Source organism: Mobula hypostoma, chromosome 18, assembly GCF_963921235.1.
Source record: "Mobula hypostoma chromosome 18, sMobHyp1.1, whole genome shotgun sequence".
Lineage (NCBI taxonomy): Eukaryota > Metazoa > Chordata > Chondrichthyes > Myliobatiformes > Myliobatidae > Mobula > Mobula hypostoma.
This window is the reverse complement of record NC_086114.1, coordinates 13,226,091-13,370,269: the sequence shown is the minus strand read 5'-3', so window position 1 is coordinate 13,370,269 and position 144,179 is coordinate 13,226,091. Positions and strand designations below refer to the sequence as shown.

At 44.3% G+C, this 144,179-nt stretch overlaps 3 protein-coding genes across 7 annotated transcripts in view; 1 reads left to right on the top strand and 2 right to left on the bottom strand.

Moving 5' to 3' along the window:
- The window catches only part of ccdc33 (coiled-coil domain containing 33), a 355,995-nt gene extending 304,203 nt beyond the window's left edge, over positions 1-51,792 (bottom strand). Inside the window, exons 1-3 of the mRNA XM_063070154.1 lie at positions 51,372-51,792; positions 43,005-43,426; positions 37,186-37,368 (exon numbers count right to left, since the gene is read on the bottom strand). Coding sequence (XP_062926224.1) covers positions 37,186-37,368; positions 43,005-43,426; positions 51,372-51,642 — 876 coding nt within the window. The 5' untranslated portion in view covers positions 51,643-51,792. The remainder of the gene's footprint in view (positions 1-37,185; positions 37,369-43,004; positions 43,427-51,371) is intronic.
- A 10,193-nt stretch (positions 51,793-61,985) lies between these two features.
- Positions 61,986-126,548, top strand: stra6 (signaling receptor and transporter of retinol STRA6). Of its 4 annotated transcripts, none has more exons than XM_063070465.1 (18): positions 61,986-62,212; positions 78,987-79,311; positions 79,409-79,472; positions 85,872-85,957; positions 90,657-90,796; positions 94,251-94,417; positions 96,864-96,989; positions 98,438-98,505; positions 98,612-98,688; positions 99,676-99,737; positions 102,385-102,547; positions 102,850-102,925; positions 108,488-108,621; positions 111,727-111,844; positions 114,026-114,127; positions 117,988-118,151; positions 119,269-119,427; positions 125,598-126,548. In XM_063070465.1, the coding sequence occupies exons 2-18, from the start codon at positions 79,208-79,210 to the stop codon at positions 125,822-125,824; spliced, it is 2,037 nt and encodes a 678-aa protein (XP_062926535.1). In that variant the 5' UTR covers positions 61,986-62,212; positions 78,987-79,207; the 3' UTR covers positions 125,825-126,548. The 4 variants fall into 4 exon arrangements, with proteins under 4 accessions (XP_062926535.1, XP_062926538.1, XP_062926536.1 ...); XM_063070468.1 differs by having other exon boundaries at positions 61,987-62,212; positions 119,269-119,406; XM_063070466.1 differs by lacking the exon at positions 61,986-62,212 and adding an exon at positions 62,321-62,470.
- A 6,238-nt stretch (positions 126,549-132,786) lies between these two features.
- On the bottom strand, positions 132,787-138,773 carry islr2 (immunoglobulin superfamily containing leucine-rich repeat 2). Of its 2 annotated transcripts, none has more exons than XM_063070151.1 (2): positions 136,333-137,854; positions 132,787-135,904 (listed from the first exon to the last, which is right to left on the bottom strand). In XM_063070151.1, the coding sequence occupies exon 2, from the start codon at positions 135,892-135,894 to the stop codon at positions 133,924-133,926; it is 1,971 nt and encodes a 656-aa protein (XP_062926221.1). In that variant the 5' UTR covers positions 135,895-135,904; positions 136,333-137,854; the 3' UTR covers positions 132,787-133,923. The 2 variants fall into 2 exon arrangements, with proteins under 2 accessions (XP_062926221.1, XP_062926222.1); XM_063070152.1 differs by lacking the exon at positions 136,333-137,854 and adding an exon at positions 137,910-138,773 and having other exon boundaries at positions 132,788-135,904.
- Between the last annotated feature and the right edge of the window lie 5,406 nt (positions 138,774-144,179).

Sequence of the window (144,179 nt, the reverse complement as noted above, 5' to 3'; positions counted from 1 at the left end):
GTTTTCGTGGATGTTTGCAAGGAAAAGAATTTCAGGATGTTGTACATTGTATACATTTCTCTGACATTAAGCGTACCTATTGAATTGAACATCCAAAAACCATAATAGAATTAATGAAAGACCACACCCAATAGGCAGACAACCAGTGTGAAAAAGACAAACTGTAAATACAAAAGAAAAATAAAGAAATAATAATGATAAATAAATAAGCAATAAACAACAAGAACATGCAATGAAGAGTCCTTGGAAGTGAGCCCATAGGTTGTGGAAACTGTTCAGTGATGGGACAAGGGAAGTTGAGTGAAGTTATCCTCTCTGGTTCAAGCCTCTGATGGTTGAGGGATAATAACTGTTTCTGAACCTGGTGGTGCAAGTCCTGAGGTTCCTGCACCTTCTTCCTGATGGCAGCAGCAAAAAGAGAGTACTCTCTGGGTGGTGGGGGTCCATGATGATGGATGCTGCTCTTTCCTGCAACAATTTTTCTGTAGATTATTTTTGCTCTCTATTTGCCGTACTTATTTAATTGGTGTGTGTGTGTGTGTGTGTGTGTGTGTGTGTGTGTGTGTGTGTAGATATGCTATATATGCAGACTCGATGGACAAAATGGCCTAATTCTGCTCCTCTGCCACTTGGACTTTATATGTTATTGGAATTTATAGTTATATAGTTATTTTGTGTATTGCCCTGTACAGCACACACAAAACGACAAATTTCATGACATATGTCTGCATCCCAGAGTGCTTAAGGAAGTAGCCCAAGAAATAGTGGATGCATTAGTGATAATTTTTCAAAACTCGTTAGATTCTGGACTAGTTCCTGAGGATTGGAGGGTGGCTAATGTAACCCCACTTTTTAAAAAAGGAGGGAGAGAGAAACCGGGGAATTATAGACCGGTTAGCCTAATGTCGGTGGTGGGGAAACTGCTGGAGTCAGTTATCAAGGATGTGATAACAGCACATTTGGAAAGCGGTGAAATGATCGGACAAAGTCAGCATGGATTTGTGAAAGGAAAATCATGTCTGACGAATCTCATAGAATTTTTTGAGGATGTAACTAGTAGAGTGGATAGGGGAGAACCAGTGGATGTGCTATATTTGGATTTTCAAAAGGCTTTTGACAAGGTCCCACACAGGAGATTAGTGTGCAAACTTAAAGCACACGGTATTGGGAGTAAGGTATTGGTGTGGGTGGAGAATTGGTTAGCAGACAGGAAGCAAAGAGTGGGAATAAACGGGACCTTTTCAGAATGGCAGGCGGTGACTAGTGGGGTACCGCAAGGCTCAGTGCTGGGACCCCAGTTGTTTACAATATATATTAATGACTTGGATGAGGGAATTAAATGCAGCATCTCCAAGTTTGCGGATGACACGAAGCTGGGTGGCAGTGTTAGCAGTGAGGAGGATGCTAAGAGGATGCAGGGTGACTTGGATAAGTTGGGTGAGTGGGCAAACTCATGGCAGATGCAATTTAATGTGGATAAATGTGAAGTTATCCACTTTGGTGGCAAAAATAGGAAAACAGATTATTATCTGAATGGTGGCCGATTAGGCAAAGGGGAGGTGCAACGAGACCTGGGTGTCATTATACACCAGTCATTGAAAGTGGGCATGCAGGTACAGCAGGCGGTGAAAAAGGCGAATGGTATGCTGGCATTTATAGCGAGAGGATTCGAGTACAGGAGCAGGGAGGTACTACTGCAGTTGTACAAGGCCTTGGTGAGACCACACCTGGAGTATTGTGTGCAGTTTTGGTCCCCTAACCTGAGGAAAGACATCTTTGCCATAGAGGGAGTACAAAGAAGGTTCACCAGATTGATTCCTGGGATGGCAGGACTTTCATTTGAAGAAAGACTGGATAAACTGGGCTTGTACTCGTTGGAATTTAGAAGATTGAGGTGGGATCTGATTGAAACGTATAAGATCCTAAAGGGATTGGACAGGCTAGATGCAGGAAGATTGTTCCCGATGTTGGGGAAGTCCAGAACGAGGGGTCACAGTTTGAGGATAGAGGGGAAGCCTTTTAGGACCGAGATTAGGAAAAACTTCTTCACACAGAGAGTGGTGAATCTGTGGAATTCTCTGACACGGGAAACTGTTGAGGCCAGTTCATTGGCTATGTTTAAGAGGGAGTTAGATATGGCCCTTGTGGCTACAGGGGTCAGGGGGTATGGAGGGAAGGCTGGGGTGGGGTTCTGAGTTGGATGATCAGCCATGATCATAATAAATAGTGGTGCAGGCTCGAAGGGCCGAATGGCCTACTCCTGCACCTATTTTCTATGTTTCTATGTTTCTATAATAAAGCTGATTCTGATTTTGAGATGAAGGGTCATATCCCAAAATGTTGATTCCCCATTTCCCTCCATAGTTTGCTCTTTGCTCCATATTCCAGCATCTGCAGTCTCCTGTGTCTCCCCTTGCTCAAGTGCTATCCTTCTGATACCACTCTAACTTTACCACCACTTAAAACCATAGGCATCACCATATAGCAATTTGCCGTAGTTGTTATCGTGGAAAGAATCCAAGGAATTTTACCTCCTCTGATGCTAAAGAGAAAATTAGACAGGGTCCTTAAATCAAGATTAAGTAATGCACAAAGTTCAAAGTAAATTTATTAGCAAACATTTCTGCGTGCCACAGTCCACAGTCGAGACACCAGATTGCTTGGAGGGAGAGAGGGTTTAAAAGAAGCGAGTGGGTCAGTCAGCACATTTTGCACATTACAATCCCGAGGAGACATTGCATTGCACATAATTAGGCATTTGGCAAGGACCAATTTTAACTAAGGTAGGTTTAACCGGATTGGTCATTGTGTGAGTCAGCCAGTATTGGAGGGGGGAGTTGAGGCTTTGTTGAGGAGTGGCTAGCCCGCAGATAGATTTTTTCCATTATTTATTATTTATTTATTTGTTATTGCACATTTAGAGCAGATGGGATGCCAGACAGTTCCTCTTGCGGGATGTGGGAAGGCAGGGAGACCTCCAATGTCCCTGATGACTTCACCTGCAAGAAGTGCATCCCACTGCAGTTTCTAACACTCTGTGTTAGGGAGTTGGAGCTGGAGCTAGATGAACTCCAGATAATTCGAGAGGCTGAAGGATTAGAAGGAAAATACAGGGAGGTAGTTATACCCAAGGTACAGAATACAGGTTATAGGGTGACTGTCAGGAGGGGAGAAAGGAACAGACAGCCAGTGCAAAGTACACCTGTGTCTGTTCCCCTCAACATCAGATACACTGCTTTGGATACTAGTTGGGGGAAATGACCTAGCAGGGGAAAGCCATTGCTGTCTGGTTTCTAGCTCTGAGTCTAGCTCTGAGGCTCAGAAGTGAAGAGGGGAGAAGAGACAAGCTGTAGTAATAGGGGCTTTGTTGGTTAGGAGAACAGAAAGGAGGTTCTGTGGACAAGAACAAGATACCTAGATGGTATGTTGCCTCCCGGATGCAAAGGTCAGAGTCAGGGACATCTCAGATCGAGTCCACAGCATTAAGTAGGAGGGTGAGAAGCTAGAGGTGATGGTCCATGCCGGTATCAGTGACATGGGTAAGATGGATAACAGAGTGAGTTCAGGGAGTTACGTGCTAAGTTAAAGGACAGGAGCTCTAGGGTTGTGATCTCAGAATTACTAGCCTTTCCACGTGCTAGTGAAGCCAGAAATAGGAAGATCATACAGTTTAACACTCTTAACACGTGGCTAAGGAGATGATACAGGAAAGAGGACTTCAGATTTTCGGATCAGTGGACTTCATTCCAGGAAACTTGGAACATGTACAGAAAGGACGGTTTGCACCTGAAATGGAGGGAGACTAATATCCTAATGGGAAGGTTTGCTACTGCTGTATGTGGGGAAAGGGTTAAACTAGACTTGCAGATGGATTCAGAGCGCAAGAACAGAACAGATAGTGAAGTGGATGTGGAGAAAGAGATTGTTAGTCAGGAATTGAAAGGTTAAGCATGGGGTGACTAATGTACAGAACTGCATATATTTTAACGCAAGGATATTGTGGAAAGACGGATAAGCTTAGGATGTGGATCAGCACGTGGAATTATGACATTGTAGTCATTAGTGAGACTTGATTGCAAGAGGAGCAGGGCTGGTGGCTCAATGTTCTGGGGTTCTGGTGTTTTAGATGTGATAGGGCAGGAGGGAGTAAAGGGGAAGGAGTGGCATTACTAGTCAGGGAAAATACCATGGCAGTGCTGAGTCAGGACAGACTGGAGGGCTCATCCAGTGAGGCATTATGGGTAGAACTAAGGAAATGAGAAAGGTATAACCACGTTAATGAGATTATATTATAGATCAACCAACAGACCACGCGATTTAGAGGAGCAATTTTCTAGAGAGATTGCAGACAGTTGTAAGAAACATAAGGTTGTGATAGTAGGTCATTTTAATCTTTCCACATATTGACTGGGACTCCCAAATTGTAAGAAGGCTGTATGGGAAATAGTTTGTCAAATGTGTTCAGGGAAGTTTCCCTAATCAGTACATAGGGGTCCCAACTAGAGAGAGTGTGCGACATTTAATCTCCTATTAGGGAATGAGACAGGACAGGTGACAGAAGTTTGTGTAGGGGAGCACTTTGCATCTAGTGATCATAATACCATTAGTTTGAAGATAATTATGGGAAAGAATAGATCTGGTCCTTGGGTTGAGATTCTAAATTGGAGAAAGACCAATTTTCATGGTTTCAGAAAGGATCTGACAGCGTGGATTGGGACAGGTTGTTTTCTGGCAAAGGTGTACTTAGTCAGTAGAAGGCCTTCAAAAGTGAAGTTCTGAGATGACAGAGTTCGTATGTTTCTGTCAGAATAAAAGGCAAGGATAACAGATTTAGAGAACCTTGGTTTTCAAGAGATATTGAGGCCCTGGTTAAGAAAAAGGAGGAAATGCATAGCAGGTAGGAACAAATGAGGTATTTGAGGAGTATAATAAATACAAGAGAATATTCAGGAAAAGCATCTATTACTCAGAGATGCACAGAGAGTCTATAGAAGTGAGGCAAAGCAGCAGTGAGGTCATGGACCTTATACTGATTACAGAGGATGAGGGGTATAGATAGGTTAAACACAAGCAGCTTTCTCCACTGAGGTCAGGTAAGACTACAACTAGGGTTAAGGGTGAAAGGAGAAATATTTAAGGGTAGTGGTCACCAACCTTTTTAAGCCCAAGATCCCCTACCTCGACCTCAGTGAAAGGCAAGATCTACCTACTAAATCGTTTAGAGAAAAAAACAGCTCAGATTGTACTTCCAATTTGAGGCCTTTTATTTGGGCGAATTGTATTTGAATTACACAAAATACTTTTGTCAAACTTTCAAATTAATTCAAACAAGGAAACCCTGTAACTAGCATATCAAACAGGCCATAGCTGTCTTTCTTTAAGAATATTACAAAACTTCACACCTTTAATTCTAAGTTTCATTATTTAATTTTATTTCAACGCGAAAAATAAATGAATAAAAATTACTGTTGCACTCAGTGTGATGACTGGGGCTGAATACTTTCTGCTAGTTCCCTGAAATTTGGCTCATGACTACAGACAGCCAGTCTGAGACAGTCTGTAAGGTGTAGGGTTGCCAACTGTCCCGTATTCCCCCCACTAAGGTAGAACGTTCCTATGAAATCTTTTGTGCCGAAACGCTTTACGCCGAAGAAGCAACTACCATTCATTTATATGGAAAATAGTTTTGAGCGTTCCCAGACCCAAAAAAAACCTATCAAATCATACCAATAACACATAAAACCTAAAATAACACTAACATATAGTAAAAGCAGGAATGATATGATACATACACAGCCTATATAAAGTAGAAATAATGAAAATTAAACCAATACCGATTCGTGGGGTAAAAAAAAAATCGGCACGTACGCACATGCGCACACAGGTGCCCGCGCAAGACTTCATGGTCATGGTAGTCTTTCTCAGAATAAACACAAATGTCCCGGGATTTGACTGCTACTTTTGTCCGTTATTTGGGAGTGAGAAAGTTGGCAACCCTAGTGAGGTGTCCGTCAGTAAGTCAGCTCCTGTACTTAGATTTAATAGTTTTCATCTGTGAAAATGCAATTTCACTTAGATAAGTTGACCCAACGTAGGCACTGACTTTTAGTGGTATAAAACCAACGCGCACACCACGCATTGCTCAGCCCCATCAGTAGTAATTGCCACCAGTTTACGAATGGGGATGTCATTTTCACTGACATATTTTTTTTAAACTCATTGTAAATATCCTCACCTCTCATTCTTTCCTTTAATTGCAAAAGAGTGAGGAAGTCCTCCTTTGTTGTAAAATCCTGGAAAGCCATTCTGACAAATACAACAAGCTGAGCTGTTTGCATTACATCCAGGGATTCACCAAACTGTAGTAAAAAATATTCACGTGCTCTGACAGTGACCCTACCCTCCTTGTCACTGTTGCAGGGCCAAGCAGTACATTATGTATTGCGGTTGTGATGCCATTTTTGTTTTTAAAGTCATTAAAAACAGTCTCTGTGGTAATGACCATTGCTTCCTTGAATAAATCGCCATCTGTAAAAGGTTTCTTGTGTTCAGTCAAAAGGTGACTTACACGAAATGATGCTTCAATAGCAGCCTTATTTTGAGCAGCATGTTTTGTGGAAAACGATTGCTGGGCCTTCAACCCTGTTTTCAGCTCAACTTTCCAGGCACGAATTGCGCTCTTTGGGGGGTAGGTGCCTTTAAATTCCTGCTGGTTGGTGTTGTGGTGTCACTCCAGATTCTCTCTTTTAGTCAGTGCTTGTGTTTGGTGGCACAACATACATACACACTTGTCTTGCACCAAGGTAAACAGAAATTCCTCTTCCCATTCTGGATGGAATTTGTATGTTTTCACCTTCTTTCGTGGAGCCTCCGCTATGCTATCAGGATATCACGAGCGATTGCCAATTGCGTCACCTCTGATCTGAGCCGACATTTACGTGCCGGGCGGCACCTAATTAATTAGCTTGTTTATTTCGGCTTTTTTTCTTAAAGATGTGCTGTGTGCATCCCGACTACTGCTGCACCACTGCCCGCTTCATGGCCCGGAGGTTGGGGACCACTGCCGTATATTGATGTTTGCGACAGTCTGTACTCTTATCTAATCTGATTGGTCACTTTGATGCAGCACAGGCTACGCTGAAAATGCGGTGCATGGTGGGGGAACTACACATGTGCGCACTGGGCAGAAAGAACAGAACTAAACCCCCACAACCAGGAAATAATCTGTCTTTACAAACAGCTTTTTAGCGAAAATATTGCTATATTACCATTATCCCAATTAGTATTACTTACTTTTATAATGCTCACATTACAAGAGTATTTGTGTATTTATTTTTGATTTTTCTTCGGGACCTACCGGGAAAGTCTCAAAGATTGACCGGTCGATCGCGATCGATGGGTTGGCGACCCCTAATTTAAGGGGAACATGAGGGGAAACCTCTTCACTCAGAGAGTGGTGAGAGTGCAGAATGAGCTGGCAAGACAAGTGGTGGGTGCTGGTTTGATTTCAGCATTTAAGAGAAATTTGGATATGTACATGGATGGAAGGGGTATGGAGGGCTATGGTCCAGGTGCAGGTCAGTGGGGCTAGGCATATGAATGGCTCGGTACAGACAATGGGCCTGTTTCAGTGTTTTACTATGAATCTACATATATGTCAGCATATATACCCTGAGAATCATTTTCTTACAGGCATTCACAGTAAATACAAAGGAACACAATAAACTCATTGAAAAAGTGCTCACAAACAAAACTGGACGAACAACCAATGTGCGAAAGACACAAATTGTGCAAATAGAAAAAGGAAAAAAAAATCATAAATAAAGAACATGAGTTGCAGAGTCCTTGAAATTGTGTCCATAGGTTGTGGAATCAGTTCAGAGTTGAGGTGAGTGAAGTTATCCACTGACGGTTAAGGGAAATTAATTGCTCCTGAACCTGGTGCTATGGGACCTAAGACTACTGTACCTCCTTCCTGTTGGCAGTAGTGAGAAGCCAGCATGGCCTGAATGGTGGAGGGAGGATGATTGCTGCTTTCCTGTGACAGCACAATTCACTTGGACTGGACTGTATCCATTACTTTTTGTGGGCTTTTCTATTCAAGGGCATTGGTGTCTCCATACCAGAGCAGACCTTGATGTAGCCAGATCACTTCAATTACTTGGTATTTATTATTATTCCTCTCTGCGCCTAGTGGCACATCAGGTGGCAACTTTACCTTTTCTTTAGCATTTTGTCTGTTTTTACCAGGCCACATGGCTAGCTTGACTCTCAACCCAGTACGGAAGGAAAGGGTGCAAGGAGCCGAATGGATTTGAACCTGGGTCCACTCACCTAGAAGTCTGGTGCTGATGCCACTATCTAGTAGTATTCATTTATTAAAAGAGAACCTCATGATATATTATGAGACCAAGTTCTCAGGAAGATGGAATCTGACTCAATACATCTTCTAGGATGACACTCCTTTGGTCATAAACGTTGCTATAATAGCAATCTCTTTTTAGTGACTGACTTAATACAGTAGATCATGTGCTCCAAACTTCTGAAGAAACGCAACATCCCCATGTCTAACTCCTGGGAATCCCTAGCCATAAGTAATTAACTGGACAGGGAGGATTCAGGATAGCATTGAGAACCTTGAGTTCATCAACACAAGAGATTCTTGCAGATGTTTGAAATCCAGAGCAACGCACACAAAATGCTGGAGGAAATCAGCAGGGTAGGCAGCAACACGGAGGGGAATAAACAGTCAATGTTTTTGAGACAATGAAGGATCTCAGCCCGAAATGCTGACTATTCTGCTCCATAGATGCTGCAAGGCCTGTTGAGTTCCTCCAGCATTTTGTGTGTTACCTTGAATTCTTTAATCAGGAACCCACTGTAAGAGGTATGGAGAGCATACCACCTCACATACTATCTACCGACTCTCCATTTGGGCAGCTCCTATCTAAATGTGGAAGTCCATAGTTCCCACATTGGCCTCATAGCTGAACACACAAAACCATCTGTGATACTGAGGCACTGCCTAAGATGGTGGTTCCTTAAGGATGTCATCATCTGGGGTGGGGGGGGGTCGAGGTAGTGAGGATAAGCTCCCACTACCTAGTAAATGCCCCTAATTACGTACATCTCAAATAGTCTCTGACAACCAAGTTCAGCCTCCTGCCCTCCACGTGTTGCTTAGCTACTAAGCCTGGTGGAATTGTTTCTACTGTCAGGAGAAGGGGCAAAGGCGGGTTGCTGGCACCTTAAAACTAGTCAGTTCGGGTAGATGGGGCTCATCAGCTGTGGTTGGCAGCTCATCCAGGAGAAGGAAAACTTCAGCTGCATGGAGAGGGGGAGCCTGCTACATGGGCAACTGCTTGCTCTCCCTATTGTACTGCCCTGGCTTGCTTATCAAATAGACAGCCGGGACGCAACATCTGTTGTCGACCTGACCAACCGAGGGCCTCAAGCCTAAGATAGTCCAATGGATAATAATAGAAGAGATTGAAATTACAGCTACCACATTTCTACATTGCAAGTACAACTATAGCACAAATATAATTCATTTTTGATGTCTGCAGTACGCCACTACAAAAGTGTAAGTTTGTATGTCTTTGAAGGAGAAAGATTGCAAACAGTGTTGCCTCAAAAGATTTCATGAATATCATTGCCCTTCTATTCTTTAAAGTTGCAGCAACAAAATTCATTTCTGAAACGTGCTACCAAGACAGCCACGATTCTTTCATTACAGACTACAGAGAGTCAGAGATGCAAAGAACTAATAATCCCTTTAGGGCACCAGTTTAGATTATCACTGAGATTTCAGAAGCAATTTGCAGAATAAATTTCATAGCCTACAGAATCAACCATTATTCTAAAGACTCCTTCTGAATGACTGATGCAATAACTTGAATCTTATCTAAAATTCTCACAGGAAATATTAGCTTGGTACATTATTTAAGGCAGGCTTCATATCCCGTATCTCATGTCCAATGGTTTATGATGGCCCTCCAGATTAAGCAACCACATATGGTACACTTATATAGTGCCTTAACTTTGCAAAGCCTCCCAAGTAAGGAACTTTATAATAGGAGCAAGGATTTGAAAACTAGTTCTCAAGTCTCAGAAGGGTACAGGATTGACTTACGTTCCTTGCTAAGTTTAGGTCATCATCCTGGTTGCATCATCACCTGGTATGGAGGGTCCACTGCGTAGAATCGAAAGAGGCCACAGAGTACTGCAGATCCAGCCAGCTCGAAAGTGGCAACAACCCTTCCGCACTCCGACAACTTCAAACATCGGTGCCTCAGTCGGTCAGCATCCTTAAGGACCCTCACCATCCAGGACATGCCCTCTTCTCATTTGAGTCATAGAGTCATAGAAAAGTACAGCACAGAAACAGGCCCTTCAGCACATCTAGTCCATGCTGAAATCATTTAAACTGCCTGCTCCCATCGACCTCCACCGGGACCATAGCCCTCCATACCCCTACCATCCTTGTACCTATCCAAACTTCTCTTAAACGTTGAAATCAAGCTCACATCCACCACTTGCACTGACAGCTCATTCCACACTCTCACCAGAAGAATCAGAATCAGGTTTATTATCACCGACATGTGACGTGAAATTTGTTAACTTAGCAGCAGTTGTTCAATGCAATGCATAATCTAACATAGAGAAAAAAATAAATAAAAATAATAAAGATAATATATAAACAAGTAACTCAATTACGTATATTGAATAGATTGTTAAAATGTGCAAAAACAGAAATACTGATTCAATGTCTACTTAAGAATCAGATGGCAGAGGGGAAGAAGCTGTTCCTGAATCGCTGAGTGTGTGCCTTCAGGCTTCTGTACCTCCTACCTAATGGTAACAGTGAGAAAAGGGCATGCCCTGGGTGCTGGACGTCCTTAATAATAGGCGCTGCCTTTCTGAGACACCACTCCCTAAAGATGTCTTGGATACTTTGTAGGCTCGTACCCAAGATGGAGCCGACTAAATATACAACTCTCTGCAGCTTCTTTCGGTCCTGTGCAGTAGCCCCTCCATACCAGACAGTGATGCAGCCTGTCAGAATGCTCTCCATGGTGCAACTATAGAAGTTTTTGAGTGTATTTGTTGACATGCCAAATCGCTTCAAACTCCTAATAAAGTATAGCCGCTGTCTTGCCTTCTTTATAACTACATCAATATGCTGGGACCAGGTTAGATCCTCAGAGATCTTGACACCCAGGAACTTGAAGCTGCTCATTTCCTCCACTTCTGATCCCTCTATGAGAATTGGTATGTGTTCCTTCGTCTTACCCTTCCTGAAGTCCACAATCACTTCGTCTTACTGACGTTGAGTGCCAGGTTGTTGCTGCAGCACCACTCCACTAGTTGGCATATCTCACTCCTGTACACCCTCTCATCACCACCTGAGATTCTACCAACGATGGTTGTATAGTCAGCAAATTTATAGATGATACTTGAGTTATTCCTAGCCACACAGTCATCTGTATATAGACAGTAGAACAGTGGGCTAAACACACACCCCTGAGGTGCGCCAGTGTTGATTGTCAGCGAGGAGGATATGTTATCACCAATCCACACAGACTGTAGTCTTCCAGTTAGGAAGTCGAGGATCGAATTGCGGAAGCCCATTTGTGTTGTTCAGGTGGTCTAAAGCCATGTGGAGAGCCATTGAGATTGCTTCTGCCGTTGACCTATTGTGGCAAAAGGCAAATTGCAAGGGGTCGAGGTCCTTGCTGAGGCAGGAGTTCAGCCTAGTCACGACCAACCTCTCAAAGCATTTCATCAGTCGATGTGAGTGCTACCAGGTGATAGTCATTAAGGCAGCCCACATTATTCTTCTTAGGCATGGGTATAATTGTTGCCTTTTTGAAGCAAGTGGGAACTCCTGCCCGTAGCGGCGAGAGGTTGAAAATGTCCTTGAATACTCCTGCTAGTTGGCTGGCACAGGATTTCAGAGCCTTACCAGGTACTCCATCGGGACCTTCCGCCTTGCGAGGGTTCACTCTCTTTAAAGACAGTCTAACATCGGCCTCTGAGACAGAGATCACAGGGTCATCAGGTGCAGCAGGGAGCATCTGTGGAAAGATGGGGGTCCTGATGGAGGGTCTCAGCCCAAAACGCCGACGGCTTATTCCTCTCCATAAATTCTGTGTGTTACGCTAGACTTCCAGCATCCGCAGAATCTCTTGTGTTATTGAAATGACACTTGGTCATCACTAATTGGTTTATTAGAGTCACATGTACCAACATACATGAATAATTTGTGTAGCGTGCAATCCAGACAGATCACTCCAGACATGAGTTTCTGGGTAGTACAAAGGGAAAAGCAATAACAGAATTCAGCATATACTGTTACAGAATTACTGTGTGCATTTCCGCTCACCACACTATAGGAAGGATGTGATTAATCTGGAGATGGTGCAGAGAAGATTGTAGTGGGTAAGTTTTAAGGAGAGACTAGATAGGTGGGGACTATTTCCTGGAGCAAAGGAGGCTGAGGGGTGACCTTAAAAAGGTTTATGAAAACATGAGAAGCATAGATAACGTGGATGGCCACAATCTTTTTTCCCAAGGTAGGGCAGTCTAAAACTAAACTTCATACATTTAAGGTGAGAGGAGAAAGATTTAAAGGGGACCTGAGGAGCAAGCTTTTCACACAGAGGGTGATGAGAACAGGGAACAAGCTGCCAGAAGATGTGGTAGATAGTTGGACAGATATGTGGATAGGAAAGGTTTGGGTATATGGGCTAAACACAGGCAAATAGGAAGAGCATAGGTTACACCAGCTGGCCTGTCTCTCTGCTCTATGTCTCTATAAGACCATCAGTGTAAAAATTCTGACACTAGCGTAAAATTCTGACACTCCCCCAACCCCACCCTTCTCTCCCGTCTGACCAACATGATAAGATACTCCACCATGGCAAGCCATCTAGATTTTATTCTGAGGGTAGTGCTGCCATTTGTTCGATCTCTCCTAATAATTACACATGTGGATGGAGCTACAATGGTGTCAGGGGCAGGTTTTCCTTCATCTGCGAAAACAGTTTAATTTCTTCCTTCAATGCTTCCATTTTTGCTTTTCAAGGTGGATGGGGTCCTGTCAGAGTCCTTGATCAAACTGTCGCTCTTAACGGTGATGCTTCCCACTTCCAGGGCTCAACGACCCACCGTTTTTCGATATCCCAAAGACAAAGCCTGGAAGGTGTGCCCAATCCTCAGGGTTCTGAGGCCTTGCAGCCCTGTGGACAAGCGATTCCATGCTGGTGTTGCCAACTGAACCGTAGCAGGAGAAAACAGAACATCACAAACAGTGGATCAGCTGTCAGAGGCCTTTGTACTCTGATCACTCTCTCTCTTTCTCTCATTGGTGGGGGATATTCTGCTGCCAATTCTCAAATTGGAGAACCCGGGGTAATACGGCAAAGAAACAGACTTTAACATCACAATCAGTGAGTTGTTTTTTTTTGCTTTGTTAGTCCGCTGTGTGAAAAACTGAGGCTCAGGCTGTGGGCCTGCTCCATACTTTGTGTCTGCAGGCTCTGTGATGTTTTGCTCCACTCTTTGCTGCACTGAGACTGAGGCTCAGGCTGTGGGCCTGCTCTGGTTGCTCAAGGCTTCGTGTCTGTGGGCTCCATGACATTTGCTCTGCTGTGTGAAGGGCTGAGGCTCAGGCTGTGGGCCTGCTCTAGTTGCTCCGGGCTTCGTGCCTATGGATTCACTTCCGTTCTGAATGTTTACTTTTTCACTTACTGCCCCTTACGCCGCTGGCGTTTAGGGCAGCAATGAAAGCCCTCCATCTCTGGCGGTGTCCAGGGCTTCCTCCTTCGTGTCAGTAGCTTCCTCTCGGTTTTCACGACTGTCAATCACACAGGTCCCAGGTGGAGACTCAGGAATACCGTCACACTCAGATGTAGAAGGATTCTTCATTGCTGTTTTCATAACAGTTTTGTTTTACCAGTCAGGGTTGTTAGCCCCGAGCTGAACCGCCAAACCTGGAGGACTGGTGGACCACACTTAGTCTGACCTCTGCTCTTTAACCTGTTTGGTATGGGTGACCCTACCACCAGCCAAAGCATAATGCAGTGACTCCAGCCAACATAGCTCTCCAGGTCATTAAGGCATGCATATCTCCAAACCTAATGGCAAGTTTGTGCTCCTCTTGGAGGCTGAATACAGTTTGCTTGTTTTATTGTTTGCACGATTTATATTCTCGCTCTCTCTGTGCGCACTGGATGTTTGTTGTTTTTTTTTTAAAATGGTTCTTTTGGGCTTCATGTTTTGTGGTTGCCTGTAAGGAGATGAATTTCAAGGTTCCATAATGCATACATACTTTGATAATTAATGTACTTTGAACTTTGAGATCCCAATTCAAATTTACTCAATCGTCTATCCAACATACAGTATAATGTTGTATGGCAGGGCACAGTAGCATAGTGATTAGCACAAGGCTCTACAGTACCAGCGACCCGGGTTCAATTTCCTGTGACTGCATGGGTCTCCTCCGGGTGCTCCAGTTTCTCCCATGTTACAAAGACATACCGGTTAGTAAGATGAATTGGTCATTGCCAATTGTCCCATGTCCGGCAGAGAAAGCAGGATCTCCCAGTGGCCACACATTTTAATTCCATGTCCCATTCTCATCCTGATATGTCTATCCACTGCCTCCTCTACTGTCAAGATGAAGCCACACTCAGGTTGGAGGAACAACACCTTATATTCTGTCTGGGTAGCCTCCAACCTGATGGCATAAACATTGACTTCTCTAACTTCCATTAATGCCCCACCTCCCTTCGTACCCCATCCCTTATTTTTTTCTTTTTTTTTCTCCCTCTGTCCCTCTCACTATAACTCCTTGCCCATCCTCTGGGCTCCCCTCCCCCTTTCTTTCCCCTAGGCCTCCGGTCCCATGATCCTCTCCCTTCTCCAGCCTCGTATCCCTTTTGCCAATCAACTTTCCAGCTCTTGACTCCATCCCTCCCCCTCCTGTCTTCTGCTATCATTTCAGATCTCTCCCTCTGCCTCCCATTTTCAAAACTCTTACTATCTCTTCTTTCAGTTAGTCCTGACGAAGGGTCTCGGCCCGAAACATCGACTGTACCTCTTCCTAGAGATGCTGCCTGGCCTGCTGCGTTCACCAGCACTTTTTACATGTGTTGCTGAATTTCCAGCATCTGCAGATTTCCTCATGTTTGTCCCATGTTTAGGCTTGGATTAAATCAAGGGGCTGCTGGGCGGTGCAGTTCAAAGGGCCGGAAGGGCCTTTTCCATTCTGTATCTCAATAAATGAAAAAATAAATAATGGACGAAACGTAACACTCCATGACCAGCAGCTCATCAAACACTGCTACAGTTCATCCACATACAGTTCCTGTCAACACTAATGAATTAGATCCTCACTTTTAAAGAATGCTATTAACGTCAATTCAGAAACACAATCACTTAGTCTGCGAGAAGACAAATGTAATGTGTCATCGCTGTAAAATGGCTAAAGATGAATTGCTTTCCCATTGCCATTACCACGAGCAATGACACACAGCCAGATCATCTCTCAGTATATTTCATCTGCAGAACTGTGCAATAAAATATTCTGGCAGAATAGGATTATGGGGACATTAGGATCAAAATTACTGCACAAGAAATTAATGTGTGGTGCTTAATATGTCAGCTTATTATTCTGAATGTTATTTTAAGAGGTTTTATGCACCATGAAAGCATTGAGAAAATTTCACAGACACTTAGAGTGCCAACCCCTTCTTTGCAGACCCAGGATTATAATATGCCTTGTCAGCACGTTACACAGATACTGTGCACAGTTATGTCTTTATTTGCTCCAGTCAGAAGGCTATGGGTTTGATTCCCTTCCTGAGACTTACTAATGGGTGCAGCAACATCCAAGGTAAGACGCAGTACCACGTCTGTCCATCTACAGGGTCTGAACGTGAAAGACGCTGTCATGAAGGCAGCTGGGTGCTCTGCGCAGAACTCGCTTCCTGTAGAACAATACATGAGGCTTTGTCTCTCCCATTGGGTTAACTCAATTGCTTTACAGTGCCAGTGATCACCGATTGGGTTTAATCCCTTCTTGTAAGGAGTTCGCACATTCCCCCCAACACCCATGATCACATTGGTTTCCTCTAATTGCTCCAGTTTCCTTCCACATTCCAAAACTGTACAGGTTGGAATTATTAAACACGTTGGCACCAGCAGTGTGGGGAACCTTACAGGCTGCCCTAGCATCACCCTCACAGATTTGATTTGACACAAATAACTCATTTTACAGTATGCTTCAATGTACATGCAACAAATAATGCTAATGCTTTATTTTATGTCGTCGCCAATGGTTCATCACAGCACACAAAGGTAAAATACTTGGCACCTGCAATTTCCAGCCAAATTTCTAGAATTGCAGAATTAAGTGACTGCTAAGCACACGCCTGTGTGCTGCTTATTGAATGTGGGGAGGAATACGGCACCGTGGAGTTCATCCGTTCTGCCTCTGTTCGTACAGGAAAGGAGCAAAGGATAATGTGTCTAAGATTGCCTCCCCTTTCAACTTGCTGTTCAAGGTTCAGCGCGCAGGCATAATGTTCGGAACAGACTTCCTTTCTCACACATCGGAAGTTTGATGGCTGAAGCTGATAAGTTAAAGTGATACCTACATTTAGAGGCTACCTTTCACACAGAGAGCAGAGCAGAGCAGACAAACAAAGCAACATCTTCCTGTATTAAAGGTCCTGGACATCTACAGTGTTACACTAACTAACACCCACAATCTCCGGTCCTGTTACTGACAATAACCTCATTATCCAATTCCCTTATGAAACATACTACTGAACCACTTTCACCATAGACCTGCCACTTAATAGCACAAGGTCCTCCACAATAAGGAGATTTATATTAAAAACATCAGGCTAATAGATGGGAAACTATTGAAATTATCCACTGTCACTCCCACAGATAAAGAATGGGTCTCAGATTTTTTAATACAAATTTTTATTCTTTTTTCAATTTTTATTAACTTTTGTCCATTTTCTTCTCTTTTAAAAGCTTCCTCTCACTTACTACATGAGAGAGGGAGGTGGGGGATGGGGGAGAGGGAGGCGGAGGGGGTAGGGGGAGAGGGAGGCGGAGGGGGTAGGGGGCGAGAGGCGGAGGGGGTAGGGGAGAGGGAGGCGGAGGGGGTAGGGGGCGAGAGGCGGAGGGGGTAGGGGAGAGGGAGGCGGAGGGGTAGGGGAGAGAGGGAGGCAGAGGGGGAGCGGGAGAGAGGGAGGTGGAGGGGGTAGGGGGGAGAGAGGCAGAGGGGTGGGGGACTCTTAAAGGACCCTATTGTACCCGCTTCCACCACTGTTGCCAGCACCCACCAGTCTCTGTGTGAAAAACTTACCCCTGACACCCCCTCAGTACCTATTTCCAAGCACCTTAAAACTATGCCCCCTCATGTTAGCCATTTCAGCCCTGGGAAAAAGCCTCTGGTTATCCACACAATCAATGCCTTTCATCATCTTATACACCACTATCAGGTCACCTCTCATCCTCCATCGCTCCAAGGAGAAAAGGCCAAGTACACTCAAACTATTCTCATAAGGTACACTCTCCTATCTCCTCTGCACTCTCTATAGTATCCACATCCTTCCTGTAGTGAGGTGACCAGAACTAAACACAGTACTCCAAGTGGGGTCTGACCAAGGTCTTATATAGCTGTAATATTACCTCTCGGCTCTTACGCAATCCCATGATTGATGAATGCCAACACACCATACGCCTTCTTAACAACACTGTCAATCTGCACAGCAGCTTTGAGTGCCCGATCGACACAGACCACAAGGTCTCTCAGATCCTCCACACTGCCAAGAATCTTACCACTTATATTATATTCTGTCTTCAAACTGCACCTACCAAAATGAACCACTTCATACTTTTCTGGGTTGAAGTCCATCTGCCACTTCTCAGCCCAGTTCGGCATGCTATTGATATCCGCTGTAGCCTCTGACAACCCTCCAGACTATCCACAACACCCCCAACCTTTGTGTCATCAGCAAACTTACTAATCCACCCTGCTACTTCTTCATCCAGGTCATTTCATAGTCATACTTTATTGATCCCGGGGGAAATTGGTTTTCATTACAGTTGCATCATAAATAATTAAATAGTAATAAAACCATAAATAGTTAAATAGTAATATGTAAATTATGCCAGGAAATGTCCAGGACCAGCCTATTGGCTCAGGGAGGAGTTGTAAAGTTTCATGGCTACAGGCAGGAATGACCTCCTACGACGCTCTGTGGTGCATCTCGGTGGAATGAGTCTCTGGCTGAACGTACTCCTGTGCCCACCCAGTACGTTATGTAGTGGATGGGAGACATTGTCCAAGATGGCAGCAACTTGGACAGCATCCTCTTTTCAGACACCACCATCAGAGAGTCCAGTTCCTTCCCCACAACATCGCTAGCCTTACGAATGAGTTTGTTGATTCTGTTGGTGTCTGCTACCCTCAGCCTGCTGCCCTAGCACACAACAGTAAACACGATCGCACTGGTCACCACAGACTCGTAGAACAACCTCAGCATCGTCCGACAGATGTTAAAGGACCTCAGTCTCCTCAGGAAATAGAGACAGCTCTGACCCTTCTTGTAGACAGCCTCAGTGTTCTTTGATCAGTCCAGTTTATTGTCAATTCATATCCCCAGGTATATGTAATCCTCCACCATGTCCACACTGACCCGCTGGATGGAAACAGGGGTCGCCGGTACCTTAGCTCTCCATAAGCTGTAGATAATTCTGCTCACACCATGTGACAAAGTTTCCTACAGTAGCCCTGTACTCAGCCTCATCTCCCTTGCTGATGCATCCAACTATGGCAGAGTCATCAGAAAACTTCTGAAGATGACAAGACTCTGTGCAGTAGTTGAAGTCCGAGGTGTAAATGGTGAAGAGAAAGGGAGACAAGACAGTCCCCTGTGGAGCCCCAGTGCTGCTGATCACTCTGTCGGACACACAGTGTTGCAAGCACATGTACTGTGGTCTGCCAGTCAGGTAATCAAGAATCCATGACACCAGGAAAGCATCCACCTGCATCGCTGTCAGCTTCTCCCCCAGCAGAGCAGGGCGGATGGTGTTGAACGCACTGGAGAAGTCAAAAAACATGACCCTCACAGTGCTCACTGGCTTGTCCAGGTGGGCGTAGACACGGTTCAGCAGGTAGACGATGGCATCCTCAACTCCTAGTCGGGGCTGGTAGGCGAACTGGAGGGGATCTAAGTGTGGCCTGACCATAGGCCGGAGCAGTTCCAGAACAGGTCTCTCCAGGGTCTTCATGATGTGGGAGGTCAATGCCACCGGTCTGTAGTCATTGAGGCCGCTGGGGGGGGCGGCGTCTTCAGCACAGGGACGAGGCAGGATTTATAAAAATCACAAAGAAGAGAGGGGGCGGCGGGGGGGGGCGGACTAGTGCTCTTCGGGAGGGGTCAGTATTGGAACCACTTCATTTCACGCTTTATGTCAATGATACCAATGGAATTGATGGATAAATTTGCAGATGATACCAAGATAGATGGAGGGGCAGGTTGTGCTGTCAAAGCTCTACAGAAAGACTTAGAGAAATTGGGACAATGGGCAAAGAAGTGGCAGATGGAATATAGTTTTATTCATTTAGTTGGTTGGCTCGTGACACAGCGTGGAGTAGACCCTTGTGGCCCTTCAAGCCACACCGTCCCAGCAACCCCCAACAACCCCGATTTAACCCTACCCCAATCACAGAGGATGCTGGGATTGAACTCCAAACTCCAGAACGCCCCAAGCTGCAATAGCGTCATGTTAACCGCTATGCTACCACACCGCTCCGCACCTCCGAGGCACCCAGCAATATTCTGGTCTGAGCTTAGATGCACTACAAACAACTGATCTTAATTCCTCTAATACAGGTGTCCCCCGCTTTTCGAACGTTCGCTTTACAAAACCTCACTGTTATGAAAGACCTACATTAGTTCCCTGTTCTCGCTAACAGAAGGTGTTTTCACTGTTATGGAAAAAAATCAGCGCGCGAAAAAAGGCAGCACGCGCCCCGAGCAGCCACTCTCCCCCGGATTCGGAACGGCATTGCTTAAACACGTTGCATTGAGCAGCCATTAGCAAGATGAGTTCTAAGGCGTCAGAAAAACCTGAAAGAACTCGTAAAGGTGTTACACTTAGCACAAAACTAGACATAATTAAGCTTTTTGATCGCGGTAAACGAAGTAAGGACAACGTGAGTTTGGCTTGTGGAAGTTGACGAATATGTTGTTGAAGAGGTTTTGGCATCCCATGACCAAAAACTGATAAGATGAAGAGCTGATACAATTGGAAGAGGAAAGGATAACAATCGAAACCGAACTCATTAGAGAAATGAACGTGAAGCAACTGCGTGAGGTTTTCGCTGCAATGATAAAGTACGACTTTAATTTTGAAAGGGTACGTCGATTTAGGGGATATTTGCAGGATGGTTTGAGTGCTTACAAAGAACTGTATGATAGAAAAATACGCGAGGCTCAGCAGTCAAGCAAGCCTTCCACATCAGCCACAGCAGACGACGAACCTCGACCTTCGACATCGAGGCGGGCAGTCATAGGAGAAGATGACCTGCCTGCCCTAATGGAAACAGACAACGACGAGATGACACCCCAGTGTCCCACCACCCCAACCGCCAGGCCCCGGACAGATACCGATTCGCAGAAAATGCAGCGGTAGCCGGGAGACACACAGCACATCTTTAAGAAAAAAGCCGAAATAAACATGCTAATTAATTACGTGCCGCCTGACACATAATTGTTGGCCCAGATCAGAGGCGATGCAATCGGCAATCGCCTCTGATCTGGGCCGACAATTATGTGTCGGGCGGCACCTAATTAATTAGCCTGTTTATTTGGGCTTTTTTCTTAAAGATGCGCTGGATGCCTCCCAGCTACCGCTGTACCCCTGCATGCTTCGCGAATCGGTATCGGTCGGCAGCCCGGAGGGTGGGGGCTACTGCACCACCCCAACCTGCAACGACTCAGCCTAACACACCATCATCAGTGTGCTCAGCGCTGTCCCAATTCCGGTAAGTGATACTGCACTGTACATACATTATTTCTACTCTATATCGGCTGTGTATTTTTACGTGTTATTTGGTATGATTTGGCAGCTTCATAGCTTAAAGATTACTGAAGAGAGTGTTTTTGACAACAGCGCTTGCGTGAGATTTTCTGCCAAGAGCGCTTGCGTGACATTTTCGCTACGGAGAACAGTGCTGGCAATGATTGTGAAAAAGTATTTCTACTTTATATAGGCTGTGTATTTATCATGTCATTCCTGCTTTTACTATATGTTACTGTTATTTTAGGTTTTATGTGTTATTTGGCATGATTTGGTAGGTTATTTTTGGGTCTGCGAACGCTCACTAAATTTTCCCATATAAATAAATGGTAATTGCTTCTTCGCTTTACAACATTTCGGCTTACGAACCATTTCATCAGAACGCTCTACCTTCAGATGGCGGGGGAAACCTGTATACCGTCGTAGGGGTAAGAATAGTGAGGGTTAATAACTAGAAATAGGGACGTAGATTTTGCTAATGTGGTCAACAGAAACCGCGGACTAAAACAGAGACGTGGGATGCAGTAGCAACGATATCCAAGTTTCAGGAATTATGTTATAAACTGTACCCACTGTTATAAAAGAACATTGCATTTGCTGTTAGACCTGTGGATAATCATTTTATTCTGTAATCAAGATCTAGTTTGCTACTTAATTAAGCCTTCCTGTTGCCATTATGTAATCAAAATGAAGTTTTACCGGCAATCTCGTCAACTGAGAATGTAAAAACGGAACCAAATTCCATGTCCAGGTAGATCATCTTTGGTTGGTCTCCTGGCACACATTAGTTTTTAATAAATCGCCCATTACTTCGAACACCAACTCCGTGTGCTCTTGCAATGCCTCACTGGGTTCCGTCCTCGCCCTACAGCTACACATCAATTTGACATCAAGTGTCGTCTCCCCACTGTTTCCATAGCTGCAATGGTTAAGTACTGTTTTGGTGTCTTCTCCGGACATAAAACTGAAACAATTTTACACCACTTCAGCTGTCACAACGCTTAATTACACAGATAATTAGAGATAATGTACAGGTGTTGCATGCTGCTTTGTACAAAATTGTAAAACCAGGAGCAAAAGCCCATTCGTGATTTATAAACAACCTTTGAACCTAATTTATAGTAGTGAACTCTTCTTGAAGGTAATAGCAGCATTATACAGCTCGCTCTACAATTGTCTGCATTTCATCTGTTGACAGACAGAATAACCCATGCAGGTTATTCGGCACATGTCAATGACTTAAAACATTAACCTTTCCCTTTCTTTTCTCCCTTTCACTACAGATATTGAATTTCTACAGATGTAGCATGGACAGCATTCTAAATGGCTGCATCACGGTCTGGCATGGGGGGGCGGGGGGAGGGTGGAAAGGTGGAAATTGAAGTAAGCTGCTGAGAGCTGTAAAATTAGCGAGCTACATCATGGACACCAGACTCCATAGTATCCAGATCATCTTCAAGGAGCACTGCCTCAGAAAGGCGACATCCATCATTAAGGACCTCCACCACACAGGCCATGCCCTCTTCTCACTACTACCATCAGGAAGGAGGTATAGAAGTCTGGAGGTACACACTCAACAATTCAGGACCGGCTTCTTCCCCTCAGACCGTGATTACAGAATGGACATTGAACCCATGAACATTACCTCACTTGGATTTCCAGCATCTGCAGATTTTCTCTTGTTTGTGAAAACATTGCCTCACTACCTTTTCCCCTATTTTTACACTACTTATTTAACTATTTAATATATCTATACTTACTGAAATTCAGAATTTTCTTTGTCTCCATGTATTGCATTGTACTGCTGGCATAAAGTTAACAAATTTCACGACATATGCTGATGATATTAAACCTGATTCTGAATGTTTGAAGCCTTCTGAAGAGATTATTCATAAGCATTATGCTTGTACTGATTGTTTGAAAGAATTCTCCAATAGATCGCACCACCTCTCCAACGCCCTTGCAGATTTGCTTCTTTTCAAGACTTCACCACCGAACCCTTTTCCGCTCTTGCAGGTTGTACATTCCTGAGACAGAGTATTGACGGACAGCACTTCATCAGTCCATGGGCGGAAGTAATATACGCTCAGTAGCCATTTTATTAGGTACAGGAGGCACCTGTTCATGGTTGTCTGCTGCTGTAGTCTACCCACTTCAAGGTTCTTCTGCATACCACTGTTGTAGCACATGGTTATCCGAGTTACTGTCACCTTCCTGGCAGTCTGAACAAGTCTGGCCATTCTCCTCTGGCCTCTCTCATTAACAAGGCATTTTCACCCATGGAACTACCGTTCACTGGAAGTTTTTTTTTTGTTTATCACCCCATTCTCTGTAAACTCTAGAGACTTTTTTTGAGGCATCACCTTGTGAAGGTATTGTGGATGCTGGTGAGGCAAATGCCCATGATGAAGCCGGCAGAGTTTACAACTTTCTGCAGCTCTTTCCAATTCTGTGGAGTGGCAATCAGATAGTGATGCAACCAGTTAGAATGCTCTTCACAGTTTATCTGTCGAAATTTTCAAGTGTCTTTGGTGATATACCAATTCTCCTCATACTCCAAATTAAATGTCATCACCGTCATGCCTTCCTTGGAATTGCATCAATATGTTGGGCCCAGGATAGATCCTCAGAGATGTTGACACCCAGGAACTTGAAACTGCTCACCCTTTCCACTTCTGATCCCTCAGTGAGGATTGGTGTGTTCCCTCAAGTTCCCCTCCATGAAGTCCACAATGAATTCCTTGGTCCTAATCACGTTGAGTGCAAGGTTGTTGCTGCAATGTCACTCAACCAGCTGACCTATCTTGCTCCTGTATGCCTTCTCGTCATCATCTGAAATTCTGCCAACAATAGTGCGTGTCTTCGGCAAACTTATAGATGGAGTTTAAGTTGTGCTTAGCCACACAGTCATGGGTGTAGAGAGAATAGAGCACTGGGCTAAGCATGCACCCTTGAGGTGTGCCTACATTGGTTGTCAGCGATGAGGAGATGTTATTTCCAATCCGTACAGCCTGTGGTCACCCATTGAGGAATGTAGGATCCCCAAGATCCCCTTCTATCACCGCTGTTACTTTCTTTGTGCACAATCCGTCAGTAAGTGGAAGATTCTGTGGTGTGGGGTTCATGAAAACATGAGAATTTTAAAAATGGAATTAATGTAGGATTGGTGTAAGTGGGTGGTTTGTGGTCAACATGGACTTAGTTTCCATCTTGTACATTTCAGTGAAAACAGTTTTGATATGTCACCAAAGACTCTAGGAAATCTCTACAGTCATACAATAGAGAGCATTCTGACTGGTTGTTTGACCGACTGGTGTATGGAGGGTCCAAAGCACGGAATTGAAAGAGGCTGCAGAGAGCCGTAGACTCAACCAGTTCCATCACGGGCATCACCCTCACCACCATCGCAGAAGCCTCCAAAGGTAGTGCCTTAAAGTTCAAAGTATATTCATTATTAAAGTATGTATACATCATACAAACCTTGAGATTCATCTCCTTACAGGCAGCCACAAAAGAACCCGTAAAAAAAACCAACAAACAGCCAATGTTCAGAGAAGAAAATAAGACTAATCGTGCAAACAATCAATGTAAGCATTTTAGAGTGAATGTGAGTGCTCAGACACGAAGCCCGGAGCAAACCACAGTCTTGGCCTCAGTGTGGAGTGAACGTTATGGAGCAGTGGGCAGAAGGCACCTTCCATCATCATCCAGCACGTCCTCTTCTCATTACCACCATCAGGGAAGAGGTACAGGAGCCTAAAGACGTACACTTAATGTTTTAAGAACAGCTTTATCCCCTCCACCATCAGATTTCTGAATGGTCCATGAACACTACCTTGCTACTTCTCTTTTGCATTAATCATTTACTTTTAATTGTGACTTACAGAGATTCTTTAAGTCTGCACTGTACTGCTGGCACAAAACAATGAATTTTGTGACATACGTCGATCATAATAAATCTGATTCTGATTCTGCAATGGGAAGCATTCGCTAGTTACAATCAGAAACCACCAGAAATAGGCATTTGGTGCAAGGAATGGGAAATTAATGCCACTCATGACCACGTGGCATCTTATCCCAGATTAAACACAAAAAATAAAACATGACAAGCCAATTTCAGCTTTTGTTAGGAAAAAAAAAGTCAGAATGCGGCAAAATAAAAGCCCAGTCCATACAACCAATTATTTTGTAATGGACTGTCTCAAGGCTCATTGATTACAGCTTAGGTAGTAAATTAGCCACACTAGACCTGCTTCAACGAATATCAAGCATTCTCCCATCTCTGACACAGATTTCTATAATACAGGCTTTGCAGTAGGTAACATTTCAAGGACACATTTTTAATTGAAAAGGGAAAGGTATTGTACAAACAGACACAAGTCAAATCTCACATCAACACTTTCCAATAAACACACGACCCTCTCCTCAGACAAGGACTGCACGTCAGCTTTCCAATCTGTGGTTGTATTCACTGATATTTCATTTCCTCTCATTTTCTGAGAGGTAGTCAACACCAGCCTTTCAGATTGAGACACTTGATAAGGTCATTTCGAAGGAAAGTTACTGTGGGTTTAGTCACAATGAAGTCATGGCAAAACAGCAGATTCCCTCCCCCTCAAACACATCATTGAGACTTTTACAGCTATCCAGAGTTTCCCACCTCCACCTTTGTTTCAAGGTTCAAGATTTTTTGTCATTCTTCAGTAAACAAGTGCAAGGAGAATGAATTGATGGTTACTCCAGATCTGATGCAGCAATAAGAACACAATAAAAAGTTCAAAGTAAAGTTTTATCGACGTATGTACTGTATACGTCACCATGTACTACCCTGAGATTCATTTTCTTGTGGGCATTCACAGTAGCACAGAGAAAGATACAATAAATATAAACATAAAATCAATCCTATAAAACACAATGTACATGTAATTGTTAAAACACATAGACCGATTGTATATACATAGAGTGACACTAGTTGATGTGTATGCATTGGTGGTGAGGGTTGTGGGGTGGGATAATGGACAGAGGTGTTGATCAGCCTGATAGTTTGAGGAAAGAAACTGTTTTTGAGTCTGAAGGTCTCAGCCTAGATGTTGCACATTCTCCTCCCGGATGGGAGTGGGACAAACAGTCCACGAGCGGGGTGGACTTGTGATATTGCTGGCCTTTATCAGAATCAGGTTCAACATCACGAGTATTTGCTGTGAAACTTGTTGATTCTGCAGCAGCAGCACAATGTAATATTTTTAATAGTGAGATAGCGTCCATGGGCTCAATGTCCAATCAGAAATCAGATGGCAGAGAGGAAGAAGCTGTTCCTGAATCACTGCCTTCAGGCTTCTGTATCTCCTTCCTGATGGTAACTACGAGAAGAAGGCATGTCCTGGGTAATGAGAGTCGTTAACAATGAACGCTGCCTTTTGTGCACCTTTCTGCTGGGTAGACTGGTGCCTGTGATGCGTTCTAAGGTCTTCACTCAAATTATTTTAAGTTCACTTAGTTGAATTTAAGTTCTAGGCTGCTTAAGTGGGATTTGAACTCTTGGTCTTAGATCAATACCCTAAGCATAACATCAGCAACATACCCCCTCTCCCAGATGCACTCAGATGCCTATAGGTAACCTGGAACTCACGAGATTTAGAGAGACCTTTGGTTTAACTGACTACAACCCAATCTCCAAATATTTTTTTAATATCCTGAAACTCTCTCAAGAATGACATCAGAATCAGGATTATTATCAAAAACACATGTTGTGAAATCATATCCAGTCCTGAAGGGTTTTGGCCGGAAACATCGACTGTTTATTCCCACCCATAGATTCTGACTGACCAGCTCAGCTCTTCCAGCACATTGTGTGTAATGTTCTAGATTTCCAGCATCTGCAATACCTCGTGTTGCAAAACCCATTGTTTTGCTGCAGCAGTGCAGTGAAATATATTAAAGTTACTATAAATTACTACAGTAATAAACACAAAATAATGCAAAAAGAGAGTAATATAGCGAAGAGGTGTTCACGCGTTCATGGACTGTCAGAAATCTGATGTCAAAGGGGAAGAACCTGTAAATATGTACGCTAATGAAGTGGGTAAGTAAGCGGATAGGTAAATACGCAAGTAATAAACACAGGAGATTCAGCAGGTGCTGGAAGTTCACAGCAACACACAAAAGGAACTCAGCAGGTCAGGCAGCATCCGTGGAGGGGAATAAACAGTCAATGTTTCAAGCCAAGACCCTTCATCAGGACTGGAAGGGAAGGGAGAAGAAGCCAGAAAAAAATTTACAGCCAAAATAATTTTAATTTTATTCTGGCTTCTTCCTCCTTCAGTTCCAGTCCTGTTGATCAACTGTTTATTCCAAGTACGTAAGTAAATAGGCAGGTAGGTAGGTAGATGGAGCAAAAGAGGAGTAGCGAGGTGGTGCTCATGGGTTCATTCAGGAAGCTGACGGTCGAGGACGAAAAAACTGTGCCTTAAACATTGAGTTTGGGTGTTCAGACTCCTGGACCTCCTCCCTCGGGGTAGTAATAGATGGGTTACAGCCACCACAGAAGCAGAAAATGATGCTGCAACCACAATCTGGTTAATCTGTGTTATACATTACAATACTTAGTTTTTGCACTTTATTTTGTTTATTTATGCATAATTCATCTATCCTTATTTCCTTAAATTATTGTCTGTTATGTGTACTACTGTGCTTTACACCCTGGTTCAGAGAAACGTCTCGTATACATGTATATAGTTAAATGACAATAAATTGATTTGACTTGACTTGATCACCCCTCCCCCCTTATATGAGGAAACTAATCACATAATATTACAATACTTCAACACCAACTAACATAGAGGTTGGGAATCTATTCCATAAGACAGTAGTGATGAGAAGAGAAGAAATTTAGAGAGTTATATGCTGGACATGGTTACAGAAAATGGAGAAAAGGGTGAAACTTTGAGAAATCAATCACTGATGTGGCTAAAGCTGCAGAGGTTCAAGGTAAACAGGACTCAGTGCCAGTTAGGACTCCGTGAGAGGTGTTGGAATGGAGGAACGAGGAAGGACAGGGGAGTTTTCTTTGCTCCAGTGAGAGCAATATTTATTGTCCATCTTTAATTGCCCTTGAGAAAATAATGGTGAGAGGCAGAGGGGATTGGGGAGGAACTTCCAAAAGGTTGACACAACATTGTGGGCCGAAGGGCCTGTACTGTGTTGTAGTGTTCTGCATTCTACACTCCGGTGCTCATTACACAGGTGTCAGAAGGCCAGCACAACATTGTAGGCCGAAGGGCCTGTACTGTGTTGTAGTGTTTTATGTTCAATGTTCCAGTGCTGAATACATAGCTGTGAGTGTAACAGTGAAAGAAATCAGGAATGCAGAAGAGGTATTCTACGAACATAGGGCCCGAGGTTTGTGGGTTAATGACATAGGGAAGGATTTGAAAATGAGGATGAGAATTTTAAATTCAAGTCATTACCAGAGCAAATATTGATGCAGATCAACAGGCCTGAGGTCTGCAACAGACTTCTCAGTGTAATTCTAAAACTCTTAACAAGCACTGATCTATGTTTCTCGACAGTAAGGTGATATAGGTAGATGCGTCAAGGAGCGAGCAATGGGAATGCCCTGGGGGTACATACCATGAAATGGAACAACTTCAGCTAGCTTTTTTAAAGCAGATTTTTCTTGAGATAGACTTGTCAGTGTTACAATTACTGTCTTGTCAGTGGGTTTCCAAAGCCTTCCATTGTACTCAGACGCCTTGATCAGGTTTCTCAGGGATCCCTGATTTTGTGGGGATAGTTCTCAGCCAAAATTGTTCAGCCCTGAGGCACTTAGGTATTGCAATTATTTTATCTCGCTTTGTTGCAAGTGTCCAGCGGTTTTCACATCTCTTTTTATCTGAGTATTTGCAACACTGGCTTTTCTTTTTAATTTCTCACAGCCCTGCCCCTCTCTGCTCTAGCAGCTGAGTACGGACATCACAACCCCAACACCACAGACAGGACCCATATCCCTGAACGGAATTTTCCTGTCAGGCAGCAAATCTGGACCGGATGTGAATAGCCCTCAAGTTGCACAAGTCCACTTACTGAGAGAGTAAGACCATACGGGCACAATTAGGCCATGCGTCCCATTCGATCATGACTGATTTATTATCCTTCTCCATCTCATTCTCCTGCCTTCTCCCTACATCCTTTGACACTCCTACTAATCTCCACCCTAAATATACCCAAAGACACAGACTCCACAGCTGTTTGTAGCAATAAACTTCACAGATTCACCACCCTCAGGCTAAAGAAGTTCTTCCTCATCTCTGATCTAAAGGGATGCCCTTCTATTCTACTCTATTCTCTTGTCCTCAACACTCTCTTTATAGGAAGCATCCTCTCCACATCCTCTCTGTCTGGGCCTTTCAATATTCAATAGGTTTCAATGAGATCTCCCCTCATTCTTCTAAACTCCAGTGAGTACAGGCCCACAGCCATCAAACATGCCTCATACGTTAACCCTTTCATTCCTGGGATTATTCTCGTGAACCTCCTCTAGACCCTCTCAAATGTCGGAACATTCTTTCTTAGATATGGGACCCCAAGCTGCTCACAATGCCTGAAAATGTCCTTGCTCATTCTTGAACATAAGCACATTTTTAAATTAAGTCAAGTCAAGTCGAGTTTATTGTCACATGCACAAGTGAAGTGAGGTACAGGTACAAGGTAGCAGCATCACAGGCACAGAGGTACAGACAGCACACGGAATATAAATTACACAAGATGACAGAGAGGAAAAAAAAGACACAAAAAGAGACAAGCAACACACACAAAATGCTGGAGGAACTCAGCAGGCTGGGCAGCATCTATGGAAAAGAGTAAACGGTCGAAGTTTCCGGCCGAGCCCCTTCATCAGGACTGGAGAAAAAAAATGAGGTCAAAGCAAGAAAATGGGGGGGGGGGGGGAGGGAGGAAGTACAAGGTTGTAGGTGATAGGTGAAACTGGGAGGGAGGGGTGAAGTAAAGAGCTGGTAAGTTGATTGGCGGAAGAGACGGCTGGAGAAGTGGGAATCTGATAGGAGAGGGTAGAAGACCTTGGAAGAAAGGGAAGAGGGGGAGGAACACCAAAGGGAGGTGATGGGCAGATAAGGAAATGTGAGGGAGGAAAATGGGAATGGGGGAATGGCGAGGTGGGTGGAAATCACCAGAAGTTTAAGAAATCAATGTTCATTGGAGGCTGCCCAGATGGAATATACAGTAATACGTTGCTCCTCCAACCAGAGTGTGGCCTCATCGTGGAAGTAGAGGATTTTACACTAATCCATGGGTTCCCAACCTTTTTAATGCCATAAACCTTACTATTAACCAAGGAGTGTATGGGCATGTGGCCAAGTGGTTAAGGCATTGGACTAGCTACCTGAAGGTCGTGAGTTCGAGTCCCAGCCGAGGAAACGTGTTGTGTCCTTGAGCAAGGCACTTAATCACACATTGCTCTGCGACAATACTGGTGCCAAGCTGTATGGGTCCTAATGCCCTTCCCTTGGACAACATTGGTGTCGTGGAGAGGGGAGACATGCAGCATGGGCAACTGCTGGTCTTCCATAAAACCTTGCCCAGGCCTGTGCCCTGGAGAGTGAAGACTTTCCAGGCGCAGATCCATGGTCTCACAAAGCTAATGAATGCCTTTATTTTAACCAAGGAGTTTAAGGATCCCCTTGTTGGATCTGTTTATTTTCTGATCTTTTAGGGTTCTTCTGGGAGCCAAAAATAGACTGAACCCCAGCTGACTGAAGTGACAGGGTGACGTCTCCACTCATTGTGCTATGGTCTTAATGACACCAATGGCCGCACAAGCAGAAAACAAGCTACTGAAGGAACTGAGCAGTCAGGCAGCATCTATGGAAGGGAACAGACAGTCGAGACTGGAAATACAGAGGGAAGATAGCCAGCCTAAAGAGGAGAGAGGGAGAGTTAGGGCAAGCAACAGAAATGTAGATCCAAGCAAGGAGGGGTTCATCGGTAGACAGGGACAGGTGGAGAAGGGAAGGGTGGAGATAGCAACAGAGGGTTGGGGGTTGACAGGTGGGAGTCTCAGCAGTTAAAGCATGCTCGCTTAAAATCATTAACATTCAGCCCATCATGTTCATGCCAGCCCACACATAATAGTGCTACTAAATGGATTCCACATCTCAGCTCTCAGTCACTAGCCTTACAGTTATGGCACTTGAGGAACCAAAATCAGAATCAGGTTTATTATCACTAACTTACATGACATGACATGAGTTCTTATTTGGCATCAGTACAGTGCAAAGAATTAAAATTACTATAAATTACAAAGACAAATAAATGGTGCAACAAAAAGGAACAACAAGGCAGTGCTCATGGACCGCTCATAAATCTTCACTGCTGCTGCTGCTACTGTGTGGTCCAGAATCTCCGGAGGAGAAGGCCCCGAGTTCTTGGCTTTGCTTGTTGCTCGGCGGCCGGGACGGGGTCAAAACATTCCAGCAGAGGATGGTGCTCGGAGAGGCTGTGTCGGAGGGGCTGGTCGGAGGCTCGAAGTTTTCGGACGGACTCAGAGTCCACTGTGGTCGGGTGCTTCCAATGGTACTGCATCAACAAGTTTACAACGCTTGGAAGTTCATGGCAGGGAGAGTTTCTCCCTTCTGCCACCTGTGTGAGATGACGAGTCCATCGGGACTTTGAGACTTTTTTTTTACCGTGCCCATGGTCTGCTCTTTATCTAATTATGCTATTGCTTTGCACTGTTGTAACTATGTTATAATTATGTGGTTTTGTCAGTTTTTCAGTAGGTTTGTCCTGTGTTTTCTTGTGATATCATTCTGGAGGAATGTTGTATCATTTTTTAATGCATGCATTTCTAAATGACAATAAATGAGGACTGAGTGTCCTCATAATCTAATCTGATGGCAGACGGGAAGAAGCTATTCCTGAATCATTGAGTGTGACTTCCATAGCTCCTTCCTGACAGTAGTAGCAAGAGGGCATGCCCCGGATGGTCTTTGAGGTCCATGGTTCTCACACTGGCCTCCTTAGCCAGCTCAGAGTCCACAGAACTGGAATGAAAGCAAATCATCCTTTGATGGTGAAGGTCTTTAGTGATGGGTGCCAGCTTCTTGAGACACCACCTCTTGAAGATGTACTTAGTGGTGGGGAGGGTTGTGCCCATGATGGAGCACGCTGAGACTACAGCCCTCTTCAGTCTCTTATAATCCTGTCCACTGGAGCCTCCATACGAGGCTGTGATGCAACCAGTCAGAATGCTCTCCATCAGACACCTATAGAAACTTATAAGCAGCTTCAGTGACATCCTTGCAAAATCCTAATGAGGTAGAGGGCTTTTGCTGTGATTGCATCAACATGCTGGTCCTAGGATATATTCTCCAATACGCTGCCCTCCCACACCCCCCCCCCAAGAACTTGAAGCTGCTCACCCTTTCCATTGCTAGCAGTGATTTCCATTATGTGTTGAGTGAAATATCCTCCACTACTCCCCTCTAATTTTTCTATCCGACCACTTGCTGAATTAACAAAGGAAAGCAGGTCACCCACTGCCTTTCCTGTCCTCTCCAGCATTCTAACAGCCATCATATCAAGTCCCCGTCAAACATCTGAGTGCTTTTGAAGTAATTTGACAGTGGGCTTAATTTGACAGATCTGCTCCACTGGGATCAGAACCGACGAACAATAAAAAAAAATGGTGTCATCTGAGCTCAATAGTGGTTTCGAAAGAGAATTTTTGATGTCTCATTCTCCTATGCTTCACCTCGTTAAACCATCCTGTCTTCTCAGCTCCTGTCAATGCTTATCATGCTGCTTGTATCTCATAGAAAGAGCTTCTGAAGGAACTGCATTGCCGTGGTTTATGGCTTGTTATGTCCTGCCACAAATGTGTGTCATTGTGATCTATTAACAGCATGTCAGAAACTTCCACTAATCTGTCAGGATTTCCAAACCGTCCCATTGAGGTGGAAGCCATTTGGCCCTCGAGACTCCTGTGCTGTAAGTTATCTCATTCTCAGGGAACGTGCCCTTTGCTGGAAAAGTCAGCATCTGTGGCCCATCCCCTGCTGCCCTCAAGAAGATGGTAGTGAAACGTCTGCTTGACACACAGCAGTCCTTCTGGTGCGTTATTCCCACAGTGCCACACAAGGATTTTCAAGACTTAGTTTCACCAATAGTAAAGCAATCACAATATACATTTCCAAGTCAAGGTGGTGTGTGACTTACAATGGATGTGTAGGGGGTTAGTGTTCCAGTACATCTGCTGCCCTTTCGTCTAAAGGACACCGATTTTGTGATTTTATTTAGAGAAACAATGTGGAACAGGCTCTTCCAGCCCGTCGAGCCTCACCACCCAGCAACCCACCTATTTAACCCTGGCCTAATCACAGGGCAATTTACAATGACCAATTAGCCTACTAATTGGTACGTCTTTGGATATGGGAGGAAACTGTAGCATCCCAATGGAAAGCAACACGCACATGGAAAGGAACATACAAAATTGCTTACAGAGGACATCGGAATTGAACTCTAAACTCCGACATCTCAAGCTGTAACAGCATCACGCTAACCGCTACGCCAGATGCTAGGCAAGTACATGTAGTGCATTTTATCAGTGGTACAGACAGCAGACACTGGGTGCCGGTGATAGATGGGTCAAAGATTTAGAGCGGTGGATGGAGTGCATTGTTCAAATAATTCAACCACCCAGTCAAAATGGTGCCAAGATTCAATGTTCGTCAAGTTTGTGGCTCAGACTTGAGTGTATTTTATTTGGTTCACAGGGAGGTTTTTCAGGACAGTTTGGGTAGTGATGAGACAGGGCAAGGTATAAGCACAAGGATAAGGGAGAGTTAGAGATCACGGGTGGTAAGTGAAGAGTCAGGGGCAGCAGCTGGTGATTGGAGTCCATGTGAGGGCTCCACAATTGAAGACCAGTGATCCTCATGGTCAATAACCCACCCCCCCCAACACACACACACACACACACACACACACACACACCATTGTCAGCAAGTTCCTGCATTGAGGCATTTGCAAATCGGGATGTCAAGGCCCAGAAGATCAAGGTCCCATGGTCGGCAAGCCTTTGGGCCAATAACCAGAGGTCGGCAAAATCCAGAGGTCAGAGACCTGTGAGTCTGGGCCAGGCACCGGAGTTGGAGGCCAGATGTGATCTGTCTTTGGGTTCAGCTATAAAAGGGGCTTGTTTTGTTGTTGTAATGTTGCTGTTGCTTGTGCCTCTACTGAACATGGAGGGCAAGCAACATTGGCGCCAGAACGTGTAGCAACACTTGTGAGTGGCCCCCAGCACACCCTTAGAGTGTGCTGGATTTTAATGGTTTTCGCCGTTATGTTTCAATGTACATTTAATAAGTAAAGTCATCTGAATTAAGATTGGAATCTAAATCATCACTGTTCTGTATCTCAAGTCCAACTCACCAACTCTGCTCACTCTTTAGAGCAGTGATTCCCAGCAAGAATGGTTACATGGCCTAAGGGGGCGTTAGAAATAAAAGAAGTCATCATTTAAGTTTCTTGGGGGGCAGTAGACGGCACCCTAACTTGAGGCACTGAGACCTGACCAACCGTTGGAAGTGGCTCCTCTACCAAAAAAAAGGATGAGGCACTGGAATACAGGAAGAACCATAGTTGTGCAGGCAGTGACCACTTGTCATCACAATGCATCTGAAATCTGGCAATCTCATCTGACCTTACTATTATTGGGGATGCACAAATTAGCAACCAGGGTGTTCTAGAGTACCCCTTGACTCACGGTACAGAATGCGTTCATGTAATTTAACAGCTGATAAGTCAGGTATACCCTCTCAACTTTTTCTACAGATCTACGGAAAACAGGTCATGCAATGATACAGCACTGGCCAGAACCAAATGGTGAAATAGAACCATTCAGCGAACCTGCCAACCCCAAAGATTCCTATTGAGATGTTCAAAGCGACCTCGGCTTCATATGTGCGGTCAAGGACCAACTCCGGAGATTATAAGACCTTACGTGATTGGTCAATTGCGCTAACTGGAATAGTATAAAAGTAGCTTGCTGAACACCAGCTCTATCCTGAGTAACATTCAGATTCCAATTTTTAATGTTGTGATTGTCTTCATCTTTGCTTCACCATTCCTTTACGTGCCACTACCATCATTCTATCCATGTCAACCCACTGCCGTCGTCAACTTCCGACAGGGATTCCCAGTTTATGTTAACTTTTTATTTTAATTTAGCCCCGTTAATGATGGATAAATACCTACAGTATGATTTCTATGAGTCTGAAGGTGGTGAAGCCCGATTAACCTCAACAAGTCTGTATCATCGGGTACTACGATAGCATAGCAGTTAGTGTGACGCTATTACAGCTCACAGCGTCGTAGCTCGGAGTCCAGTCCTAGTGTCCTCAGTAAGGTGTCTCTGTACATCCTCCCCGTGGAATGGACGGGTTTTTCCCCAGGTGCCCTGGTTTCCACCCACGGTCCAAAAGTGTATTGAGCAGGTTTATTGGCCATTGTAAATTGTCCCATGATTGGGGTAGGATTAAAACAAGGTTGTCGGCCATCATATGACAATCAATGGAAAAACACTGAGGAGAAGATACTTTCCATCCTCATACAGGCAATTTTGGCTGATAACAACCTACAGAGTTACATAAATAATATTGACAATCCATGGGTGAAATGGGCTCTTAAAATATGGAAAACTATTATAAAAGAATATAAACTAGAGAGAGACATTGCAATTCTTAAATGGTGTGCATATGACTTGGATTTTACACCGAATAAACTGGATGCTAGATTTAGGGACTGGACCGCTAAAGGAATAACAGCTATTTGCAATATAATGAAAGAAGGAACACTGTTCAGTTTTGAAATGCTCAAAGAGAAACACTTATTAGAAAAACAAGTCTTTTACCGATATTTACAGATATGACAGTATGTTAATAGGATGGTTAAAAATGTAACCAAGACAAGTACATATCTGATAGAGCTATTTAGAAAAGCTTATAATTCAGACAACGGTAGTAGAATAATTTCAAGCGTATATAAGGGTTTGTCAAATCTTAAAACGCATTCGACTTCATACGTTAAAACAAAATGGGAGAAGGAAGGAGGGATAATAATATCTGGGGAAGAATGGACAATAATATGGAGGTATCAATGGAAGTGTACCAGTTCACAGAAATGGAGGGAGTTCAGGTGGAAAAACTTGATAAGATATTTTATTACACCCTCTCAGAAATCCCATTATGATAGTAACCCCTGTTTGCTGAAGAAATTGTGGAAATCAAAATGCAAACCATTATCATATTTTCTGGGAATGCCCCATTATCAAAGGCTATTGGAGTGGGATACATAATGCCCTACAAGACATCTTTAAATGTGAAATACCCTTAGAGAGTAAGACTATATATTTTGGGTATATACCTCAAGAATGGTTGAAAAGAGATAAATATTTAATTAATGTACTGCTGGTGGCTGGTAAAAAGACCCTTACCAGGAAATAGTTATCACAGGACAGCCCAACCTTAAATGTATGGATGGAAATTACAATGGGCATTTACAAAATGGAGAAGATAACAGCATCTGTTAGTCATAAGCTGGAACAATTTTATTCATACTGGAAAAAATGGTTTTAACTACATAACATCTCATAGGCCTGATCTTATTCTCACAAGTCAATTAATATGTTTTTTTAAAAAAAAAGATCACTCCCTACTCTGTCTTCTTTCAATTGTTCTTTCTTTCCTCTCCTTTTCTATATGTGTATACCTCAGATAAATATTATGTGGACATTTGTGACAAATATGATTATATTATATATGTACTGTATCTGAAATACATCTTATGGAAATGTTTGTTTGATGATGAAATTCAATAAAAATAAATTATAAAAAAAAAACAGGGTCGTCGGAAGTTGCTGGGCAGCGTGAGTTGAAGGGCCGGAAAGGCCTATTCCGCGCTGTACCTTTAAATAAAAATAAATAATTTAACTGTCTCAATCACCTATCCTCCCAAATCCTCTTGATTTCCACAAAACCCCAGCCAATCTACAGTACTCACACATGCGCGAGGATGTGTCCCAAAGCTTCCTGCAGGGATGTGTTCCAGAGGAGAAAGATGGAAGCTGGGTTTACTGGACTGCTGCTGATACGCAAGATGGTCTACCACTAGGGTAGGAGAAGGGCCTTCTTCAGGGGCCTCCAGCAAAGGTTCAAGTTGCAATCCCTCCTTGGGTTTATTCCGCTGTAGAGAATTGAAGGAGAGAAGGAAAAAACAGAGCAGGTCAAATCCCAGAATAAACCACCAACCTGACTAACAATACCTGGCCCAGTGTTCTACAATATTCACCCACGTTCCAGTTATGAGATGTGCTGGTCCAGGGCTAAAATACTGTTTATGGATTACAAGTCTAGTCCTATCAATAGAGAGATAGATGGATGGATAGATACTTTATTAATCAAAGGAAATTACAGTGTCACAGTAGCATTACAAATGCACAGATATACAAATATTAGAAGAGAATTAAGAAAAATAAGTTACCTCAAACATTCTAACAGGAGGGGATCACCACTTCCCCAACTATAGCTTGACATTATAGAGCCTAATGGCCGAGGGTAAGAATGACATCATATAGTGTTCTTTAGAGAGGTGCAGTTGTTTTAGTCTATTACTAAAAGTGCTTCTCTGTTCAGCCAAGGTGGCATGCAAAGGGTGAGAAACATTGTCCGCAATTGCCAGGAATTTCCGTAGGGTCCTTTGTTCTACCACAGCCTCCTGTATGTCCAGTTTGACTCTTACAACAGAACCAGCCTTTATGATCAGTTGATTGAGCCTGTTGGCATCACCCATGTTGATGCCATTGCCCCAGCACACCACTGCATAGAAGATTATACTGGTGACAACAGACTGGTAGAACATGTGAAGGAGAGACCTGCATACTCCAAAGGACCTCAGTCTCCTCAGGAAGTAGAGGCGACTCTGGCCCTTCTTGTACACAGTCTCTGTGTTGGTGCTTCACTCTAGTCTGTCATCCAGGTGCTCCCCTAGGTACTTGTAGGTTCTCACCACATCCACATCATCAATAGCAACAGGGAGCAGTGCAGGATTAGCTTTCCTAAAGTCCATCACCATCTCCTTTGTCTTACTGATGTTGAGCTGCAGATGATTCAGCTTGCACCATTTGACAAAGTCCTCCACCAGGGCCCTGTACTCATCCTCCCATCCTCCCTTTATACACCCAACTATTGCTGAGTCATCAGAGAATTTTTGCAGATGACATGACTCAATGTTGTATCTAAAGCCTGAGGTATACTGGGAAGGGAGCCAATACAGCCTCCTGTGGGACCACAGTGCTGCTTATAGCTATGTCTGACACACAAACTATGGTCTGCCAGTCAGGTAGTCCATTATCCAAGATACAATGGAAGTGCCAACCTGTATTGAACAGAGCTTTGCTCATTACCCATAAGAGGTGACGTAATCTACACTAAAAAAACACCATAATGTGTTCAAAAATAAATTCTCTATCAAGAACCATTTCTTTGAAGAAGAATATCTGTTCTTTAATCTGTGTGACAGTGAAAAATACATTGGGACTCACAAGAAAGCCAGTGAAAAACGAATTTTGCACTTGAGTTCAAATGGCTCCACTGTAGAATTCTGACTGGCTACATCACAGCTTTGTATGGGAATTCCAATGTACGGAATGCAGGAAGCTACAGAACAGTTGTGGATTCAGCCAGTTCTATTAAGGATCTTCTCTGAGTATCTACTTATTTACAGCGTGGAATGGGCCCTTCGGGCCCTTCCGGCCCTTCGAGCCACACCACCCAGCAACCCCCAATTTTACCTTAGCCTAATCACAGAACCATTTACAATGACCAATTAACCTACCAAACGGTACATCTTTGGATTGTGGGAGGAGATTAGAGCACCAGGAGGAAACTCACATGGTCGCAGGGAGAACGTACAAACTCCTTACAGACAGCAGCCGGTATTGAATCTGGCTTGCTAGTACTGTATAGTGTTGTGATAACCACTACGCTACCGTGCTGCCCTTGTCATCATCACCTCGTCGTGCTGGAGAGTTCCTGCGATCCTGAGAGTGATGCCGTCTGGAGCTTAGACATCCGGCGCTTAGCTCCTGGTGGGTTATCCACGGCGGTAAGGTCAAGGGGCAGGTTCCAGACAAACAGCAATCCAGCCAAAACCTCAACAGTGGAGCCAGAAGATGATGACACTTCGCAATGGCAGCAAAGGTGGAGGAAGGCTGCAGCAGTGAAGGGTCCCCAGTCATCTTGCATTCCATCCCACTGAACCCTGACCCTGATCTATCAAGGACTACGTTGTAGATGTCCATACATCAGCCTCCCTACATTAAACAAAGTGGTGCAAAGGCATTCTCCATTAAGGTAATAACCCCTTAGGAGAACATCATACGGCAGTGGAGGTCAAGTCATTAGGTGTATTTAAGGCAGAGATTGATAGGTATCCCAAGTAGCCAGGGCATCAAAGGTTATGGTGAGAAGGCAGGGGAGTGGGACTAAATGGGAGAATGGATCAGCTCATGATAAAATGGCTGAGCAGACTCCATGGGTTGAATGGCCGACTTCTGCTCCTTTGTCTTATGGTCATACTCAATTCGAGTGATCACACTTCTACTAACATTATGGATACAGCTCTCTCCAGCATTAAGGACATCCACAACAGGTGATGTCTCAGCAAGGTGGCATGCATCATTAAGGACCCACCAGCATCCCCATCAGATTCAGGTTTACTTATCACATGTACATCAAAACATACAGTAAAATATGTCATTGGCATTAAAATTCAACACACCCAAGGATGTACTGGGGCCTGCAAGCGTCACTACACATTCTAGCCATGTCCTATTCTCATTGTTGCCATCAAGCAGGAGGTACAGGAGCCTGAGGATCCTCATCTCAAGTTTCAACAACACCTCAAGGTTCAACAACTTCTTCCCCATGCAATCAGGTTCTTAAACCAACCTGAAAATCCCCAACTCTACCTCGCACTACATTCTCTCAACTTGCACTGATGTCACTATGCATATTTTTATTTTATCATGCAAGTTATATATAAATCATGAATTAAAGTTGACAAAATTTATGTTCATCCACATTTTGCTGATTTTTACGGCATTTACGCCCTGGGTATGACATAAGCTTGATGTTGAATTTTTACGAATGGTTTCTGAATCCCAAATGAATTCTGCAATACCCCAGATTTGATCTCACTCAAGTAATTGCAATTGCAATTAAAAGTGGATTTTCCTGAAAACAATGGTCTGTAACAATGGTCCCCAGGTAGGGAACCCCTAGTCTATTATAACCAGTTGTTAAAGAGTCTTAGAGTCAAAGTCATAAAGACAAGCCCTTCAGGCCAGCATGTCAATGGTGACCATCAAGTTCCTGAACAGTTTTGTATCACCCTGAAAGTCTGACTGGGCCCCTCCTGCATGATTGACCTCAGTCACCCTGAGGCCATTTCCTGAAGGAACAGAAGAAGTCATGTAACACACATCAAAGTTGCTGGTGAACGCAGCAGGCCAGACAGCATCTCTAGGAAGAGGTACAGTCGACGTTTCGGGCCAAGACCCTCTTCTGACAAAGGGTCTCGGCCTGAAACGTCGACTGTACCTCTTCCTAGAGATGCTGCCTGGCCTGCTGCGTTCACCAGCAACTTTGATGTGCGTTGCTTGAATTTCAAGCATCTGCAGAATTCCTGTTGTTTGCATTGTTGAAGAAGTCATGTCATGTGTTCTGCTCCTTACGAAGCAATGCAGGTCACCTTCGCCCATATTATCTAGGGGCCACCTGGAAGGCAGTGCACATGTGTCAGGCTAATCTAGATGAGCTGGTGAAGTTGAAGTTTCCAAAGATCAGAAGTTGAAGAATTTCATTAGAGCATCGGTCCCCAACCACTGGGCTGCAGACCGTTACCGGGCCCCAAAGCATGTGCTACCGGGCCGCGAGGAAACCTTTCCTCATTCCCTGTCGCGCCTACTGTTGAGCCATTACCCACGCGAGGTCATTACTCGCACGTCATCCATGTCAGCGCGGGAAGGAGATCAACTCCTCGAGCTTGCAAATGACAGCGGGCTGAAAAGTATGTTTGACATAACATCTCTGCCGGCGTTCCGGATCAAAGTCAAGGCTAAATATCCTGAGATAGCCACGAAAGCACTAAAAACGTTGCTTCCATTTCCAATGTTTTTCTGCGAAGTGGAGTTTTCTGCAATCAATGCAATGAAAACGAAATTGCAGAATAGACTGGACATAAGGAACCCCCTTCGAGTATCGCTGTCTCCCATCACCCCTCAATGGGACCATCTTGTTGCAGGAAAACAAGTCCAGGGCTCCCACTGATTCAGCGATATTGGTGTGTTGCAATGATTTTATATGTTCATACGGGAAAAATATGTGCTGTGTGTTTAATATCCAAACGTTACTTAAAATGTTATGATGTTATTGACTTATATAACCATATAACAATTACAGCACGGAAACAGGCCATCTCGGCCCTTCTAGTCCGTGCCGAACGCTACTCTCACCTAGTCCCACCGACCTGCACACAGCCCACAACCCTCCATTCCTTTCCTGTCCATATGTCTATCCAATTTTCCTTTAAATGATAATATCGAACCTGCCTCTACCACTTCTACTGGAAGTTCGTTCAACACTTACTTCAAGCTCCCGTGTCCTCCCTTGATAATTGACTTATCGCTATATTCGAAGAAAATATGCAATGTGTGTTTAATATTAAATTCATTAGATAAACCCTCTTAGAAACGAAATTGAGTGTATTAGCCACTTATCACCTATATTCCGGTTGTGATTAACTCACTCCCCCTGAACAGAATTGCTAAAAACGATTTGCAGAGAGGGAAAAAATCGGCACGTACACACATGCGCACTGGTGCCCGCGCAAGGCTTCATGGTCATTGTAGTCTTTTTCGGGGTAAACACAACGTATTTGACTGCTACTCTTGTCCGTTGGCAACCCTACCCACCCCACCCCCCCCCCCGGGTCAGCCGGTCCGCAAGAATATCGCCAATATGAAACTGGTCCGCAGTGCAAGAAAGGTTGGGGACCCCTGTATTAGAGAATTTTCTTCAATACCAAGAAGGACCCAATTTTTAATGAACATGCTTAAAATTTTAAAAACAGCCTACTCAAACTAAACAGACAGCAACACTGATAAACATTTGTGCCCTAATCATTTAATAATGGCCTTGATAAAGTGGACATAGGGAGGATGTTTCCATTAGACAGAGTCCAAGGGCACATTTTCAGAATAACAGGACATCCCATTACAACATAGCTCATTATAGCACAATACAGGCTCTTCAGCCCACAATGCTGTGCCGACCTTTTAACCTACTCAAAGATTAAACTAGCCGTTCCTTCTTACATAGCCCTTCATTTGCCTATCTAAGCTCCTTGGATGTCCCTAATGTGCCTGCCTGTACCACTACCCCGGCAGGGCGATCCACACTCAAATCATTCTTTATGTAAAAAAAAATTACCTCCAACATTCCCCAATACTTTCCTCCAATCACTTTAAGATTATGCCACTTCCACCCTAGAAAAAAAGGTCCCTGGCTATCCACTCGACCTATGCCTTTTATGATCTTCTGTGCCCCTATCAAGTCACCTCTCATCCTCCTTCGCTCCAAAGAAAAAAGGCTGATTGAATAGCAGAGCAGACTCAATGGGCCTAAATGGCCTAATTATGCCCTTCTAACTTAGAACAAACAAAAAGGATTTTTATAACCTATCAATATCCAAAGTTCCACTATCAGCAAATGCTCTCAAATCAATATAATCAAAGAATCGTTGGTCCCTTTATCACCTACCTCAGGAATGGGTGAAGGTGATGGTATCTGTTGCTTCAGCACAGTGGGAGGTGGAGTTGATTTGCAAACCGTCGCTAGTGGTAAGCTTGGGCTAAGAGGCTGGATGTGGCCTTGGTCTGTAGAATCGGCCAACAGGACATCCCTTGGAGGCCGTGTCTCATGGAAACACACCTTGTAGGCCATCCTCCCACAGTGCATTGACAGTGCGTCATCCTGCACCCTGAGCAATGCCATGATGCTGCTGTAGCAGTAGAAGTCCTCGTCCTCCTTCGCCAACACATTGATCCTGGGTGCGTCGGTGCGTGGGTAGATGGCAAAAAATGCCTCCCCGGCCTTCTGCGCTCCCTTTAGCGAAGAGCCTGTGACTCGAAAGGCCTCAATACGCAACCTCACATCATGGTTTTCATCATTTTGGCAGTAGCCTATGAGAGGAAAAAATGGATGAATTTATATAGCACAAGAAAGGATCCTGACTGTGTGCATCAAGTCTGATAGAATAATTTGAAGGTGCAAGAACGTGAGAAGCTGCAGAGAGTAATGGACTCATCACGGGCACACACCACCTCACCATCAGTATTAATTACAGGAGGCGCTGCCTCCAGAAAGCAACATCCATCATCAAAGATCCCACCATGCAGGTCCAGCCACCTTCTCACAGCTTCCTTTTATTTATTTATTGAGATACAATACAGAACAGCACCATCCAGTCCTTGGAGCTGCACTGCCTAGCAACCCCCGATTAAACCCGAGCCTAATCATGAGACAATTTACAATGACTAATTAACCTAAAAGCCGGTACATCTTTGGACTGTGGGAGGAAACCAGCACACCCAGAGGAATCCCACCAATCATGGAGAGAATGTACATAGACAGCAGCAGGAATTGTAAGCACAAAATACTCTGCAGGTGCTGGGGTCAAAGCAACACTCACAACACGCTGGAGGAACTCAGCAGGTCAGGCAGCAACCGTGGAAACGATGAGTCGACGTTTCGGGGCGGAACCCTTCGTCAGGACTGCAGAGGCCCTATAAAGAAGGTGGGGGGAGGGTGGGAAGGAGAAGGCTGGTAGGTTCCAGGTGAAAAACCAGTAAGGGGAAAGATAAAGGGTTGGGGAGGGGAAGCAGGGAAGTGATAGGCAGGAAAGGTGAAGAAGGAATAAGGGAAAACACAATGGGTAGTAGAAGGAGATGGAACCATGAGGGAGGTGATAGGCAGTTGGGGGAGGGGGCAGAGTGACATAGGGATGGGGGGGGGGTGGGAATTACCGGAAGATGGAGAATTCTATGTTCATACCAAGGGGCTGGAGACTACCTAGAGCAGGAATTGAACTGGGTTGTCCATACTGTAAAGCGTTGTGCTAACCACTACGCTACTGTGACACCCCATTAGGCAAGAGGTACAGAAGCCTGAAGTTACACACCACCAGGTTTAAGGATAGCTTCATCCCTTCAACTCAACTTTAACTTTAAAAACATCCCAAAGCAAGTCATAGCCAATGGCTACCAACCTGGAAGACAGAGCATTCAAAATGTACACAGTAAGACTCCACAAGCTGTCAATTAGGTTTTAAATGAAAATGATTCCACAGAAGCTGGAAATCCAGAGCATCACACACAAAATACCAGAAGAACTCAGCTGGTCAAGCAGCCTCTACGGAGAGGAATAAACAGTTATTCAGGCTGAGAACCTTCATCACTACTGGAAAAGAAGGGGGAAGAAGCCAGAATAAGGTGGTGGGAAAGGGAAAGGATTACAAGATGGCAGGTCATAAGTGAAACAAGGTGAGGGGGTGGTGAGAGGGTGAGGGAGGAAGATGAAGTGAGAAGCTGAGGGGTGACAGGTGGAAAAGGTAAAGGGCTGATGAAGAAGGAATCTGATAGAAGGGGACAGTGGATCAGGGGAGAAAGGGAAGGAGGAGGGACAATAGAGGGAGGTGGTAGGCAGTTGAGAAGCAAAGGGTTAAGAGGGAAATCAGATGGGATGGGATTAATACAGATGTGTCCCTACTGGCCGAAATTGCCTGTATCCCTTAGCAAATAGGTTCGTGATCAGAGGCTGTACATTTAGAAAAATCAGTGGAAGGGCAAGGAAAGAGTTGACAATCAAGTGGTAGGGTTTTGGAATTCACTGTCTGAGAGGTTAGCGGAACCCATTCTTCATATCGAAAGATCAGCTAGATGGGCACAAAGATCCATAATCTGGAGAGTTCGAATTGGATTGTGGGATTAACTCAAGGTCTATTTTTGAGCCAGCCAGTCATGAATGTTTGCATTCTTTTGCAACACATCCTTAGGTTGCTTACAAAAATAACAGTCTAAGGCATAAACTCAGAATAAAAGGATTAAAGGGATAATCCTTTAGAAAAAAGATGAGGAGGAATTTCTTACGACCATAAAATCTTAAGAAATAGGAGCAGAAAGGCCATTCAGCCCATCAGGTCTGCTCCATCAATCCATCATGGCTGATTTACTGTTTCTCTCAATCTTGTTCTCCTGCCTTCTCCCTGAATCCTTTGATACTGAATAATCAAGAACCTATCAACTTCTGCTTCAAATATACTCAATGACATGTCCTCCACAGCACTTGTGGTAGTGAATTCCACAGATTCACTACCCGCTGGTTAAAGAAATTTCACTTCATCGCTGTTCTAAATGGATGTCCCTCTACTCTGTGGCTGTGCCCTCTGGTCCTAGACTTACCCACTATAGGAAATCCATTCTATCCAGACCCTTCAATATTAGATGGTTTCAGTGAGGTCCCCTCTCATATCTAAACTCCAACAATTACAGGCCATTCACCATCAAACACCCCTCATACATTAACCTTTTCAATCCCACAATCATTCTCATGAACTTCCTCTGGACCATCTCCAATGCCAGAACATCTTTTAGATAAGGGGCCCAAAATTGCTCACAATATTTCAAGTGCAGTCAGACCAATGTCTTATTAAGCCTCAACATTACATCTTTGCTTTTATATTCTAGTTCCCTCAAAATAAATGCTGACATTGCATTTGCCTTCCCTATCACTAACTCAACCTGCAAGATAACCTTTAGGAGATCTTGCACAAGGGCTCCCAGGTCCCATTGCACCTCTGATTTTTGATTTTTTTTCCTCGTAAAGAAAAGAGTCTACACCTTTACTCCTTCTACAAAAGTACATGATCATATACTTCCCTACACTATATTCTATCTGCCATTTCTTTGCCCATTCTCCCAATCTGCCCAAGTCCTTCTGCAGATACTGCTTCCACAACATTTTCTGCCCATCCACCTATTTCCGTATCGTCCACAAACTGGGCCACAAAGCCATCAATTCCGTTATCAAAGCATTGACATATAATGTGAAAAGAAGCAGTCCCAACACCAACCCATGCAGAACACCATTACTCACCAGCAGCTAAACAGAATAAGGCCCTTTATTCCCACTTTTTGCCTACTTCCAGTCAGCAAATCTTCTACCCATGCTAATATCTATCCTGTAATACCATGGGCTCCTATCTTGCTAAGCACCCTCATGTGTGGCACCTCCTGAATATCCCAGTAACTTCTCCATCTCCACCTCGATTGCAATATAAATTCAATTATATCATGATCACTGCCTCTCGAGGGTTTCTTTACCTTAAGCTCCCTAATCAAATTCGGTTAATTACACAATACCCAATCCAGAATTGCCTTTCTCCTAGTGGGCTCATCCACAATCTGCCCTAAAAAGCCATCTCATAGGTATTCTACTAATTCCTCCTCTTGGGATCCAGCACCAACCTGATTTTCCCCAATATTGGGATCCCCCATGATTATCATAACATTACCCTTTTACATACCTTTCCTATCTCCCGTAGTAATTTGTATCCCACATTCTGGCTACTATTTGCTGGCCGGTGTTCAACTCCAATCAGGGTCTTTTTACCTTTGCAGTTTCTTAACTCTACCCACAAGGACTCTACATTTTCCATTCCTATGTTATCTCTTTCTCAGGGTTTGAATTCATTTTTTATCAACAGAGTCACCCACCCCTTCTGGCTACTTACCTGTCCTTTCGACACAAGGTGTATCCTTGGACGCTAAGCTCCAAACTACGGTCTTCTTTCAGCCATGACTCAGTGATGCCCACAACATCAGACCGACCAATCTCTAAGTGCACCTCAAGATCACCTACCTTATTTCATGTACTGCATGCATTCAACTATAACACCTTCTTCAGCCAGGTGGTGAATCTGTAGGATTTGTTGCCATAAAAGGCAATGTAGGCCAAGTCATTGGGTATACTTAAGGCAGACATTGATAAGGAACATTGATTGGTAAAGGGGCTCAGAATTATGGGGAGACGGTAGGAAAAGCAGATTGAAAAAAATTCAGTCATGTATGAATGAAGGAGCAGACTCTATGGTTTTTTGGCTTGGATTTAAATTTTAACCTTTCTTAGTGCCACAACAGAAACATCAGGCTGGATTTTGAGATCAGGCCACCACACTAGTACTCAATCTACAATCTTTTGACTCCAAGGTGAGACTGTTACTTGCTGCATCAGACATGGGAGGAATAACAAGTAGAAATAATGTTGTTTCAATATCATCCTCAATGCAACAGTCATTAGTAACAGTCAGTAGTAAAAGCTTAGAACAAAATCAGAGAGCAATTGCAAGCTATCATTCCTCCTCGGATAATAATTGCACCTGCCAGCATGGGGTCAAATTGCAGCTTTGCCAATAGCGTTAATAGGGTTATTAAACAGACATCACACTGACCATGGGCTACAGGTCAGTGTAGGGGCAGCACAGTAGCATAACGGTTAGTGTAACGTTATTACTGCACCAGCAACCTAGGAGCGGCTGCTGACTGTATGGAGTTTGTACGCTCTCCCCACGACTGTGTGGGTTTCCCTTGGGTGCTCCAGTTTCATCCCACATTCCAAAGACATATGATAGTAGGTTAATTGTTTACAAGGCTTAATTGGACATCATGGGCTCACTGGGTTGGAAGGGCGAGGTACCATGCGGTACCTCAAGCTGAAATACATTCACTAAACATATGAGACACAAAAGGATGCAGTTACTAGAATCTGGAGCAACACACAATCTGCTGGAGGAACTTGGTGGGTCAAACAGATTCTGTGGGAGGGGGACAGAATAGTTGATGTTTCAATCGAGACCCTGCAACATGACCCTTTCAATCAAGAAGGCAACTACTATCATCAAGGATTCCCACCACACAGGTCATACCATCTTCTCACTGTTACCATTGGGCAAAGGGTACAGAAGCCTATAGTCCTTCACTACCAGGTTCAGTAATAACTATTTACCTATTACCACCAGGTTCTTCAGTCTACCTGCATAACCCAAACCCTACCTCAGCAACAGAACACCACTGACCATCCTCTTGTATGACAATGGATTGTGTCTTTGTTCTTTTTTAAGTTTTAGAAAGATCTTGCCTTTTCACAGTCTCCTTTTACTGTATCGTATAATTGTATGTATAAAGGGACTCAGCCTGACTTTTTACACCCCGCCATAGGTACTGCTTGACTTGCCAATTTCCTCTAGCGTTTTGTGTGTGTTACTCTGGAGTTCCAGTATCTGCAGAATCTCTTGTGCTCATAATTTATGATCTGTGTGTTGTCTGTAGCTACGTTATGACGCTGCATCAAGCAAGTTTTCCATTGTACTTGTATCTCACCGTGCTTGTGTTCATGATAATAATGTCAACTGGAGGTTCAGCTTCTCCTGGTGGGACAGGAATTTATTCACAAGAGTGAAGAAGAATAAGGTGTGATCTTATAGAAATGTACAAAAATGTAAGGGGCATCAACAGGGTGAATGCACATAATCTTTCTCAGGGCTGCGGAGTGAGAAACTACAGGGCACAGGTTTAAGTACAAAATAATCTGCAGATGCAGGGGTCAAAGCAACACTCACAACACGCTGGAGGAACTCAGCAGGTTGGGCAGCATTTTTTGGAAATTTCCTATATTTGTTATTTCAATTCATAATTCAAGTCAGAGGAACTGATGCCAAGATTAAGGAAGGCATTTTTGTTGGTCCACAAATCAAACAGGTCATCAATGACAGGGAAGAAGTTCTTGTGGGACCAAAGAAAATCTCATGGAAGACATTCAAGGATGTTGTTGAAAATTTTCTTGGTAACTACAGAGCACCAAATGACTAGCAGCTGGCTGACAACATACTTCAAGCATACAAAACCATGAAGTGCAACACGTCACTAAAGATTAATTTTCTGCATTCCCATTTAGACTTCTTCCCTGTAAGTCTTGGTGCTGTCAGTAACGAGCATGGTGAAAGGTTTTACCAGGACACTGCAGTCATGGAGAACTGGAATCCACCCATGCTTGCTGATTATTGTTGAGCACTTCAGCAAGAAGCCTCAGTTACTGAGTACAGACGAAAATCAGCAATAAAGTATTTTTAGCTTATTTGAACTATTGCAAAGCGTCAGCACCATCATTCAACTAAAACAAGTTAATTATTCAATACAAGTTAATTTCTTGTTTCTCCAAATTCCTACATGATACAAGTAGTTTGAAATTATATTTGAGGTCAGCTTCAAGCAGTCCATCATAAACCAAAAAAAAATCCTGAGGAAACAACACTTTTGAAAACAATTGTTGTCCAGAGTAATTGGTCATTGGCTTACTGTCACCACATGTACCAAGATGCAATGAAAAGCTTTTGTTCACATGCCAAACAGCAGATCATTCCAAAACACAAGTCATTAGGATAGTACAAAAGGAAAAACAATACAGAATGGAGAATATAGTGTTACAGAGGAAGTGCAGTGCAGGTAGACAAATAAGATGCAAGGTAGATTGAATTCACATTTATTGCACAAGAGGAAGAGGTCCTTTCATGACTATTATAACGGTGGAATAGAAGCTATAGTTGAGTCTGGTGGTGCTTATTTTCAAGCTTTTGTATTTTTTGCTCGAAGGAAGGGAGAGAAATGAAAATGACGGGTCTTTTAATATGTGTGTTGCTTTCCTGAGGCAGCAGGAAATGTAGACCGAGTCAATGGCTGATTTTCATAACAGGCTGGGCTGTGTTCACAACTTTTTGCAATTTCTTCCATTCTTGGGTAGGGCAATTGCCATACAGAGCTGTGATGCATCCAGACAGACTGCCATCTCTATTGCATCCATAAAAAACTTGGTGAGAACCGTTAGGGACATGCCAAATTTACTTGGCCTTCTCAGCAAGTCGAGGTGTTGGCGTGTTTTCTTGGCCATGGCAACTATGTGATTGGACAAAGGCAAGCGAATGCTGAAATTTAAACCTAGAAATTTACACCTCATCAGCATTGATAACAATACAAGCGCATATACTCCACCCCATTCCTGGAGCCAAAGACCAGCTCTTTTGTTCTGCTGACACTGAAAAAAAGATTGGAGAAAAAGATTGCAGATGCTGGAACTTGAAGCAGCACACAAAGCACTGGAGGAACTCAGCAGGACAGGCAGCATCTACAGAGGGAAATGAACCGTCAACTTTTCGGGTAGAGACCTTCATCTGAATCTGTACTTGGGCCTTTCATCAGTCCAGGTGAAGAGTCTCAACCTGAAATGTCGACTGTCCATTTCGCCCCATAGGCGCTGCCAGACACCAACCCCCCCCCGCCCAGTTCCACCGGCACTTTGTGTGTTGCCTTCATACCATACCAGGGAAACAGTAGAGGCTACCTCACTAAATATATTTAAAACACAACTGGATGGGTTTTTACATTGTAGAGGAATTAAGGGTTACAGGAAAAGAGCAGATAGTTGGAGCTGAGTCCAGGGCCTGATCAGCCATGATGTTAAAGAATAGCGGTATAGGTTTAAGGAATCAGATGGCCGACTCCTGCTTCTATTGCTTATAGATCATAAGATGTATAAGTATAATTAGGCCATTTGGCCCATCATGTATACTGTACTCCATACCAACCAAGGTGTACATATAAACTAGTCATTATTTTCTACTCACAAACAAGAGAAAATCTGCAGATGCTGGAAATCCGAGCAACACACACAAGATACTGGAGGAACTCAGCATGCAAGGCAGCATCTATGGAAAAACATACAGTCGACGTCTCGGCCCGAAACGTAGACTGTACTCGTTTCCATTGATGCTGTCTGGCCTGCTGAGTTCCTCCAGTATCTTGTGTGTGTGTTGCTCATTATTTTCTCCTGAATAACTCAGAATGGGCACCTTGGTCGGCATGAACCAGTTGGGGAGATTCTGTGCTGTATGACCATGGGACAGAAGAAGACACCAACTGAGCACATCCTGGACTCCTGCCTCTCTCTGTACCTCCACACCCAACCGGCTGGATACCTAAACCGAGAGGGTGCTTCATCATTTCCGAGTGTGTGGCCTACCTTTGGGAAGTCTGAAGAGGAATTTCCTCCTGGCCACGGTGTGGATCTCGCCGAGGCCCGTCTGGGCCACCACGTCGGTGGTTGTCCAGTTGGTGTGGAGGGCCCCGCCGCCGTTGACCAGGAGCCTGACGCCGGCCGCCGAGCCCTCGAGCAGCGGGTTCTCCACCGCCAGCCTCAGCACGTAGCGGCCCAGCTCGTTGAACTGCACGTTGACGATCTCAAAGTGGAAGTCCAGCTCCTTGTTTTCCATCTCCAGCCGCGACCTGTGCATGTTCGTCTGCTGAGGGGGGAGTGGCGGAAGGTCGAGACCGGCGGCCGGCCGCGGAATAAAGCTTCTTGGGTGACGAATCCTGAATGGTTTCTACTGAGATGCAATTTAGTGACGGTCATGAAATTGTCCGCATTCCCCCTTTTCCAAGCACCATAACCTGAAGGTTTCTATTTCAGTAAAGAGCAGATTTGTCTGAGGATCTAAATACAAGCCGTTTCTTTTGATTTGGGGTAGTACAATTCGCACAACCTGTTCAGTTTGTTGTCGGAGTCGGGGCAGCAACCACCAACCAATCACAGTGCGGCAGAAAACACTTCAAAGTCAATGAATTAAGCCTATTGTAATAACCAAGGTGACATGATATACGATACACCTCCTCTACCTGTCACAGACAAACTCCACAGGTATCAACTTCAAGTTCTGCTTAGTTTTAACAATTCAATTTCCCGCACTAAAGTAGACGCGATTTTTTTTTTAAGCTCTAGTAGTCTTCAAGTCATAAGGCACCTGCAAATTGGAAAAGGACCCTTTTTGCCCACTGAGTCCATGCGCCCCACTTATGGAGATGCAAGGGTTTGCAGGTGCTGGAATCTGGAGCAAAAGATGAGCTGCCGGGGAACTCAGGGGGTCAGGCAGCATCTGTGGAGGGAAGTATGCATGCAGGAACTCAGAAGAATGAGAGGGGATCTTATAGAAACCTGTAAAGTTATGAAAGAGAGAGATAAGATGGAGTCAGGAAAGCAAGACTAGATCTAGGGGACATAACCTCAAGATTCAGGGGAGTAGATTCAGGACAGAGGTGAGGAGATTACTTGTCACGTGTACATTGAAACAAACAGTGAAATGTATTGCTTGCGCCAAATTAGATCAAATCATTGAGGATTGTGCAGGGCCGCCCGCAAATGTCACCAAGTTTCACACAAACATAGTATGCTCACAACTCAGTAACTGTATCGTGCATCTTTGGAATGTGGGAAGAAACTTGTGCACCCGGAGGAAACCCAGGTGCTCAGAATCAGAATCAGGTTTAATATCACCAGCACACGTCATGAAATCTGTTGATTTGCAGCAGCAGCACAGTGCAATACATAATAATAACGTCCATATATTACAATAAGAAGTAGACATTAAAAAATAAATTAAATAAGATGTGCAAAAAGAGGGAGAAAAATACTGAGGAAGAGTTCATGTGTTCATTGTCCATTTAGAAATCTGATGCTGGAGGAGGAAGAAGCTGTTCCTGAAACTAGGTCACACACTCAACAGCGGAAATTGAAGCCTGATCTTACAGCTGGCATTGTAAGGCGTTGAGCTAACCACTAGGTTACCAAGCTGCCCCCACTACTTTCTCCAGAGAGCAGTAAATCTCTGGAAATTTCAGTCCGTGGAACAGTACCTCATTAAATATATCCAGTTAAATAGATTTTTGCATGGCAAGGGAATTAAGGGTTATGGGGAAAACGCACTTGTTGACTAACGAGAAGTACTTAGCTTATTCAATAAGGACCAAGATCTGCTGTGAGATTTGTTTTAGTTATTTAAACACAATGGTTGAAACTTGCTGAATTGGTATATCTTGAGTGAGCGAAAAACTGGATTGTCAAAAATGTCAAGCGCCTGTCAATATACAGATTTTAAATTAATAATTGGATTACTATCAATCACCATTTTCTGAATAAAACTCCAAATTTCTGTCAACTAATCTCATTCCTGAAGTTAGTGCTGATGCAGCTCCAGTAGACCAAATTCGCTTCTAACCTCTGGCACTGCTTTTATTTTTAAACAGTAACCCCTTGATTTTTTCTGTGAGGAAATGTACAGTGCTTTCTACATTCATCCTGTAATGACTTCTCAGCATTTCACATCTGTCTCTCCCAACTTTAAACCTCAGCATCCGCCTGTCTGACTTTTCTCGCCACCCACCCACTGCATGTATCAGTCTTCTGTGAACTGTTTCCAATGCAGAAATTTCCTTTCTTAAATAAGGAGACCAGTACTGTAATGCAGATGTGCTCTCCTCAACGTAACTAAAGCAAAATTCTGTTTTTTGTGCACTTAATTCCCTTTGCAATAACATTCAGTTAACTCTATATAGTGACCACTGTAGTGTAATAGAGTCACAGAAACAGGTCCATTCCGAACCGTTATTCTGCCTGGTCCCATGAACCTTCACCTGGACCTTAGCCCTCCATACCGCTCCCATCCATGTACCTATCCAAATTTCTCTTAAGTGTTGAAATCAAATCCACATCCACTAATCTCACTGGCAGCTCATTCCACACTCTCACCACCCTCTGAGTGAAGAACTTCCCCCTCATGTTCCCCTTAATGAATGGCATCAAAGTCACCTATGACTAATAAGAAAGAACAATTAGTGGATAACAGTGATCAATTCCCAATGGCCGATCAGAAGTTGAAGCCCAATGGCCAAAGCCTGGAGGTCGGCCCTGGAGATGGAGGACTGTCCATGCGGGTGGGTGGGAGGGAGAGTGGAAAGGGCCTTGATTTGCTGTTGTTGTTTTGTTGCCTGTTGTGTTCTGTGTTGTCCTGCCGAGCATGGTGAGCATAGTATCTATGGCAACACTTGTGGGCTGCCCCCAGCACATCCTCAAGTTGCATTGCTTGTTGATGCAAACGACTCACTTTACTGTGTTTGATGTACATGTGCTGAATAAATCTGAATCTGAATCTAATTACTACAGTACATTCTGGATAACCTTTTACGAACCATGTGCTAGCACCTTAGATATCTCTGCTTCATAGGGTTCTGCATTCTCCCATCTTTTAGATTATGAGCTTTTTTTTAAGTCATAGAATAACGTAGCACGGAGACATGCCCTTCGGCTCAACTGGTTCATATTGACCACCACATCCACACTGCTAGTTCCAGTTGCCCACGTTCAGCCCATAACCTTCTAAGGCTCTCCCCTCCATGTACCTACCCAAATGCCTCTTAAATGTTGCAGTTGTAACCACCTTGACCACTTCCACTGGCAGCTCGTTCCAGGAATTTAGGGCCCTCTCTATAAAGAGATTATCTCTTGGGTTTCTTTTAAGTATCTTCCCTGATTGAATGAAAATGAATCCTCTTTTACAGTCCTGATGAAGGGTTTTGGCCCGAAATGTCAACTGCCTATTCCCTTCCATTTGTCGGCCGGTGGTGTAGCGATATCTGCACCAGACTTCAAGGCGAGTCGTCCTGTGTCCAAATCTGGACATCTCCTTGCACACTTTCCATCCATATAAGGTTGAGCGTCGAGCTAGCAACTCAACCTAGTGAAAAAAAACAGACAAATGCGAAGGAAATGGCAAGGTTGCCACCTGATGCACAACAAAGTGCAAACAGGAACAACAAATTTCATTCTATAGGTGCTGCTTGACTTACTGGTGACTTTCTCCAGCACTTTGTGGATCTTTCTCTTTTTCATTTTCCTTCCCTTAATGGACTATTGCAACATTTTTCCACATTGTACTCCATATTCCAGAACATTGCCCACTCTCTTAACCTATCAATATCCCCTTGTAACCTTTCTATCTGTCTTGTCATCAGCAAATTTAGAAACTTGACCTCTGACCTCTTTTCCCATACCGTTATTCATCCACTCCAGATTACAGACACCTGACATGTACAGCCTCATCTGGCATTTGGGAGGCCAGCAGAACGGATTTACAGGCAACTGTGGGGCTACAAGCGTTTTCTGGGAATAGAGTATTGTTCTACGTGGGGATCTCATTGAAACCTACCAAATGTTGAAAGGACTAGATAGGGTGGATGTGGAGAGGATGTTTCCTATGCTGTGGGTATCCAGAACTAGAGGGCACAGCCTCAAAAATGAGGGGTGATTCTTTAGAATAGAGGTAAGGAGGATTTTTTTTTTAGCCAGAGAATAGTAAAACTGTGGAATGCTCTGCCACAGACTGCGGTGTAGGCCAAGTCGGTGTATATATTTAAGTTGGAAGTTGGTCGTTTCCTGATCGGTCAGGGCATCAAAGGATTTGGCAAGAAAGCAGGTGTTTCTGAGAACCATCCGTGAACCAAACTAAACAGTAGTTAAACAGACTAAAACAGTGTGTGGAGACACAATGGAGTTGACCGGGATCCAGGATCAGTCACAATGGAATGGCAGGGCAGACTCGATGGCCTGAATGGCTTAATTCCGCTCTTATGTCTTATGGTCTTCTCTCCACATCACACCCCACCCTGAGCTGCAACAGTCAGAGGCTGGGTCTTACCAAGCCAAGCTGGGAGCACTGAGCAGACTCATTCAGTCAATGAAAGTACCTGACAAACAACAAACAACAAACAACCTGTCCCATGATCCTCTCATATCCCCTTTGCCAATCACCTGTCCAGCTCTTGGCTCCATCCCTCCCCCTCCTGTCTTCTCCTATCATTTTGGATCTCCCCCTCCCCCTCCCACTTTCAAATCTCTTACTAGCTCTTCCTTCAGTTAGTCCTGACGAAGGGTCTCGGCCTGAAACGTCGACTGTACCTCTTCCTAGAGATGCTGCCTGGCCTGCTGCGTTCACCAGCAACTTTGATGTGTGTTGAATGAAAGCACCTGCTCGTCCACTGCCCACTCACTCTCCCAATAACCACTGCTTCTGTGACCTTCTCCCAGTCCAGATGAACAGCCACGACCCAGAATGCCGACTGACAATTTCCCTCCATTGACGCTGCCTGACCTGCTGAGATTTTCCAGCAGTTGGCGTGTTGATCATCTCCACACACTGTTTTAGTCAGTTTTGCTACTGTTAAGTTTGGTTCACGGTTGGGTCTCAGAAACAAAACCATGAAAACCTGGGGACTGTTATACTGTTCTTTTTGGCCATATTTTGAGTATTGCCCAGTGGGGAAGAAAAATTTGGCAGGGGGGATTGTTTCTGGGCATCTGTACAGTGTGGTCAATCCATTGATGCTTACTCCACTGGCATAAGGTTTCACTGCTCTCTATGGAGGATGCCTGGACTGTCTGCTGGTCCTCCACTGTAGAGAATAGTGCACTCTGACCAATACATCATAACCAAATCCCTTCTCACCATCAATAGTATCCAGAGGAGGTGCTGCCTCAGAATGGCACCATTTATCATTGAGGGACCCCCATCATCTGGGCTAAGCTATCTTCTCACAGCTACCATCAGGCAGAAGGTGCAGAAGCTTAAAACAACAGGTTCAAGAAAAGCCATCTCCCTTAATCTTTTCTGTTCATGACCGAATCAACACAACCCAAATCATTATCTCATTATAGTAACACTATGACCTCCTTGTACTACCATAGATTTCAGTTTTATTTGTTCTAATTGTGTTCTTTCCTGTATAATTTTTGCATAATTTGTTTAGCTTTTGGGTTTTTTTTTGGTGACTGTTGTGTTTCTAATGCTATGTGTCTGCGATGCTGCTGCAAGTAAGTTTTGCATTGTACCCATAGCTCACTATACCTGTGCATTAAACTTCACTTGATTTGACTGCTGATAGGTGTCTGCATGTGGCAGCAGTAGATGGAGTAGGTAAACAGAACAACATCTTTATAAACCAGGATCTTTGTCAACTTCCAAAGGTCAAAGACAGGTTGTCCTGACACAAAGGTTGTCCTGACATAAACAGTGCACTGCCGGACTTTACGAACTTTGAGAGATGTAAATACTGAGACTGGGAGTGTGTTCCCCATAATCCAGAATCATCCCAATTACAACAATGGTGCAAGCAATGCTCACTTTTTTCATAATAATAAAATATGTATACAAGTACTGTGCAAAATTCTTAGGCACATATTTATAGCTAGGGTGTCTAAGACTTTTGCAATGTGGTGTAAGTATCCGTCAACGTGGTGTGGATAGTGAGTTTGTAAATCTGGCGGGAGTAGGGGATATTAGGAGAGGCAAGGGTGGAGCACCAGGACCGGGGTGGTTGGCACAGGTGCAGACACACCCAGTCCTGAGACACCACGCAAGGTCATTTGATTCCAGACAATTGGTTTACTAATCATTGCAGAATGTGTCTCAGGTGCTACCCATGCCATCCTCTCTCCCTTTCCTGTTCCCAACCATGATTCCCCTCTCCCTGCCCCCTTCCCGCTCTCAGACCACAATAGAGACGCTTGGGAAGCACCTGAGACTCATTCTGGAATGATCAATAAGCCAATTGTTTGGAATCAAATGACCTTGCGTGGTGTCTCAGGAGGACTGGGAGTGTCTGCTCTAGTGCCAACCACCCCCACCCCCGGTGCTCCACCCTTGCCACTCCGAATATCCCTTACTCCTGCCAGATTTACAAACTCAATCTCCACCCCATATTGATCCACATACATACACAATGCAAAAAAAAAAGCTTTTATATCCTTAGTGCCATATGGTTAATACATTGAGTAGTGTTAATTTTGAAAATCTGTAGCCCCAGTTGGATTCAGGTGTTTGTGCTTCTATACTGGGAAAATTCTGTGAACATATATGTAGATGATTATATAAAAATGCAAGCAAGTATCAGAAAAAAAGCTATGAAAAAAATACAAGAAAAATCATAATTCTACTCTCTAATCCAGCATCCCATTACCTCTCGTGTGGGCTGATACACTATTTCAATGTTTGAAGGGCTTCCCCACCTGACCTAGCCCCTCCATTTCCACCAGAGGAAGGACTCTAGACTACGGTTGTTCCCTACGGAGATTTTGCTTTGGCTGCACCAAGCTTCAGTACAACCCTCAGCATTTACTCCAGCAACCAGTCAGCAGCGTTCCCTTCTGGGCACCTCATTTTGCTGGACAACCAACAAGTTTCGGGCAGACCAGGGAGCATCTTTCACCAAGTTGATGCACTGTTGTAATGAATTAACCTGTATGCTATTCAAGTTTTTCACTGTACCTCTGCGGATATGACGATTTTAACTTTATTTAGTGATAGAATACCTTTCAGACCCTTTCAATCCAACCAGCCTGTGCCGCCCAATTTTGCCCACGTGACCCGTACTAACCGGTATCTCTCCGGAAGCTGGAGCACCCAGAGGAAACAAGAGAAAATCGGCAGATGCTGGAAATCCCAGCAACACGCACAAAATGCAGGAGGAACTCAAAACGTTGATTGTACTTTTTTCCATAGAAGCTGCCTGGCCTGCTGAGTTCCTCCAGCACTGGTACTGTGAAGCATTGTGCTAACCACTACTCTATGGTGCCAACATGACCAAGTTATTCTGTTGAGAAGAATTATTTTTTATTCAGAATTCTTTAGCAGAAATTGTATTCATTTATTTACTTAACAATACAGTGCAGAGTAGGCCTTTATGGCCTTTCAATCCAAGCATCCTCAAAACCCTGAGTAACCCTAACCTAATGACGGGGAGAATGCACCCAGAGGAAACCCACATGGTCACGGGAAAAACGTACAAACTCCTTACAAACATTGGTGGAATTGAACCCAGGTCACTGGCACTGTAATAGTGTTAACCTAATCACTACACTACCATGCCACGCCTATTATAACAAAGCAATTATCCAATTTATTTGATGTCTGTCATGGCGCGTGGCTCGGGAAACATCCTATAAATCAGCAAGTCCTCTTTAACACAGCTACTGGGAATGAATCAAGGCAAGGAGCCTCACATCCTTCTCTACAGCCTCCTACCTATCCACCTGGCCAGGCAAATGTTAGTAAAGGGCCTTCTTGGAGCATGTACGGAGAGGTCAAGTCTGTTATATAAAGGCATGAAGGAATCTAACATCACTTACAGGTCCCTTGGAGAGAGAGAACCATTATGAAGCAGTCATCAGTAGACTGAAGTAAGTGACATCTATAGCAATGAGTTTAGTTTTAACCTGGTCTCAGATTTTGTACTCTAAAGCAGCTGCCAGATCAGTGCACTGGTCTCTCTCTCTCTCTCCCTCCATCCATCCATCCATCCCATAGGATGATGACGGTTCCTTTCAAAAGGAACAGCGTCTGTGTGAATGGATCTTAGGTGAGTAGGGGGTTGCACAGGTCCAGAACCACCCTCTCGACATCCCCTCCTGGATCCAGCGGCACGGTGGGGTCCAAGACGGCTGGGGAAAGTTCTGTTGCAGTGAATGGCCAGACCAAGCTTCGATGCAAGGGATGCCTTTTCTGTGCTTCAGGGCACGTGTTTGCTAGATGACCATTGATCCTACGAGAGGGTTCATCTGCCCTTTGACAGGTCTTGTTTTTCGTCCTGCAGGGTGTCTAGCCACCCTCCTCACCAGGCTCACCAGGAGCCGGTTTAGTCGCCGACCACCCGACCATGCAACAGGTGGTACTGGGTTACATGGTACCAGTAGCACTCAGACCAGTGACCTGACTACATTACTGGTAGGTCAGTAGTAACCGGACAGGGTGCCCTACCCTGCCTGCACTTGCCATGAGAGTTAAACAGCAGGTTATTAATATCAATTTCCAGATCAAAGTCCGAAGGCGAATCAACTGTCCATGTTAAAGCCCAAAGGCCAGAGTCTGTGTGTATCTCTGCAAGTCCACTGGGAAAGTCAAAGGAGACCCGATGCTTGCTAGTCAAAGCCCAGGTCTGTTGGAGGAGGTTGAAGATGACCTGTCCTTTGGTTGGAGGAGTGTGCATGTGTGTGTGGGTGAGTGGGTGGAAAGGAGGAATGTGACCTATTTTGCTGTTGTTGTCTTGTTGCTTATTGTGTTCTGTATTGTTCTGCAAACATGGTGGACTTTCAATATTGGTGCCAGAATGTGTGGCGACACTTGCGGACTGCCCCCAGGATTGATAACACAAATGATGCATTTCACTGTATGTTTCAATGTACATATAAAAGAAAATCTGAATTTGAATCAATAATTAAATTTTTTAATGTTTTATTATATTTTACAGGAAACATCATGCCTAAGAGAAACTTAAAGAGATTCAGAACTTCAACTGAATAATTTGTGTGTTTCACTTCACAATCTGTGCATGTGCTTATGTGCACATGTTTGGAGTGGTTTATTTTTGTGTGTATGATAGCATACGTTGGTTGGACAGTAAAGAAATTGTGAATGTACTGAATACCTTTCTTTCTGTATCTGTACACATTTTTATGAGTTTTTGGCTTTACGTTTAAGCTATTGCTGTTTACATATGTATTTGTATGTCTGTGTGTATGTGTGTCTATGATTGTGTGTGTGTGTGTGTGTGTGTGCTTGTATCTGCAGTTTTATGTAAGTGTTTGTGTGTGTCTATATGTTGATATTCATAAAGGTCTTGGGCTGAAATGTCGACTGTTTACTCTTTTCCATAGATGCTGTGTGACTTGCTGAGTTCTTCCAGCATTTTGTGCGTGTTGCTTAAGATCTTTTCTTTTTGTATGTCTGTCTGATTTTGCATATTAGTGTGTGTATCTATGGAGCTGATGCATATTTGTGTCTGTAACTTTGTATCTGAATATCTGTACTGTTGTGCTAATTACAATTGTCTGTGTTGTTTGTGTATGGAAGGTACCCTATGCAAGTATTTATACCTTTCCATATATGTCAGTGTGAATCTGTAGACATACACTTAGTGGCCACTTTATTAGGTACAGGAATGGAACCTGGTGTGGTCTTCTGCTGTTCTAGCCTATCCACTTCAAGGTTTGACATATTGTTCATTCAGAGATGCTCTTCTGCACACCACTGTGGTTATTTGCGTTACTGTCACCGTGAACCAGTCAGGCCATTCTCCTCTGACCTCTCTCATTTTTCACTCACTGAACTCCTACCCACTGTATGTTTTTTTTTGTTTTTCGTACCATTTTCTCTAAACTCTAGAGACTGTTATGGGTGAAAATCTCAGGAGATCATCAATTTCTGAGATACTCAAACCATCCATCTGACACCATGTTCACATTTCTTCCCCCATTTTGATGTTTGGTCTGAACAACAACTGAACCCTTTGACCATGTCTGCATGCTTTTATGTGTTGAGTTGCTGCCACATGATTGGCTGATTAGATATTTGTATTAAGGAGCAAATATAGCTAATAAAGTGGCCACTGAATGCATGTGTGTGTATTTGTATCTATATACGAACGTCTGTGTTAAGACTTGTGCCTGTACAAGTATTTCAGAGTGTGGGTGGGAGTTTGTTTTTAGTACAGTATGCCTGTGTCATGATTACAGAAAGGTAAACTTTAATCCTCTTTCACCAACAAAGTGATCAAAGTAAAATCGTGCCAGAAGTACACTAGCTTTGTTTTAATTTAAATCTATAAACAGCCGTCATCTCTCCATTCTGCTCCCAAACATCTTGTACAAAAATACACTTGTTCATTTCCGATTAGTTATAAACGGAGCGGGCGGGAGCGAACACCCAAGAAATGTTTGCTCTTCCTTTTGTCCATTGGGAGATTTCACAAGCCAATCCTTGTTGGGGAATGTTCAGAAGGAAGGAGCACCTGGGCTAGCGCTTATAGCCAATTGAAGAGTTCTTTCCCTTATTCTACGCTTGACCGAGGTAGGGGTTGGCTTTGTAAGAACATTGTTTTAGGAGCAGTTCCAAAAGCAAAGACGGAGTAACCCCCGAAGGAGACGCGATCAAAGTAGGGAGGCTCGTGTGAATGCACTCGTCTGTGGCAGAGATAATTTGCCAGGTAAATGTGGATTAAAAACTAAAACTTTTTGTAAGGGGGGGGGAGTTAATTATTCACATGATTATCTCTCGTGGTTTCATTCCAGAGCACGAAATGTATCAAATCGAAAACACAGCAGGTCGAAGTTTTGGGACAGAGATAAACTTCTGGCCAGTCGCAAGCTTTTTTTCTCTCTCTTTAAACAGTCGTTTCAAGCCCACTGGTATCTGTTGTTGGACCTCGTTTTGCATGGCGCTTGTTTTGTCAGTAAACCGAATTGTAAGTGCAGTTTTAAACTGGAGGTAGTTTGGAAGTGAGCGTCAGTCGGATTTCACATTCCCCACCCCCCTACCCCCCTGACTGGACCCGCCAGTTAAAACTAAAGGCGGCATCTTGCTTCGATTCCATCCGGGAGTGTATCGACAGATCGTTAAAGATGTACTTGCCGTTCCGTTTAAGTTAGATAACAATAAGCGAACATTGTAGCAAACTTTGTTTTATTCGCCCACTCACATCCTCTCATAGAATCTCCTTTTCCTAATGTTGTCTCTAACCAAGACCTACCTAAAAGGATACCAAGGAGCTAGTTAGAGTGTAGAGAAAATTTACAAGGATGTTGCTAGGACTTGAGGACATGAGTTATAGAGGAAAAGTTGAATAGGTTCGGACTTTATTTGCTGGAGCGCAGGAGAATAAGAGGAAATTTGAAAGAAGAACAGAAAACTAGGAGGTAAATGCAAGCGGGCTTTTTCCACTAAGGTTGGGTGAGACTGCAAGTAGAGGTCATGGGTTAAGGATGAAAAGTGAAATGTTTACGGGGTGGGGGGGGGGCTCTTCACTCAGCGGGTGCCCGTGGAGATGTTGGATGCGAGTTTGATTTAAACGTGGGATGAAGGGGTGTGGAGGGCTATGGTCTGAGTGTGGGTACATGGGACCAAGCAGATCATGTTGGCATGGACTTGATGGGCCAAAAGGCCTGTTTCTGTGCTGTAGTATTTCGTCTCTGTAAATACATTGTTGTAATTCTGCTCTCATTCAGTCTCCACTATATCTTCAACAGCTGTTTCCTTTACTTTCTCTTGTGCTTTACTGCTTCTTTGGGCTAATGTTCTGGGTCATCTAACCTAACTATTATTTCCTGTGATTCATTTAATGGGCTTTGTTCTTTGAGATGGCTTTTTCCAATTTAAACTTTACTATTGGGGCAGCACTGTAAGGTAGTGGGGTAGTGGTTAACACGAGGCTTTACAGTACCAGCGACCCAGGTTCAATTCTTGCCACTGTCTGTAAGGCGTGTGTCCGTCTCCCCAGGGCCGCGTGGGTTTCCTCTGGGTGCTGTGGTTTCCTCACACAGTTCAAAGACTTACTGGTTGGTGGATTAATTGTAAATTGTCCAGTGATTAGGCTGGGATTAAATCGGGGGATTGCTGGGCGGTGTGTCTCAAAGGACTGAAAGGGCTTGTTTCCCGTTGTATCTCCATAAGTAAAATTATTGAAACTGGTACTGAGGTAACAATAGACAATAGGTGCAGAAGTAGACCATTCGGCCCTTTGAGCCTGCACTGCCATTCTGAGATTATTGCTGATCATCTACTATCAATACCCAGTTCCTGCCTTGTCCCCATAACCCTTGATTCCCCTATCCATAAGATACCTATCTAGCTCCTTCTTGAAAGCATCCAGAGAATTGGCCTCCACTGCCTTCTGAGGCAGCACGTTCCACACCTCCACAACTCTCTGGGAGAAGAAGTTCCTCCTCAACAGTTGGAAAAAGTTGTGTAGTTTACCATCCAGCATTTCATTTCATTATGGCAATACAACGAGATAGTGTAAGTGCAGGTAGAAAATAAGATGCAAGGCCTTAATGAGGTAGATTTGTCTTACAGTCTTATAACAGCAGGTAGAACTTAGTGACATAAATTTCAAAATTCTTCCTGAGAGCTTTAGCATTAGGCTATAGGTGCAACTCAAATGTTGTGATGATGCTGTATATTCTAAGTAGTAGAATTTTTGCTTCAACAGCCATGTTCTGGAGCTGTTATTCCTCTTGAGGTACCTTCTGCTCATTCCATACAATGCCAGCTTCCTGTTTGTTTGTGCAGTTGTCTGCCTTGTGATTCCCATTAGTCATGTCACTACTCCTGTGGAGAGTTCCACACTGGTGTTCCCAGTAAAATTCCTTTCATTCTGCTGAATTCCCAACAGGCAATCTTAGTGACCCTTTATATACTTCAGAATGTTCTTTATTTATTAATTCTCTTAATATGTAAACTCAAGGTTCAAGTCTACATGTTCTTAAATACTTGTCTTTTTCTTTGCTATGTGTCTTGCTTTGCGCAAGAGATTCTACTGATACTGGAAATGCAAAGTAACACACCCAAAATGCTGCTGGACCTCATCAGGTCAGGTAGCATCTATGCAGAAAAATAAACAGTCAACATTTTGGACCAAGACCTTCGTCAGTTCTGATGAAGGCTCTCGGCCTGAAATAGCGACTATTTGTTCCTCTCCATAGATGCTGCTCGACCCACTGAATTCCCCCAGCATTTTGCCTTATTTCGCATAGTTTTTATATCATTGTATAATTTATATTCTGTAATGCTGCAGGAAGCAAGTTTTATTGAATTTGTGCGTCACCATGTTTGTATTCCAGTACTTGATGTTAACACATCATCAATTATCCTTTATTAACGAGATTAAATACTTAATGGTTTCATTGTGATTCCTGGTTTTAACACAAGTCTGCAGTCTCAGTGGCCACTTTATTAGGTATGTCTGTGTAACCATGTGTAAATATCTAGTCAGCCAATTATGGCAGCGATTCAGTGCTTAACCCATGCAGACATGGTGAAGAGGTTCAGTTGCTGTTCAGACCAAACATTAGAATGGGGAAGAAACGTGATCTAAGTGACGTTGCTCATGGAATGATTGTCGGTGCCTGATGGGGTGATTTGAGTATCTCAGAAACCGATGATCTCCTGGGATTTTCTTGTACAACAATCTCCAGAGCAAGGGTTCCCAATTTTTTTCATGCCACGGACCCCTACTGTTAACCAAGGGGTCCATGGACCCCAAGTTGGGAACCCCTGCTGTAAAGTTTACAAAGAATGGTGTGAGAAACAAAAGACATCCAGTGAGCAGCAGTTCTGTGGGCAGAAACTGCTTGTTAATGAGAGAGGTCAGAGGAGAATGGCCAGACTGGTTCAAGCTGACAGGATTGCAAAAACAAACACACACACACACACACACACACACACACACACACACACACACACACACTACAACAGTGGTGTGCAGAAGAGCATCTCTGAATGCACAACACGTCAAACCTTGAAGTGGATGAGCTACAACAGCAGACGGCCGCACTGGGTTCTACTGTACCTGATAAAGTGGCCACTGAGTGTATTTATTAGCTGGTGTCCTACCCCATAGAACCCCTTGTCTGTTATAGTGATTGCTGCCACTTTAAGAAGCTTTCTCAGCTGCTTCCCACTGTATTGCAACAGAATGTTTCTGAGAAACTCATCCGCCAGCTGTGTGGTGGAAGAGCTGTTTCACAAAGAATGCTGCCTCAACTTTGTACCCTAATCTTTACTAATTTACCCTGAATTCTTTCAGTCTCTAGAGAGAATTGCTGAAATACTTGTTATTGGGTTTTTTTGGGGGGAGGGGGTTAATGGGAATCCCATAAAGCTTGGACAGACAGCTTCATTAATTTAACAATTCAAATGTTCAATTTTACTACTGCCTTTCATGATGGCTACTCTGAAGTTGACCTTGTAAATTATTTTCGTCTCTTCACTGTCACTGTAGCCTTTATTTGGACTATAGGATCTAGAATTCTTCACAGTCAGCCTAGCATTGCACAGTATTTACATTTCTAATCATCTTGGCAGCAACCTCTCTGCGTACTTTATTCTCTGGAAAGATTTTTTTACTGGCAATAAATTATGCCAAACCTTGAACCGGCCTCAAAAAGTTGTACAACATGGTCATAGTTGTACTGCATGGAGACGGGCCCCTTGGCTTAATGTGTCCATGCCAACCATGCTGCCTACCTGAGCCAGTCCTATTTGCCTGTTTGGCCCATTCCCCTCTGAGCCTCTTCTCTCTATGTACCTGTCCAAATCCCTTTTTTTTTAATCTGTGTTGCAATTTTTTTTAAAATTTGATTTATGGGATGTGGGCATCACCAGCTAAGCCAGCATTTATTGCCCATCCCTAGTTGCCCTTGAGAAGGTGGTGTTGAGCTGCCTTCTTGAACCGTTGAGGTGTGGGAGCAATACCTCAGAAAAGTGGTGTCCATCACTAAGGATCCGCATCACCCAGGTCATGCCTTATTCTTGTTGCTGCCATCTGATTTCTGAACACTAGCTCACTACTTTTGCTATTTCTGTCTTGCACTACTTATCTATTATATAATATGGTTAAAATGTGTATTTATTTCATGACATGCTACTGATATTAATTTTGATTCTCTACCCACCTTTACAACTTCTGGTACTACATTCTATCCACCCACCAACTTCAGTGTTTTTTAAAAAAAAAAGTTGCCCTTTCAGTCCAGTTTTAAATTTTCCCCAAATCCTCTGATTCTAAAACTAGTCAGGTTTATTATCACTGTCATGCGTCATGATATTTGTTTTTGTGGCAGCAGTACTGTGCAATACATAAAATATATTATAACGTACAATTTAATATGTATTTCAAAAATGGCAGTGCAGAGAGAGAACAGAAATAGTGAAGCTGTGTTCATTGTCCATTCATAAATCCGGCAGAAACGAGAAGCTGTCCCTAAAATGTTTTTTCAAGCACCTGGCGGTAGTGATGAAAAGATGGCGTCTCCCCTTGATGATGGTGGAGTTTAATGGTGGATGCCGCCTTTTTGAGGCATCTCATTTTGAAGATGTCCTTGATGCCGGGGAGACTAGTGCCCATGATGGAGCTGGCTGAGTTTACAACACTCTTCAGCTTTTTTCTAATCCTGTGCCATGGCCCCAAGACGGTGATGTAACTAGTTAGAATGCCCCCCATGGTACATCCGTAGAAATTTGCTAGTCCTTTTGGTGACATACCATTGGGAAAACTCCTATCCCAGATCACGACCATTCACCTTATCTAGGCCCTGTGATATTATAAATCTGTAAGCTCCCTCGTTGGCCTTGTAGCTAGAGGAAGATGTCCTAGCCTGGCCATGTAACTCAAGGCTTCCAATCCCAATAACATCCTTGTGAATCTTTTCTGCACCCTTCCTGGCTTAGTGACATTCTTGCTCTGGCTGGGTAAGCAGAACTGCACATGATATTCCAATAGGCTCTCCCATTGTCATGTACCGTTGTCAACTCCTGTACTCGGTGCTTTGACCGACAAAGATAGCATGCCAAATGTCACTTTCACCATTCTGTGTACCTGCGTTGCCGTGTGCATGAGTTCTGGGCATATTTACTCTGCCTGGAGGGAAAATGGGAGAAATTTCCTCACCCCAGCAGTACACATGCAGTAAAATGCTAGAGGAAAAGGGACTCAAGCAGGATCGATGGAGGGAAATAAACAGTCCATGTTTCGAGCCACAGCCCTTCATCAGGAAGGAAGGGGTCGGGGACAGAACAAGAATGTGGGGGTGGGGTAGGAGATCAGTGAAACACGCGTGGCTGTGATGGTGACTCTGTGTGAGAACGTAGTCGAAGAGTCTGAGAGCAGCCGCGATCTGGGGAGAACAGTAAGAGAGGATCTTGGTGAACTCCACATTTGGTGGGACTGCTCCTGTGAGTTTGCCAACTGTGAGCCTGCCAGCAACTATTTTTTAATATATTATTCTGCTTAAGATTCTGAGTTTGGGTTTTGGAACAGTACTTTGAAGCTCATAAAATTTGGAATTACTATCATTTATGGCATGACCAAATATTTTAATGAATTCTGTATTTTATAAATGAAGTATTTCTAAGGTCAATACTTAAGGGTGGACTCTAATCTGGTAGTTGCCAGGTAGCACTGACAAATTGCTGCATTGTCTGCAGTACAGTGTCTATCATTGGTGCAAAGATGTGCAGGGCAAAATTTTTTTTTCTTGCACAGAGTAGTGGGTGCTGAGAATACACTGCTTGGTGGTGGTAGTAACAGCAAGTATGAGAGGTGATGAAGAGGCTTTTGATAATCACATGAATAGGCAGACAATGGACAGATGTGGACCACATGCAGGCAGAAGGGATTAAGTGGCATTAGCTTAATTAGTTTGGCACAGCATCATGAGGTGAAGGGCCTGTTCCTGTGGTGTACTGTTCCATCTTAAAGCAAATACTTTTGGGACTAACCTTTTCAAATGAGAGTGCAGCAACCGGGTCTGAGTATTGATATACTGAGAGCTGGTACAGTAAAACTGATAACGTACTATCCAACAGTTCAGCAACCCCAGTGATTTGGCATCTGACTCACTGGATAATGGCTTCCTATACTCCCCACTCACCAGAGACCCCAGGTCCCATGCTCCCTTTAAACTTGCCTCATTTGCTGAAAAGCCTATTGTAAAAACAAAGTACCGATGCAGGGTTTTGATAGGAAACGTTCCCCTCTACAGAAGGTGCTTGACTCTGAATTCCTCCAGCAGATTGTTTGGTGCTCCAGCTTTCAACCTGGAACAGAACTGTGCTGGAAGATACATCAGTATAGCACAGGAACAAGCCCTTTGGCCCATAATGTTGTGCTGACCCAATTAAATTACTATTCCAATGGCTAACTAAACTAACCTGTTCTGCCTACACAGTCCATATCCTTCCAGTTTCTTTACATTTAAATATATCTGATGTTTCTGCCTGTACCACCACACCAGGAGGTGCATCCCAGGTCCCCACTGCCCTCAAAGAGGGTAGGAGGAAATTCCTTTGAAATTACCCACTCCCATCTTAAATGCATGCCCTCTAATTGACATTTCAACCCCTGGAAAAAGACATTGTCCTCATAATCTTATAAACCTCTCAGATCTCCCCCTCAGCCTCCATTGCTCCAGAGAAAGCAACCTAAGTTTGTCCAACCATTATAGCTCATGCCCTCTAATCCAGGCAAAATTCTGGTAAATCTCTTCTGCACCCTCTAAAGCCTAGGCATCCTTCCTGTGATGGAGTGACCAGAGCGAATACTCCAAATGTGGCCTAACTAGAGTTTTATAAAGCTGCAATATAACTTCCTGTCTTTTGAACTCAAAATCCCAATGTATAAGGGCAAGCATGTCATATGCCACCTTAGCCATCCTATCACCCTGTGTAGCCACTTTCAAGAAGTTATGAACTTTGACTTCAAGATCCCTCTGCTCATCACCACTGAGCATCTTGTAATATCTCTTTGTATCTGACCCAGCAAGATGCAACCCTTCACGTTTGGCTGGGTTAAACTCCATCTGCCATTCGGAATATAGAAATCTACAGCACGTTACAGGCTCTTTGGCCCACAATGTTGTGCTGACCATGTAAACTATTCCAGAAACTGCCTACAATTTCACTACCACATAGCTTTCTATTTTCCTAAACTCCATGTACCTATCTAAGAGTCTCTTAAAATGACCCTATTATATCCATGCCCACCACTGTCTCTGGCAGTGCATTCCACGCACCCACCACTCTGTGTGGAAAAACTTGCCTCTGACTACCCCCCCCCCCCGCCCCCGTACCTACTTCCAAGCACCATAAAACTATGCACCCTCGTGTTAGCCATTTCAGCCCGGGGGGGGGGGGGAGGAACAAAGCCTCTAGCTATCCACACGATCAAAGCCTCGCATCATCTGATACATCTCTATCAGGTCACCTCTCGTCCTCCATTGCTCCAAGGAGAAAAGGCTATTTCTCTGCACATACCTGCTACTGATCAATTTCCTGTTGTATTCTTTGCCAGTCTTCTACACTATCCACAACACAACCAATTTTCATATCATCTGCAAACTTTCTAACCCATCCATCCACATTTTAATTCAGGTCATTTATATACATCCTGGTATGGATCCCTGTGGAGCACCATTAATCATAGACCTCCAGGTAGAATAAGTCCCTTTGACCACTAACCTTCGTCCCACAAAACTGAGCTGAAACTAGGCAACACACACAAAATGCTGGAGGAACTCAGCAGTCCAGATAGCATCTATGGAAAAGAGTAACCAGTCAATATTTCAGGCCTAGACCCTTCATCAGGACTGGAAAAAATGAGAAGTCAGAGAAAAAGGGTAGAAGGAGGGGGAGGAGGAAGAACAGGGTGGTAGGTGATGGGTGAAACCGAGAAAGGGGAAGAGATGAAGTAACGAGCTGTGAAGCTAATAGATAAAAGGTGAAGAGCTGGAGAAGGTGGAAGACCATGGAAGAAAGGGAAAGGGGGAGGAGCACCAGAGGGGGTTGATGGGCAGGCAAGGAGATGAGGTGTGAGGGGGGGAATGAGAATGATGAAGGGCTGGGCAACCACCAGAAGTTCAAGAACGCAAACGCGAGGAAATCTGCAGATGCTGGAATTTCAAGCAACACACACAAAAGTTGCCGGTGAACGCAGCAGGCCAGGCAGCATCTCTGGGAAGAGGTACAGTCGACTTTTTGGGCTGAGACCCTTCGTCAGGAATAACTGAAAGAAGAGATAGTAATTCTTACTATCTCTTCTTTCAGTTAGTCCTGACGAAGGGTCTCGGACGGAAACGTCGACTGTACCTCTTCCTAGAAATGCTGCCTGGCCAGAAGTTCAAGAAATTGTCTTTCTTGCCTTTGTGCTGAACTAGTTAATTAGTAATCAAGTGGCCATCTAAACTAATCCCTTCTTCCTACACATTACCTATTTCCTTCCATTTCCTTCCATCTTCTTTGAACTTGTGCCCTCTCACCTTAAATGCGTGTCCTCTGGTGTTAGACATTTCAAGTTTGCGGGGTGGGGGAGAAGATGCTGGCTGTATACTCTTATCTGTGCCTCTAATATTATAAACCTCTGTCATATCTTCTTGGCTTCCACTGCTTCTGAGAAAGCAGCCCAACCTCTCGTCATAGCACATGATCTCTTATCCAGGCAGCATCCTGGTAAACCTCTTCTGCACCTTCTCCAAAGCAACACTGGGGTGACCAGAACTTAATGCAATACTCCAGTTGCAACCTAGCTAGAGCTTTATAAACCTGCAACAAAACTTTCCGACACTTGGACTCAGTTCCTTAACTAATAAAAGCAAGCATGCCATATGTCACCTTTACCATTTTACCAATCTGTGTAGCCACTTTCAGGAAGTATCTGTAATCTTTTGTCTCTAAAGACAAGTAAGAATGTGTTAGAGTATTAAGACCATAAGATGTAGGAGCAGAATTGGGCCATTTGACCCATTGAGTAAGCTCCACTATTTCATTATGGCTGATCCATTTTCCCTCTCAGCCCCACTCTCTTTGCCTCCTCCCTGTATCCATTCATGCCTTGACTAATTAGGAATCTATCAACCTCTGACTTAATAGAAAGAACATCCAATTGCTTGGAAACATGTGTTCATCCAACAGTCCTGTGTGTGCCAGATGATCAGAATTTTATTGTGCAAGCTGAGCCACTATAAAGTTGCAAACTTCTGTTTTTTGTAAATTTGGCTTTTGACCAAGTTGTCCGCCTGTTGTGTATTTCCTGCACAGGAGGGTGATGTGTTTTGTCCAACACACCTTGTGTTTTTGGTACAATTAATTTTTCATACCTCAGGAGTTATCTGAATTGTGGGTGCCTCCTCATTAATTGAGTTATGGCTGTACACTTTAAGGAAGCTTCTCCATCAGAGGTTTATATCTGACCACCTGCACTCGGCCAGTTGTGATTTACCATTTCATTTTGGGGAGATTGTATTTCAATTTGACCTTTTCAGGGGGCCATTTGCAATTCAACAATTATAATAATTTAATGTGTCCACAGGGAGAAGGCTATTTGTAAACTGGTTTGCCTTTATCTTGATAAGCCTGTGTAACTGGTCTCAAATGGAAATATTTGTACAGGAATTTGAAGAATGTCCTCAAACTTTCAAAAAGGTTGCACAATGATCTCTGGTGACAAGAAATTTGTTATTTCAGAATTCAGTTAGCAATCCTGTGGTCTTCAGATGGTATAGGCAACTTAATAGACTCTGTTACACAGTTTATTATGACCTCTGCCTGTCCTAGTGTTCTCTAACTGGTGAATAACAAGTTGATGTATTATAAAAATATAATATGATGCAAAAATCCTGAGAAGTGCAGTGAAAGAGTTGCATATTTTGTGATTAGATCCAAATTTGCCAGTAGGTTTAAATGTCTTCATAGAAAGAAATGATGGACTTCCAGATTTTAGCATGTAACCTCCATTTCATCATGGTTGATACATTCTCCCTCTCAGCCCCAGTCTCCTGCTTTCACCCTGTATCATGTGCTGACCAATCAAAAATTAGCACAACCATCAATAATAAAAATCACAATTAAGGAAGATTAGATGAGATAAAATTAGCTTTATTTTTCACATTTACATAGAAACATACAGTGTAATATGTTTGCATCAAATCAGCAAGGATTGTGCTGGGGAATCCCACTAGTGTTGCCCTTGTCCTGGAATCTCTGACATTTCTTGATACCATGGAGAGTGAATAGAATTAGCTGAAGACTGACATCTAGGACAGTGGGGATCTCAGGAGAATGTTGAACCCTATGTAGTCAGGGATAAGCCCTTTACAGACAATGGTGGAGGTAAACCCTGATCTAGTAGCTGGTTTTGCAAAGCATTCACTAACCACTGCATTACCATGCTGCCCTTTCCCTGGGTCAGCATTGACCAGATGAGCCAAATGGCCTGTTTCTGTGCTGTAAAAATCTATGACTGTAATGTGCTCAATGTAAGAGTAACATCAGTTTGGTGATGAAAGTGGTGGGAGGGGGAGCTGTCTGAACCACCACTAAAGAAAGAAGTGAAGGGAATCCCACGACCATCTTGGTGTGGGATGGAAGTGCAGAGGGATTGGATGTCCATTGTGGAAATGAACTGTCTGGGACCAGGGAACTTTGTCAAAGGAGATGTCACAGATGTAAGTGTGATTGGATTCAACAAGGCAAAAAAAAAGTCTGAGTCAAATTAGAGGTGTCTGGATATCTTCAGTTGTTTGATGTCTCTGAGCTTGTCATCACTGATGTTTAAAAGAATTGGGGGGGTAGAGGGGGGAAATCTCATTGAAACCTATCAGATTTTGAAAACCCCAGAGAGAGAGTGGATGTGGCGAGGATGTTTCCTATAGTGGGGAGTCAAGGACCAGAGGGCACAGCCTCAGAATAGAGGGACATTCTTTTAGAACAGAGATGAGGAATTTCCTTAGTGGGAGGGTGGTAAATCTGTGCAATTCATTGCCATGGATGGCTGTGGATGTCAAGTCATTGAGTATATTAAAAGTGAAGGTTGATAGGTTCTTGAGAAGTAAGTGCATCAAAGGTTATGGGGGAGAAAGGGCAGGAGAATGGGGTTGAGGGGAGTAATAAATCAGTCCTGATGGAATGACTCGATGGGCTGAATGGCCAAATGGTTTATTTGGAGATGCAGTGTGGAACAGGACCTTCTGCTCCAATGAGCCACACTGCTCAGCAACCCGCCTGTTTAACACCAGCCTAATCACAAACCAATTTAAATGACCAATTAACTTCCCAACTGGTGTGCCTTTGAACTGTGTGAAGAAACTCCGTGTAAACTCCTTGCAGACGGTGCCAAAATTGATTTGTTCCCATGACTTGTGTCTTGTCTCCTGTGTTGAGTCCATTGGGTCAATCAGTCCTTGCAACCCAGAGCAACAAGTGGTGCCTTGAAGGTCTGTACAGGTTGAATGGCATGTGTGTTGTGATGGAGCGGGTGGTAAGGAAGGAACTACCTTGTAGGTTCTACACTTAGTGATCACTTAATGAGTTACCTCCTGTACCTAATAAACTGGCCAGTGGGTATCTTTGTTCTCTTCTGCTGCCGTAGCCCATCTGCTTGAAAGTTCAACGTGTTGTGCTTTCAGAGATACTTTTCTGCACACCACTCTTGTAATGTATGGTTATCTGAGTTACTGCTGTCTTCCTGTCAACTTAAATCAGTCTGGTCACTCCCCTCTGACCTTTCTAACAAGACATTTTCAACCACAGAACCGCAGCTCGCTGAATGTTGTTGTTTTTTGTTTTCCATACTGTTCTCTGTAAACTCTAGAACTTGTTCCGTGCAAAAATCCCAAAGAGGTCAACAGTTTTTGAGATACTCAAACCACCCCATCTGACACCAACAATCACGTCATGGTCAAAGTCACTTAGATCTTTTTATCCCCCCATTCTGGTGCTCGGTTTGAACAACAACTGAACCTCTTGACCATGTCTGCATGCATTTATGCATTGAGTTGCTGCCACATGATTGGCTGATTAGATATTTGCTTTAACAAGCAGGTGTACTTAATAAAGTGGCCATTGAGTGCACAGAAATGCTCACAACTCTGAGCCCCCGCCCTAGTTATTTATGAACAAGCCTTTTAAGGGAGTGTTATACTTCAAAGTAGATTGTACCTGGCACTACAAAGACATTACTGAATGCAATGTGCCTTTTGTCATTTTTTTTATATGAAGTCCCATTAATCCAGGTTGGATTACAGATGTCTGAAGTCTTGCATATCCGTGCCAGTCTTCACTGACATTTCATTTCTGTTGCCAGCTGAATTGACGTAGCTTCAAGCCCTCTCACATTCCTTCTCAGGGAGTCATGGAGTCTGAATCCGAATCAGGTTTATGATTGCTGGCATTTTGTAACATTTGTTGTTTAACGGCTGCAGTGCAATACATAAAATACACTATAAATTACAATAAGAAGTATAATGGTAAAAGTTAGTACAGACAAGAGAGCAAAACCAGTGAGCTGGTGTCACAGGTTTATTGTCTGTCAGGAAATCTGATGGCGAGAAGAAGCTGTTCGTAAGCGGCTGAGTCTTTGGGCTCCTGTATCACCTCTCTGGCAGTGGATGAGAAGAGGGCTTGTCCCAGGTGGTGGGGTCCTCAATGATTGACGCTGCCTTTGTGAGGCATCGCCTTTTAAAGAAGGCCATGATGGCGAGGAGGGCAGGCGCTCTCATTTCTACCATCAAGGAGGAGGTATAGGAGCCTGAAGACACACCCAACTTTTCAGAAGCAGTTTCCTCCGTCCCACCATCAGATTTCTAAACAGTCAATGGGACCCATGAACTTCACCTTGCTACTTTTCCTATCCTTATGCACTTTATATTTCTTATATACTGTGTTTCTTGTGATTTTATAGTATATTTCGTCTTGCATTGTGCTGCTGCCACAAAACGTGAAACAAAACCACGACATGCAGTGTGTCAGTGTTGATGAACTCCATTCTCATTCTGACCTCCAGATAGAGTAGAGAGAGCCTGGGGAGTGAGGGAGAGAGATGAGTGGGCCAGGGGCTTGCAGAGAGAGTGGTTCCCATGGATACGGATAGGAAGGGGATGATGTGGCTGGTGCTGGGATCACATTGAAACCGGTGGACGTTAGAAACCTAGAAAACCTACAGCACATTACCGGCCCTTCGCCCCACAAAGCTGTGCTGAACATGTCCTTACCTTGGAAATTACCTAGGGTTACCTATAGCCCTCTATTTTTCTGAGCTCCGTATACCTGTCCAGGAGTCTCTTAAAAGACCCTATTATGATCATGTCCGCATCCACCACCATCGCTGGCAGCCTACTCCACGCACTCACCACTCTCTGCATATATTTAAAAAAAACTTACCCCTGACATCTCCTCTGTACCTACTTCCAAACACCTTCAAACTGTGCCCTCTCATGCTGGCCATTTCAGACCTGGGAAAAAGCCTCTGACTATCCACATGATCAATGCCTCTCATCATCTTATACACCTCTATCAGGTCACTTCTCATCCTCTGTTGTCCCAAGGAAAAAAGGCAGAGTTCACTCAACCTTCTCTCATAAGGCATGCTCCCCAATCCAGGCAACATTTTTGTAAATCTCCTCTGCACCCTTTCTATGGTTTCCACATCCTTCCTGTAGTGAGGCAACCAGAACTGAGCACAGTACTCCAAGTGGGGTCTGACCAGGGTCCTATATAGCTGCAACATTACTTCTCGGCTCCTAAACTCAATCCCACGATTGGTGAAGGTCAATCCACCATATGCTTTCTTAACCACAAGAGTCTTGCCATTGCTACTATATTCTGTCATCATATTTGACCAAAATGAACCACCTCACACTTATCTGGGTGGAACTCAATCTGCCACTTCTCAGCCCACTTTTGTGTCCTATTAGTGTCCTGCTGTAACCCCTGACAGCCCTCCACACTATCCAAAACACCCCCAACCTTTGTGTCATCAGCAAATTTACTAACCCATCCCTCCACTTCCTCATCCAGGTCATTTATAAAAATCACAAAGAGTAGGGGTTCCAGAACAGATCACTGAGGCACACCACTGGTGACTGACCTCCATGCAGAATATGACCTGTCTATAACCACCCTTTGCCTTCTGTGGGCAAGCCAGTTCTGGATCCACAAAGCAATGTCCCCTTGGATCCCATGCCTCCTTACTTTCTCAACAAGCCTTGCATGGGGCACTTTATCAAATGCCTTGTTGAAATTCATATGCACTACATCTACTGCACTATCATCATCAATGTCAATGTGTTTAGTCACATCCTCAAAAAATTCAATCAGGCATGACCTGCCATTCACAAAGCCATGCTGACTATTCCTAATAGTGTATTGCAAATAGATAAGACCTCTTGGTCATCTGTGATTGCTTTCAACACAGATTCATGTGGTGATGAACTAGCAATGGTTGCACTGTTGCCTGTGCATTTACACAGCATGAATCCGTAGATGCTAGGATCATCGAGGGACCTTGCAGCTATTAATTTGCAACCTTCATGGTTAAGGTTGTTTACTTTCCAGCACGTTCCTTTTCATTTCATCTGTAACATTTTGGTCTTGATTTAATCGGATTTGTCTTTGGAAGAAAGAACCCAAGTGTTAAAAGAAGATTGGAGGAGGTTGGCAAGACTTGGGAAAAGCTTGTAAACGCACTTGTGGGAAATGGAATATTTGGCCTGCTCGCAGCCAGCTCCTGTGGTCTGAATGCAAGTCCCAAAGACTCCCGGTCAATATAAAAATCATAATTTTTTGTCTTGGGTTGCTAGCTTCACTTCACTTGAGCAAGGAAGTGTAATCTGATGAAATGCTGAGATTTTAATAAGATATTTGGCAAGCCACACTTGGAGTATTGTGTGCGGTTTTGGGCCCCTCGTCTAAGAAAGGATGTGCTAGCATTGGAGAGACTGCGGAGGAGGTTCATAAGAATGATCTTGGGAATGAAAGGGTTAATGAGCATTTGCTGACTCTGGACCTGTACTCCCTGGAGTGTGGAATAATGACGGGGGGGGTGAAATCTCATTGAAACCTATTCCATATTGAATGGCCTAGAGTGCACATGGAGAGGATGTTTCCTATAGTCTGGGACCAGATGACACAGCCTCAGAATACAAGGATGTTTCTCTACTACAGAGAAGAGGAGTAATTTCTTCAAGGAGAAGGTGAATTTATGGAATTTATTGCCACGGATGGCTGTGGAGGCCAAGTCGTTGGGTGTACTTAAAGCAAATGTTGATAGGTTCGTGATTAGAAAGGACATCAAAAGGGATAGGGAGAAGACAGGAGAATGGAATTGAGAGGGAATAATAAATTGGCCATGATGGAATGGCACAGCAGACTCGATGGGCTGAATGACCTATTTATTTTCCTATGTCTTGTGGTCTAATCTGTGTGCGTCTGTTGTGCAGTTTTTGCCACTTCGCATGCCAAGAGGATTAGACCGCATTCTGGCTAAGCATGGAGTAGTTGAAGAAAGGATAATTGTCCTCCTCTTCTCTTTTAGCTTAATGACCATTCCTCCTTACCACCATTCTGCGATTTAATGAATCTCTACTTAAGGCAAAGGTCACTTGACAAGGAAGGAGTAAGATGGGAGCATGGTTTTAATCAGTTTATTACACTGAGCTAGTGAGGAGCTTCGATTGCATCAGCCTGAATTTTGTTAAGCAGTAGAGCAGAGCTGAGGGGCCAAATGGCCATATGCAACTCTTTGCCTCGTGTATGGGAATTGCCTATGCCAGTCTCCACCTCTTTTCACACACCAGGAGGTTTTGGAGTGTTTGAGTGAACACAAGAAGGTGCGCTTATTAAACATGTATCCTCTGTGAAATGTTTGTTAGTGCACTTTGGGTTCGCTCAAACACCCTGACACCTCCTGGTATGTGGAAAGAGAAGAAGACCGGCCATCTGCTTGGCTGACTCTCTCCAGCTCACCACTTCCTCAGTTAACACGGAGCCGGTTAGCAGGGACATCAAGCCAGACCCCAAGAGAACAATCGGACTCTATTATTTGAGAACTACTACCACTACTTTTTAGTTGAAGTTTATTTTCTCTCTCCTAATATAGCATTTTAATTTTGGCCTAGCCTATAATTACTGGACTTGGGTTTGGCCTATAATTGTTGGTCTGCAGTGTGGGTTTTTATTGCAAAGTCTTTTGAATCCAATGCTTTAGAATCCACAGGCAGCTTTACTGTATTACCAGCCAAGTTGTGTTGCCTTTACAATGGTGTTTTGTTAATGTACTTTGTTCTTTTTTTAAAAAAAATCTTAGTGAAATATGAATTTTTGGTCTTCTTTCATGCAGCCTACTGTGAAAGAGAAACCTTTTCTGTTTCCGTGGTTTTTCTAACTTGAACTGTGACTGACCATTTGTTTTCTTTTTCCTACCCTTCCCCCCCAAGTGTAAACCAGCTTGAAGCTCGTCCCAGAGGTATTAAACGAATAGGTGGTGCCGAGAAATCCATTCATCAAAGCAAGCTTGTGTAGTGTGGAACACTGGTGCTGCTGATCTGGATTACTGCACAAGGGGCTCGGAGCAACAAGGTACCTGAGTTTTAAGCTACAACAGCGCAAAGATCATAACCAGGTCGTGCACGGTTACCGGCCAAGCAACGAACTCACAATGGACTCCATGAAGGAATCTTTCTCCACTGAAGAAAAAGACTATATGGATTATTCCAACTGGTACATCGATGACAATTTGGATCCCACTCCCCCTCCTGAGGAGTAAGCTTCACTTTTGGGTTCTGTTGTTAAACAAGTTTATTTTCATGAATGGATTTGTTTTCAGTTCTTTAGTGTTTTCTTTTGTTTTGCTCTGTAGGTTAATACCGTGCAATCCAGTTATCCAGGTTGATTTATTTCATATTTGTGCAGCGGGAGTCTCTGTAAGTTTTCTACCCCATTTATAACATATTTCTGAAGCTTATTGTATTAAGTGCATGTTTTCTAGCCTGATTAACTGGTTTTGACTATCCCCTGTAAAGTTTCTCTCCTGGTGAAAGTGAAGGCTAAGACGTATTGTCACTCAGTAATCCTGAACCAGGAAAGGGGTTAAAACCTATAGTAGGTCAAATAGATATGATTACTTCTCAAAGATTTTTTACACTTCATCATAAAGCACCCCTGATGTGTTGCAGGGCATTTTCACCTGTTTTAATGCTGTAGCAAGATCCTTAAGACCATAAAGACATAGGAGCAGTATTAGGCTATTCAGCCCATCAAGTCTGCTTTGCCATTTCATCATGGCTGATTTATTTTCCCCCTCAACCCCATTCTCCTGCCTTCTCACTGTAATCTTTGACACCCTTACTAATCAAGAACTTTATTAACCTCCACTTTAAATATACCCGTTGACATGGTCTGCACTGCCTTGTGTGCAATGAACACCACAGATTTAACACCCTCTGGCTAAAGAAATTCCTGTAGCCAGGCATGGAGTGGTAAGTTATGGAGATGCTGCTTTGCCAAAAGAAACACTTAAGACAGATCTTTACCTGTACCTCGGATTCCTTTCAAAAACCATGTGACACTATTTTGGAGAAATGTTCTATCCAGGATAGTGTTTATCTTGCATCTGCCACTTGAATTTATCACACACGAAATGCTGGAGGAAAGAAAGTTTGAAATATCGAACCCCTCAGACGCTGCCTGATCTGCCGAGTTCCTCCAGCATTTTGTGAGTGTTGCTCCAAATACACTCCGGCTTTTGTGTGAAGAAGCCAACCCAATGCCCTGTTAAGTCTCTCCCGTCTGATTTTTAAACCTAAGCCCAACACAGCAAAGCAGGTAGCAAGTACGGGGAAGAATAAGCAATTTTTTTTCTGCTGGACTTGCTGATTTTTCTGCAGCATTGTGTGTGTGTGTGTGTGTGTTGCTCAGAATTTCCAGCATCTGCAGAATTTTGTGTTCTTGTCCCATTGCCATATGTGGGACCTCGTAGTCAAGCCTACTTCAATGCAATCGACGTAATAGATGGTTCCACTAGCGGTATGCTTGTTTCTACTCTAGATGTGGCTAACTATTAATAGCAAATGGTGACGTTTTTCTCAAAGATTTTGTGTCCAGCCCTGCAATCCTGTGATTAAAATTCAAAATTGTTAATAGCTGCTTTTCTTGGGGATTCTGCACAGAGACCATTGAATAACTTTGGTTAACACATCAACCTCCTCAGCAAACTCAAAAGCGGAGTGTGGTAATACAGGTGGAAAAGTTGTTGTTCATGTCCAAAGTATTTATTTGCTTCAGTAACTGGCAAACTAAAAGTAAGTCAAGAGGAGCTACTAGAGTATACAAAATTGAACGGTATAGATAGAGTCAGTGCAAATGGGCTTCTTCCATTGGGTAAGACTAGAGTGAGAGGTCATAGGTTAAGGGTGAAAGGTGAAATATTTAAGAGGGATCTTCACTTGGGGTAGTGTGAGTGTGGAACAAGTTGCCAGTGGAATTGGTGGATGCAGGTTCGATCGCAACATTTGATGGGTATATGGATGGGAGGGGTATGGAGGACTATGGTCTGGATGCAGGTTAATGGGAGTAGGCAGAGTAACAGTTCAGCATGGTTGGGGCGAAGAACCTGTGTCTGTGCTGTAGTGCTCAGAGTGTGAGACTTGCAAATGGACCTCAAATGCTAGAACTAAGTATGAAGTTCCAAACTATTTCAGCATTATTTTAAATAAAAGATGTTCTCCTGGCACTCAGCCAGCCTTTCCTTGTGACCAGTACTGAAGGGGACATGGATCACAAAGCCACGAGAACGTGAATGACTGGAGGATGTAATGAGTCAGAAAGTTGCATTATGTGAAATTTTTTTAAAAACCTGGAAATACTGGATATCTTAAGAATTTGGAAGCAATCCCAACCACACCTCCCTCCACTGCCTGCAAGTAGCAACTGATGCCAGCTTGTTTGTTTCATCTTTCTAAATCCAGGGATTTAGCCAGCGGAAGTAATTGCAGAATGTGGACCATGAGACATTGGAACAGAACAAGCCAGTTCGGCCCATCGATCCTGCTCCATTCTATCATGGCTGATTTATTATCCTTCTCAACCTCATTCAACCTTCTCCCGATAACCCTCGATGCCCTTCCCTATCAATTTCTGCTTTAAACATACCCAGTGACTTGGCCTCTGCAATCATCTGTGGCAATGAATTCCAGATTTACCACTCTCTGGCTAAAGAAATTCCTCCTCATCTCCATTCTAAGGGGCAGCTTCTGTAATACCTTAACGTGTCCATTTCTGAAGTACTCCCCAAAGCACTTTGCATCCAATGAATGATTTTGAAGGCGTGATCTTGTTCTGTCACAAACATAATGGTTGTGATGGTTGGTGAGAGTGTGGAATGAGCTGCTGGTGGAAGTGGCAGTTCTGGTTTGCCTTCAACATTTCATAGAAGTTTGGGTAAGTACGTAGATGGAATACATAGGGGTATGGAGGACTGTGGTCCAGGTGCAGGTTGATGGGACTAGATAGAATAATTTAGCATGAGCTAGGTGGATTGAATGGCCTGTTAACATAGAACATAGAACATAAAATAGTACAGCACAGTACAGGCCCTTTGGCCCACAATGTTGTGCCAACCCTCAAACCCTGCCTTCCATATAAGCCCCCACCTTAAATTTCTCCATATACCTGTCTAGTAGTCTCTTAAACTTCACTAGTGTATCTGCCTCCACCACTGACTCAGGCAGTGCATTCCACGCACCAACCACTCTCTGAGTAAAAAAACCTTCCTCTAATATCCCTCTTGAACTTCCCACCCCTTACCTTAAAGCCATGTCCTCTTGTACTGAGCAGTGGTGCCCTGGGGAAGAGGAGCTGGCTATCCACTCTATCTATTCCTCTTATTACCTCGTACACCTCTATCATGTCTCCTCTCATCCTCCTTCTCTCCAAAGAGTAAAGCCCTAGCTCCCTTAATCTCTGATCATAATGCATACTCTCTAAACCAGGCAGCATCCTGGTAAATCTCCTCTGTACCCTTTCCAATGCTTCCAAATCCTTCCTATAGTGAGGTGACCAGAACTGGACACAGTACTCCAAGTGTGGCCTAACCAGAGTTTTATAGAGCTGCATCATTACATCGCGACTCTTAAACTCTATCCCTCGACTTATGAAAACTAACACCCCATAAGCTTTCTTAACTACCCTATCCACCTGTGAGGCAACTTTCAGGAATCTGTGGACATGTACCCCGAGATCCCTCTGCTCCTCCACACTACCAAGTATCCTGCCATTTACTTTGTACTCTGCCTTGGAGTTTGTCCTTCCAAAGTGTACCACCTCACACTTCTCTGGGTTGAACTCCATCTGCCACTTCTCAACCCACTTCTGCATCGTATCAATGTCTCTCTGCAATCTTTGACAATCCTCTACACTATCTACAACACCACCAACCTTTGTGTCGTCTGCAAACTTGCCAACCCACGCTTCTACCCCCACATCTAGGTCGTTAATAAAAATCATGAAAAGTAGAGGTCCCAGAACAGATCCTTGTGGGACATCACTAGTCACAATCCTCCAATCTGAATGTACTCCGTCCACCACCACCCTCTGCCTTCTGCAGGCAAGCCAATTCTGAATCCACCTGGCCAAACTTCCCTGGATCCCATGCCTTCTAACTTTCTGAATAAGCCTACCGTGTGGAACCTTGTCAGATGCCTTACTAAAATCCATATAGATCACATCCAGTACACTACCCTCATCTATATGCCTGGTCACCTCCTCAAAGAACTCTATCAGGCTTGTTAGACACGATCTGCCCTTCACAAAGTCATGCTGACTATCCCTGATCAGACCGTGATTCTCTAAATGCCTATAGATCCTATCTCTAAGAATCTTTTCCAACAGCTTTCCCACCACAGACATAAGGCTCACTGGTCTATAATTACCCGGACTATCCCTATTACCTTTTTTGAACAAGGGAACAACATTCGCCTCCCTCCAATCCTCTGGTACCATCCCCGTGGACAATGAGGACATAAAGATCCTAGCCAGAGGCTCAGCAATCTCTTCTCTCGCCTCGTGGAGCAGCCTGGGGAATATTCCGTCAGGCCCCGGGGACTTACCTGTCCTAATGCATTTTAACAACTCCAACACCTCCTCTCCCTTAATATCTACATGCTTCAGAACATCAACCTCACTCATATTGTCCTCACCATCATCAAGTTCCCTCTCATTGGTGAATACCGAAGAGAAGTATTCATTGAGGACCTCGCTCACTTCCACAGCCTCCAGGCACATCTTCTCACCTTTATCTCTAATCGGTCCTACCTTCACTCCTGTCATCCTTTTTTTCTTCACATAATTGAAGAATGCCTTGGGGTTTTCCTTTTCCCTACTCGCCAAGGCCTTCTCATGCCCCCTTCTTGCTCTTCTCAGCCCCTTCTTAAGCTCCTGTCTTGCTTCCCTATATTCTTCAATAGACCCATCTGATCCTTGCTTCCTAAACCTCATGTATGCTGCCTTCTTCCACCTGACTAGATTTTCCACCTCACTTGTCACCCATGGTTCCTTCACCCTACCACTCTTTATCTTCCTCACCGGGACAAATCTATCCCTTACATCCCGCAAGAGATCTCTAAACATCGACCACGTGTCCATAGTGCATTTCCCTGCAAAAATATCATCCCAATTCACACCCACAAGTTCTAGCCTTATAGCCTCATAATTTGCCTTTCCCCAATTAAAAATTTTCCTGTCCTCTTTGATTCTATCCTTTTCCATGATAATGCTAAAGACCAGGGAGCGGTGGTCACTGTCCCCCAGATGCTCACCCACTGAGAGATCTGTGACCTGACCCGGTTCATTACCTAGTACTAGATCTAGTATGGCATTCCCCCGGTCGGCCTGTCCACATACTGTGACAGGAATCTGTCCTGGACACACTTCACAATCTCTCCCATCTAAACCCTTGGAACTAATCAGGTGCCAATCAATATTAGGGAAGTGTTGCTGTGCTGAGGTGCTCTATGACTCTGACTGTAATATGGCAGTGATCTCCCATAGATAGGATGATAATGTCGACAGTGACTGATATTCTGACCTCTTGATTTATTTGAGGTACAAATGCTGTGAGGTTGTATAAAACACAAGATGTGTTGGCGCTGTCACATGAACATTGAAACATCCATTGAAATGCCCTGCTTGTGTCAAATTAAGCTGGCGAGGATTGTGCTGGAGCTTCGCTGTGCTTCCGGTGGCGACATGGCATACCCACAACCTACTGATCCTAAACGTACATCTTTGGAATGCAGGAGGAACCCGGAGCAGCCACCGGAAACCCACGTGTTCGTAGAGGAGAATGTGCAAGCTCCTTACTGACAGTGGTGGGAATCGAACCCTGATCTCGCAGTTGGTGCTGTGAAGCCTTGTGCTACCATGCTGCCCTTGATGGTCACTTTGCCCCACACCGTCCATGCAGCCCCAGTACCTACCCATGTTTATCTCATTTATCAAGACCTTCCATGCCTTGTCAATTTCAAATGCTTGTCTAAGTACACTCTGTCTCTACCACCCCTTCAGGCAGTGTTTTCCAAATGCTTATAGCTTCCCCCTCTAAAGTATTCCCTCTTCACATTTTAAGCCCCATGTGCTCTGGTTATAGACACCCCCCAGGCCAACGGGAGGTGTGGGTTCCAGCGTGGAATAGTGGCTGGTGCAACGCTCTACAACACCAGCATGAAAATCACTTCGGCTTCCATTCCTGACGTTGTCTGTAAGAAGTTTCTACGTTCTCCCTGTGACTGTGTGGATTTTCTCAGAGTGCTCCAGTTTCTCCCCTCATTTGAAAAGGAGGGGGTAAGGGTTAGTAAGTTGCCAACATACTATGCTGGAGCCAGAAGCGTGAAGACACTTGTGGGTTTCTCTGGCAAATCCCCAGACTCTGGTCATTGACACAACTGATACATTTCAGTACGTTTCAATGTACATATGACAAATAAACCTAATTTTATAATAATCTAATCTTGCTGCCCTATGGGTAATGTTATGGGGCAAGTGAGAAAGGCTTAATGTCTGAAAGGTGGTGTCTCTGATGCTGCATTTAGCTATCAGCCTTTTGGATTTTAGTTCAACGTGTAAAGTGGGACTCGAACCCACACCTTCCAATTGTTGGAAGACTGTGTGTGACCAGTGAGCCCCTGGCTGATTAGAGGGCCGAGTGGCCTCCTCCCAGTCTTGGTGTTTCAGATAATTGGTTGTCAGGATTGCAAAAGGTGTTCAGTTTACAGTTGGTTTGGTAAGTAGGGACACAGTGAGTCCTTTACACAAATTCTCTCTTTCAGGTTCTGGTACTGGTGTTCCTGTCCCTGTTTGTCAAGCGGAGACGGCTGTGCAGGGACTGCTGCGGTGGAGTTCCGGGCCTGTTACAGTTAAGTTGCCACTTGAACCCTGGTTGAACTAAACAGTCAAATTCCTGAGGTCAGAACCTTGACATTTAGTGTAGGTTCACCGCCTGCCCAGTACCCTGGAGCACCAAGACCTCGTCACCTCAGTAATGTTTATGCAAGAAAGTTCCTTTTGATGCCTGATCAAAAGCACTGCCTGAATTCACTCTTAAACTTTTAACTCCTGACTTTAAACTAGAATCAGAATCGTGTTTATTATCACTGACATGAAATGTGTTTTTGCAGCAGTACAATGCAATACCAAATATACTGTAAATTATAAGAAATGTATAAAAAATTAAATCGTGTAAAGATACTGAGACAGTACTCATGAGTTTGGCCATGGAGAAAAAATAACTGTTCCTAAAATATTGACTGTTCCCAAAATATTGACTGTTCCTAAAATATTGACCCTTTCCAACATTTTGGTCCATGGCCACTTCTTGTGCCAAGATGAGGCCACCCTCAGGATGGAGAATCAGCACGTTGTATTCCATCTGGGTAGCCTCCAATCTGATGGCATGAATATTGATTTCTCCTTCTGTTAAAAATATTTTCCCTCCCCGCCCCTCCTTTTATTCCCCACTCTGGACTCTTGCCTCTTCCCGCCTGCCTGTTGACTCCCCTGGGGTCCCTTCCTCCATTCCTTTCTCCTACACATCACTTCTTCCTCTCTAGTCCATTATCTATCCTTTCCACTTGGCTTCACTATCATCTTCTAGCTATCCTCCTTCCCCTCCTCCCCCCCCTTTTTATTCTGGCATCTTCTCCCTCCCTTTCCCGTCCTGAAGAAGGATCTCTATCTGAAAGGTCGACTGTTTATTAATTTCCAGAAAGGCTGACTGACCCTACTGAGTTTCTTCAGCATTTTGTGAGTGTTGCGTAGGACTTCCTGCATCTGCAGACTTTCTCTTGTGTAACATTTATTGTGTGTATTCCCTCCGGTGTCTCCTTCCTGATGTTAGTATTGCGAAGAGGACATGTCCTGGGTGGTGGATTGGTCGATTCCTTAATGAAGGATGCCACACTTTTTATTTGAGGCATCGCATTTTGAAGATGTCCTCGATGTTGGGGAGGCTGGTGTCCATGATAGAGCTGACTGAGTTTACAACCTTCTACAGCTTTTTCCAAGCCCAGGTAGTGGCTCCTCCATGCCAAGTGATGATGCAACCACTCAGAATGCTCTCCATGGTACATCTGTAAACAATTTTCTAGAGTCTTGGATGACGTGCCAAATTTCCTGAGATTCCAAGTGAAATATAGCCACTGGTGTGTCTTCAATAATTGCTTCAATATGTTGAGCTAAGAATAGACCTTCAGAGATGTTGATACCCAGGAACTCGAAACTGCTCATTCTTTCCGCTGCTGACACCTAGATGAGCGTTGGTGTGTGGTGTGGAGGTGTATCATCTCCCAAAGTATAGCTCAACTTTTTTCCTCATTATGCAAAGTCATATTTTGTTCCTCATTTGTGTGACCAGGCTCCAGTTCCAATCACTTTTTCTCCTGTCAGTGTCCTTTGAAAATCTCTCCTGTCCTCCCTCAGAAGTCTTAAATTCACTGAAGTAGGAGTTCTGCTGTTTTTGTTGGTTAACTGGGTTGATTACAATTTAAGTATTGGGCCTCCATTGATGAGGGTCAGCCGCGGTTGTTGTGTCCTAGCTGTCTACGCAAGTTGGCGCACAGGCCGGGGTAGTACAATGTGGAGAGCAAGCTGTTGCCCGTGCAATAGGCTCCCCCTCTTCACGCAGCTGAAGATTCTAAACGAACGGCAGAGACCGATACAGTTTGGCACCAGCTGCATCGCAGGAGTTGCCAGTCGGCATTGAACTTGACGTAGGACTGCCTTGGGGGCTCCAGCTCCACATTTCCCATCAGGGTTTACTCCCGAGCCTTCCCCGTGAATGGGTATAGCTGCAAGGCAGCGGGGGTTTGAGGTTAGTTGTCCTTCTAGATGAGCTGCCAATCACGGCTGATAAGCCTCAACTGCCTGAAACGACTGGCTTTAAGATGCCAGTAACTGGCCTTTGCCCCTTCTTGTGTCAGTAGAAACAGTTCCAACAGGCTCAGTAGCTAAGCCACATGTGAAAGCTGGGACCTGGACAAGGTTGTCAGGGGCTATTTGACACACATGGGATTAGGAATATTTAATAGATAGTGAGAGCCTATCCCCACCTCTTTCTTTTCTCCCCACCCCCCTCAAATATGACAGCCTTAAGGAACCAACTTGAGCACGTGTGACTAAATTCCGTAATGATCCTTGCAACTGAAACTCATTCAGAGCACTCACTATTCAATAAGCTACACAAGGCTTTTATTTCCTCCTTTTGTTCCCCTCAAATCTGCAGTTCTGTAACCACAAGTAGTATTTGGTCTGTCTAAGCTTCATTTTGTTGTGAAGTGCTTTATCCTGGCATCGAACTTTGGCATTCCAAAGGCTCCTTGGCAATTTGGATTTAAATGCTAGCCAGTGCCAAGTCAGGAGCACAAAGCACTGAGAGTGAGATTTTTTAAGGAGCTTAGACTTATTTGTGATATGTAAGAGGAGAAATTGCTGAGGGTGCGGACTAGTTCTGCCAGAACAGAGGGTGGTGCCGGGGAACTACTTGAGAGAGAGGCAGAGGTCTTTAAGGCCTTCTCGATGGGGAATAGGGACTGCACATCTATGGTGAGAGTGAGGCAGTTAGGGCCAAGGAATTGAAAGTTGTTGAGATCGCTTGTGAAGTTCTGCAGGAGGTAGGAAGGGACTGAACCAAGGCGGAAAGAATGGAGTTGAGGTAGATAGACAGGAGTTCAGTGAAGAAGGAGCAAGCAGAGACAACTGGTCCTCTCAATTTTCCCTTCGGCTTCTCCCACTTTCTCTGTACTAGGATTAGCCATGGGCATCCACGTGGGCTCTAGTTACGCCTGCCTTTTTGTTGGCTATGTGGAGCAGTCCATGTTCCACCCTTGCCTGGTAATGCTCCCTAACTCTACCTACGCTACATTGACCGATTGGTGCTGCTTCGTGCACCCACCCTGCGATTGTCAGTTTCGTCATATTAACCTCCAACTTTGCTCTTAAATTCACTTTGTCCATTTCTGACACTTCCCTCCCCTTTCTTGCTATCTCTCGGTGCTCCATCTCTGTAGACAAGCTGTCCACTGACATCCGTTATAAACCTAACTATTTCCGTTGGCTTGCTTGACCATACCTCTTCTCACCCTGTCGACTGTGAAAATGCTATTCCCTTTTCTCAGCTTCTTCATCTCTGCCACATCTGTTGGGATGGGGCTTTCCTTCCAGGTCATCTGAGATGCTGTCCTCCTCCTTTTGAAGAACAGGGTTTCCCTTCCTCCAACATTGATGCTGCTCACACGGGTACTTGTCCATTTCCCAGACATCCACGCTCAAACCATCTTCCCACCACCTTAGCAGGGATAGATTTCCTCTTGTCCTCATCCACTGCCCCATGAGCCTCCACATCTGACATATCCTCTGCAGTTCCCATTATCTTCAACAGGGATCCTATCGTCAAACACATCTTTGCCTTTCCACACCCCCCCCCAACCTCTACTTTCTGCAAGGATTGCTCCCGCCATGATTCCCTAGTCCATTCATCCCTCCGCATAACCTCCCTCCAGCACTTATCCCCGCAAGTGACAGAAATGCTACACCTGCCCCTTCACCTCCTCCCTCACCTCCATTCAGGGCCCCAAACAATGAGACAAACACTTTGCCTGCAAATCTGTAGGTCTGTCCATTGAACCTTATCCAATACAGTCTCCTCTATAATAGTGAGACCCAGTGTAAATTGGTGGGGGGGGGGGGGGAGGAGGCTGCTTTGTTGAGTACCTCTGCTTCATTTGTCAACAGAATTTCCCAGTGACCAACCATCTCAATTCCTCTCCCCGCTCCCATTCAGACATGTTGGCCCAAGTCCTCTTTTTGCTATGATAGGGCCCCTCTCAGGGTGGAGGAACAAGACCTCGTATCCCATTTAGGTAGCCTCCAATGTGATGTCATGAACATCGATTTCTCCTAGTTTAAAAAAAAATAAAAAATTCCCTCCCCTTCCCTCTTCTATTCCCCTCCACTCTAGCCTCTTGCCTCTTCTCCTCACCTGCCTATCACCTTCCTTCTTCCCTTTCTCCCATTTTTCACTCCCCTTTCCTATTAGATTCTTTCCTCCTCAGACCTTTATCCTTTCCCTCCCACCTGGCTTCACCTATCACCTAGCTATCCTCCTTCTCCTCTGTCCACCTTTTTATCTTCCCCCTTTCCAGTCCTGAAGAAGGGTCTTGACTCGAAACGTTGACTGTTTATTCATTTCCATAGATGCTGCCTGACCTGCTGAGTTCCTCCAGCATTTTGTGTGTGTGTGTGGCAACGAATTTCATTGAGTTTTTATTTTATTTTAAAAGTTTTGTTTTTATTGATTTCCTGCTTTGTACAGTGCTTGTTTGGGACTTCTCCAATAGTGACTTGATACCTGTAAATGCAAAAATAATTCTTAAATATCTATCTATTTGAAATGGAGTTCCATTTATTTCTTCAACAAATTTCCTTGCCAATCACACAACTGTACTTCAAAAATGGTCCAAGTGCAAATATTTGATCGGAGTACCGCGTATACAGAAGGAATACATTAGTCAATGTTATTTCTGCTTTATTCTAATTTGGGCCATATGCTGCATTTTCAGTCCAGCTGGTTTCCTTGAAAGTGACTGCCACCGAGGCATTGCTGCTGCTGTGTTTGTGGTGCTCTTCTCCTCCCTGTGTGTTGTCGTCATTGATAGCAATCCTTTACCCATTGGCCTGGACTTCTCCAAGGACACCAAAGGTAAGTGAGCAAAATTTGTCTCCACCCTCCTCCCAAAGTGCGGAAACTCCTTCCAGCAAAGAATCAGAAAACTATGCACTGAAGGTTACCTTTATAATTTTGAGATCATGTATGGAGGACTGACAGATGAAATGAGCAACGTCTGCAATAAATCAAAAATTGATGACATAATGTTAATTTTTTTCTCATTCCACAGATGCTGACCAGCTTGCTAAGTATTCCCACCATCCTGTTTTTTTTTTTAAATTTCTGGTTTACCAACATTTGCAATGTTGTTTAGTAATCGCTCAGATTGCGGTGATCTTTTGGTGACCCAGGTGTTAATTTCATGTATTCCAATTTGTGAAATGACTGGTGAACGGAGCATTATCCTACGTAGCTTTGCAAGCCAACAATTTGTTTAACTGCACCCTGATGCAGAGATCTAGTCCTTGCAAAGTAACGTTCATCATTGAAATCAAAGTACTGGATGGGCAATAGTCCTGACCATGATCATTTCAAAATATTTGCACGAGACTGCATGTTCTGCCCTTCAGGCAATTGATTTATATTTCTCTATGCGACTAGACAGATTCAGATTTTATTTTGAAAATGAGCCGTTTGAAATCTGTATTGGGTCACTTCCTGTGCAGTCAGGAAATATTAAGTAGGAAAACACATTAGCTGACAGAAGGCCAGAGGTTTATGTTGGGCACTAAAGAAGCTCCTATCTAAAGCCATCCTGTTGTTTCCCCAACAGAAGCATTGCTTTTTTTTCATTCCTTGTTTACTATGCCATGCCATTGAGTCTACGATAAAACCAAGGAGCTGGAACACTATATGTTGACCCTCTTGTCATATTTGAATGGATTTTGTCTAGTTGATGTTACAACTCCTCAGCAAGGGAAGTACACTGCAGATTCTGTGGAGAGAAACGGGCATTCGACGTTTCAGGTCCATCAGACATGGCAGCAGAATTAGCCCATTCGGTCCATCGTGTGCTCTGCCATTTGATCATGGCTGGTTTGTTTTCCCTCTCAGCCACATTCTCATGCCCTCTCCCCATGACCTATGACACCCCTATTAATCAAGAACCGATCAACATCCGCTTTAAATGCACCCAATGACTTCATCTCTACAGCCGTCTGTGGCAATGAATTCCACAGATTCACCACCCTTTGGTTAAAGAAATTCCTCCACCTTTCTGTTCTAAAGGGACATCTTCTATTCTGAGGCCGTGGTCTCTGGTTCTAGATTTCCCACAGTAGGAAACATCCAATCTGTCTGGGTCTGGCATGTCGACTGTTCATTTTCCTGCCAATGCTTCCCGACCCACTGAGTTCCTTTGGTGCTTTGTGTGTTAATTCAATTTGTAGATTAAACTAGTTTTGACTCTAACATTATGAAATAGAATTTATCATATGATAAATGGCATAAAGGCCAAGCTTTAATCGAGAAGTCTATAGAGTTTCAGTGCTTATCTCCAGAGATAAGAATGCAAAACCAACTACTGCCAGGAAATTATAAATCAATTTTATTTTTGAGGAAAAAAAAGTTAGTTATACATTTATTTCCAAGTACATCATCCACATTATGTGCCATGTCATATGACGTGAACGATTATGATCGTTCCATGACCATGATGGTTCTTGGCAATTTTTTTTCTACAAAAGTGGTTTGCCATTGCCTTCTGGGCAGTGTCTTTACAAGATGGGTGATCCCTGCAGTTATCAATACTCTTCAGTGATTGCCTAGTGTCAGTGGTCACATAACCAGGACATGCGATATGCACCAGCTGCTCGTACGACCATCCAGCACCTGCTCCCGTGGCTTCACGTGACCCTTATCGGGGAGGGGGTGTGGGAAGAGCATGTCAGCAGTTGCTACACCTTTCCCCAAGGGTGACCCTGCAAGCCAGCAGAGGAAAGGAGTGCCTTGCACCTCCCTTTGGTAGATTGGCATCTCCACCCCGCCATCATTACTGGTACAGCACATGCTGTTTGCAAAACTGGTATTGCTTTTTTTTTAAAAAAAAACACTTTGGTTCTGTCCTTCTGGTGCATTTGAGATTCTAAGACCGCAGCAGTGTGGTTGGTGCTTCAACACTGGAATGATTATGTAACCTTGCATGTCAGTGTCAAAATAAGACGACTGCATTGTCCCTGAAAGCTTCACAGATTGCAGCAGCTCGGGTGGCTGTCCTTAATGGAGTTTTGGGATCATCGATGGCCCACTAACACCCAGAACTTGTGTGAATAATTAAAGATTTAGTATCATTATCCTGTATGATGTGGAATTTTTGTGGGAGCAGCATGGTGCAAAGATATAAAATGATTATAAATTATAAAACAGTGCAATAAAAAGGGAATAAATAGGTGGTGTTCATGGACCATTCAGAAATCTGACGACAGAGGGGAAGAAGCTTCCTGAACTGTTGTGAGTCTTCAGGCTCCTGATGGTAACAAGAATAGGATGTGTCCTGGATGAGGAGGGTCATTGGTGACGGATGGGGGCTTCCTGAGGCACCATCTTTTGAAGATGTCTTTGATACTGGGGAGGGTGTGTGCACGACGGAGCTGCTGAGTCTATGACCCTCAGCTGCCTCTGGCATTGGCGGTTCCATACCAGGCTATGATGCAGCCAGTCACAACACTCTCCACCTTCTATCTACAGAAACTTGTAGGAGATGTTTCTCTTGGAGATAAAACTTGCAACAGGCCAACAAGCCTTACTGCCCAGCTACCCTTCTATTTAACACTAGCCCTATCACAGGACAACTTGCAATGACCTATCAGCTGCTACATCTTTGGACCGTGGGAGGAAACTGGAGCAGCTGATGGAAATCCACATGGTTATGGGGAGAATGTACATGCAAACTCCTTACAGCTGGCACCAGAATTGAACACTGTACTCCAGAACACCCTGAGCAGTAATATAAATTACAAGATAAAGAGTCCCTAAAGTGAGACTGTCAGTTGCAGGAACACCAGAAGTAGAATGTGTAGTTATCCCTTTTTGTTCAAAAGCCTGTTGGCTGAGTGGTAGTAACTGTTCTTGAACCCGGTGATGTGAGTCCTGAGGCTCTTGTACCTTCTGCCTGATGGCAGCAGTGAAAAAAGAGCATGGCCTGGGTCATAAGAATGTTTGATGGATGCTGCTTTTCTATGGCAGCATTTCATGTAGAAGTCCTCGAAGTTTGGGAGGGATTTTTCGAGATGTACCAGGGCGAATCCACTTCCTTTTATAGGATTATTTTGTAGGGATATTCTGAATATTCCTGAAGAATCTCAGCCAAAAATGTCAACTGTTTACTCTTTTCCATAGATGCTGCCCGACCTGTTGAGTTCCTCCAGTGTTGTTTTTTTTGTGTCTTGCTTTGGATTTCCAGCATCTGCAGATTTTCTGGTGTTTGTAACTATTATCCCTGTTGGGTACTCTGCTGTAACGGGTTGTGCTCTCTTATTTTCCCCCACAGAATACTTGAAGATTGCTGCATTGCTTTACTACCTTGCTCTGTACTACCCCCTCCTTGCTTGTGCCACAGTAAAAAACAAAGCAGGTTACCTTCTTGGAAGCCTCCTGTCCTGGCTGCACTGTGGCGTTCTCATCTGGCAGAAATTCGAATGCCCTTTATCGGCAGAGGTAATTATTTATGCTTATGCAACCTTCTTAAGTTTAAATTGGGGATTTTGCTTCAACCCTAAGGAGTGCATGAACAGTATGACTGTTGTTGCAGCTCGAAAGTGATTTATACTAAAACCAGGACAATAGTCCTTTTCTCTTTGTTATATGAAGTAGTAATCCATTTGGCTTCAGTGCTGAGAACCAGCAAGGAGAATACATCTCCTCCTGCTTGACTTGGTTTTCATAAAATGCTGACTGAGTTCTTGTTCAGATAGTTGTTTGCATGATGTAACAAGGGTTGCCGTATTCTGGCTCAACCTTCAGCATTTCTGTAGCTGCCTTTGCATCCTTTCCGCTGTTTTCTAAAACTTAACCCAGCGGATAAATTACTGTTAAGAGTGACACTGATGCAGTAAACACCCCTGCCTCTTTGTACACAGCAAGCTCCCACAAATGGTGTGTGACAATGACCTTTCAATAAATGTTTAGACCTTTCAGGAAAACTTCACTGTGAAGGAAGATGAGAGATGACTCGATAAGAGATGTACAAGATGATAAGAGGCATTGATAGGGTGGACAGCCAGAGATTTTTCCTAGGGTAGAAATGGCTAATACAAGGGGGCATAATTTTTAAGTAATCGGAGGAGAGTATAAGGGTGATGTTGGATGTGTTTTCACCCAGATAGTGGTGGGTGCATGGAACTCCCTGCCAGGGGTGGTGGTAGAGGCAGATGTATTAGGGGCATTTCAGAGGCTCTTAGACAGGTACATGGATGATAGAAAAATGGAGGGAAAGGTTAGATTGATCTTGGAGTAGGTTAAAAGGTCATCACATCATCATTGGTCAAAGGGTCTGATACTGTTCTAGGTTCTTTGAAATGTGCCATGGGATCTTTGAAATTAGCATGAGCCTTGGATGGAGTAGCCAGCGGCTACCTTTTTCCCGTGGGGTTAAAATGTCTAACAAAAGAGGGGAATGCATTTAAGTTGAGTAGGAGAAAGTTGAAAGGAGATGAGTGGGCCAAGTTGTTTTCTTTTAAAACATGGTTAATGCCTCAAATGGTGAGATGCCCGCTTTGCTGCCGCTGCTACTGTCTGATCGAAATCTCCGGAGGGGAAGGCCCCGAGTCCTCGGCTTTGCCTGTTGCTCGGCGGCCAGGGTCGAAGCGCTCGGCAGAGATGGTGCTCAGTGTCGGAGGGCTGGTCAGAGGCTCGAAGTTTTCGGACGGACTCAGAGTCGGGCTGTGGTCAGGTGCTTCCAGGATGCTGCATTGGCAAGTTTGCGGCTCTGGAAGCTCATGGCAGGGAGAGTTTCTCCCTTCTACCGTCTGCGTGAGATGATGGGCTATCGGGACTTTGAGATTTTTTTTTACCATGCCCATGGTTTGCTCTTATCAAATTACAGTATTGCTTTGCACTGTTGTAACTATATGTTATAATTATGTGTTTCTTGTCAGTTTTATTCTTGGTCTGTCTTGTGTTTCTGTGATATCATACCGGAGGAACATTGTATCATTTTTTTAATGCATGCATTTCTAAATGACAATAAACGAGGACTGAGTGTCCTCATAATCTAATCTAATCTTTAAAAAAAAAATGTGCTGCCAGGCTTTTGGGTAGGCAGCTGCTTATGCAGAGAATGGTGACTATGGACCATATGTAGGCAGATGGGATTGGATGTCATTAGCTTAATTCAGCACAAACATTGGGGGCTGAGGGGCTGACCTGTGCTGTACTGTTCTGTGCTTTGCATCTACATGAAGAAACAGGATTTTGAGTTGCATTGCTGCTAGAGTTATAGTTGTCTCCAAAGACGGCAAAATTAGTTTGACCCTCCTAAAGCCACACTCAGTGCTGCTGCCTTTCTGCGTGACCGAAGTCCCAGGGTATGATCACGATGACCTGGTCTGTTCTCTTTATTTGATTCAGATTTTGGTTTAATGTCATTGGCGTATGGCTTGAAATTTGTTTTGTGGTAGCAGTACAGTGCAAGGCATAAAGTAAATATATAATACCATAAATTGAAATGTATTTATTGCAAAAATAGTGAGGTAGTGTTTGTGGTTCGTGAACCCTTCAGAAATCTGATGGAGAGGAAGAAGCTGTTCCTAAAACAGTGAATGTGCCTCTTCAGGCTCCTGTACCCTTCTCCCTGATGATAGTAATGAGAAGGGTGCGTGTCCTGGGTGGTGAGTGTCCTTAATGATGGATGCTGCCTTTTTGAGACATCGCCTTTTGAAGACGTCTTCAGTGTGGGGAAGCTAGTTCCTCTTCTGAGGCTGGCCGAGTTTACAACCTTCTGCAGCTTTTTCCAATCCAGTGATCTGATTGATCGTTTCTGGATATCAGGGGATTCGTCGATTAGAAATGATGAGTTCTGTGAAACAAAGTCAGAAGTTTGTGCACTTTGCAACTAATTCAGGTACTGAATCTTTTTACCTATTTGTTTGCCTTTGCAATCCAGGTCTATAAATACTATTCCTTGCTGCGAAGCCTCCCCCAACTCCTATGCCTCGTGTTTCTAAGCATCATATACCCTGTCTTGCTTATGAGGAATGGCAAGACCTCAGGAAATCTGACCTCGCACTTGGTGAGTGCCTGCATTTCAGAGGGCAGTGTGGGGATTGGTTGGGGACTTGCCGTCAAGTGGTTATCTTTCTGGCCAATTTGGAAAATTATTTGAAAAGAAGCAACCAGCTATGGGAATGGGGGTCCATCACTACCAAACAAATGAATAGAAGGGTTTGTAAGTCCATGAGAAGAAGAAAAATACTTTTTTGGACTTGGAGTTTGGGCCTTGCTGCTGGAAAGGATGGCAGAGGAAGAAGTAGTAATCATGTCTAAGTGCTGCGGTGGAAGGTGAGATGAGTTCCTTATTCCTCATTGACCTGGTTGGCAAGCAGGGTAAAATAGCACTTGTCATACATTGTGATAAAGTCAAGAAACTATCAGACTGGCATGCTGGCAGGTAATATTGGTCACCAGGAATTGCAAGTCCATCTTAGTCTCAGCCAGTCATTGTGCTTTCCTGAGTCTTGACAGACCATTAGATCAGGAGTTACCAACCTTCTTTATGCCATGGACCTCTACCATTAACAGAGGGGTCAATGGACCTCGGGTTGGGAACCCCTGCATTAGATCAACCTTCCTGTTGAGCAGTCAATAGTTTTGTTGCTTGCATGCTCACCCAGGTCTTGTAAGTTTTCTCTTTTCAACTATGATGCTGCCTTGACTTGAGGACCTGAGTCCCAGTGGTAGGTTGAATAAGTTGGAGGTTGTCCAAATGTAGAGTGAAATGCATTGTTTATGTTAACAACCAATACACCCTAGGGTGTGCTGGGGGCAGCCGGCAAGTGTCACCACACATTCTGGAACCAACATAACATGCCCACACACACACAGAAGCACAATGCAGATCATATCAAGCAAAAAATAACCAAAACAAGCCCCATTCCTCCCTCCCTCCCTCCCTCCCACCCACATACGCAGTCCTTTAACCCCAGGGCAGGCCTCCAGCAGGCACTGACACAGGCCTGCGGCCACCGAGCTTCAATATTGGTAGAGTTGTACCACGTTGAGGGGTGTAGGGTAGGGTGAATGCATGTAAACTTTTCCCTTCAGCTTGGGTGAGACTAGAATTAGAGGTTATGGGTTTAGGGTGAAAGGTAAAATATTAAGGGAAACCCGAGGGGGAACTTCATTCAGTGGGTGGTGTCAGTGCAGAACGAGCTGTCAACAGAAGTGGTAGGTGCTGATTGAATTTTAATATCTGGGGCAAGTATGGATAAGTATATGGATGGGGGGGATATGGTCCGAGTGAATGTAGGTGGCACTAGGAAGAAGATTGGATCAACATGGACTTGATGGGCCAAAGGGCCTGTTTCTGTGCTTGTAGTAATCTGTGACTCTACTGTGCAGTTAGTTGTATTAACTGTCCAAAACTAATTGGGCTGTAAATCCCAGGGTTGTGCTGTTGGATCTTGCTACCTAATGGTCGCCAAACTTTTTTTTTTCTTCTTCCCTCCCGCCCTCCTTCAGTGTCAAGCCGATGAATACTACATAGATTACCTGAAACTCTTGCTGAGGAAAAGAACATCCAAGAGCAGGTTTGGGGTTTGCCACCACTGGAGCTGATTTTAACTCTTCTCATGTGACTTCAATGTTTTTCAAGAGCTCAATATGTTTTTTTTTGCCTCCCACCTACCTCATTAGAGCCTGCACAGATGAGCGAAGTCTCTCATCCAAAATATGGACTTCAATGCGATCTTACATCTACATACCAATGAAAGGTAAAGTTGGTTTCTTTTGAACTCTCAGCACTCTACTCGCATGAGGGCACCAATAATTGGATGCATTTCAATGAAGTTGTCTCTATTTTTCTTAAGTACAACTGAAAAAGCCATTTGGCCCATTGGATATGTTCCAGCTCTGACCTGCTTATCATGTCATGCATATTTCCAGTCCCCTTTGTAAATTTGCAATTAAATCTCCTACAATTGTGCATTTCGATAGCAGCACTTCCTTCCCTAAACTAAAACCCAACTAACTTCACAGCTTTGAGCACTCATAAGTGGCCCCGGATCCCAGCTCTCATTTTGAAAAGGTGGAACTCATTGGGGTATTTGTCTTCATCCAGTTTGAAGGAATTAGTGTCAAATGGCATTTGTGCTGGTTTTAAACTTGGTCAATCAGAGGTTCTGACTTCCTGCCTGGTGCAGCTTTGGTGTAGATGTTTGGAAGCTTGGCCTTCTGCGTTACTTCCACACCCCATGAAAGTTTAGGTTGCATTTCCCTCTATATATAATAGTGAAATACTTTTGGCAGCAGCAGTGGTATTGTCTCAGTCAGTGTCTTTGCCTGTTTTCTATGATTAAACAAGGAGCTGCTGGTATTGCAAATGGAGACTCCAGGGTCCCTCATACTCATGTTTTGAATGCAATATCTTTAGTTTGAGCTGGGAGGTCATTAAGTGAATGATGTTGAATTTTTTTCTTTACACTCTGAAAATGACTATAAATAATCTTGATGGGTGCATTTTCTCTTTTTCAACTCTTGATCCCTGTCTACTTGGCCATGGTGCTTGCACCTTATTTGTCTACCTCCACAACATTTTACCTGTTGTTCTAGCTCCATATTCTGCATTCCTTCACTGTTCTCCTCTTGTCCTACCTTAATGTCTGGAATGAACTGTCTGGATGGCATGCAAACAAAAGCCTTTTACTGTATCTCAGTACATGCGACAATATAAACCAAATGCTTTTCTTTCTTTAATGCAGGATTCCAAATTCCACCAAAGCTAATTGTGGCGATGGCGGTGGCTCTGGTTACTGTCTATCAGGTAATTATCTTGATTCCACCATGGGTTTCATAGTCAGTCCAGTTAAATATCACTGACGTATGTCGTGAAATTTGTTTTGCAGTACATTGCCATACGTAATTTTTTAACGTATTTCTTATTGCAATTTATAGTTTTTTTAATTAAGTTAAATAAGTAGAACAAAAATAATAAAAATAGTGAGGGATTGTACATTGGCGATTCAGAAATCGGGTGACGATGGAGAAGAAGCTGTTCCTAAAATGTTGAGTGTGTATGATGGTAGCATTGAGAAGACAGCATGTCCTGGGTGGTGCCATCTTGAATCTGCACCACCTGTGAATCTTCGTTCATCCCATGGAATATTTCAGATATTCTGCTCTCATTATTTTTTACCAAGGTCATTAGTAGAGCCAGTCCCACCAACGTAATGTCTGTGTAGGCAGTCAGCTTTGTGTGCATATGTGCCTTAAGAAGAGACGTCAGTCTTGTAGCATTTGCCCTTCAATAGCATCACTTGAGCAGGTTATCTATTTTTATTATGAATGTGCACAGGCTTCCCCCACCCCCAGGGAAAGGGAATCAAATACTAAAGGGCTTTGAGTTAAGGGTAGGGGGGAAATTTAAAGGATTTAAAAGGGGCATGAGGGGTAATTTCAGAGTGGTCTGTAAATGAAACAAATTGCCAAAGGAAGTGATTGAGACAGGAACAACAACCCCATCACACCTCCCCAACACCCTCAACTCACTGCTTTATCATTTCCTGTCAATCCCCTTGTGTACCTTGGTGTCCGGTACCTAGTGTCACTTTATGGACATGCAATCAATCTATATAAGCTGCTTGTGTATGTATTTATATTTATCATGCTTTATTATTGAATTCTTTATCTTGGCTTTTTTTTTTGGCTGCATCAGATCCAGAATAACAATTATTTCATTCCCTTTTACACTTGTGTACTGGAAATGACTTTAACCAATCTTGAATTTAAAAGTCTCTTGGACGGGTAGATGGGTAGAAAAGGTTTAGAGCAGAGGTTCCCAACCTGGTGTCCATGGATCCCTCTGTTACTGGTAGGGATCCATGGCCTGAAAAAGGCTGGGAACTCCTGGTTTAGAGGAATATGGGACCAGCTTAGTTGAGCACCTTGGTTGGCAACGATGGGCCCAATAGCCTGTTTTCATGCTGTATCTCGGACTCTATTGCATTTGTTGTTGGTGTGTACAAATGTTTTTGCCTTGCTAATACTTTGCAGCCATAAGACTGCAATGGAGACGGCAAGACTTCATACGGCTTCTCAGTAGCCACGCACTCTAACAGAGTTGTCTCAATGAACTAGAACGGAACTCAACATAAGCACCAGAGAGCACAGCCTCAGAATAGGAGTACATCCCTTTAGAACAGATGAGGAGGAATGTCTTTAACCAGAGGCTGATGAATTTGTGGAATTTTTTGCCACAGATGGCTGGGGAGGCTAGGTCTTTGGGTATATCTAAAGTGGAGATTGATAGGTTCTTGATTAGTAAGGGCATTAAAGTTTGCAAGGAGAAGGCAGGATAATGGGGTTGAGAGGGAAAGTAAATCGGCCAGGATCAAATGGAGGTGCAGACTAGATAGGCTGAATGACTTGCTTCTCTCGCTCTCTCTCTTCCTGAAAGTTGCTTTTAAATTCTCACTGATGACTGCTAGCTACTATAACACAAACTACTGGAAAATATAGTGAAATCAAACTGCTGGCCTCGCACTTGGGTCAGGCAACATCTGCCATACATTGATGACTTTTTGGGTTGATTAACCTTTATTTACGGTGGGATGGTGGGGGGACTGACCTCCAGATTCTGCAGATGCTGGAAATCTTGAGACACACGCGCACGCACACACCTCGAGGAACTCAGCAGGTCAGGCTGCATGTATGAAGGAATGTTTCAGGTCAAGATCCTTCATCTTAAAGGTCGTGATGAAGTCTCTCGGCCTGAAATGTAGACTGTTTATTCCCCTCTGTAGATGCTACGTGACCTGCTGAGTTCCCTCAGCATTTTTTGCTCAAACCACTTTTTCATTTCCTAGTTTTTAAAGACTGATCTTTGACCTTCTCCCTCTTCCCAAGTGCAACCTCACCTGCAGAGTGTCTCCAGCAACCTGCTTTTTATTTCCGTTCTCTTTTGCCTGTAATGTTGATCGGGTCAGTCACCATGTTAAGGGTTGTGGACGGATTTGAATCTTGCATATCAACTGTCAACGGCCTCTCTCCTGGATGCATTTAGTAGTCAAGCTTTTTAAAGATTAGCTTTATGTCACACGTGCATCAAAACATGCAGGTGAAAGGCATCGTTATGACAATGACCAACTTAGTCTGAGGATATGCAGGGGGCATCTTGAAAGTTTTGCCTCACACTTCCAGCGCCAAAGTGGTATGTCCTCAACTTACTACGTCTAACCTGTACGTCTTGGGAATGTGGGAGGAATCTGGAGGAAGCCCACGCTCTGTGTGTGTGTGTGTGTGTGTGTGTGTGTGACTTACCGACAGCAGCAGAAATTAAACTCTGATCACTGCTACTGTAATAGCTTTGTGCCAACTACTACACTATCGTGCGTCTCCGATTTATATTTTTATTGGGCATTGGCGTTGTCATATTCCTCTTTATGTAGCTCTGTTCCTTTCTCCTCTGGTAGGTTGCCCTTCTGCTTGTGGTCACCGTTGTCCCAAGCCTACAGAAGATGCGAGCTGGAGTCCGTGAAGAGATATCCTATGTGCTTGAGGGGTTTGGGATCAAACTTTCCGATAAGAGGAGTGAAACTCTCAAAATTGTCAAATATTTCTTTTGGATCTTTGAAGGTATCATCTGGATTTCTACTTGGATTCCTGTGTTTTTTTTTAAATAAGAGAAATAGTCATCAATACTCTCTTAGTCGTCCCGCATGGGAGTTAAATCTAATAGCAAGCTTTATAGTTAATGGAAATCTCTTGGATACACTGTGGGGGGGGGGGGGGGACAACTAAACTCTAAAGTTGATGGCAGCTAACATTCAAAGAAATGTATCTGCTGAAATATAATGTGTTGACTGAATATCTTTACATTTCCTTTCAGAATGATGTCAGGTAGATTTGGTGAATAAACTCATTTCTTTCTCTTATAGTCTGCTACGTGTCTGCCGTCACTGTGTCCTGTTGCATCATCCTCCTAATGTTAATGAGGTCAATGGTTTTGCACAGGTAACACCTTTTTTTAAATACTTAGGTATTTGTCATTTCCTTGTGATCGGTGCGTTTGCTAATGTTTTTTGAAAGTGTTTAGAAATTTATTTTAAGCAGAGAATTAAGATTTTTTTAATAAAAACTCCTGAAGAATTTGGAAAAATGAATTTTCACCATTATAAATTCCTGTGCCTAGTTGTGAAGCTGACAATTTTCACCACAATATACTGTAAATTTCCTTCCCTTGACATGTCTGTGGGTGGCATGGTGTTACAGAGCATAATAGGCTCTTTAGCCCACGCTAATTTTTATCATATTGCCTACTGAATTGCAATTGGCTTTTTTTTAGTTGGGAGATGATGGCAGCACTGTGAGGATCACATTTTTTGATTTCTCAAATGCCTGCAATACCATACAGCCCCCATTGCTGGGGAAAAGCTCCGATCAATGCAGGTTGGCACTTTCATTGTATCCTAGATAATGGACTACCTGACTGGCAGTCTACAGTTTGTGTGGTTTCAGAGCTGTGTGTCAGACATGGCTATAAGCAGCTCTGGGGGCCACAGGGGTCTGTATTGCCTGCCTTCCTGTATACCTTGGACTTTAGATACAACACTGAGTCATGTCATCTGCAGAAATTCTGATGACTCAACAATAGTTGGGTGTATAAAAGGAGGACAGGAGGATGAAGACAGGGCCCTGGTGGAGAACTTTGTCAAATGGTGCAAGCTGAATCATCTGCAGCTCAACATCATTAAGACAAAGGAGATGGTGATGGACTTTAGGAAGACTAAGCCTGCACTACTCCCTGCTACTATTGGTGGTATGGATGTGGTGAGGACCTACAAGTACCTGGAGCTGCACCTGAATGACAGACTTGAGTGGAGCACCAGCACAGAGGCAGTGTACAAGAAGGTCCAGAGTCACCTCTGCTTCCTGAGGAGACTGAGGTACTCTGGAGTATGCAGGCCTCTCCTTCAAGTGTTCTACCAGTCTGTTGTTGCCGGTAAAATCTTCTATGCGGTGGTGTGCTGGGGCAATGGCATCAACACAGATGATGCCAACAGGCTCAATCAATTGATTAGAAAGGCTGGCTCTATTATAAGGGTCAAACTAGATACACTGGAACAAAGGACTGTCCAGAAAATCCTGCCAATTCTGGGCAGTGTTTCTCACCCTCTGCATGCCACCTTGGCTGAACAGAGGAGTACTTTTAGTAATAGACTGAGACAACTCTGCACCTCTCCAAAAAGTGCTGTATGAGGTCGTTCTTGCCCTTGGCCAATAGACACTATAATGAGTCAATCTATAGCCAGGGAAGTGATGAGCCCCTCCTGTTAGACTGTTTGAGGTAACATGTTTTTATTTATTTTTCCCTTCTATTATTTGTATATCTGTGAACTTGTAATGCTACTGTGACACTGTAATTTCCCTGGGATCAATAAAGTATCTATGATCTTCTAATTATTCCAACAATAACTAGAAGATGCACTTATACACAGTATTCCTCTTCAACATCTATTTGTTGAACCAACCAGCATAACCCCACTCTCTCTAGTTAATAACACTGACTACTTTCCACTAAGTTTTTTTTCTATTTGTGCTCTTTATTGAAAAACATTGTGTAAAATATCAAAGTTGCTGGTGAACGCAGCAGGCCAGGCAGCATCTATAGGAAGAGGCGCAGTCGACGTTTCAGGCCGAGACCCTTCGTCAGGACTAACTGAAGGAAGAGTGAGTAAGGGATTTGAAAGCTGGAGGGGGAGGGGGAGATGCAAAATGATAGGAGAAGACAGGAGGGGGAGGGATGGAGCCGAGAGCTGGACAGGTGATAGGCAGAAGGGGATACGAGAGGATCATGGGACAGGAGGTCCGGGAAGAAAGACGGGGGGGGGGTGACCCAGAGGATGGGCAAGAGGTATATTCAGAGGGACAGAGGGAGAAAAAGGAGAGTGAGAGAAAGAATGTGTGCATAAAAGAGTAACAGATGGGGTACGAGGGGGAGGTGGGGCCTAGCGGAAGTTAGAGAAGTCAATGTTCATGCCATCAGGTTGGAGGCTACCCATACGGAATATAAGGTGTTGTTCCTCCAACCTGAGCGTGGCTTCATCTTTACAGTAGAGGAGGCCGTGGATAGACATGTCAGAATGGGAATGGGATGTGGAATTAAAATGTGTGGCCACTGGGAGATCCTGCTTTCTCTGGCGGATAGAGCGTAGATGTTCAGCAAAGCGGTCTCCCAGTCTGCGTCGGGTCTCACCAATATATAAAAGGCCATATCGGGAGCACCGGACGCAGTATATCACCCCAGTCGACTCACAGGTGAAGTGATGCCTCACCTGGAAGGACTGTTTGGGGCCCTGAATGGTGGTAAGGGAGGAAGTGTAAGGGCATGTGTAGCACTTGTTCCGCTTACACGGATAAGTGCCAGGAGGGAGATCAGTGGGGAGGGATGGGGGGGACGAATGGACAAGGGAGTTGTGTAGGGAGCGATCCCTGCGGAATGCAGAGAGAGGGGGGGAGGGAAAGATGTGCTTAGTGGTGGGATACCGTTGGAGGTGGCGGAAGTTACGGAGAATAATATGTTGGACCCGGAGGCTGGTGGGGTGGTAGGTGAGGACCAGGGGAACCCTATTCCTAGTGGGGTGGTGGGAGGATGGAGTGAGAGCAGATGTACGTGAAATGGGGGAGATGCGTTTAAGAGCAGAGTTGATAGTGGAGGAAGGGAAGCCCCTTTCTTTAAAAAATGAAGACATCTCCCTCGTCCTAGAATGAAAAGCCTCATCCTGAGAGCAGATGCGGCAGAGACGGAGGAATTGCGAGAAGGGGATGGCGTTTTTGCAAGAGACAGGGTGAGAAGAGGAATAGTCCAGATAGCTGTGAGAGTCAGTAGGCTTATAGTAGACATCAGTGGATAAGCTGTCTCCAGAGACAGAGACAGAAAGATCTAGAAAGGGGAGGGAGGTGTCGGAAATGGACCAGGTAAACTTGAGGGCAGGGTGAAAGTTGGAGGCAAAGTTAATAAAGTCAACGAGTTCTGCATGCGTGCAGGAAGCAGCGCCAATGCAGTCGTCGATGTAGCGAAGGAAAAGTGGGGGACAGATACCAGAATAGGCACGGTATCTGTCCCCCACTTTTCCTTCGCTACATCGACGACTGCATTGGCGCTGCTTCCTGCACGCATGCAGAACTCGTTGACTTTATTAACTTTGCCTCCAACTTTCACCCTGCCCTCAAGTTTACCTGGTCCATTTCCGACACCTCCCTCCCCTTTCTAGATCTTTCTGTCTCTGTCTCTGGAGACAGCTTATCCACTGATGTCTACTATAAGCCTACTGACTCTCACAGCTATCTGGACTATTCCTCTTCTCACCCTGTCTCTTGCAAAAACGCCATCCCCTTCTCGCAATTCCTCCGTCTCCGCCGCATCTGCTCTCAGGATGAGGCTTTTCATTCTAGGACGAGGGAGATGTCTTCATTTTTTAAAGAAAGGGGTTTCCCTTCCTCCACTATCAACTCTGCTCTTAAACGCATCTCCCCCATTTCACGTACATCTGCTCTCACTCCATCCTCCCACCACCCCACTAGGAATAGGGTTCCCCTGGTCCTCACCTACCACCCCACCAGCCTCCGGGTCCAACATATTATTCTCCGTAACTTCCGCCACCTCCAACGGTATCCCACCACTAAGCACATCTTTCCCTCCCCCCCTCTCTCTGCATTCCGCAGGGATCGCTCCCTACACAACTCCCTTGTCCATTCGTCCCCCCCATCCCTCCCCACTGATCTCCCTCCTGGCACTTATCCGTGTAAGCGGAACAAGTGCTACACATGCCCTTACACTTCCTCCCTTACCACCATTCAGGGCCCCAAACAGTCCTTCCAGGTGAGGCATCACTTCACCTGTGAGTCGACTGGGGTGATATACTGCATCCGGTGCTCCCGATGTGGCCTTTTATATATTGGTGAGACCCGACGCAGACTGGGAGACCGCTTTGCTGAACATCTACGCTCTGTCCGCCAGAGAAAGCAGGATCTCCCAGTGGCCACACATTTTAATTCCACATCCCATTCCCATTCTGACATGTCTATCCACGGCCTCCTCTACTGTAAAGATGAAGCCACACTCAGGTTGGAGGAACAACACCTTATATTCCGTATGGGTAGCCTCCAACCTGATGGCATGAACATTGACTTCTCTAACTTCCGCTAGGCCCCACCTCCCCCTCGTACCCCATCTGTTACTCTTTTATGCACACATTCTTTCTCTCACTCTCCTTTTTCTCCCTCTGTCCCTCTGAATATACCTCTTGCCCATCCTCTGGGTCACCCCCCCCCCGTCTTTCTTCCCGGACCTCCTGTCCCATGATCCTCTCGTATCCCCTTCTGCCTATCACCTGTCCAGCTCTCGGCTCCATCCCTCCCCCTCCTGTCTTCTCCTATCATTTTGCATCTCCCCCTCCCCCTCCAGCTTTCAAATCCCTTACTCACTCTTCCTTCAGTTAGTCCTGACGAAGGGTCTCGGCCTGAAACGTCGACTGCACCTCTTCCTAGAGATGCTGCTTGGCCTGCTGCGTTCACCAGCAACTTTGATGTGTGTTGCTTGAATTTCCAGCATCTGCAGAATTCCTGTTGATTGTGTAAAATATGTTTAGTTTACATTTTTTTGTGATTGTTGCTTATAAGATATGTCCTGTGCTGCAAAAAAAGGTCCAAATTCTCAAACTTCTGGGAATTGTTCACCACCCCCTCCCCACCATACCCCATTCCAGTTTCCCCCTCACCCTATCTCCTTGCCAGCCCATCAGCTCCATCTGGTATTCCTCCCCCTTCCCTTTCTTCCCTGGTTTTCTGTCCTCTCCTATCAGATTCTCCCTTCAACAGCCCTTTATCTCTTTCAGCAATCAACTTCCCAGCTCTTTACTTCATCCCTCCCCCAGCCCTCCTGGTTTCACCTATCACCTACTATCTTATACTACTCCTCCTCCCCCACCTTCTCACTCTAACTTCTCCTCTTCCTTTCCAGCCCGAAGCATTGACTGTTTGCTCCTTTCTGTAGATGCTGCCTGACTTGCTAAGTTCCTCTGTCATTTTGTGCATGTTGCTTTGGACTTCCAGCATCTGCAGATTTTCTCCTGTTTGTGAACCTCTTCATTGTACCCACGTATATGACAATAAACTCAACTTTGATTTCAACTGGTAAACCAACCGAAGGTGCTTCAAAAGTTCTGTCTGCTTCCTCATAAAACGCCCCTTATGAACCAGACTCTGAAAACTTTCAGGGAAGAGAATTCAAGATTCACCAATACCTCTGAAAATATGTCCCTGCGTGCCTCCATTTTAAATGACAGCTTCATAATTTTTGTGGCAAATCCACTTGTCTCACATTCTTCTGGTGTTGGATATAGCTTGATATCTACCTTGGGTGCATTTCAAGGTCCACTCCTCATTCTCTTGAACTGCAAATGGTATAGATCTATTTATATAGCTGCTTGTGATAGAAAAGTGCTTTGCCTATTTTCTATGGAGTGTCACTGTCTACTTGTGTTGAAGTTAACCATTAAATTTCTTCGTTAATAGAGAAAATCTGAAGGCCCTCTATCGAGGAGATTCACGCAAAGTCTTCAACGTCCAAAAGCGCACCAGACCCTCTCGGTCTGCCCTTGTCAGTTGGATGAGCTTCACCAGTTACCAGGCTGCGTACATCTCTTTAGGTAACCGGTTTGGAAGGATTCAAATTGGTCGTTTCCATGTTGAAACTAAAAGAATTTGGGTCAGAGCCAAGTGCAAGCCTAGGTTAGATATCACTCCGACGTGGTGGACTTGTGTTCCCCTTTGGATATTAGGTGCCTGTATAGAGTCAAGTACAGTACATCAACAGACCATTTGGCCTATCTACCTTAAATGCTTGCTAATGTCTTGAAGAAACTTGCAACTTGGTCAAGGAACACTATACCCTTCCTTTCCAATCATGGCCAGAGAATTCCATTGCCCTGTTCCTGCAACTTTACCTCCATATTGGAATTTTGAGGGTCCAGCATCTTATGGTGGCTGATCCAAAATGAGCCGTTTGTTATTTTTTTATTTGTAGGTATTTTTTGTTTTAATTTTGAGTGTATGAGAACCTTTTTAGAAAACCACGCACAGAAATTGAACATTCACCTAGTAAGTTTTAAGGTATTATAATATTGGGGTTCATAATTCCAAATGGTTGTGCTTTCCAGGCGTACTGTTATGGCTAGAACTTGCCCCACCAACATCTACACGTCTCTGGTCTTCTACTAATTTTTATTCCGGACTCTGTAATATTTCCATATCTCAGAATCAGTTTTATTATCACTGGCAAGTAATGTGAAATTTGTTAACTTAGCAGCAGCAGTTCAATGCAATACATAATCTAGCAGAGAGGGAAAAAATAATAAATAAAATAAAACATAAACAAGTAAATCAATTACGTAGGTTGAATAGATTTTTTAAAAATGTGCAAAAAAATTTTTTTTTTAATGTGAGGTAGTGTCCAAGGGTTCAATGTCCATTTAGGAATCAGATGGCAGAGGGGAAGAAGCTGTTCCTGAATCGCTGAGTGTGTGCCTTCAGGCTTCTGTATCTTGGTAACAGTGAGAAAAGGGCATGCCCTGGGTGCTGGAGGTCCTTAATAATGGACGCTGCCTTTCTGAGACACCGCTCCCTAAAGATGTCCTGGGTGCTTTGTAGGCTGGTGCCCAAGATGGAGCTGACTAGATTTACAACCTTCTGCAGTTTCTTTCGGTCCTGTGCAGTAGCCCCTCCATACCAGTGATACAGCCTGTCAGAATGCTCTCCATGGTACAGCTATAGAAGTTTTTGAGTGTATTTGTTGACATGCCAAATCTCTTCAATCTCCTAATAAAGTATAGCCGCTGTCTTGCCTTCTTTATGACTACATCAATACGTTGGGACCAGGTTAGATCCTCAGAGATCTTGACACCCAGGAACTTGAAGCTGCGCACTCTCTCCACTTGTCTTTTTAATTTAGCCTTGGATTGATTTATTGCTATTAAGGCCTGCTTTGCTCTCCATCCCCAGTTCTCTGAGGGGCTGTTAACCGCTCTGTCAAACCACTGCAGGCTCTTCATCTGTAATGTTGGGAAGTGAGTTCCAGGACTAGGACCAAGCAATGATATGAGGCAAGATGTGAGCTGGGGAGACTATGCAGTGGTGTTCCCATACAATTGCCGCCCTCTCTTTGGTAGAGGTACCTTTTTATCACCGGTGAGATGGCTCTGCTACAGAGAGGGAGAATGTTGCCCAGATTTCTGCATTATGGATGTGGACTCGGACTGTGGACCTTTTTCAGTCTTACGGATTTTTGTACTGTTTTTTGCACAATCTTGCTTTTTTTGTGAGGAGAAAGGAGATTGGGGGGGGTGGTCAATGTACTTGTTCTATTTTTTTTTGGTGCCAGGAGGAGGGATTTCGGGGTTGATGATTGCTGCCTTTCTGGCTGCATGGCTATCTGGAGAAGAAGAATTTCAGAGTTGGATACTTTAATAATAAATAAACCTGTGGTAGAGAACCTCCTCTCGCAATGTACAAAAACTAGAGCAAACTGCCAGGAAAGGTCATTGGCTGCAATCCACCATCCCTGCTGGACTTTGTTTTTTGTGTGTCAACAGAAAAAAATAATTGCAGACTTTACCCACCCTGTAAAAGCTGCCTTTTTCGAAAGTTCCCTTCCGGAAAATGCTATAGGGCTATTAAAACAAAAACGTTGCGCCTTCTTAAAAGTTTCTTCTCCCAGGCAGTTAATCTCAACAATCATTCTAGTTGTTCCCCCCCCCCCCTCCAACCCCTTCTCTTACCTCAGGCTGTAAACACTTTAAACAATTATTTATAATGTTTACATTGTTGAATGTTGGTTTTTGCATGTAGTGCCAACACACCACAGCAATTTCCTAATGTGTTTAAATTTACAAATTTGATCTTTTATCCTTGAAGGATTTGAAAACTGCTACCGAAGTAGCCTAGCAGAGCAACCACAGTGTGATCTTAGACCACAACGCAGCCCCTGGTAGTGGAGAGAGTGAATGAATAATGGGGAGCCCATCGCACTGAGTACTTTATCCTGGATGAGCTTGTTAGAGCTGAACATGGAATCAGGTTTAATATCACTGACATGAAATTTGCTTTGGCTTGCAGCAGGATATGTATGTATGTGGTGCAAAAATAGTAGGGTAGTGTTCACGTGTTAGTTTGTTGTCTGTTCAGAAATCTGATGATGGAGGGGAAGAGGCTGTTTCTAAAAAGATAGTGTGGTTCTGCAGGCTTCTGTACCTCTTCCCTGATGGTGGTAATCAGAAAAGGGCATGCCCTGGGTGATGGGCATCACCTTTTGAAGATGTCCGTGACACTGGCAGGCTATTGCCCATGCTGGAGCAGGCCAACTCAGCAACCCTCGGCCGCAGTTTCAGATTCTGTCCAGTGGTTCCTCCATATCCAACGGTGATGCAACCAGTAAGGAAGAGAATATTATATCACTCCAGGTCTAAGACTTGAGGACAGGTGAAGCTCTTGAGAGAGAATTGGTTACTGAAGAATACCTAGTCTCTGACTAGTGTCAAAGTGGACACGGTCTCTGATTATGCGACTAATCCGGTGAGGATTCCTGGCCGGTTGAACCTCCTGATGGCTTATGGCGGTGGTAGAACTTGTCAATGAGATTGAACATTGGTGTTTATTGCAACGCTCAGCACATAAGGTTGATTAACCAATAAAAGGAGAACTTGAATATTGATCTTATTGAAATTGTAATTACATTCACTTGTGAATCTTCCATGCAGGTCTCGTCATACAAGTCGTGGTGTTATACTTGTGTTTCCTCCTATTTTCCTTTCTCGTTGTCGTCCCATTTCTCAACAGACAAAAGCTGCTTCTCCTCAAGGTCCTAGAGAACATGTGGTGAGTGTACATGTTCCTAATTTCCTGTTCCTAAAAGATTAAGATTAAAATGTTCTATAGGTGACTGGCGAAAGGAAAATACTGCATGCTTTGTCTTTGAATGCAAGACGAAGGGTATAGGGCTGAAATGTCGACTGTTTATTCCCCTCCATAGATCCTCCTTAACATGCTGAGTTCCTCCAGCATCTTGTGTGTGTTGTTTTGAGTTTGATATTAGTCATAAGGCACAGCTAGGCACTTTGGCCCATCTAGTCTATGCCGAACTATTAACCTGCCCTAGTCATGCTGATCTGGACCACAGACCTCCATATCCCCTCCCATCCCCGTACTTATCCAACTCCTCTTAAATGCTGAATCATTTTGGTCTTTTTATCTACCTTTTAGTAGGCTACAACCTCCAAGTGACACCAGTAAACTCTTGATTCTGATTCTACTATGAACCCATGAATAGTACCTCACTATTTTGTTTTCTTACTACACTACCAAGTTATTTTTTGTATTCCTTTTTGTAACTTGTGGTTACTATTTTATGCCTTACCTGTACTGCTGCCGCAAAACAATTTTCATGATGTACCTCGGTGATAATAAACCTGATTCTGAAAGTGTCGGCTTTAGCGAAGCCACTGGTGGACACACTACCTCCTGAAGATTTGCAGTTTCCTCCCCAACATTTCCTGTGCATACAGCTCAGTACATGTTTAGGATATCACTTAACAGTTCAAATTCAGGTTTATTTATTGCATGTACATTGAAACGTGCAATGACATGCATTGTTTGGGTTAACCAGCATGTGTAGGGGTGTGCAGGGGGCAACTCGCAAGTGTTGCCACGCATTGTGGTACCAACATCGTTTGCCCACCCACCAGAACATAAACAGCAGCAAAATAAGCCTCTTTCCACCCACCCACTCACGTGGACAGTCCATCATCTCCAGGGCAGGCCTCTAAGCCCCAGGGTTCAGCCGTTCAGCTTCAACTTCCAGGCTCCCAATCAAGCTTTGAGCCCTGGATGAGCTGATGACCGGACTCCAAACTCCAAATACGCTGACTCACTTGCCCCCATGCCTCCTGCTCACTTGGACATCTGATCCCAAAACCCATGTTCCTGGGACAGCCCAACATCCATGGATGTCCTTTGTCACCCATCCATATCATTGACTTTTGGGCATGGAATGGAGGCCTGGCCTCTAACTCCCCCCACATCCCAGTCCTTAAACCCTAACTCCCCTCCCTAATTGTCCCTCTGGGGCAGAGGTTCCCAACCTTTTTATGCCATGGACCGCTACCATTAAAGAAGGGGTCCATGACTACAAGTTTGGAACCCCTGCTCTAGGAAGCCGTCGGACTCTGTGCATACTCTCCACTTCAGTCAGACTATGGCTAATTTGCATCTTAGACCTCTGGATCGGTGTTGCTTTTGCACAGAGCAGAGTTTAATGTTTTGAAGTTATTTCAACTGGCTTGTGCCCTCACCTCATTTGGAAAAAAAAAAATCACTTCTCTCTGATGTGTGGCTTGATTTCTCTGAGGTTTGGTTACTGATCAGTATCTACCCATCTGAAGAAACAAAACCAAATTAGGTCATTCAGCTCATCAGGGTCTCCACCATTCAATCATGGCTGATTTATTATCCTCTCAACCCCCCATTCTTCTGCCTTCTCCCCACAACCTTTTGACACCCTCACTAATCAAGAACCTATCAACCTCTGCTTTGAATATACCCAATAGCTTGGCCTCCACAGCCACCTGTGGCAATGAATTCACCACCATCTAGCTTATATTTAAGAAAGAAAGAATTCCTCCTCATCTCTGTTCTAAAGGGATGTCCTTGTATCCTGAGGCTGTGTCCTCTGGTCCTAGATATCTCCACTATAGGAAACATCCTCTCCACGTCCACTCTAAGCCTTTCAGGATTCAGTGAGGTCCCACATTTTTCTAAACTGCAGTGAGTACTGTCCCAGAGCCATCAAACGCTCCTCATAAATTAACCCTTTCATTCCCACTGTCATTCTAAAGTACCTCCTCCCATGCCAGCACATCCCTTTGTAGATAAGGGGCCCAAAATTCTAATTGTATTTGTCCTGAGGTCTGGAACCATAGGTGGTCCTTGGCTTTTTAATAAGAATTATTAAATTAAGGATAACTTGATCTACTTAATTAATATTTCTTTCATTTCATTAAGGCCCTTTTGGTTGGCTTTGTGTGTGGTCCTGTCTGTTCAACACTTCTTGGCTCAGTTTTTCTTTCTGCAGAAGGATGGACGAAGCCTGAGCATCACTAACAGGTAGAGGAATCTTTGATTTACGTTAGTGTATTGTCATACACACCAGGTAGCAATGAAACTCTGCATGTGTGAAGAGTGAAAGGTATACACAGTAATTAAGAGATGGTGTTGAGTGCAAAACAAACTGGTGCAATAATTATAGTGCATAAAAATCTTAGTGAAAGCAGAGATGAATTAGCTTTGATAGTTCAATTTAATATCAGAGAATGTATATATTATACAACCTGAAATTCTTGCTCTTCACAAACAACCACAAAACAGAACAAAAACCTGAAAAATTGAACATTATTTATCATGTGTACATTGAAACTTAGTGAAATCTGTCATTTTTGCGTGACCGACATAATCTCTGGATTGTGCTGGGGGCCATGCTTCCGTGCCGACAACTCGCTGACCCAAACTCGTACATCGTTTGGAACGTGGGGAGAAAACCAGAGCACCGAGAGGAAACTCGTGCCGTCATGGGAACTTGCAAACTCCTTACAGACAGCAACAAGAATTGGTGATAAACTGACACTGCAATGGCATTATGCTAACTGCTACACCACTGTAGAGAAATAGTCAAGAGGTAGATTAGAGAATCTGAGAATGTGTCTGCACCACCAGGAAGTTGTGAAAGAGGTGATTGGTTCAGGGACTTAATAATGGGAGGATTATGGAGGGGTTCTGTACACTAAAACTGGGGTTTCAGTTAATTCAGGAGTTCCTGGCCTGAGGTCCTTGCATAATTGTATTGGTACTTGCTGTCCATTAAGCTACTGGCATTGAGGACAATAGTGAAGGTCCTCCATCTCTGGTGGTGTTCAGAGCTTCCTTCGTCATGTCAGTAGCTTCCACTCAGTTTTCACTACTGTCAGTCATGCAGGACCCAGGTGGACACTCAGGAATACTGTCGCTCTCAGGTGTAAAAAGGTTCTTCATTGCTGTTTCTGTAACAATATTGTTATACCATTTAGGGTTGTTAGCCCTGAGCTAAACCCCTGAACCTGGGTGACCAGTGAACCACTCTTAGTTTGGCCTCTAACCTTTGACCTCTTTGGCATGGGTGACACTAACAAGAGCCAAAGCATAAAGCCCTGCCTCCAGCCAATGTAGCTCTCCAGGTCATTGGGGCACACAAGACTCCAAACCCAGTGACAAGGTTGTAGTCCTCTTGGAGGTATGATATTGGTCCATGGCATTAAAAAAACAAGTTTGGGAACCCCTGTGTTGATTGAACAGTTGTAGTTGTGTCGCCATGGTTAACACTCTTCACCAGTTGTTCTGGTTCCAGACTCTGAGGTGTTGGGGTATATCATGGATCAGCTTGGTGAGAAAAGGTGTGACAACAACATGCTGCTTGAAGGGTAGTCAGTGTGACTGTTAGTGATATTTCCTGGCCCAGATTTCAGCTAGAAATCATGCAAGAGCTTCTAAAGTAGCACGCACACAAGATGCTGGAGGAACTCGGCAGGTCAGAAGCATCTATGGAAGTGAATAGACAGTCGATGTTTTGGGCCGGACCCTTCAGGACTGAGAAGGAAGTGGGAAGATGAAGATGACAGAATAAAAAAGTGTGTGTGGGGGGGGGGGAAGAAGACTAGTTGAAAGGTGATAGGTGAAGCTGGGTGGGTGGGGAAATGTCAAGGGCTGGAGAAGAGGGAATCTGATTGGAGAGGAGAGTGAATCATATGAGAAGGGGAGGACCCAAAGGGAAGTAATATGCAGGTGAGAAGAGGTAAACGGTCAGAGTGGAGCATAGAAGCGGGGTGGCTTTGTTTACCAGAAGGAGAAATTGATATTTGTGTCATCAGGTTGGTTGCCACCGAGGCAAAATATCAGGTGTTGTTCCTCCACAGCCTTTTGATGTGAACCGGGCACCTCATCCGACGTACTTTCTGCTCGCTGGCTTGCTCTACTTTGCAGACAGCTGTGAAGCCCTGGAGCCAGTTGGTGACTGTTTCTCCCTCTCCTACACGGGGATCCTTTGTTTCATCAGTACAGTCGGTACACCACTTGCAGGAGTGAGGCTGGGACTTCCAAAATGACAGAGCTGCCACCTCCATTGAGTCATCTCTCAGATTTGGTTGCTTTTAATTTTTGTTATTTTGGGACTGTAAGGATGGTTTTGGGGACAGGGGAGTTGGGGGTCAGGCTAAGGTTTAGGGACAGGGAGGTAGGAGGCATTAGAGGTCAGGCTGGAGTCTGGAAGACAAGGCCTCCCCCCACCCACTAGTCAGCAAGCCGTCTGCTGTTCTGGAGTCAGAATTCCATGCAGACAGGAGGATGAATTCCAACAAACCCCCTAAGTTTGCAAATTGGTGAGATTTGTAGATCAAGGCCTAGTGTTTGGAGTCCTGTCATCGGCAAGCACAAAGTTCTAGGTCTAGTGTTTGGTGATCAACATGCTCTAGGATCTGCGTGGAGGATTGAGGCCTCCAGGTCAACTTGGATGTCAAGGCCTGTTGACTGGAGCAGAGTGTGTGCATCTCTATGACCCCATGGGGGAAGGGGAAGCTCACTGTAGGAAGGCCTGAGTCAATCTACTGGAGGTCAAAGGTGGAGGCCAGTCCTGGTGTTAAAGAACTCTGTATGTGCGTGGGTAGGAGGAAGGAATGGGGCTTGTTTTGCTGTTGCTGTTGTTTGTGGTGTTCTGTGTTGTCCTGCTAAACGTTGTGACACGCTGTGTTGGTGCCTGAATGTGTCGCAATATTTACAGGCTATCCCAGCATACACTTGGGTGTGTTGTGTTGATACAAACAATGCACTTCATTATATGTTTTTTCTTGTTGTGCATGTATAAATCTTGGATTTGGGTGTCCAAGAAGAGTAAATTCTTGTGAGTATAGTGCAATAGAAAAGTGGGGTCACAGGGTACAATGCGATGGAAAAGCGGGGCACTGGCATGTACAATTTTTACAAGGCAGTGAAGAGAAAGGACAACAAAAAGTGAGAGAAGCAAAGCTTTAGTACAAAACAAAGAGACAGACAAGTCCATGGTAGTGCAAGAGATGGTCGGTGGTGTTCCATTGCTGAGCTGGGGTTCAGGTTGTGCAGGTCAGTTCAAGAACCTGATGACTGTTCTTGAACCTGATGGTTTGGGACCCCTGACCTCTGCATCTCCTGGTGGTTCAAAAACTTGAGACTGGATCACAAATCTGCCTATATCTTAAAGAGGGAGGGAGGAGAAGATGGCGGCACGATGCAGCGCGCGCAGCCGTTCCGAATGAATATCGATATATGTAACTAGGGGTGCCGTGCACAATCCGGATTTGATGGGGACAGCCGTGAGAAGCGCAGAGGAACATCTGGAGAAACTTCTGAAATGCCTGCTTCACTGCCGCTGCTACTGTGCGATCGAGAATCTCCGGAGATGAAGGCCCCAAATCCTCGGCTTTGCCTGTTGCCGGGGTCGAAACACTCAGCAGAGATGGTGCTCGATGTCGGAGAGCTGGTCGGAGGCTCGGAGTTTTCAGACGGACTCAGAGTCAGACTGTGGTCGGATGCTTCCAGGATGCTGTATCGGCAAATTGGCGGCGCTGGAGGTTCACCGTCTGTGTGAGATAATGGGACTTTCGAGAGACTCTGAGACTTTTACTGTGGCATGGTCTGTTCTCATCAAATTACGCTATTGCTTTGCACTGTTGTAACTATGTTATAATTATGTGGTTTTTGTTAGTTTTTAAGTTGGTTTGTCATGTGTTTTCGTGATATCATTCTGGAAAAACATTTTTATCATTTCTTAATGCATGCATTACTAAATGACAATAAAAGGGGACTGCGTGACCTCATAATCATAATAAGGGCTGGCTAAGGAGGCAATTGCACATGGAGAATAAAAGTTAATTTTAAATAAAACCTCAAAAATCTTTCTTTTGTAGACGAAGCCTATACATCGTCACATACCTGTTGTTTATGTTCAATGTCTTGATTGGGTGTATTGCTGGAGTGTGGAGGATAATCCTTACAGAGACCTTCAACATCATTCACTTCTGTAGGCTGGATCTAAGCCTTCTAAACCGTAGTGTGGAATCATTTGACCCAGGTAATTTAATTCATTTCTATTTGATTGTGATTGTGTTTCACTGTAAATGTAATGCAATTGGCGTTGTTTGTCCAAAGTGACTTTTAAGATTTTGGGAGGGTACAGAGGAGACTTACCAGAATGCTGGATGCATGTCTTGAGGCTGAGCAAGCTAGGATTTGTCTCCTTGGAAGAAAAGAGGATGAGAGGTGACTTGATAGAGGTGTGTCAGATGATAAGTGGCAAAGATCGAGTGGACAGCGGAGATTTTTTGCCTGGGTGGAAATGGCTAATACAAAGAGGCATAATTTTAAGCTGATTGTGTGAAGAACTTACCTCTGTCATCCCCTTTATTCATTCCTCCAGAGTTGTGGGTGCATGAATGCCCTGCTGGGGGTGGGAATAGAGGCAGATGTAATAAGGATATTTGGGCACATGGATGAAAGAAAAATAAAGGGCTATGTGGGATGGAAGAGTTAGATTGATCTTAGTGGGTTAAAAGGTCAGTACAACAATGTGGGCTGAAAGGCCTGTGCTATGCTGTAATGTTATGTGCTAGTCTGGTCAAAGGTTTTTTTCTGGATGCCTAATGCAATGCAAACTCTTTCTTCTAAATTTTCCATTTTTTAAAAATTGCAGAAGCTGGTAATGGTCATTACTTGTAAACATTGTTGCAAAATGCTGGAGGAACTCAGCAGGCCAGGCAGCACCTATGGGGAAAAGAGTAAACAGTCGAAGTTTTGGGCCGTAGCCCGATTCAGCTGCCTGGCCTGCTGAGTTCCTCCACCATTTTGTGGGTCGCTTGGATTTCCAGCATCTGCAGATTTTTCTCATCTTTGTAAACATCTTTTTCTGTTTCTATCTCGGATGCTGCCCGGATTGCTAACTGTGTCCCCCCACCCCCGTGTGCTTGTTTAGTGCAGCATTTTACTTTTCCTGCTGATTCCAATGCTTGTGAGTCTGTGAGTGTCACACACTCTGCACTAGGGGGACAGAAGGGTGCCAGAGACCACATGCCGGGTTCCTTGTCTCCACCTCCGCGATCAGAACATGCCTCGTGTCTGTGCACCGGTGTAGTCTGTAATGCCTAGTTGACCGTGAGCTGATGCACTTCATCGGTACTTTTTGTTGCTGGCAGGCTATCGGTGTTACACAGGCTTCCTGCTGGTCGAGGTCAGCCAGTCCCATCCGCTGATGAAAGCCTTCTGCGCTCTCCTCCTTCAGTCCAGGAGCCTGCCGTTAAGTGGAGGTGACAAGAGAAAAAATGAGGAGGAAGGTCAGTCGCTTGTGGTGTTGGGTGAGTGGGACTTGTAAAAACGTTAGTGCTGACTAACTCTGTGCAAAGGCAAACAGTTTCAGCCCATTGGACTGGATTTTGTGAATGTGAAGCTTGCTGATGGTCCCTGGGAAGAGCCTTTTCCATCTAGATTATGCCAACTTCAAGTCCCACTCAAAGCACAAACCGGGACAGAGTTTAACTTCCACTCTGGATGGGACTGTATTGTTTCCACCAGCAACAATGGGCCTAAACCTTTCGAACATAGAACAAGTCCTACAGCTCCCAATGTCTGTGTGGAACATGATACTGAATTAAACTCAATCTCTTCCACATCTGCCCGGTGATGCATACCCCTCCATTCCCTACATATTCCTCTCTCTTAAACACCAGTATCAATCTGTTTCCACCAAAATTCAAAGTAAATTTATGTGACCATGTACTACCCTGAGATTCACTTTCTTGCAGGCATTCACAGTAGAACGAAGAAATACAATAGAATCAATTTTTTAAAAACTACACACAAAGGCAGCAGCTATATTTCATTAGAAGTTTGAGGAGGTTTGGTTTGTCACGTGCAACACAAACTTCTACAGATGAACTGTGGAGAGCATTCTAACTGGCTGCATCACTGTCTGGTGGGCTGAGGGGGATGCTACTGTGCTGGATCGAAAGAAGCTACAGAAATATGTAAAATTAATCAGCTTCATTATGAGTACTAGCCTCTGTAGTATCCAAGATGTCTTCAAGGGGTGGCGCCTCAGAAAGGTGGCATCCAATATTAATGACCATCATCACTGAGGGCATACCCTCTTCTCATGTTACCATCAGGAAGGAGGTACAGAAACCTGAAGGCACACACTCAGTGATGTAGGAACAGCTTCTTCCCCTCTGCCATCTGATTTTCTGAACGGATATTGAACCCATGAACCCGATTCACTTGTTATTTCTGTTTTAGCAATTTTTAATTTAACTATTTAATATGCATACTGTAATTGACATTTTTTTCTATATTTATCATGTATTGCATTGTACTGCTGCTTTCATGACATGCCAGCGATATTAAATCTAATTCTGACAAAGACTGACAAACAGCCAGTGGCAAAAGACCATCTGTACAAATACCCCCCAAAAAAACTCTGCTACTACTTGCCCACATCTCCTTATCGTCCACCTACTCGCAGTCCGTTCCAGGCACCACCACTCTGTATTCTTATTTTATATTTTTTACAAAAACTGCTCTGCATGTCTCATTCTTGAACTTTCCTCCCTCACATTTAAATGCATGTCCTCTAGTATTTGGCTTTCCCACCCTGAAAAGAGGGTGGCCGGCGAGGATACTTCTCCACCAAATGAGGTAAAAGGCACTCCTTCCCTCTGCTAGCCTGCAGGTCATCCTTTGGAACGGTGTACTATCAGTTTAGCCGCCCCGATCGGGGTCACGTGAAGCTATGGGAACAGGTGTTGGATGGTTGTTTGAGCAGCTGGTGCATATCACAAGTCCTGGTTACGTGACCACTGACACCAGTCAGATAATCTCTCAGTAGTATTAATAATGGCTGGTTTCACCCATCTCGTAAAGACACTACCTGGAAGGAGTCAATGGCAAGCCACTTTGAAAGAAAAAATTTGCCAAGGACGATCATGGTCATGGAAAGACCGTAATCTCCCACGTCAGATGACACATGACGAATGGATGAACCCAGAGAAAAAGGCTAATTAGACAGAAACAACAGGAATTCTGCAGATGCTGGAAATTCAAGCAACACACATTAAAGTTGCTGGTGAGCGCAGCAGGCCAGGCAGCATCTCTAGGAAGAGGTGCAGTCGATATTTCAGGCCGAGACCCTTCGTCAGGGTCTAATTGGACAGAGGTGTTCCCATTTTATAAACCTGTCAGGTCTCCTCTCAGCCTCAGCTCCTGAGGAAACAATCCCAGTCTGATTTCCAGCATCTGCAGGTTTCTCTCTTGTTTGTGTTCCAAGTCTGTCCAACCTTTCCTTGTATCATGATTGAAGACTACATCTTGGTAAATGCCTCTGCACCCTCTTGAAAGTCTCCACATCCTTCCAGGTGACCATAACTGCACCGAATGCTCAGGTGCAGCCTAACCAAAGTTTTAACCAGTCCTGACCCGAAACATCAACTGTTTATTCCTCTCTCTGGATGCTGTCTGACCTGCTGAGTTCCTCCAGCATTTTGTGTGAGTTGCTCTGTATTTCCAGTAACTATAGAATCCCTTGCTTATGATTTTCTAACCAAACTTTTAATCGCTTTCAACAAACCCTTTTTTTTTATAATTGCTGGTTGTGCTCAGTTTTACGGACCATTTACTCCAAGAGAAGTGTTGTGATGAGGGTGCAGAGTGGGTCACTAACAGCCCCTGGGATGGAGAAATTTGAGTGCATGAAAGAGCCGTGCTTCTCCTTGGAGTAGAAGAGGTTGCCGTTGCTTCAGAGTGAAAATCAGTTTCTTCTGCAGTTGGGCCGGTTACGCAACAGTTTTATCGATAATGAACCGATAAATGTTTCACAGGGGTTGTTGGTGGTCTGTGATGTGCTGCTTGAACGGGTGGTGGAAGTGGACTCGAACTTTCCAAAGATATTCAAATAAAAAGTGACACCAGCATAGTTCTGTTAGATGTGGCACTGTTTTCTATGAATTAAATAATTAAGCCATCAGACATTTATAATTTGAACAGTACAACACGGAATGGAGCAGTTTGGGGTTCTAGGAATAGAACAGTATAGCATAGTACAGACCATTCAGCCCACAATGTTGTGCTGATCTTTAAGCATACCCCACAATCAATCTAACCCTTCCCTCCTGTGTGGCCCATAACCCTCCATTTTTCTTGTATCCATGCGCCTATCTAAGGGTGTCTTAAATATCCTTAATGTATCAGCCTCTACCGGCAGCAATGGCAGTGTGTTCCAGACACTTACTTTCTGTGGATATTTTTTTAAAAAAACAGAACAAAACCTATCTCTAACATCTGGAACACGATAGGAGAGCAGGGGAAGGGGTGTCACGACTGGTAGTGTAGTGGTTGACATAAAGCTATTTGTTAAATGATCGGAGTTCAATTCCTGCCATTGTCCATAAGGAGTTTGTATGTTATCCCTGTGACTTTGGTTTCCTCCCACATTTGAAAGACATCGGTCAGAGTTGGTGAGTTGTGGGCCTGCCATGTTGGCGCCGAAATATGTCGATGCTAGCGGATGTGGTAACACTAGTGGGCTGTCCAGATGAAGGGTCTCGGCCCAAAACGCCGACTGTTTACACTTTTCCATTGATAATGCCTGGCCTACTGAATTCCTCCAGCATTTTGTGTGTGTGTGTGTTGCTACCCAGCACCATCCGCACTGATTTGATGCAAACAATGCATTTCACTCCGTTTTAATGTACGTGCGACAAATAAACCTAATCTTTAAAACCCTTTATATCTTGAAAATGCGTAACTCCAGCTGTGTGCATGAGAATGTGAAGAGTGTTCACTGTTCAGGTCTAACATCCTCATTCTGCCAAAAATATCAAATGGAAATGTATCTGTGTGTCTGGTGTCGGTCCTGCTGGAGTTTGCTTTGCCATTCACTGAACAAGCCTTGGGATTTCATTGTGGCTTTCAGCCACCATGCCCCCCCCCCCCGCCCACCCCATCATTGGTCTGTGTAACAGAAAGGCACCAGAAAAGGACCAGTAACATCATGAAGGATCCCATCCACCCTGCTCATGGACTATTTGTTCCACTCCCTTCAGTTACTTTTCCCAAGAAGTAAGATTGATCAACAACTTCACCCACTACATCCCCAACCACTACTACTTTGTGCATAAGGTGACTGACAGAATGATAGAGTCCTGCACCTAGATTTGCCTTGTGTATGTACAATCAATGAATGTATTGCATACAAGCTATCTTGCATATTTTTAATTGATTATTTTATTATTGTTCCCTTTTTTTTTGTGCTGCATTGGATCCAGAGTAGCAATTATTTTACACTTTACAGTTGTGTACTGGACATTAAACAATCTTGCAGCTGGACTTGTCCTTGCATCACACTCTTCCCAAACCAATCGAAAAGCAAACATTTGGAGCATCTAACTGGGATATGCTTCACCGTAGTTACTTTTCATTACCATTTGGTTTTGAAGTTGGGTTCAGGAATTTTTAAGGGTGTCAAAGGTTACAGGGAGAAGACGGGCGAATAGGGTTTAGAGGAATAATAAGTGAGCCATGATTGGATGGGAGAACATACTCGATGGGCCAAATGGTGTAATTCTGCTCCTATTTCTTATGGTGTGGATTCTCTTTGCGATGAAGCCTGAAAGAATTAGAAAATTCCAGTCCATGAAATTAAGCTCCATCTTTCTCTTCACAACCACCATCTCAACTTTTAATGAGATTCAAACCATTCTGATCTGAGTCTGCTGTCCACCAGGTACTTTCATGTCCTGAGCATTGATAGGACACTTTCTTAAATATTGTGTATCTATACCAATTCTATAGGGTTGATGGCAAAATTCTCAATAGTGTGGAGGTACAGAGGGATCGTGGGGTCCACATCTATCATGCAAGTTAATAGAGTGGTTAAGAAGGTGTATGCTGTTCGTTTATTGGGGGTTTGAGCTCAAGAGCCACAAAGTAATGTTGCAGCCCTATGAAACTCCCTGATTTACTATCATCTGATTTGAGTTAATTAATATGGTGTTCTTCCGATTTTTTTTTTGTTTAAATGGATTTGAGTTGACGGATTGATATTTTTCTTTTATGGAAGCTTGTATGATGTACGGTTCCGGGATTGTGCTCCCAATGGAGTTTTTTTTTCTCGGTTTTTTTTTAGTTAGTAGGGGTTTTTTTTCTCTTACGGTTTTTTTCTTCAAAAAAATACTCTTAACATTTTATTTTTTATTATTATTGATATATTGCTTAGCTTTGTTAATCAGTTATTTGCTAATTTAATTCTTCATTGTACATATTGATATATTGACTTGATTACCTTAATGTATTTTTTGTTCTTTAATTAATAAAAAAGATTTTTAAAATGAAAAATGAAACACTGATTAGACAATCACTTGGGGTATTGTGTTTAGTTCTGGTCACCTCATAAAAGAAAGGATGAAGAAGCTTTAGAGGGTGCAGAGGAGATTTACCAGGATGCTGCCTAGACGAGAGCATGTCTTATGAGGATAGGTTGAAAGAGCTAGGGCTTTTCTCTTTGAATTATAGGAGAATGAAGGGTGACTTGTTGAAAGGCATAAATAGAACGTATCGCCAGAGACTTCTTTTCCCACCCAGGATGGAAATCGTAATGCAAGGGAGCATAAACTTTAAGGTAATAGAAGAAAAATATGGAAGGCGCTGGGGAGAGGTAGTCAGTGGTAATTTTTTTTTCAAATACACAGTGGTGGGTGCATTGGGTGGCGGGGTGAGATATGGTGCTACCAAAAGAGGTGTAAGATGCTCTTTCCCTCTGCTGGCCTGCAGGTCACTCTTGGGCAAGGTGTATCACCTGCTTAGCCCTTCTGCCCCCCCCCACCAAAGATCAGGGTCACATGAAGCCATTGGAGGGGGTCATATGAATAGCTGGGTCATATAACAAGTCCTGGTTATGTGACCACTGACGCCAGGCAGACAATCTCTGAAGAGTATTCATAATGGCTGGGGTCGCCCATCTTGTGAAGACACTGTCCAGAAGAAGGCAATGGCAAACCACTTCTGTGGAAAAATTTGCCATGTACAATCATGGTCAAGACAGATTGGAAGACCAGCATCACCCATGTCATATGACAGAACATGCAATGATGATGATCGGTGTGTGTGAAGTGATACCAGGGGTGGTGGTGGAGGCAGATGTGTCAGGGAGATTAAGGGTCTCTCAGGCACATAGATGATTTAAAAATGGAGGGACATGTGGGAGAGAGGGTTTAGATTGATCTTTGATTAGGTTAAATGGTCAGCACAACATTGTGAATCAAAGGGACTGTACTATGTTCTGTGGTCTGATTTGTTTATGCCAGTGCATCATTTTGTCTATAAATTTAATGCAGTCAGTCTCCTGCCTTTGCTGAAGTGCCAGTCTAGTATTTACCACAGAAACACTTGGGCTGCTTAAACCATTGGAGGTTTTGCAGGTTGTTATGTAGTTGCTTGGACCATTGAGCTAATGCCTTTGTTTTGATGCTCTTTGCAGGGATTCAGTTGGTGCCCCATCAGATGTCCATGAAGACGGCAAAGTCCAAACGCATTCGAGCAAGATGGTCCCTGATGTTCACCCTCCTGAACAATCCTGTGTTGATTAGTTCCCGGAGGGCCCCAGTTTGCACATCCACTGATCTGGTTACCAATGGGGAACTTAACTCTGCCTCCAAGCAGGCTCCAGATGACCTTGTTAAAACTGAGCTATGCCAGAAGGAATAGGCTCATGTAAGAAACTGGTGGTGCAAATAATCTAGACCAGCAAGTTGGTTAAAAATCTTGTGTATAGGTTGCGAACTTGTTTATCGGGGGCCACTATTTCCTGTTACAACTTCTGGTCTGATTTCCTGACAATGGTTGGTGTAATTGCAGGGACAGGCCACTAGGTAGCTCAGTGGGCTGTTTCTGAACTTCCTCAAATCTGCCATATTCAATATTGTAAGGAACAATATGTTGTCATTTACTGACCAATTTGTCAATATTAGGGTGATTTATTAGTGGTTACAAATTTCCAGTATACCTTTAATTTAAATGAAAGCAGTAAATGCTGGAAGTACTCAACAGGTCACGTCACACCCAAGGGAAGAAATATTAACTCTTTCTCTTCCCACTGATGTGGCCTGACCTGAGTATTTCACCATTCTTAAATTTCAAACATCTGCAGTTGTTTTAATTTGTTTCTAGCTGTCAGATTTTGTGAATTAAAGTGGGCCAGTTTGAAGTTGTTTACAATGATGTTGCCAATAAGGTATATCAAACTGTGCCATTGTTGCCTCTTAGAGGTATACTTATTTTAAAATATAAAGCTACATTTTATTTTTGAATCTGATAATGTACAAAATTGAAATCTTTTTAAAGTACCAAAAATGATGAAAAATTTGGTGTGAATTTCTCACTGTTAGTCTTAATTTTTAAAATAAATGAGTTTAATCCACATACATTTTTGAACAAGTACATACAATATGCACTGCGTTTGTAGGTTGATTCTTTCAATGTTGGGTGATGTTTTTAGAAGAATCTCTGCCAAAGATCAATGTGACATGCAGTCTGTCTCTGCCTCCAGAGACGCATCGATCTGATTTGTTTTATTTAGTGGGTAAACTGGCATGTGGAGATAAGTTTAATCCCTATATCTGTTGCCAATGATATGGTCTCCTGTCCCATTCAACACTTAAAACAGTTTAGTTCCTGTAAATTGTTCTTCTTACAGTGAGAATTGATGCACGTGGATTGTCCACGATATGTGACTTGTCTCGGGTGTATTTAATTTAGAGGTGTCACTAAGCGTTCTCTCCAAGAACTTTATACTGTTTGCATGTAACAGCAACCACACCCCAGTACTCCCCTTTGACAGGCTAAGCCAGGTGAGAGTTGCCAGAAGCCTTGGATCCTGATGAGACGGGGACAAGTCAGCTCTGGGGGACTGGACAGCTGAGATTAACAGTGAGGTCCAACAGTTAGGAAGGCAGCTCTGCAATGCACCACAGAGAGTGAAGGGCATGACGAGACACAGAAGAAGACGTGGCCATCCACTGCAGCCAAGGAAGACCCCAAATGTGATGACTACTCATACCACTGGACCCAGACTTCTGAGTTTGAGAGTGAAACTGTCCCAATGCTTTCCCCTTTTTTAAAAAAAAATATACCTATCCTGCTCACGTTTCCCGTCATTGTCATATCTGACGGACAACCAATGGCAAATGTAGTTCGAGGTACAAAACACCATTGCTTAAAGGTGGGAACAATCCCAGCTAACTCTCTTTTGCTGGGCCTGGAGCTGGATCTGAAAGAATATCAGAGGGTTTAAGCATTGCATTTAGCATGGCCTCATCTGCTGTTGATATTTAAGTTCCAAAACCTGATGCTGCTTGAAACCCCGCCAATAGATTTGCTTCCTGGAATGGTGATTTGTTCCAGTTCCTGTGCTAAATGGCTGATTTAAATTTTCCTGTACTTCAGATCTATTGACTTCATTTGGAATTGTACTTCAGAAACTGGAGCCGTGTATTATGTGTTAGTGCACACCTTTGGTACTTTCCAAGGAAGGGGTTTGAACCAAATTAGGTTTGACTGTTTTATGGCTGCAAAGATTTGACAAATGAGAACTCTTTCAATCAATATAATCTTCTGTGAAGTTGTGAAAACCTACAGAATGTTTTAATATAATGACTAGCCAAGGATTGTATGCCATATCTCATTGTTGAATAACAGGGCAGCGTAAGTTAGTGTAATGCTTACAGTGCCAGCAATTAGGGTTCAAATCCCACTGCAGGTGGTAGGGAGTTTGTGTTCGCCCTGTGACCACATGGGTTTCTTCTGACTGCTCCAGTTCCCTCGCACGTTCCAAATTAGTATGTTGTGGGAATATCTTGTTGGTGCCAGAAATATGACCACTCTTCAAGTCAGCCCCCAGAACATCCTTACTGTTGATCGTGGATGCACACAACACATTTCACTGTTTTGATGTACCTGTGACGTAAAGTTAATCTTTATAACATTAAACTCTGCAGATGTGTGAACACTTGTAGAACCAGGCAGGGTATAAAGATATGACATTTTATCAAGTGAGGAATTTAAAGTCCTCCTCCAGTCAGATGTGTGGCATTTGTTCTGGAGAGCAACATTTTTGTAGTTATCTGCCAAATGTTCATTCCTCCCAGGCCAATTTCCATTTACAACTAAAATTCAGGTTCTGTGAAGCAAAAAGAACAAAAAAGACTGCAGGAAAACGAAGGGGAAGTGGGTTTACTGTGCCCTTTAATTCCAAATTAAGTGTTTGTACAATGAATGGTTAATGTCAGCTCATGTTGATAGGGGAGGGTTCAGTGCTTGATTTCTCAGTCTTGGGAAGTGTTGAGAGTTTAGGACCAATCTGGTTCATCTGGTAAAAGCAGTTGTTCCATTTGTTTATGTACAGTCCTGCCACTTAATGTCATCTAAGGTTAATGGCTTAAACTGTTAACTTCATCACTTAAGCTGTTATTCATAATTTTCTTCAGAGATGAACTGCAATGGGCACAGCGGGAGTAAGACATAAAATCAGAGAGGACCTCGGTGGGTAACCCAGTATCTGTGGAGGGAAGTGGACTGTCAAAACCTTTCATCTGGCCCTACAGTTTGGGAGGAGGGAGGGAGGGATGGACAGATAGAAAGCATAAAAAGAAAGATGGAAGTGGGTGGAACAACAGCTGGGAGGAGAGGGGTGGAAGGGGGATTGATGGGCAGATGGATGAGGAGTGTAAGTGGGAATGATAGAAGTTGGGAAGTGAGAAAAGGTGGAAGATAGAAGCTGATAGAGGAAGGTGGAGGATTGATTAAAGAGGGGGAATTTGGAAGGAGTGTGTGGGTGGGGGAGGAAAGGATGATGAGGGGAGGGGGGCAAGATGGATCATAGTCATAGAAAAGTACAGCACAGAAACAGATCCCGTCTATGCCGATCTATTCAAACGGCCTGCTCCTATTGACCTGCACTAAGACCATAAACCTCCGTACCCCTGATATCCATGTACCCATGATCAGGAAGAGAGAGGTAGCAGTTACTAGAAGATTTTGTATTTTTGTTTCCTCTTGCTATTCTACAATCAAAAATGAGATTTATGTGCAATGGGCATTGACTAAAAGATTAACTTCATTTGTCATGTACATCGAAACACATATAGTGAAATGTGTTTGGATCAAATCAGTCCGCAAGTGTTGCCATAGTTCTCGTGCCAACATGCCATTTCCGCATCTCACTAGCTCAAACCCATACGTCTTTGCGATGTGGGAGAAACGGGAACAGCCGGAGACAATCCACACCGTCACGGGGAAAATGTACGGACAGCCGCGGGAACCCCTACACTACTCTGCCTCCTACCATTAAAACTCTCATTCTGAATCTTGCAGCCCCAATAGGAGAAATTGGGCTTCACAATCTCATATCTTACCGCTGTCTTAAACTCAATGAATTCAATGCATAAGCTTTTAACCGAGTTGAAGGTTCCTTGTTCTGGCTCCGCACGTACCTGCACATATCCCTAACTTTATGTGGGTGCTTCTTGGTCATCCTGCGGGTCTTTGGTGGCAAGCTGAGGAGGACCAGCTGTGTATAATTCAGCGGTTTGGGATGTTGCTTCACCCACTCAATTCTTCCAGCAGAAAGACCCAAAGCGGTGAGACCAGAGGTAGAAGCCCGGGAAATGGAGAACTCGAGGTTGGAAGCCAATGTCTCTGCCTGAAGGCCGTTCGTGTGACGTCCCGGGCAACATTCCTCCTCGAGTCCATTTCATACTGAAGTCACCATTACGAAAAGTACGAAAAATGTTACGGTTCTTTAACCAGGACAACGTTAACCAGCCCCAGGCTGTTAGATGTTTTACAAACGGACTGGGGCCCTGAGGGAGCCTGTTTCAATATGCATGTGGCAAACAAAACTAATCTTTCCAAATCGTGTTTTTTTATATTTCATCTATGTCTAGGTCTCTTAACTGTCTCCGAGGTATCTGACTTCACCACGCCGGCAGTACTCCCCACGTATCAACCATTCTCCGTATGTATCTTTAAAAAAGGCGGCATAGTAGCGTGGTGGTTAGCACTAGGCTTTACGGTACAGGTGACCCAGGTTCAATTCCCGCCTCTGCCCGTGAGAAGTGTACGTTCTCCCCGTGAACGCGCGGATTTTCTCTGGGCACTCCATTGTAAATTGTAAATTGTTCCGTGATCTGGCTCAGATGAAATCGTGGGCTTGCTGGGCGTGGCTTGAAAGGCCGGAAGGGTCTATTTTGGACTCTGTCTCAATAAATAAAAACTACCTCTGACATCGCCCTTCCTCAGCCCACACACCCCAATCCCCGCCTAGCACTTCTCGCGGGCGAGCCCTAACCATGTTCTCAGATTAATATAATTCTGATGGTTCTGACCTGCTGCATTTAAATCCTTGTAGAGAATCTTTCAAACCTATTTAAATGGAAATGACTGGTCACGCCAGCTCTCCTCTGACTCGCGGCAACACTCCGCACAGTCGGGTGGGGCACTGCATACATTTAGAGAAATCACTGAATGCATTTAGTGAAGCCATTAGTACGGTCAACTGGCGAGCTGTCTTTACCGTACATGGGTTAAGTGGAGCCTTGCTCTCTGTTCTCCTGTGGTGACGAATTAAACCCATTCCAACCATCAGCCTCCAGAACTAGCGCGGATAACTTCACTCACCTCAGTCCTGAGCTCATTCCACAGACTCCCGAGGACTCATGTTCTCGATATTATTTATTTATATAAGTATTTGTTTGTCTGTTTGTATTTACACAGTTTTGTCTCCCATTCATTGTATGCCAGTAGTTTTTCATTGATTCTGTTGTATTTTTTGTTCTATCGTGAATGCCCACAACAAAATGAACTTCGGGGTAGTATATGGTGACATATATGTACTTGCATACTAAATTTACTTTGAACCATGTGCGGTTACGTAGGGCGGTGATTCAGTGGAATACAGAGATGGTGGTGATTGAATAGTGGAGAGACCAGTACTATGCTGAAAGGGGTTGATTTTCATTTTGGGGGCTGAGCGGTCACGGCCACTGGCGAAGGGACAGGGTTTTCTTTCTGTATCTCTGTAGTTTGATAATCAGCCGAGGCCAAACGCCCTACTTTGTCAGCAGGAAGAGGTTATAAAGTTAAGAAGATGGGTGGTGCAGGGCTACGGTAACGTCAGCGGGTTCAGTTCCTGCCACCGTCTAAAAGGAGTTTCCCCGTCACCCAGTGGGTTTCCTCCGGGCGCTCCCGTTTCCTCCCACAGTCCAAAGACGTACGGGGGTTAGTCGGTTAATTAGTCCCATCGGTGTCATTGGTCTCGATGTGCCGGGAAGGCCTGTCACTGTGCTGTATCTCTAAATAACGAAATAAATAAATCCGGACACCAGTCGCGTGTTAATTGGCTGCTGTAAATTTCTCCCTTGGTGTGTAGCTGTGGGTAGAATCGGGGAGAATTGATTGGGAATATGGGAATGTTGATGGTCGGTCCGGTGTTGATGGGCCGAAGGACCAGTTTCTTTGCAATACCTCTCATACCCCGATTTTGCTCGGCAGTCCTGAATGCCTCTGCGTTTCTCCCGCCGGGAGGCTGGGATAAATCTAACTTGCAGTGAAGCCTGGGTGGAGGAGACCGCCCAGAGACCAGCGGCGGGCGAAAGGCACATGGCCGCCGCTCCTGAGCACTGACTGCAACTGTCCTTAAAGGCTTTTAATCTACTCGCCATAAGGATCCTGTGTGTGACGCCCCATCCAACATTTCTCCTTTAATCTATTTCGCACTCAAGTCACCATCAAATTTTTTTCCGGTTCCTTAACTGGGATAATGTTAGCCCAGTCCCCGGCTGTTGGATGCTTTATAAATGGTAGGCGACAAGTAAAATGCTGAAAAATGAAATCCACCGTGAAATGCATTCCGTAAATACAGTAATTTTATATTGATGCCAAAGATTACTACTTCTGTTAATTTACGTGGGACTTAATGCAAATTTCACCGTCAAAGTTTTTTAGAAACTTCTTCCCTTTGGCCATCAAATGTATGAACGGTCCATGAACGCTGCACACTTTTGAACTATTTATTTTAGTTATGACTATATAGTAATTTTGTTTATTTCGCACTGTACTATCACAAAACGACAATTTTCACGACATGGGTCGGTGACCTTGATCCTGATTCTAAACGAGGGTGATCGTGAACCCATCGGTACCAACAGATAGTGTCCGCGCTGGTAAAAAAATACTTAAATGGTTAGCTGTGACCCGGTATGGAACGAGCTGTCAGACGAAGTGAACATCAACAACGCGTAAAAGGCATTTGAATAGGTACGTGGATAGGAAAATGTTGTAGGTAACACGCGGGTAAACGGGGCTTGGAGGAGCATCTTGGTGCGGCAATGACCGGTTGAGCAAAAGGACCTGCTTCCGTATTGTAAACAACAGGAATTCTGCAGATGCTGGAAATTCAAGCAACATACATCAAAGTTGCTGGTGAACGCAGCAGGCCAAGCAGCATCTATAGGAAGAGGCGCAGTCGACGTTTCAGGCCGAGACCCTTCGTCAGGACTCGGCCTGAAACGTCGGCTGCGCCTCTTCCTATAGATGCTGCTTGGCCTGCTGCGTTCACCAGCAACTTTGATGTATGTTGCTTCCGTATTGTATTGCTCTGTCACTCCAAACCCCCAGACTACAATGTGATCGTTAAACGGAATGCACATCTTCGGGAAGCGGAATGTTTCCAAGCCGCAATTCTGTGGAAGGACATGCCGGGATTGAGTGAAGCCCCTTACAGGGAATAGAAAGAGGGAGAGCGCGCTTGGACCCAGAGAGGTTGGAGTCGATTAGAAAGGAACAAGGAGGTAGTACAGAGGACTTGACGTGAGGAGTTGTCACGCTCCACGGCTTAATCCCAATAAAACTCACACTCAGGAACAAACTCAATTTCTTTCTGTCAAGGAAAATTTCCAACTAGTTCCAAATAAACTTTTATGTTTTTGTTTTAATGTATTGAATACAGAGATAAAGCATATCGAAGGGTGAGTCAAAGGCGGGCAGGACAGTGGTTGGCCGTGGTTTCAAAATCTCTCAATCTCAATCTCTCAATCTCTCTCTCTCTCTCTCTCTCTCTCACACACACACACACACACACACACACACACACACACACACACACACACACACACACACACCAATGGCCCCACAGCTCGACAGCGACACCGAAGACGATACCCTCGTACACCCCAGGGAGTGGCCGGTCCCATTAATGCACTCCGTATACACACCAAACACTACTTCCATTTACACAGACTAATTTCCGAACATAACACGGGGGCCGGGAGCTGTTGGCATGGAGTGTGCTATCTGCAGTGAACGGTGTAGTGGACGGACATTGCACTGGTAAACACCGAGAGATACACACATTAGCGTCACTACATCAATGCAGGAGGAGGGAGGGTCGTAGTGAAGACATACAGTACTTCCCACGGAACTGTACAAGGGTCGACAATGGAGTATTAACCAAGCACCTTATGTTTTTCTCTGACAAAGACTAGTTCACGAAAGCTGATCGCACGTATTCTCCATTACCCCCGCATCCTTGAACCGGGAATTGGACCTAATTGCTCCTAATTCCCGAACCGTGTTGTGTGTATGTGCTTTTTTAAAAAAAAATCAACAGCAGGATTCTGATATCTTAACAAAACCCACGGCCGTTTGGCCGTGTGGAGGTCCAGAGTTTTGTAGAGGAAACGGGGGCTTTTAAAATATTATTTCGGCTGGAGTTGGTTGGACTCGGGGCGTCTGCTCCTCTGCCTCGAGAGTCAGCGCATAGGCCGCCTATAATTCCCGTTGATCTCCTGATTTATGTCCACAGCTTCGGCGCCGAGCGGCAGACGGTCGCTGTACTCGGAGCAGATCTCAAATTCGTCCTGGTTGCCTTTGGCGTGAGACTCGGCCTCCAGGCTCGCCCCGCCTGCCTCGCTGGGCTCGTAGTCCTGGGCCGAAGCATGCAGAGAGGAGGCGGCGGCCTCGAACGGGCTGGTCGCATCCTTCCCCACTTTCCCCGGCGCCTGCGCCTTCATGATCAACTTGTAAGTCTTGCCCTGGTATTTGTACATGAGGTGACAACAGGTCGCTCCCAGCAAAGGGACGGTGGCCAAGCCCAGGAGGAAACAACTGACTACGATCATGATCAGCAGCGATGGGATCTTCCTCCTGGTGGTAAAGATCACCTGAACTTGGCAATCCAGGCCCGTGTACGTAAAGCAGAGGGTGTAGTTGGAACCCGGCCTCAGGTTCTGGAAGCGGTAGGAGTTGACCCCAGTCTCGATCATGGACCACTGGACCACAGAGGCGCCGTCCGCTCCCTGGCCCCTGCACAGGTACAGCATCTGCGGGCTCCTGACTCTCGGCGAGCTCTGAAAGGGGGTGAGTTGTACCCTGGCGTCGTTCTCACTCACCTCCAGGGCGATCACTCCGAAGTCGAAAGTGTGCTGCTTCATTTGGGAGCTCTGGTTGAAGGCGTGGTTGGAGATGTAACGGCTTCCCTCTCTCCTCACGCAGCTCTGGGCGTCCGGCGCGCTTGGCGCAGGTGCCCAGGTCGGAGGGGCGTCCATGGTCGGGTCCGGGCTCCCGACCATCCCTTGCAGGCTGGGCAGACCGGCGGCGCTGACCTTGACATGCGGCCTCTGGGTGGTGCTGGGGCTCAGAGCGGGGTCCTTAGAGTAAACGGGGCCACGCTTCGATGTGGGACTGAGGACCACTTCCAGAGAGGACTCGTTGCTCCCCACGAGGTTTGTGGCCAGGCAGGTGTAGAGTCCTTCTTCGTACTTGGTCAGGCGGGGGATAACGAGGGTACCATTCTTAAGGACCACCAGCCGCCCCTGGTCTTCCTTCCCAGCCGCCAACTCCCTCCCCTCCTCTCTCACCTTCGCCTCGTTCAGCTCGACCTCTCTGTTGGCCGTCTGCACCTTCCATCTAATCTGGGGAAGGGGGTTGCCCGTGGAGTTACAATGCACGGTGAGCGTCTGGCCTTCGAAGAAGCCCGCCTTGTCCTTGCTGCCCTGGTAGCTGAGGTAGACCGAGGGCGCCGAGCACTGCAGCGGGGGTAGGTCCACCACCGCCGTCCCTTTCAGCTCGGGCGGCTCCGAGCACTTGATGTCCTGCTTCTCCGGGATGGAGATAAGCGCCTGCTGGATCCAGTCCTTAAGCCACTCCAGTCGGCAGTTACAGGAGAAGGGGTTACTGTAGATCTGTAGGTGGGACAGCGAGGTGAGCGAATCGAAGGTGCCCTCCTCGAAGGTGCGGAAACGGTTACTGTTGATGCGGAGGGAGCGCAGGTCCCTCAGGGTGGACAAAGCGTCCCTGGGCAGCCCGAACAGGAGGTTATTGTTCATCTTCAGGAGCTGCAGATCGGTGAGGTTATACAAGTCCTGCCAGGGGAACCGCGCGATCTGGTTGTGGCTGATGTCCAGGTTTCTGAGCTGCGACAGTGGCGCCAGCGTTCCCTCCTCGATAGTGGAGATTTCATTGTGCGCCAGCCAGAGGGACGTGACTTGAGGTACCTGGACGAAGGAATTCCGGAGCAGCGACTTGATCTTGTTTGCCGAGAGGCTGAGGGTGGTCACGTTCTGGGGCAAGCCGTCGGGAACGGAAGCGAAGTTCTTGTAGGCGCAGTCGGCGAACTGGTGAGAGTATTTGTCCTGGCAAACGCACAGCTCGGGACAGGCGTGGACCGGGCTCCAGAAGCCAGCCAGGCACCAGGCTCCCAGCAACATCAATCCGTCTGCCATCGTCTCCTCCCTGGGAAAAGAAAACACACAAACACACACAGACGGCGACAACGTGTTTTTTCAATGCACATCTCGCCCCAACCCTAAAACCAAAACACGGGGACTGGACATCTGGAATACAAACAGGTGGTGTTGGAAATACTCACCAGGTCAGGCAGCGTTGGAGGAGAGAGAAGAAGACATAATGTTTCAGGATTAAAAGTCACTATGCTAGAATATTAACACTTTCCCTCTCTCTCTCCATTGACGCTGACTGCCCTGCTCAATACTTCCTCTTCTTGTCGGCCATTAGGTCCATCTGGGGCGTTCCCTCCATGGGCCCTCTCTGATTAGTCCCACATCCATCCCGCCCATACACCCACACACTGATTTCCGCATTAATTTCCCTCATGCCTCCCGCCGCCCTCTCTAACAATTCCCCTTCGCCAAACTGGTTACCTTAAATCCGTGGATCACGGCCCGTGGGATACAGTCTCCTTATTTCACTCCATCAAAATTTAATTCGGACATTTCCTTCAGCCTGTGGTGTTTTTTTTTTCTGAAGGAGGCTGTCCCACGTCTCTCCGAGGAACTGGAGCCAAGAAGCAGCCGGTTCCCGGGAAGCATCTCATCAGCCCGGCAATAATAGGTGATGACATCTAATTAAAACACACGCGACGTCCCGTGCTCAACACGGGTTCTGCGCACGCACGCACACACCACACACACACCCCACACACACACACACACACACACACACACACACACACACACACACACAGACACTTATAGTCAGACACATACACAGACACACACGCACACATACTTACAGACACACACACACACACACACACACGCACACAGACAGACACATACACAGACACACGCACACATACTTACAGACATACACACACACACACATGCATACAGACACAGACACATGCACAGACACACACACTTACAGACACACACACACAACGCACACAAAGACACTTACAGACAGACATATGCACAGACACACACACTTACAGACACACACACACACACACACACACACACAGCGCACGGGAATTCTCACACTCCGAAAGCTATTCACTCGCAACTATAGAAATTCTATAGAAACTCGCAGTATAAAAACTTGATTCTAACTTTATTAAATCAGACTAATCTATTTACCCATTCATTGAAATGTAAGCTTTGAAATTAGATGTTCTAAACATCCTCAAAATTAGCATGCAATAAATTCAATCTTCTGACCCAACAAACTACGAGAATCAAATATTTTTTATACTGCATTCCTTTCCTCATCGGGAAATAAAAATAAATGCCAAGTGAGGAATTCGGTCACGTTAATCCGAGAATCAAAGTTCTTTAACAATTACAGCCAGGGTTGTTAATACAAATTTTGTCTCTGCAACAGTATTCATATTTGGAACTATGAGCTAGACTGCTTGCAGTTTCAGTTAGGGAACTCTGATTTGCAACTCCGCGTGTTTTGAAGAGAATGCGATTTCAAACAATCTAGCATTTCGTGTAAGGAATGAGAGTTATCAAAGGGAGATTGACAGACTGTTAAATTACACCGCGCTCCATTCCAAAATGAAACGGCCTCCGTGCCGGCCGCGTCAGATAATTGCAATCGAGGTAATGTTTGGCATCTAATTCTGAGGATCTTAAAGATTTACGATGCATTTCTGATTTATCAGACGCCGGCATTAAACCGAATTCATTCCACAATCGAGACATTTCGTTGATAATTCTGATTTAGACGTGTGGATTATTTGCAGCATAAAATATTAATTAAAACGTCGTTTTGAGATGCGTATATGCATTTCAGATGTCTGCATCTCTGTGGGAGAGATTGCTGTAAGCGCAATGATATTCTAAATTGCAAAACTGAATTCCAGCCGACTTTCCCCCTTGGTTCTATTTACATTAATTTAGGGCTTGTGTTTTGTAAACTCTTGCATGTATATTATAGTTGGTGTTACTATTACCCATGAGTTAAACGGGAATTAATTTAATTTTTATCTTACCTTTTAGATGATGAGATTGATAATCTATAGTTGCTTTAGAAGTCCGAACACACCCGAACGCCGTTGGACTTTGGCCCCGTAATTTACACGTTTCTGGATAAAAGTGGCGAGACGTTGGCGGAAGGTTCCAGCTGCTCTAGACCGGAGAGTGGGAGCTCGCTTCTTGCAGGGGTCGTGTCGGGTCCAAACAGCATTTTCGCCGCTTTTTTTTTGGGAGGGGAGGTTTGCAGATGGACGCACGCCCGTGCTTCAGCTGGCAGATTTTGCCAGGGATGTCCGAGCGCGCTCCCGACAATCACGAGGACGCGCAGCTTCTCCCAGGTACCGCGCCTCCTCTTTAGAGCAAAAGCATTCAGGAGTGATGGAGACAGACAGAAGGAATGTGCGAGGGTGAAAGGATGTGTGGGGAGAGGTGAGCGAGAGAAAAGGGGAGGAATGTTAGTTAGCGGGGCTGCGTGTGGGAGAATAAAACGGTGAAAGGGAGAGAGTGTGAGAGAGAGTTTGAAAAGGAGTGTCAAAGGTGTAAGATGGCGAGAGTGTGAGACAGAGAGGTTGAAAGGGTGACGGTGTAAAAGGGGGAGTGTGGAACGTGTGAGGGGAGAGTGCGCAAGGGTGTAAGAGGGAGAGAGTGTGAAAGTGAGAGGAGAGAATGTGAGAGAGAGTGTGAAAGAGTGTGAGAGCGAGAGAGAGTGAGAGGGAGAGTGTGAAAGGGTGTGAGAGGGAGAGAGTGGGAGAGGGAGAGAGCGTGAGAAGGAGAGCGTGTGAAAGTGAGAGGAGAGAATGTGAGAGAGTATGTGAAAGGGAGAGAGTGTGAGAGAGAGTGTGAAAGGGTGTGAGAGGGAGAGTGTGAAAGGCTGAGAGCGAGAGAGCGTGAGAGGGAGAGAGCGTGAAAGTGAGAAGGACAGAGTGTAAATGGGCGTGACAGGGTGAGTGTGTGAAAGGAAGAGAGTGTGAATGGTGTGAGATGTAGAAACTGTGAACTTGTGAGAGGAGGAGAGTATGGAAGGAGTGAGAGAGCAGCGTGAAGGGAAGACTGAGTGATGGAGAGAGTATAAATGCTCGTGAGAAGCTGTAACTGTGAGAGATGGACAAGCATCATCTCGCGGATGAACAGAAAACCCGATGTAATACCTTAATGCAGAGGCAGGTCCTGACGGCCGAGTTCTATAATCTACTCCCCGTGGGCGATCTGCTCAATATTTAACACAACAGCATGATTTTAAAACCCCATTTGTTGCATGCCCGCAAAAAATAGTTGAAGTTTTCCCACTATCGGGACTCCGAGAGCCGAGTCGGAGCTGAGAGAAGGTCAGGGGACAGAAAGGGACAGAAGGCACCCCACACGACGCCGACACCCACGGCAGTGCGACCGACCACGCCGGCCTCTCGCAGCCGGTATGTGCACGGCAAATCCAGGTTCATTAGATCGACAGGTAGAGGATAGAGATTATTTATGCAGATAAATAGCTGAATCTTACATACGATCAGAAATAGTGTAAGTGCTTGGAGGAATATATAGATAGAGAGGGTAGATATTTTGATGAAGAGAGGGATAAATAGATGGATAGAGAGAGTGAAAGAGAGAGGGGTGCAAGTTTAGAAATAGAGAGACCGACACAGATACGTAAGTGTTTAAAGAGTTTATATGTATGTATGTATGTATGTGTGTGTGTATATATAATTGGCTCCAATATAATTTATAAAATGTCCGCCTTGTTTCGGACAATGTCACCGTATTCCTACTTCGAAATCTGCTTGAAAGGATGGGGGAGAAGTTAGGGGGGTAGTTGATTGTAGACATGCCCTCTTTCCCCGGTTCGATGCCGGAATTTCACCGTCGCTCGGGTTGGGCCGCCCGTCCCCGCCCTCCTACCCCTCCGGGTGACCAGCGGCGTCCCGCGACCGATCGGCGGCCGGAATTTGGCAACTTGTTCGGGAGAAGTGGGGCGGGGAAGAGGGGGACAAGTGTGAATAAAATTGGCCGGGTGCCAGTTTTCTTCTTGTTAAACTAAATCCGAGGCTCGGTCCATTGTTAGTACCCCGGGGCAGCTGGACACACCCACTGGGAACCGACACAATCTCGCTGCGTTTCTTCTGAACGATCTCAGTACCACACGCGTATTTAAGGGAATAGGCTAAAGATGAATTAAACTAATACAACCCATCAGTACTTCAAAGACTGAAGCATTCGGAGTTACAATAAAATGTTACTGTGAGGAATTTTCGCCTCCATTTTGGCATAATCGATAAAGGCTTAACAAAAAGGTAACTCGATGATAGCGGTATTAAAGGGGACATTTCTAAAGTTAAGACTAATTTATCTCTGGGATTAAGGGATTAGTTTTGAGCCTATTTTTGCTTTCCTTGGGAAAATTAGGAAACTGAATTGAAATGTCTGAACCTGTTTGAAACCCACCTCCGAACGAAATTAAAGAATTAATTCAAACCATTGCATGGCGTGCTTTAGATGTAATGGTGTTCATGAGTTAATTGAGGGAACGTTTTGCCATCTCACCAGCCAAATGAGATGCATGCAACAGTTCCGAGCACTGTGACGCCCTGTTTCTCTCTAGTCGTTGTATCCAGTTAGAAGTACAAATGTGCCCTATCAGCCAAATATTAACACTATTGTCTGCAGGTAAAATGAAGGCAAAGTAGAGAGGGAAAAGAAACTAGACTGAACCCGGGAGCTGGCTGCGTGTTTATGATGAAATGTGAGCATTTCCCCCCCGAGAATATCAATTTATTCAAACCTGCTTTCGAAGAGGAAAATGTTTAATTCTCGACATTCCGATCCCAAATCTTCACTTATAATAAAATGCGGCTTTCAATTCAATCCACCGACTCGATTTGGAGCACGTCCGAGTTGGCCGCTGGGATCTGGGTATAAAATCTGTTACAAATCGGAGGTCTAATTGCTATCCGACCCGGTGAAACGTGGTCATGGACGATAAACAAAAAGGAGCCGGTACGGCAACTGGCTGCTTAAATACATAAAACAGACGCTCAGATTAAATGTATCGTACATAGCCAAATTCTACCCACCTACAGGTACATTTTTGTACATGTTCATTAACACGTATCAAAATCTAAACGTGCACACAAATACACAGACATATAAATGCACCGCCATCTAGAATTTTAAGTACATATATTCTGTAAAGAGATCACGCACGCACACACATGTTGAGTGTATATAGATCAAACTTTAATATTTTAATGCAAAAATAATTTGCCGTAGATTCCAGCATCCGCATTCTCTTCCGTGTTCACTTAATATTTTAATCATCGTAACATATATTCAAAACGGTTTATAAAATCCAATCGAAGCAAATTTTACTCCGGGGGATATCGAAATACCTTCTATTTTAAGCGAATGAGCGAAGAAAATGAAAGCAAACACACTGGTATGTAATTGTCCTTTTTAATCGCTAAATCGTTTGAAATACTGTAAATGTTATTATCCAGTGCTGTGTAAAATAAAAGAAAAATATTATTCAACTGTGTTCACCCTCCTCCTCGACCATTTTATCTGAAGATGTCTGGGCAAAAAATTCTTTGTGTCCAATTGCTATCCATTCCCAACTACTATGAAATCAACCTGGTTCGGGGCTGCATAAGATTACTGAAAAAAATCAGTTGACATAAAACATATGGTGGGGAAATACCGATATTGACACTTTAATATTTTTTAATCCTCAGCGACATACACTATTTGTGTTTGTTTGTAGTCTTCCGTTGCTGTAGCCAATCCTCTTCAAGGTACGACGTGGTGTGCGTTCAGAGATGCTCTTCAGCACACCACTGTTGGTTATTGTAGTTATTTGAGCTACTATCACCTTCCTGTCAGCTTCAACCAGTCTGGTCATTCTCCTCTGACCTCTCTCATTAACAAGACATTTTCGCCACAGACTGCCTCTCTCTGGAAATTTTCGCACCATTCTCTATAAAGTCTAGAGGTTGTTGTGGGTGTCAAAGTCCCAGGAGACCAGCAGTTTCTGAGATATTCTGGCACAATCATTCTACGGTTAAAGTCACTTAGATCACATTACTTCCCCATTTTGATGTTTGGTCTGAACAACAACTGAACTTCTTGACCATGTCTAGATGCGTTTATGCATTGAGTTGCTGTCAAATGATTGGCCGATTAGATATTGCACTAACAAACAAAATTACAGGTGTACCTACTAATAAAGTGGCCACTGGGTGTAAATTCAAATACAGTTCAGCTGTTCTAACACAGTTAAAGGATTGCCAGGTCACCATTTTCGAATTCAATTCCTCCCTTCCATTCTCTTCTGCCAAAATTAGTGCAAAGATTAAGGTATGATACAGTGCAAAAGTTTTTTGAAAATTAAAAAAAAACTTGCAGATGCTGGAAACCTGAAATAAAATCAGAATGTATTGAAAATACTCAGCAGGCCAGGCAGCATTGGCGTGCTGAAGGAAGTCCTCAACCTGAAAGGAGAAGCCTATTTCTCTCTCCACAGACGCTACCCAATCTGCCGAGTGTCCCTGCATTTTCTTTTCGATATGTAAATGATTTATTGTTTAAAGTTGTTTACATTTTCTCTCCCGACTCCTGATTTGCATCTTCAAAGGGGTTTGAATGAATTCTTCAGGCCATGACGCTCGGGGAATTGTACTATTATTATTTCGTGACTGTAGTGCTATCATAGCAATACATATGAAGTGTGCCGCATGTGACTGTCTATGCTGTTTTACACTTGGAGGAACACTTTTTCATTTAGCTGTATGCAAATGAATGACAATCAAATTTACACTTGAACTTGAAACCGAATTCCTTATTTTTGTCCGCCTCCAGCTCCGATGCTCAGGAATTACCGAAGATCTGAAGCATTAAAATGCAAATGGATTTTTAACACAGATGCAGGAAACCTCCAATAAAAACAGAAAGCCCAGCAGATCAGGCAGCATCTGTGGAGAGAGAAACAGAGTTAAGGTTTCAGGTCGGGACTCGCATGCCGTGACTTACTTTTTACGTGAGAGGCCATTGTAATTTGTGTCTCAAACACCCACTCTCTCCATTTCTGAAACTTGCAATCGATACAGTGTAACTACAATGCTCAAACAGAATTCATTGAATCGGAGTCACGGATGTGGAAGGATATTCTGCCCATCCGGCCCCTGCTAGCTCTACGGAAACTGCTCTCCTGCTAATTCCTCTTCACCTCGATCGCGTCCAGTTTTATTGTGAACTATAGAGAGTCAGTGCCTGACAAGCTTATGAGCTCTTGAACCGGCTTAGGGTGTGAAGATTGCTACGGAAATGCAAAATGCCGTGAATTATGTTTCTGCACGATTTCAGATAACCGAAGGTTTTCTCCCCCCTAAATTATTCGCACACATCTGATGGAGTGAGGTGTGAGGTCATTCCTATCGGGGCTGCGCCGCATTCGTTTCCAAACACAGCTGCTCTATCTTCCACTAAAAAGCTGTTTGTTGGCATGATTTCTTAAAAGTTTGTATTTTCAACGCTTTAACCCCAAGCGTCGGAAAAAGCAACAACAGATTCTCCCGCCAGCTGTTCATCCACAACTCATTTAATTTGCTTAGAGATGTTTATGTATCCTTAAACTTGGAAGTGGCTGGGGCGGGCGGTAATGGAAAACTGGCTGCTCTTCAGTCGTAACCTAATGAACGTGTATAAAATCACGAGGGGCATAGAAAAGGTGAACATGCACAGTCTTTCCCCCAGGGTTGGGGAATCAAGAACTAGACGGTTTGACGTGGGAGGAGAGAGACTTAATAGGGACTTGAGGGGCAACATTTACACACAGATGATGATCAGTATAGACTACAGCAGAGAAAAAGGCCCTTAGGCCGGTCTAGTTCCTGCGGAACTGCACGTGGAATGAGCTCTCAAAGAAATGGTTTAGGCACGTACAGTAGGGACATTCAAAAGGCACTTGGACAAGTACAGGAATAGGGAAGGGGTTAGAGAGACCAGCTGAAGTCTGTTGTATTGCTTCATGAATGTGCTGGTAAATGGGATTAGAGTAGAAAGGTATTTGTTAGTCATCATAGACACGATGGGCTGAATGGCCTGTTTCTGTGCTGTAAGTAACCATAGCTGATTTAACTGACAACTATTCCCCCATAATTGTGCTGAGAAACCGAAATGGGTCAAATGCAGACAGATGGGAGTAGCCCAGATAAATATCTTGGCTGGCATGGCTGAGGGGCCTGGGTTGGTGCTGAATGGCTCTATCACTCCATTAGTTAAATTTACAATTAGTGTACATGATC

What these genes read in the sequence shown, in the direction of transcription:
- stra6 (XM_063070465.1), top strand. Translation starts at nt 79,208, where the DNA reads ATGGACTCCATGAAGGAATCTTTCTCCACTGAAGAAAAAGACTATATG. An exon ending in TTTCTTTTGGATCTTTGAAG is followed by an intron (nt 102,548 to 102,849) that starts GTATCATCTGGA and finishes TTTCTCTTATAG; the next exon opens with TCTGCTACGTGTCTGCCGTC. An exon ending in GGCTGCGTACATCTCTTTAG is followed by an intron (nt 108,622 to 111,726) that starts GTAACCGGTTTG and finishes TCTTCCATGCAG; the next exon opens with GTCTCGTCATACAAGTCGTG.
- islr2 (XM_063070152.1), bottom strand. Translation starts at nt 135,894, where the DNA reads ATGGCAGACGGATTGATGTTGCTGGGAGCCTGGTGCCTGGCTGGCTTC.